Genomic DNA, 111606 nt, shown 5'->3' with positions numbered 1-111606 from the left:
TTTAGGTATGCATATATAAAATTATTTTAAATGATAATTTTTTAAAATATAATTAATTTTAAATATTATTTTTATGGTATGTACTATTTAATGAGTTGAATTTTATAGTATCTTACATATACTTCTATTTTTTTCCAAGTAAATACCAAAATATGTATTCTCACTTATTTAATGAGTGAAAATCTTCTATATATATATATATTACTTGTATTCATTAAACATATCTCTAGTTTGCATCCAAGCCAAAAGTTTGAATTTCTATCCTAAGCTAAAGAATTAGTCATTGCACTACATTTTTTTTACAAAAATACATATGATCATAATTAATAAATTAAAAAACATTACAAAACATATCATACAATACGGAACCATTATTAAAAATAGAATGAGATTATATTTGAAGCATCAATAAATTTTGAGAGTATCACCTTTAAAAATGATAATCTCTATTACAAAAAAAAATTATAATAAAATTCAACTTATTTATAGTAAAAAATATATAAAATAAGAAAAATTCGAATACAATCAAAATGTCAACACATTTTAAGATGAAAATATAATAATAAATGAATGAATCATGCATCATCAATAAAAAGAAAAAAAAAACTCAAAAATAATATATCAATTTAAAAATATAAATTAATAAATTATAAAAAAAATCTTAAATGTTGTCTCTCATGCCCACACTTCATGGTGGTTATGAATGGTAGCTATAAAGGCTAAAGGCGATATTCTTTTTGTCTTGCAATTCAGTCTTTTGAGATATGCACAGTCTGAAGTGCACGTGTGCAAGTATGGCTAGAATCGAATTGTGCACGACCTTGTGCATGTCTATCCTTTATATATATTACTAAATTAAAATATCTTTTAACATAAAAATTAAAATTTATTGCATAATTTTTAAATTTTCACATATTTTATAAATACAATTATTTTTATTATTATTAATGATAAATATTTTATATATTAAATAAAATTAAATAAAAAATATTTAAATTAATATATTAGTCTCTTAATTCTTAATTTTGTTTTAATTTAGTTTTTTAACTTTTTTTTCATTTAGTCTTTTAACTTACAAAAGTGTTTTAAATAATTTTTTTTCATAAAATAGGTTAATTCTAGTAAAAATTTACTATTTATCACTTTTTTTCTCATAAACTTCAATAAAAATATAATATATTTCACTGAATTTTTTATTATCTTTTTTTCTCTCTCTCTCTGTTTTTTTTTTTTTTTGCAATAAAAAGCACCACCCTCTATTCACCGTTAAAAAGATCTAAACTTCTCACTTTTCTCTTATGATTCTTTCTGCGAACTAACATTTCAAACTTACAGAAAAAAGGTAAGAATTTCCTCACCTTTATGCTACCTTCGAATTTCACTTATTCATATTGGGATAGTAACATTGTCAATAATTACATTGGATAATATTTATGCCATAACAGTCTAGTTTTGTTTGATTTTCTGCATTGAAGCAAATTTTGATCTATTTTTTTAAATTTGAATTCTCACTATTATATTGTATTATAATTATCTCTGCATAGCATACAAAATTCTCGTTTGGAGCTTTTAGGTTCAATTTTTCATGTTGTCCCAAACAGAATAAATTACGATTCTTGGCAAAAATGATGTGTAGGTTAATCAACGTGAACCTTATCATGTATGAAAAGATAAGTTTTTGTTAAAATTTGAAGAGGAGAACAAGTGTGAATGATGAGTAAAAGGAAGAAAATGATGTAGGAGTTAATCAATGTGAAACCTATCATATATGAAAACAGAAATTTGTTAAAGTTTGAAAGGGGAATATATACAGATGATGGGTAAGAGGAAGAGAAAAAAATGAACAAGAAATGTTTTTGTCAAAGTTTGAAGAAGGAGAAAAATGGGTTAGGAGATGTGGACGGGGGGTTAGAGGAGGAAAAGAAATGAAGAAAAATGAAAAGAAAAAGAAATAATTAGAAAATTCACCATGTTTAGTCATTTCTTTCTTTCATTTGTCGTTACTGTGCTTCACTATAATCACTTCCCTTTTTCTTCAAACTTTCCAGTTGATAGATGTATCAGTAACAATTTCTCTAAATTAATATAATATAATACAAACAAAATTCTAATGAATAAACTATGAGATAAAATGTATTAGTAATAAAATAAGAAAAAATTCAAATTATTAATAGAAAAAATTAGCTATTATAAGTTAAGAAGTTGTACATGATAGATTAGCTGCCAACAATATTTATGACTACCTATTCCATTTATTCATTTTTATATGGATCCAACTTTTCTCTAATTAACATGAACATAAATATTTAATTTAATTTTTGTTTAAACAAATTTAAATTCACTTAAACAAAATTATCCGCTTAAACAATTCACTTAAGCAAATACATATACATTTTAACTTTATTTTCTTCTCGCTCACTCTCTTCTCTTCTTCCATTCAAAGCTTTAGTTGTTTCAACTCCTTCTTCAGCCTCTCGTTCTCTGCTTTCTTCTCATTCATTCTCCTTTCACTCTTTATCCTTTTCATATATCTGTCATTATACGGTTGCTTCCATTTTCCAACATCTCTTATCTTCAGTCATTAATTTAATTCCTTCCTCTTCATCACTCTTTGGATTTAGCATTTAAATTGATACAATAAATGTCTTTTTCCATTGTTCACTACCCATAGCGTGAAGTTGGGGTTTCATGGTGGTAGGTGGGTGCTTAATGCTTGTCCCAGTGACAACGTTAAAATTGATGAGATTGAAAAGTGAATTCTGAGTTTTGCTTAAATAACAATTTTCCATCTCTCCTTGCTTCCTCTTATTTCACTCCAATGAGCTCTTGATAGCTCCAGATCCAGTTCTCAGCTTTGAAAGGGTCTTGGGAATGATGTTTCTGCTTAAAGGATTTGGTTGTGTTGTGTGGTTCATGGTGTTTTGTAAGGGAATATGGAGTTGCTTCTTTGACTACATTGCGGATGGACAGGAGAAGTTGGCTACAGCTAAGGAAGTCATTTGAGAGAACTATTGTCCATGATTAATTTCTTCTGCCTAAGGAAGCTTCATACTATATTATATACTTCTACTTTAGTTAAGGGTATTTGCTTTAAGTAGATATTTTTACTTAAACAAAAATAAGACTAGATGTCTAGTTCTTACGTTAATCGAATAGTATCCAAATCTTTTTTATTTGATATTTTCATTGTCAATTAGATATTTCATGTCACAAAAAAAATATTTATCTTTATCTTTATATTTATAAAAGTAGAAGAATGGGTTAATGTTTTCCTTCATTTTGAAGGTTATTATTGTCATTATACCATATTCAGTCATTTTTTCTTTCCATCAGTCATTATTATTGAGAAATGCTAGAAACACTTTCTCTAGCATGCACTTTTTAACACATCTCACTATTGACTAAAATTTATTAAAAATTAAAAAGTATAAAAGAAAAACATTAATTTAGGAATAAAAAAATAATATAATTCATATAAATTTTAATAAAACTCAATTAACAGGAAAGGATGTGTTAAAGAGAGTATTGCTAGCATTACTCTGTCATTATTATTGAGTGCTTCATGAGTTCCTTTATTATCACTTCTCATCTTCAAACTTCTTGTTGATAGATGTATTATTAATAATTATAGTAAATATTTAATTATTATTTATAGAATAAATAACTTTTAATATAAGCAAATATTGTCCAAATTTATATAAATTAACAAAAGGTTAAATCACAACTTATTAAAAACTTTAAAATTAATTAATAATAAAATATAAAAAAGCATTAATTATTTAAAACATCTGTAGCATTTCAAGATTTTAACATACCAAAGGCTAATATACAACTTGATTTTGTCAAAATTTTATTTAATGTATACATTGTCAAGCTCTAATATGTCATAGGACAAGAAATATTTCTTTTTTTTTTTTTTAAAAAGCATGCTTAACAATTTAGCATGTCTTATAAAAGGCAAGTATAAGTGAAATTTACTAAGGGGGTAAAGGTAAGTTTTTTGTCCTCAAAATTCAAACGAGATGTTTTGGTTCATGAAGATAAAAGAAGAACACGTTAAAAATATCAATACTAGAGACAATTTCTTAAAATACATAGAGCAAAGCATAATTTAAGATTTGAAGCATTCAAGAAATGACTGAAAATTACTGAAGAAATATATAATCGAGAAATTCCTGAATAGCTTCTGCAATCCCTACCTTTTACATAATAACAAAAAAAAGAAGATTATTTGAGAACACATGCTCAATCCAATTGACCATAGGCAATGCATGTAAGACAAAGTAAAAAGGCACCTATTCTTGAGAGAATACATGAGCGCAACAGAAAAGGACCCTTCATAATAGAAAGGGGTTTCAACTGGATTATAGTAAAGACGAACATGGAAATCTGCGCAGGTGTTCCTAGTAAGCCGTAAGAGAAGAAGTCATTACTCGAAGAAAAAGGAAGATTGGAGTCAAGCTTTGGAAAGGGTACGTCAAGCATCCATCGCTCTAAAGCATTAGACGGTTCAGAGTGAGAAAGAGAAAGTTAGGGGTAGATGTTAGAAGCAACCAACGTAGGTTCAGATGAAAAAGTTTCAAAATTCGTCTTTGAGGAAGCACTATTTCAAGAACATGCAGAATCACGAGAAAATGAAAAAGTCATGAAAGCGTAAAAGAAGAGACAAAAGGTGAAAATGTTCATTAGAAAAGTACCAAGATGTCACAATTAAAAGTAACAATGAAAATGCAAAAGCTATTTAATGAAATGGATTGGAAAAACTAATTAAAATGCCCATATATGACAAAAAAAAATGGAGCTCGATAAAAGGGTTCTTTTCAACGAGTGTTGTGCCCAAGAAATATTTCAACCCTAGTAGTTAATCCTGGGTAGCAGTATGAAGTGATCAACATAAAAAATACTACAGCGGTAGCAGGATGATCATTATTTTGAAGTTTTAATATAAATATTAAAAAAATATAAAATTAATATAAAAATTTAGAACAAAATAAAAAAGAAAAATATCAAACAGCGAAGGATGAAAAAGCAGACATTATTTCTATTTTAATATTTGAAATTTGAAACAGAAACATTATAAATTTTAATTTTTATAATTTTTTAATAAGTTAATTTTTTTAATTGATCTTTTCTTTCAACTTTTTTATTTATTTTTAAAAGTTTTTTACTTTATTTTATACAACAAAAATTATAATAAAAAGAACTACAAAAAGATCTATATTATAAAAATGCTCCGTGTACAGACACTAGTAAATTTATAAAATTATTTTCTTTCAAAAATAAAAACTTTCACACAGATCAACTATAAATATACAAGTTGATTTGAATTTAAATTTTTTCTTTTATAAAATTAGTTAAAAGCTTGTAGCATATATAATTGATAAGCTAATTAAAAAAGCTTATAACTTTATAAGAATTTAATTAAATAGAGTTATTTAATAAAATTATCTGAGATATATTAAATAACTTAAATATATATGAAATATTATATTAATTAGTATTAAAATTCAATGAGAAAGGAAATTCAGAATTCATATATAATTTATTTAATATAATAAGGATAAATTTTGAATAAAAAGAATATTATTAAAAAAAGTTTTAAAAAGTTATAAGATCCTTTTATTTTGTTGTTCCCAAACAATTTCACTAATTTAATTTATTTATTTTTAATATCATAAATGAGGTGATCAAGTGAGTCTTGAATCTTTTCTCTGTTACTACTGAAAATTTATTTTTAATAAAATATTAATTTTTATTAATATAAAAATATTTTTTTAAAGATTTATTATTATTATTATTATTATTATTTGTTAATTTTATGTGGGCTAACCCATTAATTCAATAACTCACTAATTTTTTTTTTACATTATAATTTTCTGTAAGCTAACCTGTTAGCCTGTAAACCCACTCTTAAATAGGACAGACTAAAAAATTTGGCCTATTCTTTAAATGGGATGAGCTCGGGCTAGCTCGCTTTTAGGCAGAATTTTGGCGGGTTGATGGTTCATTTTACCACTCCTATTTGGGCCAAGCTAAAAAATCTGGCCTTTTTTTTAAACAGGATGGGCTAGCCTGCTTTTAGACAGACTTTTGGTGAGATGGGCTAGGTTGGTCCATTTACCACCCCTATCTAGGATAGGCTAGAAAATTTCGCCCATTTTTTAAACAGGTCAAGCTCAGGTTAGCCTGTGTCAGGCCAACATATTTATAAATATATAATCACAAAGATCTTAGAATTCACTCCAAGTAAGGGGAACTTAGCTAAGCTAATTTGGTTCATGAGATAGATAAATTCATATTAGATGAGGATCAGTTGTTGTATGATCAAGTTTTAGGGTAAAAACCCAAAGTATGATAGTGATTTAGAAAGCGGTAGTAAAACATGATGTGTTGTCTATGACGAGGGTATTAAATACATAGAAATACTTAAATTATATTTTAAGTGGCTTAATTTTATTATTCGATAAGTGTTGGAATGTTTAAATAATACTGCGAAATGCTTAGTTTTGTTGTGTGCTATATGTCAAAATGCTTAGTTTTGTTGTGATAATATATGTATGGGTGTGCTGTCAACGCTAAATGAAAATGAATACATTGCTGTGTTGCTGAAATTGAAATTAGATTTGACTCTACTGTATCATATTGACTTAGCTGTGCTGCACCATATTCATTTTCATCATTCCAAAGCTGCATAAAATGCTGAGCTGTGCTTATCTGGATCCAGATACCAGGATGGATTGCTCTTAGACCTGAACAGTTCCTCTGGATTACTTAGACTGTGAAACTAGATGGAAATTGAATCACTGCATTTGCATTAGATGGACTAGGAAAAGGACTTGACATGCTGCATTATTTGATTGAAATTGTTGTGTTGGTTGCTATAAATCATAAGTGTTGTGCAAATGATTTTGATATATTCATTCTTTATAATTATGATTTTTATCTATATAAGCTCACCCTTGTATTTGTATTGTTGTGTGTATACTGCAAAGATCGTACTATGGTACATCAGTAGGAATGACAGGTGGAGTGTTTAAAGAATAGTCCTTGTCGAAGATTTTAGGATATGTATTTCGTTTTAGCAGTTTAGGTTTTAGTGTGAATATAAGGTTTTAATGTAACTATTATATAGAAATTTTGTATTAAGAGCTCAACTTGGAGCCACTGTTGTAAATATATACATACTCTTATGTCATCTTTATGATATGTAAAATATCTTTATGATTTTTATGTTTTAAAATATTGATTTTTATGATAAGTGTACTCGTTGAGAAGTAATAAAATGTTTTAAAATAAGTTCTCGAAAGACTGTCTCACAAATATTGATTTTTAATTATTAAGAATTTTTTAATTCAATTATTTGAGACTAAAAAAATGTGAAATTAAGTAAAAATCAAAATTTAATTATAAAATTAATTATGAATAAAAGTAAATAACACAACGTACATCTTAGTTAAACTTATAAGAGAGGAATCTAGGATATATGAGTTTTCTCTTTCAATCATTTATATTATTTTTCTATTTAACTCTAAATTTGATTTTCTTGTGATTACCAATTAGTCATACAAATACTATTAATACCTAATAATCATGCAATACTAATATTCTTTTCTCTAAATTAATATCTCCAATGATCAATTAAAGAAAGCATAAAGTACCTATGAACTTATTAATTTAATAACAATTGGAAGATAAAGATTGGTTTAGTCCACATAATCCTTTATTTGGTTTTATCCTATAGATCCATTAACTAATCGAGGTACAATCGCTTAATGATATAATTAATTATAATTATAATTATGTGCAATAGGTAAAAGCTAATCACGAACGGAAACTAAATACAGATTCAAACTTCAAAATCTCATAAGTTCATGAATAATAGCTCCTATAATCCTAAATATAAACTTAGTTATTCATGCTAAAAAGAATAATTAAAACAATCGTAAACAATATATATATTCACAACCATTCTTTGGAAGGGCTCTAGATGGATGAGGCCGGGTTGATAGATTTTTTTTCTTAAACTGTTTTTTAACTAGCATTTAAGGGCTAAAGTGTTCTTCTTTATTAACAACCATTCCTTTTCAGGATCAACCCTAGTGTTTTCCTTACTTGCACTTTTAGTGTCAAGTTTTCCACCCTATACGCCCATGACTCTTAGGTAAAGTCAACTCCTCCTCCATTTCATTCTAGACATTCCTCTCAATTACCTCCACAGTAATCTTGTCTATGCCTATATTTCTCACACTTGCATATTAGATGTAAATCTTCTTATTCAAATTTAATTTCCTGCCCTCAGACCTTGAGAGCTAGAACTAGTTTCTTTTTAAGATCTATTTCAATTTATATCCTAGCAAATTTCTCTTTAGATAATAGAGAAGTATAGGAATCAACTTTCCACCTCTGAACAAGTAGATAATGGTTAAGGATCAACCAGGGTACTTCAAAGAAGGTATGTTTATAGTCTTTCATGCTCTCAAATTTTACTAAAAAGAATTCATTATTTATATCTAGTATTTTAAGTGAATCACTTTCCCTCTAGATACTAGTAAGTCTTTGATTCAGATAGTTGAAACTTACTGTCTTTCTTAACAGTTGTACTATGAGGGTGAATTTTCAAGGCTCACACTAGCCCTTTTAGTCTTCAAGGGGTATCCTAAGCTCAGGACAAATTCTAGTTATCAAAATTTATTTAACCATTTTCTTTAGTTTTAGGTTGAATATTTAAATCTTCTAAGACTGATTTTATGATTTTATCATCATTAAACACTAGATCTATGTCATTTGACTCTAGCACTTTAATATTCAGAATAGTTAGGGTTCAAGAACACTTGGTATGGAATCTGGTCTACATCGTTGATCTTCTTGCATGACTTCCTTTTGCTCCTTCATGGGTTCTTTGTTCCCACTTTGACCTTTTTTGTGCTTTGATCTACAAGATCTATCTCTTCAGTGGACCTCTTTTCTACTTCATGTCGCTTCATCCCTTGCATATTGTCTCTGAGTCAGGGACTTAGATCTAGATTTTACAAATAGTTATAGTTTCTTGTTGCGCTTGATCACTCTTCCAGGCCAGCTATGGCGAGAACCTTAACAATGCCTTTCTCTCTCTCTCTTTTTTTTTTTTTAAACAAAAGAAACTATCTTGGAGTCCCTAAAAGGAACGAAATCCTTATTGTTTACAAAATTTGTAGTTAAGTCATATTTAACACTATGAAATTACCTTGTTATATATATATATATATATATATATATATATATATATATAATTTTAAACACTTATAACTTATGATGATTTTTCATAAAATATAATATATTAAATTATTGAATTATTTTATATTATCTTTTAATCATATATATCAAGTTTAAAACAATTTGAATATTTGTAAGCATATTATTCAAAATTTAACATTTATTTATATTCTTAAAACATAATATATTTTAAAATAAATAATGCAATGAAGTATCTAATAATTTTGTTTATGTATAAAATTTTATAAAAGTGATCTACTTGATAAAATCACTCAAACTAATGATTGGATTGATTAATATGAAATTCTATAAAAAATTATTAAGTGATGTAATTGTTCAAGTTTGACAGTTGGTGTAAGTGGATCATAACTCTTATGTGTATATATTTGTGTATGGAAGAATCAAATTATACGAATATTTATTAATAATTTAAAAAAATAATTTTTATCAATTTAATCATTAAATTATAATTATATATTATCTATATTATTTGTGTCAAATTTTATGGAAATCAAACATTTATAAATTTGTTACATATAATCCTTATTTTCATAAATTTTAAAAGTATATAGTATATTAATTTTAATATATATTATATTAATTTTAATATATATAAATAAGATATCTATTACGTCCATAACTCATTTATGGCTCTCATTTATTTATTCCATTTTTAACAATGTAATTAAGTGATTACTTTTTAGTTTTAATTATCAACCATAATCTAGATAATAATTTACATTCTTCCTTATATATATATATATATATTAATTGTCAAACTAATTCATTGCAAATACAATTCCTTGTCTTATTTAGTCGTTTATAGTTTTTCTTTTCTCTTTATTAGAGATGATATGTTTTACTTCTCATAATTCTTTATAACACATATATCTTAATAGTATAAAATTTTTTGAATTAATTTTAAATTTTTATATATAATTTATGTGATTAAAAAAATTTAATCTAATAGTTGATTTTAGGATTAAATTATCTAACATAAAGTTATTAAATAATGCAAGAGTAAGTATAATTTATATAATTTAATCCTTCTCATATATATATATATATATAATAAAATTTTATGCACTATTTATATTTTAGTAAATACATATATTTTTTTATTAATGATAGTACTGATAAATATTTTATTATATTAAATAACATTAACTTAAAAAATATATATTAAAGGAATTTAATCTAAATATACTAATAATGTGAATATTTTTTACATTTGATTCAATTATGGATTGTTATATTACGAAAAAAAAATCATTATTTATGTGATAATTAACAAAAATTTTAATAAATGTACCATAATACGTAATAGGATATGAAAAAATAATAAATTTTATATTCTCATTTAGGGATGGCAATGGGTAGGGTACTACAGTAACCATCGTCATACCCGCGTTTTAAAAAAAATACTAGTACCCGGCCTTATACCCGCGTAGGTATGAACATTAATCCATGTGCCTGTACCCTCTGGGTACCCGCATACTCGTCTTGTACCCATTACTTGCGCTTGTTTGAGAAAAAAATATTTATAAAGAAAAATATGTTTATATAACTTCACATAAGTAGCATAATAATACAAAAATTCAATATGTAGTTGCCAAACAAGGTACAAATATAGATAAAAAATAAATATTCAAAGATCATAAATGTTAAATGTATTTTAATATAATAATTTTTTAAACTAAAATTCTTAGAAACAATAAGCAAAACTAAACATACAAGTTATTTGTCATTGATAATCCTATCTTGTGTGAGATTTGATTGTTGGTAATGTCAGAACGACAACGAAATAGATCTGTACAATGGTTGTCCCTTCGTGTGGGATCACTTAGTAACCTCTTGTGACGGCATTAACAACTAACTCTAATGAATAACATTTCATAGTTATTAAGTTTTAGTGAGACAGAAATTGAGAATGAGAATAGAGTTAGAGTAGAGAAGTTCAATACTAACAACAGAAAGTTGATACATAAAATATTTTTTTTAACTTTTGAATTTGAAATTGTAAGAAAATAATAGATTTAATTAAAATAATATAATATAATTAATATATATATATATATATATATATATATTAATACTAGTATTTTTTTAACTCATATACTATACGAAAGTATTTTATCAAAAATATAAATGTTTGAAAAATTATTTTAGTGAATTAAATATTTATAATATATATAAATTTTAAAAACAAGAATTTGAATAAAAGATAAATAGTTACAATAAAATTTTATAATAAAGAAATATACGTGTATATTAAAAAATTAATACTTTTTTATCTTAAAAAATTAACAAATAAAAATTAACAATAATTTTTTATATTTATATCTTTTCAAAAACTTCTTTGAATGTGAATAAATAGTAAGAATAATATTATTTAGATTCAATAGATTATAGTTGTGCTTGTAATACATATGTTACATAGAAAAATATTATTTTAAATTAAAATATAAAAAAATTTAAATATTATTAATAAATAATAAGTTTACGGTAATAGTAGGTGATTGTAAAATTTATAAAATATTTATAATATATTTATTATTTATCATTCACTTTATGATTTAAACATCAATATGATTTTATTAACAAAAATATTTGTGTAAAAAATATTTTATGTGTGTCATATATAAATAATATTTTAAAAAAAGTCAATCTTATATTAACTATGTAATAATTAAATTGTGTTAGCCTAATTAAATGATATAAAATAGTAAATAAATTTTTCTATTAAAAATATAAACCAAAATAATTTTTTTGGTTTACTTTATTATTAAATATATTTTTATATTAATCTTATATAACTTCACATAAGTAATATAATAATACAAAAATTCAATGCATAATTGTAGGATAAAGTTCAAGCATATATATATATATATATATATATATATATATATATATATATATATATATATATATATATATATGCGGGTATGGGGCGGGGTGGGTACTTAGATACCCATACCCGCACCCATCCCCATTAAAATTTGCAGATTTTTACCCACACCCATACTCGTACCCGTATAGCGGGTAAATACCCTACCCATTATGAGTAAATTTTGCGAGTGCCCATCGGGTACTTTACCCATTGCCATCTCTATTCTCATTTTGTAAAATGAATTAAATTTCTAATATTGGCTGAGAGAGAAATTATATTTTATTTCAAAATTAGTAATTATCATATTACAAGAAAGAAAATAAATTTACAAATTTATTTACTTTAAAAAATGAACAGATCTACTATAAATATGCAAGTTGATTAGAATTTCGATTTTTTAAAGTGAAAATAGTTAAAAACTTATCACATATGTAGTTGATAACCTAACTGAAAAAGTTTACAAGTATTTAATTGAATTAAAATAATTTAATAAAAGTAGATGAAATATATTTAATAATTAAAAAATATATGTAATATCATATTAACTAGTATTAGCATTAAATGGAGAGAAATTCAGATTTTATACACAATTTATTTAAAATAAAGAGGATAAATACATATTGAATAAAACTATTAATTCTATAACTTATAAGTTGAATATTGTTTACACTTTTATTTTTCAGTTGCCAACTTGCATTTTAAATTTAAACTTTAGAGGTTACATAAGTTTATCTACATAATGAACTTTCTTTTAGGTCTTTTGATCTGTTTTTTAGGGTTTATGGATTTTAGTATCATATTTGAATTTGTTTATATGTGTGTGTATATATATATATATATATATATATATATATATGTATATGTATATATATTTATATTTATTAATTTATTTCATCAACACGGGACTTGTTCTCTAACAATTAATGTTGAATTATTTAATTAATTTATAGCTGGACCTAAGCATTCAAAATTAAAAATTTTATTAAAAATATTTAGTACAGTTTTATTTGGTAATGTAATAAATACTTTTTAATAAAAAAATATTACCTTTAGATATTAAATTGATAGTTCAATTATCAATTATCATATGATTAATTATTTTGACCTTTTTAAATATAATTATTTTAAAGTATGAATGAGTTCTTTCGAATTTCTAATATCGTTTTTCTTGGATTAGCATGTAAAATTTGGTAGAATAATACAAGAAGGGTTGGCTCTGCAGCTGTTCCACTAACAAGGTAAGTAGGTTCATTACCGGCCGGCTCAGGACCCAATAAACCTAGCGGAGACAACATATAAAAAATAAACTCTTAAAAAATATGTAAGTAATTAGAAATATCTATCCATATATGTGGCTGAGAATCTTGTATACAGAAATTTATACATTAGCGTGGATAAGTTGTTTTCCTACCCGTAGAACCTTGTCACATGAATGCTTCTTCGTGGGAATCATCAATTGAAATTGTGTGTTGGAACAAGTCTTTACTCTTTAAGCATTAACATGAGTAGTTTCAACCTTTAAAGACAATAGAGTTGAAGAAAGTTACAGGACATAGAAACTTGCAGTTGGAAAGCAGCAAATAAAACACGTGGGGGTCTCCTAATTCAATAATGAGTCACCTTTCTTCTTGCATTGGTTTATCTGTATAAATAAATGTTACTTTAATACCCAAAATTAGTATTTATGTAGTACAAAATATTTTTTATAATTATATTATATTATTCTTTATTATATCAATATCATTTAAACTCTTTTATATAAATAAAATAATGTTAAAAAATATTTTAACACAAAAATACTGAATTGTCTGGGGTAAGCACTCATTTTAAGTATTAAAATAGCATTGCTCTACATGATATACGATGACAAATGTTTATATTATATTTATATCAGTGCTATTTTAACACACAAAATGAGTATCTACACTATATACTTAATATTTTTTGGTGTTAAAATATTTTTAAAAAATTATTTTATGGATAGAAGAGTTTAAATAATACTAATATAATAACAATAATATAAAATAATTATATAAAAAATTTTAACATTAAAAGAAATAACGATTGTGTAGTGTAGACACTTATTTTAAGTGTTAAAATAATATATCGGCATCGTAAAAATTCTTTGTACACCTCGTAGTACAATAATATGCTTTCTTCCGGTGATACTTCTTCTGAGCTGGCTTTCACGTGACGTGAACAAGAGCAACCTAATTATTATTATTAAGATCCCCACATACACTTTCAAGCTATCCAGATAATGCAATCAGCTACGTCGAACCAATAATGATTGCCAATACAGTTAGGCTACTTAGGCACTCTGTCCAAATCAGACTAACTCTCCAGAAAGAGTGACTCCAAAATCCCTCTGCCTATAAAAGGCACAGAGTGACTCCACAACTTTCAACCCACTCCAAACATTGTAGAGCATCTGTTATTTCACTTCACCCGGAATCAACAAGGGTCGCTCTACAGTTAGGTCCAGGTATATATAAGATTTCAGATTTTAGAATTATGATGGTTTTAAATTTGAATTACTTCTTTTAGTTCTGATTTCATCTTGTTGCTCAAACTTGGTGCTACTGCATGCAGTTTCAAATGGACAAAACATTGAAGCTACTCATTTTATGCGTTGCATGGACTTGTTCATTCTCTGCACTGAGATGTGCCGCAAGAGCCGATCCTCCCGTTGCAACAAATGAGGACCGGCCCATTAAATTTATTGCTCAAGGTGCCACTGAAGATAGCTACAAGCAGTTCATGAAAGAGCTTCGAGAGAGACTAACAGGTGGGGTGGTACGTGCCATACCTGTGCTTCCAAATCCAACAACATTGCAAGAAAGAAATCGATATATTACAGTCGAACTCTCCAACTCGGACACGGAATCTATCGAAGTAGGTATCGATGGGACTAACGCATATGTTGTAGCATACCGAGCGGGAACTCAGTCCTATTTCACCCGTGATGCCCCAGCATCTGCATCTGACTACCTTTTCACTGGCACGAACCAGTACTCACTTCCTTTTAATGGTAGTTACGGTGAACTAGAGAAATGGGCTGATCAGAATAGAACGCAAACATACCTAGGGTTACGGGCCTTGACACATGCGATATCGTTTCTACGAAATGGGCGCAATGACAATGAAGAAAAAGCTCGTATCCTGATCGTGATATGCCAAATGGTTGCAGAAGCAGCTCGATTTAGGTACATATCACACCGGGTTGGTGTCAGCATCCGAAATAATACGCCGTTTCAACCTGATCCTGCCATGATAAGTTTGGAGAACCATTGGGAGAGCCTGTCAGGAGCTGTTCAACGAGCAACACAAGATACGTTTGAAGACGTCAGGTTAACAAATATTCGCCACGAACCTGTTATTGTAAATTCCTTGTCACACCCAACAGTTGCAGTTCTAGCATTGATGCTTTTTGTCTGCAATCCGCGAAATGCAAACCAATCACCTCTGTTAATAAGATCAATTGTGGAAAAATCAGACATGTGCTTTCCTGTTGAACCAACCGTGCGCATTGGTGGTCGAGATGGGATGTGCGTGGATGTCTCGAACAATAACTATAACGATGACAATCCTGTCATAACGTGGGAATGCAAAAACCAGCTTGAAGAGAACCAGCTGTGGACCTTGAAACGTGACAAGACGATAAGGTCCAAGGGGAAGTGTTTAACCACCAAAGGTTATGCTTCAGGGGATTCGGTCGTGATATATGATTGTACCTCGGCAGAACGAGAGGCCACTTATTGGGAAATATGGGACAATGGAACCATTATCAATACATGGTCAGGCTTGGTCTTGAGTGCTGAATCTAGTGCCATGGGAGGGAAACTCACCGTGCAAACTAACTATTATCGAATGCGACAGGGCTGGCGTACAGGCAATGACACAAGCGCTCTCGTAACTTCAATCGTTGGGTATTTAGATCTCTGCATGGAAGCTCACGGAAGTAAAGTGTGGCTGGGTGACTGTGACAGCAACAAGAAAGAGCAGCAATGGGCACTTTACCCAGATGGTTCTATACGTCCAGTGCAAAATACAAACAATTGTTTAACTTCTGACGACCACAAACAAGGAGCTACCATTGTCATGATGGATTGTAGCAATGCATGGGCTAGTCAACGATGGGCGTTTAGAAACGATGGTACCATTTATAGTTTATATGACAACATGGTGATGGATGTGAGAGGCTCTGATCCAAGTCTTAAACAGATAATACTTTGGCCATACACTGGTAACCCTAACCAAATGTGGCTTACTTTGTTTTAATGGCTTCATGCCAGAGGCGGCAAATGCTATCTGCCTGTATAATGTTTAAATAAGAGACGGTGCAAAAACTGTCACGAGGTTCATACTCGCTCGCAATGTTTCTAATATGCTTAACGAGTAAATTTATGTTTTAGCAAGAACCTAGACCATCATTTATGTTTTAGCAAGACCCTAGGCCATCATGTGAGCAATAGAGAATCTAGATTGCTTCAAATAAAAATATATTTTAGAACCTAACTCGTTAAATCCATAAAATGGGAAAGCTATAATCAAGCATTGGAATAAAACTAGATTCAGGGGATTCAGTTCTAAAGTAGAGGGGATTCAGTTCCAAAGCTAGATCTTCGTTCCCCCATTTAACAAATTATGTAGCAATTATTGAATATATAATCTAACAAACTCAATATAACCTGAACATACTTAATTCCTTCACAACAAAATTACAAAATTGAAATTTTCACGAACCAAAATAAGTAAATGAAAATCTAGAATCTACAATGAACTCACAACATAAATATTGGATGTACACAGTAACAACCCGTTTAACAGGAAAAAAAAAAAAAAAGAGCTGGAGAAGGGAAGGACTACTCTAGCCAATCTCAAAGAAAATCTAGAATTTGGACTTTAACTACTATGTCTTTTTGGCAAATGCTTGCCTACAGATAAATTTTATATCATATTTTAGTTCAGTCCCCAGTTTTGGCAACAGGTATAAGACCCACCTAATAATGGAACAAAACTAGGTTATTTGAAATTTATATCAAATAGCTAGCTAAATTATTTATTCATTTCCAAATCTACTGCTTGCTTGATTGTTGTGAATTCATAATAATAATAATAATAATAATAATAATAATAATAATAATTATTATTATTATTATTATAATATTTAAAAGTTTAAAAAATTCAAAACAATAATGAAAAATATATATTAATATTTGTGCAACATAATTATATGTTAATATTCTACAAATTTAAAAAGAAGGAAAAACCAGAACAAAGCATATATAATTATAATATATTTTTTATATTTGATTTTTCTATAAATCTATAGTAATATTATAAAAACAAAAAATAAATATAGAAAGCTAAAAAATTTGTAACAAAACATAATTATAATATACATTAATATATGTACAACATAAATTTATATTAATATTATAAAAAATAAAAAATGGAGATTTAATATACAGAATTACATATCCGTGCCCCTTTGGTATTGTTTTTCATAGAGAGATAGGAGAGAAGGAAGCAAGGAAGGATAGAAATAAAGTAAAAATAAAATAGAAATATTATTATTATTCGGATACAATTAAATAGAGTGGAAACATAAGAAAGAAATTTAAAAATTTACTTTCATTAGTATCGATGGAGTGTAACATAGAAAAAAATAAAATAAAATACAAAATTACTTATTCAGCTTTAATTGAAAACTTATTTTATTTAACTAAGTTATCTTGTATAAGGATACAGTTCAATGTTTTTATTACGAAACTTTTGTCACACAAATAAAGGAAAGGCTTTTTAACATAAATAAAATAATTAAAAAATTATATTACATAAATACCTTTCTTTTTTAAATTTGTTTACAAAAATGTCTTGAATTAAAATATAAAAAAAAATTAACTTTAATCAAATTTTCTTTCAACTTTTAAATAATCTTTAGTAAAAGTCGAATTTAATTGACTTTTCTATAACTTTAAAAGAGTTTTTATATAGAAGTTGATTTTTTTTCAATTTTTAAATATTTTTTTACGCTAAAGTCTATTTTAATAGATTTTCTTGTTACTGCATTACTTACCTGAAATTGATTATGATATATTTTTAAAGACTATTATAACTGATTTTATTATAATACAAAAAGTTGATTATATTATATTTCTATTTAAAATTGAAGTTGATTGTATTAGACTTTAGTACATACAGATATACTCATTTATTATAAATAGACAATCCCAGAATATGCACGGTCATGTTAAAAAATTTAAAATTAAGTGTAGAAATTCTAATAAAATGACAGTTATGTTCATATTTTTATGTATTAATATACAAAATATAAAATAATGACATTTTAATTAATTTTTATTAATATTTTAAAATTCTATCTAACTTTGGTGTAAAAAAAAATTTTAAATTTAAAAAAATCATGCACAAAAAATACATTAAAATACTCTAGTTTTATTATTATTCTTAAAAAATAATCATTTCACAAATTTAAGGACCTGATTATTTTGAAATTATAAAAAAATAATTTTTTAACAATACTTATATAAAAAGAATGAATTGTGCTCAATTTAACCATTTTAAGAATAGTTTTATGAAAAATGAAAACGTTGACCTTTGGGGTTAATTTTAAGTAACTAAAAATAATAAGTTTTATTTAACCACTATAATGCGATTTTTCTTTTATTTTTTAAATACTTTTATTTAAAAACGTTTATTTTATTAATTATCAGAGTTTAGCACCTTAAAATTCAAGTTCTATTTTGTACTAAAATGTATCATAATCGACTTCTTTTTTTTTTTTTATCAAATTATCATAAATTAGCACATTTAAAAGTTAATTATAATTAATTTTGTGTAAAGAAAATTAAATAAAAGTTTTATTATATTTAAATTAAGACATATTTGTAAACTGATTAAAATTGACACATATATACAATATGTTTTTTTTAATTTATGTAAAATACCCCAAAGCGAAAGGCTAGCACTGTATATTTCCAGAGGCTTCAGAGGGAAGATCAAAATGGTGAGACCTACTACACAAAAGTACTTCAGCTTTTTTATTGCATCTGAACGACAAAAATTTTGTTTAATCTTTCCATTTCCACTTATTAAATTTCCTTCCTTATAATTACACTTAAAAAGACATTGTCAGAAATTTATTTGTCTGGCAATGAATGCAATGCCAAACTTAATTCAAAAACTCATTTAATGATGTAACCAACATCCATTAATCCTCAAAGATGAGGAGTATATGAATTTTTCTCTTAAAGCTTGTAATGAGTTTAGAAACAAAGAAAAGGTAAGAAGCTATAAAATGCTAGAGAATAACTTTTATGTAAAGTGAGTCATCGTCGTCAAGTAGCTTAAAAGAAAAAAGTGTTTTAATTATGTATGTATTTAGAGTAAAACTTTACTTGATGGCTAATCATAAGAGAAACACAGTCATTGTAATGAATTAGTTTTTTTCCAACAAACCAAAATGCTTTGTACGCCAATGAAGTTTTGAAGTGCACTTATGTTATTTTAGATTACAGAGAATCTAATACTAAGCTGGACATTATATCACAGCAACATAAAAGCATGAAATTTATCACAAACATATGAGAATAATATCAAATTATATCCAAGCACATTACTTAAGTAGTAAATTTAAATATGTGAAATAAAAGGCACTCCTTAAATGTTCAAAAGGCTTTTATGACTAATGTTTCTGCCCAAAATGATGTGTGTTCAGTCCAAAAATATACAACTAGACCAATTAGCATGGAATGAGTTGATATATTTAACTAAATAACACTAATAATTAAAAAAATGTAAATAAATTAAAGTTTTATTACAAATCCTAAATCTATAGATCATAGTTAAATTAAAATAAAACTAGAAAGCACTAAATCAATTGTGACATGTTCCGGCATTATGGTCACATTAACTAGCTACATTCTCATGCCTCACAAGTGAATAATGTTAAATGTGGGAAACACTGATTCTTCATGCATACCATATACATTCACATATTAGAATGACATCATACACAAAATACACAAAAATAGAAAGACTAAAAACTTAATATCATCAAGGAAATCATGTTTGATACCTTAACTAGCATACGAAACTTGTATTTGTCCTTAACATATTCCACATCTACAAGCTTCAATGTCAATAATTACACCAGCTCCTTTTGTTAATTAGACCACATCCCGCCCACATAAAACAACATCACACCAACTTCTTGTAAAACAAACGCAAAGATAACATATCATGCAAACATACAGTCATTTTTATTTATTTTATATTTATCTCAACCTACCTTGCCTCTAGCTATGAGCTTTGGGGAGAGTGTCGATCACGTGCAATCAGATTTGGTCTAAAAAATCTAAAACTAAACTAAGCCAATCACCACAACCGATAACCCCACCACCGATTCATGCAACTCTACTTAATTTGTATCCTGCAGCATCCGAGTCTGCCACGTTCAATTTCACCATAATAGAGAAGCTTGATGAAAACAGTTACCTCTCATAAAATCTTCATCATTTTCCTGTGAATCTTGTGATTCCCCTGTGCTATCTCACTGAAGCATATCGGGATCTTGATAAACTCAATGAAGCCTTTCTTGCAGGGGAACAAGATCAGTTTCTCCTTACTTGACTTCAATCTACATTGTGCAGTACTATCCTAACTCGATGCATTGATTGTTGTCATTCGTACCAACTATGAGAGCGAATTCACGTTCATTTTCAAGCGTACACCAGAGCTCATACACGTCAACTGCAAACTAAATATCACAACACAAAGCATGAATCTCGTACGATTTCATAATATTGTTGATGGACTCTCCTCATTTGGATATCCAATGTTCTCACGAGATCATGTTATTATCATTGATGGTCTACTTCGTACTTATGAATCAATTGCGACTCTAGTTAGTTGCAAAATTGAGCCTATGTTAAGTATCAATCATGAATTGGATTAAATAAGGTCAATAATAGCAATGATAAATATGTTTATATTAAATTAAATAAAAAATTCTATATTAAAGGAATTTAATCTAAATACACTAATAATGTACCATAATACGTAATAGGATATGAATTTTTTTTTTTTATATTCTCATTTTGTAAAATGAATTAAATTTCTAATATTGGCTGAGAGAGAAATTATATTTTATTTCTAAAACACTAAAAATTATTACCTAGCCTTTTTCTTTTTATTGAATTGGCCAATCTTGACTTTTATTTATTTTTCAGTTCCAACTTGCATTTTAAGTATGAAATTTAGAGGTTACATAAGTTCATCTACACTTAATGAACTTTAATTTTTTTGTTAGGTCTTTTATTTTTTACTTGTCCGTTATTTATTTGGGTTTATGTGTTTTAGTATCATATTTGAATTTGTGTGCACGACTTTGCCTAAGCGTGTGAATGAGTGAAATTTCAACTTAAAATGATTCTTTGAAATGAGACTTGCTCTCTAACAGTTAAGTTGATTTTTTTTTTTAATTTGATTTTGTAGCTGGAGTTAAGCATTCAAAATTAAAAAAAATATTAAAAACAATATTTAGTACACTTTTATATTTTAATTTAGTAAATATTTTTTAATAATAAATTACTAAATTCACATAATTTAATAATTTTAAAAAATTTAACTTAATAATAATTTAAAATATATTAACAATATAAAAAAGTTACATTGTAATTCAATTATCCATTATCATATACTTATTTTTTACCTTTTATAATATAATTACTTTAAAAGTCATATTTACAGTGTTTTTAATTAGTTAACTATATGCAAATCTCATCAATGAAATATATATTAAAAAAACTTAAAAAATACGTCAAAAAAATTATGAGTACCAATCTTCTTGTGTGTGGAATTTTGGAAATATGTTTTGAATATTACATAGGAAATCTTGCACAGACATGCATAAGTAGTTTTGCTATTTATTTAATTAGTTCTATGGTAGAACTTTGCTTTTTTTAGGAGGAAAGCATCAGGGTATGTTTGGGAGAGGGTTTTTGGAAGAAAAAGGAGGGAAGGACTTATTTTTATATTTTAAATAAATATATTTAAAATTAATAATTTTTAAAAATAAAAAATATAAATTAATATAATAATAAAAACTTAATGTATTAATAATATATTTGTCATTCTAAATAATATATAATTCTTTTAATATAAAATTAAAAAATAAGTTCTCTCTTTTCTTTCTTTCCAAATACCTCTCCTCTCCCAAACATACCGTCAATGTCTTCAAAAAGTAAATTGAGACAGTTATTTATAGTTACACAATCGCCTCAACATTTTGATAAAAAAAAATGTGTAATGGTTGACCATTCACATTAAGGGAGTAACTTTTGAAACTCATGTATTATTTTTTATTTGGAAGGTAAGTGTACCCGCCAGAAGTAATAAATGATTTTAAAATAAATTCTTGAAATATCGTCCTATAAAGATTAATTTTCAATTATTAAAAATTTCTTAATTTAATTTTTTGAGTCTAAAAAATATGAAATTAAGTAAGAATCAGAATTTAATTACAAAAGTAATTATAAATAAAAGTAAATAATACAACAAACGTCTTAATTGAACTTATAGGAGATGAATTTAGGGTATATGAATTTTTTCATTCAATTCTTTATATTATATTTCTATTTAACTCTACATTTAATTTCTTTGTGATTACTAATTATTCATACAAATACTATTAATCTCTAATGACCATGCAATACTAATATTCTTTTCTCTAAATTAATATCCTCAATAATTATGCAAGACATCAATTAAAGAAAGTATAAAGTACTTATGAACTTGTTAATTTAATAACAATTGGAAGAGAGAGATTGGTTTTATTCACCTAATCCTTTGCCTCTTTTTATCCTGTAGTCACCTAACGATATAATGAATTAGGATTATAATTATGCGCAATAGGATAAAAGCTAATCATAAACGGAAATCAAATATAGATTCAAACTTCAAAATCTCATAAATTCATGAATAATAGTTTCCATAACCCTAGTTATAGACTTAACTACTTATGATAAAGAGAAGAACTAAAATAATCGTAAATAAAGTCATAAAGAAAAGCAAACTAGAAAGAGATAATTTCTCGATCTTCAAGTACGATCGCTCAAAACTTCAACTCTCGCCAAGAGTATGCCAACGATCCCGTATAAGAGAGACGAGATTATGGAGGTGTATTAGAGAGCAAACCACAAGATGTAGAATAAGATGTTTGAGGTCTCTCTTTAATAGGATTTGAAAATCCTAAAAGTTCTTTATTAATTGACTTACCACAAATGAGCACGGTCATGCAAGGGCGTAAGCAGGGCCGTGCATGGGCCCGAAACGCTTTCGTGCTTGATGGTAGGGTCTGGGCTTGTTGACTGCTGTAAAGCTCTATCTTGCAAATAATTTGGGCCAAAACACATCTTAAACCTAGTTGTGGCTTTTTTATGCTAAACTGCACAATATACAAATAAATCAGTGTAAAACCTAAATAAAATAAAGATCAAACATCAATATATGAATTGTAAAAGAGGATATAATTTCAAACTTATCATTTTCATCATAACTTAATAGGACTGTCAGACTTATGATTTTAAATAAACATTCGCAGAAGGTAGTCTACATCTTTCATTTCAATTTTATTACATTTCTTTTTTTATTTTATATTTTTTTTTTCTTAAGATGAAGAGTAAGCATACTAGGAGCTCAAAGGAGTCGAGCTATTAATTACCATGCAAGTTTCTACACCTATACATTATGTATGATTGTGCTTAGAGACATACACGATTATGCATGCAACCGCGATGGAAAAATAAGGGCTTTGCAGTTTGAGCATATGTGTGCACCATGTTCAGCATGGTCGTGCTCTATTACAAAGGCAGATGCACTCAAGGATTTATGATTTAGAGCTTGACTTATAATTAACTTGAAACTACTTTGTTTTATTGCATGTTTCAATATGCTTGAGACATAATAGAATTTTTATTCTTGACTTTCACCATGTTTAAGAAACACCTAGTTATCCTCCCTATGAGCTTAATTAATTAATTAATTTTTTTTGGTCCATTGCATTAAATTATATAAAATATTCTGATAGTCTTGAGTTTATAAATGGAGCAATTAGGTTGAATTATTTAAGAAGTAGCAAGATATATTGTAAAAAATTCTCCTCTACTTCTCATATGTGAAAATATAAAAAAAAAAATGAAAATAAGAAAAAAATAGAAAAATAGTTACAAATGAATGAAAAGAAGGAGTAAGAAAGAAATCAATTATATGTGAATTATAATCATTACTGCAAGAGCTTCATTTATAAACTTAGGAGATGTTTGCTATTTTTTATGATTTATTACCCCTTTGTGTATCATTTCTTTTCATTTATCCCGCCTTTGATTCTTAAAATTCTATGGCCACATTACAACATAAAAAAATAAAAAATCTCATGATTTTTACTTGTACTTAATTTATTTAATAGAGAGTCGGTTTATAGTCAAGTCTATAGTAATACACTTCTCTTTTGTAGAACTGAGTGATATATGCTTCTGTTCCTAGACACTTGGAGAGAGAGAAAGAAGTAAAGTACTTTAGTTTAAAGTTTGAGTGAAAAGTTAGAGAATATATTATGTTCTTTTAAACTTATTTCTCTTGAGTTCATTGATATGATGATATATTTCAAGTTATTTACTTACTCTTAGTCAAGACTTTACTGGAGGGTAAACAAATATCAAGTATTAGAAATTTTATAAGTCTATATTTGGTATGTTTTTACACCTTATATGTTTATGTGTGACCATTATTTTGTTAGGTTTTCACACTAATTTCTATATTAATTGTGAAAATTAACATGGAAATGTAACAATTGAGTTTTTTGTGCATGTTTTGCCCAAATTGGATGAAAAATAGGGCTTCACCGTTGCCAACACGCCCACACCCTAGTAGCCAACACGGGAGTGCTTTAACCATATGCAAGATCGTGCTTGCCTTCGAGAAAGAGTTTTGAAATTCTATTAAAGAAACCTAATAGGTAGCATCGTAGGCATCTTTTGAATCTTTTTACATATTCTATCTTGATTTTGGTTAGTCCTGATAACTCTTAGAGTTTGAGCAGCACATATTGGGATCAAGAGCTTTCTTTGTTTCTTCTCTATTAGAGACTCCTCTAATTTGTATTTACTTTTTGTGTAACTATAGATTAATTTAATATAGTTTTTTGTTATATTATGTTAAACTAAACCTACAAGTAGTGCTATGATGGATTATTTTTATGATTTTATGGGATATTTATGATTAATGATAATTTTATGTTTCTTTATACTTGATTAGTGTGTATCCTTTTGTGCTATTTTTATATGTTTACAATTAACAACTCTGAAATATACCATAATTAATTATTTTTCACCAACACCAAACACCACCCTCAAATTTCTAACCGTAAATAGTCTAACTTTTTAAATACCTATTTCCCATCTCTGACAAATTTGAATGAAAAAACATTCATTTTTTTTTCATTTAATTGATTTTTTATGCTACCATGGCTTTCGAAGCCTTCACTAATAAGAATATTGTGTTCTAGAATCTTAAATCTCAGTCTAAAAATAAGGTTTTTTCATATTCAAATATCTGTCAAAGATGAAAAATCGATATTTAGAAAGTTGATTTGTTTATAATTTGAGATTTGAGAGTGAATGTTTGGTGTTGGTGGTAGATAAAGTTTTGAGTATAAGAATATGAAAATGAAAGGAAGAAGGAAGAGGAAGATGTGTCAGAACTAAGGTCGGAAGAAGATGATGAACAATATCGCAAAATATATGTGGCACAAAACAACAAAATTTTTAGAACAGTGATGAGATTTTTAACATAAAAAGACCTATTCAAAACTTTTATAAGAGTTAGAGGATTAAAGTGAACCAAAAAAAAAAAAGTTAAAGAATGAAATCAAAATTTACCTTAATGTTAAGGGACAAAAAAACTAATTTTATTTTATTATTATTATTATTATTACACTCAAATAATGCAACATACTTTATGCCTAAAATATTTTTATTTAAATAAATAAAAATGATATAATAAATAAACTAACAAACATTATTTTTGTCAGGCGTAAAAAAGCATTTTAAAAAATCTACCTGGTAGATTAACAACATTAAGGTTTAATTTAAGATTTAAAAAAAAAATACAGAAACTAAAACCAATAGGTATTTAAAAAACACACCAACTTGTAAAAACAAAATTGTACAATAAAAACACCGACTAAGACTAAAATTTAAAGGTAATATAAATTTGTGAGAGTTGTCACTGTTAGGAAGCTATGGAATTAATAAGAGTGAAAAAGTAAAAAATAAAAAATAAAAACAATAGAAAAAGGATTTGTTTTCTCACAACGTTATTTGGACTTAGAGTCACGGTTTTGGATTTTATTTGTGCGCACAGTGTTAGAGACCACTCTTACTCTTACTTCTTTTTTGTGCTTCGATTATTGATAAAATTTCTTTTCTGATTTCATTGTTTTACTTCCTTTTCTTCTCAATTCGCTTGTGAAGCTACATAAAGAATATAACATTGTAAATGTTTATCATTCTAAAAGGTTTAACATATGATCCTTTTATACTTGTAAAATACAAAAAGTTGTCATTAAAACCAAGCTTATAAGAAACACAATTCATAATTGATATACATTAAAAGTTACATTTTAAGATAGAATAATAAATGTGAATTTTGTATTTAATGATGACCTACTTGATCACTTAAAAGATGAAGAAAGTAAACATGAGGAAGTGATAATTAACACTAATATGTATAACAATGATATTGTGAAAGAAGATGACATAGAAAAAGAAAATGAAAATAAAGATGACTAATTATTGTAAGTTTAATGATAGTTTTGAAGCTATAGCAATGATGAAAATGACAATGAAGATGGCAATTATGATATATAATGTTTGTATTTTTTTTTATTTCTTATAACAAAATGTAAAAGATATTTATATTCTTATTATATTTTACTTTCATTAATAATTTTATTATGTTATAAATGTATTTCATGAAATTTCTTTTTGTGTTATTTAAAGATGTAGATAAGGATATAGATAAAGCAAAATAGGCTAAAAGTTGTCCAACAAAATAACCAAGATGACAACTAATAAACATTGCTTCCAGTACTTTTCTAACATCCATTTTATCACCTTTTGTTTCTCCTACTATTACTACATCTCTTAGGACATTTGCAATCACTCCACCTTTCTTACGTGATGGGCATTCATCACCTATCTTATGAAGAAGCAACAAATGGAGAATTAGAATAAAAAATTTAATCTCTTAGCTTGTATTGACAAATCTTTTTCTATTGTGTATGGAGTTAGAGACTTATGTAGTGAGTATTGTGTATAGAGTTAGAGACCTTAACAATGTGTATTGTATTATAAAGACTTATATATTGTATATTGTGTGTGGAATTAGAGACTTGTATAATGTGTAACATCCCAACTTTTTAATCTTAAACTACACATTGATTTGTGCAAAATCATAATAAAGTGTGAATTTTCGTATACAGCAGATATTATAAATACACTAAATTAGAATTTTTTTGTGAATAAAATCTATTTGCAAAATTTGCCAACAATGCAATATTAAATAATAATGGTGAATAAAAAATAATAATAATCAATTGGAAATTATTTTACAAATATGGGTACTGAGCATGCATTTATATATATATATATATATATATATATATATATCAACTACAATAATTTACAAATTGTTCATCAAAATACATGAAATCTAATATAATAATTACATGACCAAAATGAGTAAAGTCTCAAAGCAGTCTCAAAACATATCCTAACACTGAGGATCCGGTGCTAGTCATCCACATGCCATGCCTCTATCTCCTCTAAATCATCGGGATTGAGTTCATCGTCCAATACAAGGTAGAGATTTCTTGAATTGGTCATAACCTCAACTCCAAAGACTCGCTCAAACGTAAATCATGTCGTCCTTCCAAAATGGTCATGATCATGGTATGTACACAAATATGTTATGGTAGCTAGGGTCTTAACCGTATCGTTATAGATGACATGTTATGATGAATTTTATCATTTACAGGGAAGTCAAAAGGGACAATATAATATAGTGCCATCTCTATTATAATAATATTCTTAGGTATATCATCAACATGTATTGTTAACTTAAAATGACATGTTCTCCGATACTCATTAAATACATTAAGTCTACATTGTACAAAGTTATCTATCAGACTAATCCTTTCTTGAGACATTGTCATCCTATTTTCTTAAAAATTTTACTAAGGATGAGCATCTATTCTATCATTTACAAATTAACGTATTACATGAAATCATAGTATGACATAAAAAAACATAATCATTTCAGCAACTAATTCATAGAATAACCATAATCATATATTCACAACACAATAATTTGTTATAACATATCTAATTCTCTCATTCAAATATGCACTTGCATTGCACTGTAATCACAAATAACGATGCTTCCAACATTTCTTGAGGTCTTACTTAATTAGGTAAATAGTTATCAGTTAACCCATGCACACAGATACAACATATATAATAACGGTCCCTTAGCAAAGGTATAGTCAAGAGTCTAGTCAGAAAACGAGTGTGAGGCCATGTGATGCATTCGCTCTCAGAAAGAGTATGTACACATATGCGAATGTCGCTCATCACCTTACGTTTCTCCCAAATTTTTCATCATCTCTAAACTCTATACCTTCAGTGTATCTCACTAACTATTTACACTAGAACCATTCCATATCCAACACTTATACTTATTTCAAGAATTTCTTCATTCTTCACTCATAAGATCATGCTTAGTAAAACACTTCTGGACTAAGTCTACACTAATCATCCCATTAGAGTATAATTTCACTAATCAACTCATTCAAACTAGCATCATACTTTATAACAGCAACAAAATACTCATATACATAACTCGTCACATAGTCTATGCATTTCAACTTACAAATACAATATCATGCTTCATCATAACATCTTATAAAGACATATTTCATATAATTACACCATAATTATTTAGTATGTTTCCATAACACTCTACATTAAGTACTCATAATATATTTCATGTGAACTTATCACAGCCATTGAAGCTAAACAATCAAGCATGCATATTCTCAGCTAGCATTCATAAATATTATATTTCAAATACATATTTTTCACAAAATCACTATGTAATAGTGCTCTAATGAACAAAAAATAAATACTCTAATAAAACGACAAAATAGAGCTGTCTTTACCTTGAGGTGTGATAAGTTCATAATTTGATATATTTTATATTTATACACTTAAACTCTATTATATATATATTTACACTAATTATATTATTAAATATTGCAGTTTAGCAAAAAGAATTTATTAGTGCATTATGGAGATATTCTGGATAAAAATTAGATATTTTTAGTTCATGGCAGTGCTATGTAAAGTTGAGTTTGAATTTTGAATTTAAAATTTAAACTTAGATATGAAGATTTGGAGTGATTTTGATTGTGAATAAAATCGATTTGAAAAGATAGAGCTTAACCAATTGAAAACTCAGGCCGCAACCTATATAAAGAGGCCTTATGCTCCACACTTGACACTTCTACTTCTTTATACACCTTCCCCTTCTTAGTTCTAACCAAACTTATCTTTGAGAGTCATTGGAGACCATTGGCAAGGACGACGAGCTTCCTCTTGGAGTCCAAGCAAGTGATTGAGCGCCTTTGAAGAACGAGAACTTTCTTCATCCTTTACCTTTTTGGGTTTCTTTTTTTTGAGTTTTTCGTTGTTGTTATCGGTTTATTCATCACATTTTTCATAATTTATTTTGTTATGAGTAACTAAACTCATAGCTAGGGCTATGGTGGATCCTACTACAAACTTTGTGTGATTTTTATTTTAATGTTGGTATTGGTTTTTCTTTAATGTTTGGTTTTTATTCTATTGGATTATATTGTGTATGTTAAGACTTAATCACTCTTAATATCCCATAGTTAGTTGCATTGTAGGCGATCATACCACATGTAATTAACGGAACTATAGGATAAAATGAGACAGGGGGCTAGGTTGATCACACTTAATTCCTTTCTTTTAGCTGTTATTAAATTAACAAACTCATAGAATCTTCATGCTTACTCAACCAATTACTTGCTTAATCATTGGGGGTGTTTGCTCAGAAAAAAGAATATTGACATTGCATAATCATTGGGTGTTAATAGAGTTTATTATGAGTGGTTGGCAAATATTTGGATACCAATATCAGGATTAAATTAATTAGAACATAAAAAAGTGTAGTAGGTGAACCTATAAGTCCTAGGCTCATCTCATTTGATCTCTCTCATACATTGTATTACTGTTCTTTTAATTTATTGTTAACATTAAGCTTTGTTTTTGGTCTGTTACAATCTCGTTACGTTTAAACAATTGAATCAAGCTACTCTTGGTACTTGAAAATAATCTCTGTAGAACACTAACTTAGGAACTCTTTTCAAAAACTTTTTATTACTTTTTGATAGGTACACTTGCCTACAAACAAGTTTTGGCGCCATTGTCGGGGATTAGTTTTTAATATCAAAGAAAATAGAGTATTTGGTTGATTTAATCATTTTTTTTTTATTTTGTTTTATACTCACTCGTTCTAAACCTATTGCAGAACTTGCTTTTGATCTGAAAATCGAGAAGACCACACGTAGAATAAGTAAGGAGTGCAGAGAAAAGAAAAAGATAGCAGAAGAACGACCAATCTTAGAGTACATGACACCCACTGCTGAGGGTGATGCCGGGAGCATCGTAGCACTTGACATAGAGGCCAATAATTTTGAATTAAAACTGGCCTTGATCAATCTAGTCCAGAACTCCACCTTATTTTTTAGGCGACCTAATGAAGACCTTCACCTTTATTTGAAAAAGTTTCTTCGACTCACTGATACCATCAAATACAATGGTGTCACCAAAGATGATATAAGGCTTCGTCTCTTTCCATTCTCTGTCACGGAAAGGGTGAACGCATAGTTCTCCACACTTCCATCTAATTCAATTACACCTGGGATGACCTATCAAAACAATTCTTAGCCAAATATTTCCCACCATCACTCTCTGCGAAGCTGATGACAAAGATCTCTAATTTTCAATAATATGAGTTTGAATCTCTGTTTGAGACGTGAGAGTGCTTTGGAGAACTTCTAAGGAGATATCTACATCATGGTTTCACTCTATGGAAGTAAATGCAGATTTTCTATGCTGGACTCTCATCTTCTAATAGAGTTACAGTCAATGCAGCTGCTGGAAGATCCTTCCTATGCAAAGGACCAACTGGGCTCATACATTGATAGAAAAGATAACATCTAGTAATTTTCAATGGTATATAGACCATCATAGAAGCAAAAAGAATGAAGCCGCTCTAATCTACCAGGTAGAAAGTAGTGATTCCATAACAAATAAGCTTGAAACTCTGTCAAAGCAAATAGAATTCTTATTAAGGGTACAAGATCCATCAGCAAAACCTCTAGAGACTGAGGAGGCCAACTTCATGGGCAACAGTTACAATTCGGGATGGCGTAACAAACCCACGAACTCATGGGAGAATAGCCAAGGAGGTCAAAATTCAAATGTTTATTTCCCTCCTCGCTTGAGTCCCAGATGGAACAATAAAGCCTTCGGATAGAGCAACAAGCCCAAACAATTAATAAGAAGTTTTCAGAAATAAGCTCTGATATATTCGAGATAAAATCATAACTGGAGCAACTTACAAATTTGTTGACTCAAAGAGCACTAGGAACGTTGCCCTCCCAGCCTGAACCTAATCCCAAAGAACATGCCAAGGCAATTACATTGAGAAACGGAAAGATGTTGGCTGAAAACATGCCAAAGTAGCAGAATACCGCTCTACGTACACCCATGCTCCCTCATATGCATGGCCACACTGACGTCCCAGAAACAGAACAAGAAAAGAAAGAAGCATCATCAACAATGTCTAGGCCTCAAGAACTTTGACTCCCTTTTCCGCTGAGGTTGAGAAGTAGTCAGAGGGACTTATAGTTCAACAAATTCCTTGAAATTTTGAAGAAGTTGCACATGTTTCTTTGCAGTTAGCAGATCGATCTATTACTTATCCTGAAGTAATAATGGAAAATATGCTTGTAAAGGTTGGGGGATTCTTATTTCATACAGATTTTATGTTGCTTGACATGGAGGAAGATGATGATGTCCCTATCATACTAGGGAGACCGTTCTTAGCCACTGCAAGACCATCATAGACGTGCAAGAGGGAAAGCTCACATTGAGGCTAGATGATGAGGAAGTTGTATTTCAAGTTTTTAGTTCTCTAAAGTACCCCTCTAGCCAAGAAACTTGCAACTTTGTGAGCATTGTGGATGTTGTTCCCCTTCCTATAAATTTTGTAAGGCATGGAACTCCAAGTAGAGGACCAAGGAAGAAGCCATCTCAAAAGAAGAAGAAACAAAAACTCAAACCATTTACTAATAAGCCTCTTGACTTAGAGCTTACATGTTCTTATCTTTATTTTGATTCTCCTCCTATGATTAATCTTTCTAGTATGACAAGAGTTGTGGAGGAGAAACTATTGGGAAAACAATTACATATCAAGGGAGTCATCTCTGAGACTCATGCCTAATTTCCCATATAATTTAACAGGATGTCAGGCTCGTGACGTAAAACAAGCGCTTACTGGAGGCAACCTATGTTTTATTTTTCACTTTTATTTATTTGTGTTCTTGGTTTTTAGAACATGGTGGCTTTTTTGTGTATTTTGTCTCACATTTAGGGAGTTTCTTTCTCTTTACTTTTCTTCCCTACTTCTTCTTTTTTTCCCTAAACATTGAGGATAATGTTCTGCTTTAAGTATGAGGGGATTCCATTATTACTTGTCTTATTACTTGCTCTCAAGTAATTTCCTGTGCCCTTATTCTAAGGAAATTTTGAAAATTTTATCCCAAGGAACCTAAATTTTCTGAAAATAATAAGAACATAATTGAGTAATTTCTATTAAGTTTTGGAGTCATTAAAATAAATAAATAAATAAATAATTGAGATCTCTAGCTTTTTGCTCTACATTAAACTTTAACCCACATATGTGAGTTTTGAGTCTTAAAGGAAATTTTTATCCTAATTTATTTGTATGTCTTTCCTCATTGCTTTATGTGATTGTCCCCTTGAGATTTATACTCTAGAACTTGACTTGTAACCTATTTGAGGCTACTCCTTTTGATTCCATGTTTTAAATATGGTTGAGGCATATTAGGATTATTTTTTCTTGGCCTTCACTATACAACTAGTTGCTCACATTAAAATTATGAAATGTTTTATTGACCTTGGGTTTGTAAATGGAGCAATTAAGTTATTGAATTATTAGAAAAATTCTTCTCTATATCTCTTATCTGGAAAAAAAAAAGAAAAGAAAATGCATGTAAGTTGCAAAAGAAAAAAAAATGCATGTAAGTTGTGAAAAAGAAAAGAAAAGAAAAGAAAAGAAAAGAAAAGAAAAAAGGGTTACATTTGAATGAAAGAAAAGAGGAGCAAAAAAATTGAAAATATAAAAATCATTACTCCAAGAGCTTCATTTATAAACTTAGGAGATATTTATGATTGTTTTAATTAAGTTAACCCTTTGTGTATCCTTTTCCTTCATTTATGTCACCTTAATTATTATAACCCTTTGGCTACATTATAACCTATAAAAGACCTCATAATTTTTAATTACATTCAATTGACCTAGTAGAGAATTAGTTTATCGTCAAGCCTATAGTAGTATATTTCTTCCTAGAGGGCCTGAGTGTCACTATTTGATGACCGAGGAAGAAGATAGAGAATATAAAATTTTAAATGACTTTTGATTACTTAAACTCAGTGATATTACTCTTGTGTTCTTTGTATCTCTGTTATTTTTTGATTTCTTGTTTTGATGATATGTTTCAAATTGTTCCTTTATTCTTTAGTCAGGATTTTTGCTTGAGGGCAAGCAAATCTCAAGTATAAGGGTGTTTATAAGTTCATATTTTGATATATTTTATGATTTAAATTTATATAGTTAAACTTTATTATATATATATATATATATATTTACAGTAATTATGTTATTAATTATTGCAGTTTAACTAGAAGTTGTTATTAGTGCATTATAGAAATATTTTGAATAAAAATTAGATATTTTTAGTCCTTGGCAGTGCTATGTGAAGTTGAGTTTGAATTTTGAATTTAAAATTTAAACTTAGACATGAATATTTGGAGCGATTTTGATTGTGGATAAAGCCAATTTGAAAAGATAAAGCTTAACCGATTGGAAATTCAGGTCACAGCCTATATAAAGAGGCCTTATGCTTCACACTTGATACTTTCACTTCTTTACACACCTACTTCCCTTTCTTAGTTTTAACCAAACTTATCTTTGAGAGTCATTGGAGACCATTGGCAAGGATGACAAGCTTCCTCTTGGAATTCAAGCAAGTGATTGAGCGCTCTTCGAAGAACGAGAACTCTGTTTGTCTTTTATCTTTTTCGGTTTCTTTGGTTTGAGTTTTTTGTTGTGGTTATAGGTTTATTTATCACATTCTTCGTAATTTATTTTGTTATGAGTAACTAAACCCATAGCTAGGACTATGGTGGATCCTACTACAAACTTTGTATGATTTTTACTTTAATGTTGGTATTAGTTTTCCTTTAATATTTGATTTTTATTCTATTGGATTATATTATGTATGTTAATACTTGATCACCCTTACCATCCCATAGTTAGTTGCATTGTAGGAGATCGTACCACATGTAATTTACGAAACTATAAGATAAAACGAGACAAGAGGCTAGGTTAATTACACTTAATTCCTTTCTTTCAGTCGTTATTAAATTAACAAACTCATAGGATCTTTATGCTTTCTCGATCAATTACCTTGCATGATCATTGGGAGTGTTTGCTCAGGGAAAAAAATATTGACATTACATAATCATTGGATGTTAATAGAAGTGATTATGAGTGGTTGGCAAATATTTAGATACCAATATCGGGATTAAATTAATTAGAACATAAAGAAGTGTAGTAGGTGAACCCATAAGTCCTAGGCTCATCTCATCTGATCTCTCTCATATATTGTATTATTGTTCTTTTAATTTATTGTTAACCTTAAGCTCTGTTTTTGGTCTGTTACAATCTCGTTATGTTTAAACAATCAAATCAAGCTACTCTTGGTACTTGAAAATAATCTTTGTGGGACGATAACTTGGAAACTCTTTTCGAAAACTCTTTACTAGAGTTCAAAGACAGAAGTTCTCCTAAGTACCAAGAGATATTTGTGAGGAATGAAAAATACAAGAGACGATAGGAGAAAACAAAGTTTAATTCAGATAAACTTACTTGGAGTCGTTTAGATTTTGACGTCCAAGCTCAGATTTGAGGAGTAATCGTAGTTTGAGAGAGTTTTATATGAGAGAAAGAGGTGAGAGTTCAGAGAAAATTAGAAGAGAATGTGAGGTTTGGAATGAAAATGAAATTTTCATGTTGGAATTCACTTAAATACTCCTCAACTCCGCGCTCTCTCATTTGCGTGACACAATTCTTGCTTGAGCAAGGTAAACCTCACCTTAGCAAGAACACTAGACAGTGGCCTTCGCCAATCATTTCCTGATATGCTCGCTTGAGAGAGATTGAGCTCGCTTAAGTGAGATAATGTTTAGAGAGTTAGACATTTTTCCTGTGAGTTCTTGCTAGAGCAACTCAGCTCCCCTAGCGAAATCATTGATTTCCTTAGCGAGATCATGCTCGCTTGAGTGAGGTGACAGTTGGGATGAATTGATCTTGTCTCGCTTAAGTGAGATTGTCCTGAAAACATGTAGTTTTGGGCTCTCAGTCTCGCAATAGCGAGATTTGTCTTGCCTGAGCGAGATCTCTTGCACCAGATTTCTATCAAGACATCCTTAAATCATTTCAATACACTCTAACACTATATAATACGAAACAATAATCAATTTATTAATTAAAAGAAAACAAGTGTTACATAATATGCATTGTGTATGCTAAAAGATGTTCATCATGTCTATATATGTTGTTATTATTGATGATATATCTATGTCTATCAATTAGTAAAATTATGATTAATTTTAAACATATTTTCAAATTAATATTGTAATGCCCCGAATTTTGGTAATGATATTTTGGTTATTAATATAAATATGTGAATTACTATTTGAATGTACATTTGAATTATGTGGTGATGTGTATATATGTATAAATACATGTGGATGTATATATAAGTGTGTATTGCGGTTGAAAAATGAACGTAAACCTGTGATTGGATTGAAATGTAGGCTAAGTTTGTGATGCAGGGGCATTCTTGCTGTGCATCTGTTGCGTTCTCGCTGTAGTAAGAGGCTCCTCGCTGTAGCGAGAGGGTCTTGCTGTAGCGAGATTCTACAGAAACTAGAGTGCAGATTTGACTGAGATTTTTGCTGCAGTGAGAAGGTGACTTGCTGTAGCGAGAGTGTCGCGAATCCTAGGGTATTTGAGGAGTTTAGCTTTCAAGAAACTTATTTCCCACATCTCCCTTTGAACACTCTTTCAATTCTCTCAATTCCCAACTTATTTTCACCGATTAAACTACCTTCAAAGCTGTTTGGGTACAAAATTGAAGGTGGAAATAATGTTTGGAGCATTTAGAGGTAAGTTCTAAGAGTTAGGATTTTGGTTTTTCATCCCTTTTTTCGTTTCTTGGATTCTCATGGAGATATTCCATGTATTTAGGACGGAACATTGTGTGGGAAAGGTTTTTTTACCATTAATTTGTGTTGGGTATTCAATCCGAGGTAAGGGGAGACTCTACCCTATTTCTTTGTGCCTAGAATTCATTCATATTGCTATGTATTGGAATGTGATCGAGATAGAACATAGAAAAATATATATTTGGATGAAAATAATTTGATTGTAGTGAGATTAAGATAGAAAGATTGTATGCAATATAATGTGGTTGATGTTGAATAGTGTGTGTGATGAAATGGTTTGATTGTGATTGGATCATAATGGAAACTTTGTATGTAATGCAATGTGATTGATATTAAGTATGATGTGTAGTGAAATGGTGATAGAAATCATATGGTTGGTTACAATGTGGTTGAAATGTGTGGACATGATATTGGTTGATAATGAATAATGTGAAATGATTAAAAATATGTGTGAATAACATGATGATTGTGTTTGAATATATTAAAAAACTATGAATGGTTCAGCGATATATTGGGGGTGCGGATGATGGGGGCGGTATAAATACTTTGGGCAAGAGAGGATGGTGGTGATACCAACAGTGAGCGTAGGTGCACCACAGGCCACACACTCTCCTCTTGAATCGGTCTCTGACTGATACCTTTGCTTGGGGGACCCAGTACCACACACGTATTCGTGGAGTAGAAACTGAGTAAGTCCTTGAGGTTGAGGGCATTAGGAATTTGTGATCACAATGCCACAGTGGGCGTGGCTACGTGTAGTGAGCGCACATGGGTGTGGATTGTTTGATAGTACAGTGAACGCACCTGTTTGTGAATTGATATGGAATGTTGAAAGTAGCATTTGTGTTATTTGATACATGATTTGAATTTTGTTAGTAAATATGTAAAATGTGTAAGGTGAGTCTCTATGCTTGTGTATGTATGATAGTGTAGGTACTCACTGTTACATCTATTTTTCAGGTGACCAAGAGATCAGCACTAGGTTTAGTAAATGGGAGGGATAAAACTGCTATAGGACTTAAAAACTTTTTTTTTATTTAAATTTTTGATATATTTAAATTGGTCTTATAGCATTTATTTTGTCTCAAATTTATAACTCTTCTTATTTTGAAATACTTTATGAAACTATGCGTTGAAAATTATTTGAATGAAAATTTTGTTATTTCCCTTTATTGCAAATTTATTTATTTTAAAAATTAAATTAAGGTGTTACAAATATCGCAATTATTAGTAATTGATTTTGTCACTAAAGTTTAATCTTTAAATTAATTTTAAAGTCTAAATTAATTTTTCAAATTAATATCTCAATTATTAAGTATATGTTTATTTACTACAATACATATTTCAAATTTAAATATGTCATTTTAAAATCATAAGTTAATAATATTATATATAATTTATTAAATAAATTTATGTTAATATTTATTTTAATTTACTTAGAAATATATCACATTTGCATCTATATTAATAAACCTTATATTTAATTGAAAAACAATTTTTTATATATTTGTGTCTATTTTTTTTATGTATTTATATTATATTATTTTTATTTTTAAATATTTGATATAAATTATTAAATAATATTTATCAAAATTTATATTTAGCCACAGTAAATTTTATGTTTATTGTTTACAGTAACATCAACAAAATGAATAAACATTTTTATTGTTGAGAAGAATGAAAATATATAAAATATAAAAAAATATTAAAAAGTATTTTATAATCTTCTTTAAATAATTATAATTGATATTATTTAATATAATAAAATTTTATTACTTTATTTTTTATAATTAAATTATAATTCTTATTTATTTATAATAAATAATTTAATAAAATATAAATAAACTCATTTAGTGCATGAATATATTTATTAATTATTTAATAAAATTAAATTGTTCTAATATATATTTAATGATCAAAATCATCTGCAGTGACAAAGTGATTTCAGAGAATCTTATTACTATTGAGAAATGTAATTATTTAGAGGGTTTAAATTGGTTTAAATAAAAGTGCTTTGTTTACCTATCAAGAAAGAGAATTTTGAAATTCTTGAATATTCAGTTTTAGGTATTTTATTAGAGGATATGAAATTATACCGAAAAAACAGAACAATAAATTTCAGTGTGTATCCTCGCCGCATGAATTACTTTTTTCTCTCATTATTTGTTATTTTCTTATATTAATCTCCAATTTTCACCGTAAATCACCCCATGAATGCTTCTTCGTATTAGAAAACCATACCAGCAATTTGAAGTTCTTTGTTGGAAGAGATGCTACAACCGTGGAAGAGAATGGAGTGGCAGAATGTTAGAGGGCATGGAAACTTGTGAGCAGCAAGAAACACGTGCGTGGGAGTCCTAATTGAAGAATGAGTCACCTTTCTTGCTTTGGTTTTTCTTAATTGAACAGTGATTGAAAATAACAAGCAATGGCTTGCATTCAATCCAGATGGGTGTAAACATTTGTCGCGTACATCATAAAAGATTCCTGCAGTACAATAATTTGCCTTCTTTCGGTGGCACTTCCTTTCAGCTGGCTTTTACGTGACGTCAGCAAGAGTGACCTAATTATAATTACTATCATCAAGATCAACACACGTGTACGTATGAGTGAACATTTCTATGAACAAAAGAACACAGATATGCATAAATTTACATGTATTTTATATTATTTAAAAAATTAGATAGAACAATTTTAATCCACTCAGCTGCCTCCCAGTCCCAACCATTGTTGCCAAAACCGTTAGGCCCATGTAAATTATGCACTCTGTCCAAATCAGGCTAATGCTCCAAAAACAGGCTTGATTTTTATTATGAGGTGGTACCAATGGTCCAAGATCCCTCTGCCTATAAAGTGATCCCACAACTTCCAAGCCACACCAAACATTGCACAGCATCCTTTATTTTACTGCAAGTGGGATCAACAAGGTTCGCTCTACGGTTAGGTTCAGGTTTAAAATTTGAATTACTTCTTTCAGTTTTCATTACATCTTTTGCTAAAATTTGGTGCAATTGCATGCAGTTTTAAATGGACAAAACTTTGAAGCTACTGATTTTATGTCTTGCATGGACTTGTTCATTCTCTGCACTGAGATGTGCTGCAAGAACCTATCCTCCGGTAGCAACAAATCAGGACCAGGCCATTAAATTTACTACTGAAGGTGCCACTTCACAAAGCTACAAACAGTTCATTGAAGCGCTTCGACAGAGACTAACAGGTGGGCTGATACACGACATACCTGTGCTTCGAGATCCAACAACAGTGGAAGAAAGAAATCGATATATTACAGTCGAACTCTCAAACTCGGAGAGGGAATCTATTGAAGTAGGTATCGATGTGACCAATGCATATGTGGTAGCATACCGAGCAGGAAGTCAATCCTATTTCCTTCGTGATGCCCCAGAATCTGCATCTACCTACCTTTTCACTGGCACGCAGCGGTACTCACTTCGTTTTGATGGTAGTTATGGTGATCTAGAGAGATGGGCTCATCAGACAAGAGAGCAAATAAGTCTAGGGTTACAGGCCTTGACACATGCGATATCGTTTCTACGAAGTGGGACCAGTAACGACGAAGAAAAAGCTCGTACCCTGATCGTGATAATCCAAATGGCTTCAGAAGCAGCTCGATACAGGTACATATCAAACCGGGTTGGTGTCAGCATCCGAACTGGTACGGCGTTTCAACCAGATTCTGCCATGTTAAGTTTGGAGAACAATTGGGATAATCTGTCAGGAGGTGTTCAACAATCAGTGCAAGATACTTTTCCAAATAATGTCATTTTATCAAGTATTAATCGCCAACCTGTTGTTGTAGATTCCTTGTCACACCCAACAGTTGCAGTTCTGGCATTGATGCTTTTTGTCTGCAATCCGCCAAATGCAAACCAATCACCTCTATTAATAAGATCAATTGTCGAAGAATCAAAGATTTGCAGCTCTCGTTATGAACCAACCGTGCGCATTGGTGGTCGAGATGGGATGTGCGTGGATGTCTATGACGACGACTATCACAATGGCAATCGTATCATAGCGTGGAAATGCAAAGACCGGCTTGAAGAGAACCAGCTGTGGACCTTGAAAAGTGACAAGACGATAAGGTCCAACGGGAAGTGTTTAACCACAGAAGGTTATGCTCCAGGGAATTATGTCATGATATATGATTGTACCTCGGCAGTACCAGAGGCCACTTATTGGGAAATATGGGACAATGGAACCATCATCAATCCAAGGTCAGGCTTGGTCTTGAGTGCTGAATCTAGTAGCATGGGAGGGACACTCACCGTGCAAACGAACGAATATCTAATGCGACAGGGCTGGCGTACAGGGAATAACACAAGCCCTTTCGTAACTTCAATCAGTGGGTATTCAGATCTCTGCATGCAAGCTCAGGGAAGTAATGTGTGGCTGGCTGACTGTGATAACAATAAGAAGGAGCAACAATGGGCACTTTACACAGATGGGTCTATACGTTCAGTGCAAAATACAAACAACTGTTTAACTTCTAAAGACCACAAACAAGGATCTCCCATTCTCCTGATGGGTTGCAGCAATGGATGGGCTAGTCAAAGATGGTTGTTTAAAAATGACGGTAGCATTTATAATTTACATGACGACATGGTGATGGATGTGAAACGCTCTGATCCAAGTCTTAAAGAGATAATACTTCATCCGTATCATGGTAAACCTAACCAAATATGGCTTACTTTGTTTTAATGGCTTCATGTCTGAGGAGGCAAATGCTATCTGCCTCTCTAATGTTTAAATAAGTGACAGAATCTATCGATTCCAGAAACAGTCATGAGCTTCATGCTGCCTTGTAATCTTTCTAATGTGCTTAAATAATAAATTTATGTTTTAGCAAGACCCTACGCCATCAAGTGATCAATAAAGAGAAACCAGATTGCTTCAAGTCAAAATATATTTTAGAACCTAACTAGTTAAATCGATACAATTGTTGGAAAGCTAAAATCATAATTAGAGCACTTGAATAAAGCTAAAAACAGGGGATTCAGTTCCAAAGCTAGATTTTCATTCCTCCATTCAACAAATTATGTGGCAATTGGATATATAATATTACAAACTAAATATAACCTCAACATACTTAGTTCCTTCCCTTCAAACTTACAAAATTAAATCATCATAACAACCTTCATGACAACAAAAGTTCAATTAAAAGTTACCAAAAAAAAAAAGGGGAAATTTCATGGGTTACCACTTAAGACTTAGATAAAGATTTTCCTTCACTTGCTGGGCTGCTGTCGATCGACCTAATCAGAGACTTTAGTTTTGATTCAATAATTGTTAAAAAAAGCTTGTTATAAGACATCAAACAGGGAAACATATTCATAGACTGTGAGATAATTGAATTCAAGTAGGTGCAATGAAAATGGAGAAAATACCATTAAAATCGCATCCTTATTTGCTTATGATGATGGAGGTATCCACGGCGCGCGTTAGCACTGAGCATGTAACAAATGAACTTGGTGGCAAAGAGGTAGTAATAACCGGATAACATTCTAAAAGAGTCGCGAAAGATCAGTTCACCATATATAAAAGCACTAAAATGAAACATCACAAGCATAAAATACATTTCTTTTTTTATAAGCATAAAAAATTCTATTGATATTGAGTACAAGGGATACTCTTCCCAAAATTACAATAAGAGCAACTATAAGTATTACAAATTACCAAAAGTCATGGAATAAACATAGACCCATTACAAAGCATCCATGTAATAACTTCTAGGGAAATAACAATTTGAGGCTTTTTAACCTTTCTAATTACCATGCATTATAGGAGAAACAACTTGTTGAAGAGTGTGTTGTAATTGTGAGCCATATTTTGTGTTTAATGTTCTCTACCACCAAATTTCCACACTAGCTTTTGAAAAAATAATTGCATTCCTATGGTTCCAAATGGTCCACAAGGTCATCATCTATACCACAAAAGTAGCTTTCCACATTTTGTTACACGTAACTATATGTAGAAAATCCAACACTTACACATTCAAAGAGTAAGTTTGTAGAGGTGACAAATGAAACCAAAAGTATAGTTGTTGCCATAGATGAATTGCAAATGGATATGAGAAAAAGAGGTGGTGTAAGGTCTCTATGTCATGACTACAAAATATACAATATTCATTGTCCAATTTATCCCGAAGACCTCTTTGGATTAAATTTTCCTTTGAAGGAAAACGGTCCAAAATAACTTGCCAACTAAATACCACAACATTATTAAGTGCCCAAGACTTCCACACTTTTGTTAGGAAGTATAAGGTCATAGGAGGTAATGTTTTCACCATAGAAAATTGTGACATGATGATAAATGCTTTCTATACTTGATCCTACATTGTAATTCATGAATGATAATTGAGAGTTTTAAGCTATTCATTGATAAAATTTACTATTATTAATTTCATTTCAGGAAAAAGGATCAAGAAGTGAAAACTTTAAAAGATATTGGGACTTGAAACACATAATGAAGCCAGAGATATACACGGGCAAGTACATGCCCGTGTATATGAACGTGTATCTCACTGGTCGCGTCAATTGAAGTATATCATCAAAACCAGAGATGTACACGGCCAGATACATGGCCGTGTACATGAGCGTGTACTTTTATGGAAAGCTTTGAAGGACGTCTATTAGAAAACAGAGATGTACACGGCCAAGTACATGACCGTGTACTTGGGCGTGTACTTTTACGCGCGTCAGAAATTTAACTTTTGCGAGAAAATTAACCCTAGGATAATTCCTATAAAAGGAGAACTGAACTCAAACTTGTGGAGGCAGTTTTTGGAGACGAAAGACTCAGAGACGGCAGGAGGATAGGATCAAGCGTTTTAATTCATCTCTTTTGTAATTTTAATTTCAAGATGTTTAGGTTCTAACTTTCCTTTGAGTATCTAGACGTAATGAATCCTAATTGACTAATTTTCTGAAATTCTTCTAATGCTATTTCATGTTCCTTTCTCTTGGGTTTAATTAAGTAGTATCAATTTTCTTCTATCTTGTTTTCTTGTTTGAATTTGAGTAAAATTCTTGCATTAATTTAACATTGCTCAATTAAAAAGACTTGAATGTATTTCTAGAGATAGAAAGACGTGAGTTTTCTGTATTAGGATTAACCCTAATTATGGAATTCATAATGAACTTAATGCAACCTAGGGGTATTAATTAAGGAAGAGATTCTGATTAATCAACTGAGAGTTAGGAATCATTATCCTTGAGAAAGGTATTGATTTAAATTAGAATTTCCTGCAGCGATAAGGGTTTGGAACTAAGTAGTTGAAGAAGAATTTCAGTTATTTGGACACTTAGGGGGATTTACAGTCTAGATACTTGCCTTTTTACATTGAATACCTTTAGTCATAATTTTCTATAATTTATTTTCACTAGAATATCTGTTCCTTTTAATTTATTATTCTTTTACTTTTAGCAATTTCATCAACAAGGTTTATTTTTCATATTTATTAACAATTACGCAATTAAGGAAAAGTTTCTTAATAACAGTCCCTGTGGATACGACACTTGGTACTTTAATTTTAATTTTAATAATATTACTTCGATAACGGGTACACTTGCCCAGTGATCAGATTTTTACACACCACATGATGCACTTGTAGGCAGACTTCGGTATCCAGTTGAACATCTTACTTCTGTTCTCTAGTACACCTCTCATTTAGTCTTTCTTGTACGAGATCTTTGGCATACTGTTGGCGGGACTTGTAACTTCGCACGACTGTACTATACTTGAAGACCGAGAACTCATCTCATTCTAGTTTACTTTTCTTTATGGTTTTGTTTATAAATGTGCTAGTTCTTTCCTTTAGCATGAATAACTAAGTCCATAATTAGGGTATGAGAACTCTTATTCATAAATTTATGAGATTTTGATGTTTGAATCTAAATTTGGTTTCTATCCGTGATTATATTTTATCCTATTGTATTCTTTGTTAGTCCTAATTATTTATATATCGTAAGGTGATTGTATTTCGGTTAGTTAATTGATCTATAGGATAAAACGAGACAAAGAAATTGGTAGATTAAAAGAAATTTTCTCTTTCAATCATTATTAAATTAACAAGTTCATAAGTATTTTATATTTTCTTAAATTGATGTCTTGCATGACCATTGAGGATGTTAATTTAGAGGGAAAAAATGTTAATATTGCATGACTATTAGGTATTAATAATATTTGTATAAATGATTCGTAATCACAAGGAAATCGAATTTAGAGTTAAATAGAAGAATAACATAAAGGATTGAATGAGTGAACTCATATGCCCTAGGTTCCTCTCCGATAAGTTCAACCAAGATGTGCATTGTGTTCTTTATTCTAGGTTTTAGAATTGATTTTATAAATTATTATTTTAATTAATCTCGTATCTTAAAAGCTTAAACAATTAAATTAGGAAAGTTTTAGTTATTGATATTTTGAAAAATTAATTTAAAAACCCTTTCTTAATTCTTGACGGGTACATTTGCCCACCAAACATATAACTAGGGAAATAGTATCTTTGGAGTCGCATTTAATCCAAATTAATGAGTTGGATGCTTCTATCAATGACCAACTAAAAGCCCTAATAAATCTCCCATAACTCAACCACAATTGAGTGACAATGGTCCAAAGATCTATAGAAAGTAGCAATGAAGCCTCTAGCCTTGTCCCAGATCAAACCACCACAGCTAGTCAGGTTCAAAGAATTAAAGACAGATCCATCAGTGTTTCCATTTCACCGAATGGCGTAATCCCCAAGCATCAGCCAAATTCCTCTGTATACTCTTGCAGCAGCCATGGAAATAATCAATATCAAAAAGAATTTTATTTAGCAGCCCCTCATCCTTGAGAGGGTTATTCTGGAAATTTAAATAAAATTTAATATGTTAAAAAAATTAAATATAAAATTATTATCATAAAAATCGTAGACATATGATACTTAATATTGCAAAATTAATTAATCAGAAAAGTAACTTGTAAAGTTAGTGAAAATTAATAAATATTTGCAAATCTAAATTTGGTTGATCTTAGATTGATAGAATTTTTTATTTTTAAAATATATTTTTTATTAATTTTAAATAAAATAATTAATAAAAATAATAAACAAACACATGTGCCTTTTATTTAAAAAATTGAAATATTTATTAATTACTCTTTAAAAAATATGGACTAACCCACCTTTGACCCTATCCTTAGCCCACATTTTGTTTATATATTAGGGTTTAGGGTCAGAGTAAACTCACTATGTATAAAGGTTCAAAAAAATAAGGCTATATAGTCGGTTATGTGAGCAGGCTTGTGGGTCCAGGGCCAAATTGACCCCTTTACTGTAAAATGATACTATTTCTGTTTTTCCATAGTTTCCAAGTCACCACCCCTAAAAACTATATTCCAATGAGGATACAAAAGAAAATTCTATTTGGATAAATTTAAAATCAACCAATTGTGTAACACTCTAAATTTTGTAATACTATTTTGATCATTAATATAAATTGTTGATTTCTATTTGAATGTGCATTTAGAATTATGTGGTGATGTGAATATGTGTAGCTGAATATATGAGTATAATTGTGGATGTTGATAGTGAATTGATAATTGAGTGTTTTAAATTGATTGAGAAATAGGCTAAAGATGGACTACGGGGACATTCTCGCTGTAGCGAGAAGGTCCTGAGTAAATGGCGTGACTCTGTTATGTTCTTATTGTAGCAAGAAGGCCTCAAGAGATGGGAGTGTCTCCGTTGAGTTCTCGCTGTAGCGAGAGGCTTCTCGTTGTAGCGAGAGGGTAACATAAGGAGGGTGTTTTCTAGATGCAGTCTCTCTGTAGCGAGATTATGCAGAAACCAGAGTGCAGTTTGATCTGATATTTTTACTGTAGTGAGAGATGTCTCGTTGTAGTGAGAAACTCATTTGAGGGATTTAGGGTTCGAGAAACTCATTTCCCATTCTTTCTCTTCATTCCTTCTTCGATTATCTCGACCTCCAACCTATTTTTACTAATTAAATTACCTCAAAAATCGTTTGTGCATTAGATTGAAGGTTGGAATCACGTTTGAAATGTTTGAAGTTAAGTTTTATGAACTAAGAATTTAGTTTTCGTCCATCTTTGTTTTCTCAATTTCTCATGGAGTTTTTCATGTGTTTAGAACGAAAATCCATGTGGGAAGCATTTCCATTGTTGATTTCGTGTTAGGTCTTCAATTTGAGGTAAAGAGGAACTCTACCCTATCTCTTTAGTTTTGAAATTTGTCAGTAATGTTAGATAATAAAATGTGGTAGAGATAGAACATAGGAAAATGCGTGTTTTAATGAAAATTTCGTATGAAGCATGACAAGGTAGTTATTAGGTGATGTGTGTGATGAAATGAATTTGATTGATATAGGACTGCGATGGAAATGTTGTGTGTTTGAGTGTAATATGACCGAATATGTGTGGACATGCCATTGGTTGATGATGAATAATATGAAATGACTGAAAATGCATGTGAATGGCATGATGAGTATGATTGTGGTTGTGTTTGAAATGTTAGAAATTATGAATGGTTACAGCGATACACTAGGAGTGTGGAAGATGAGGGTAGTAGAAATACCTTGAGGAAAAGAGGGTGGTGGTGACACCAACATTGAGCGTAGGTGTACCCTAGGTCACACACTCTTCTCTTGACTCAACCTCTAACTAACATCTTTGCTAAAAGGCCTGCACACATTGTATCTATGAAGTGAGGGCTAACCAGCGACTATCCATGGTGTGAAACTGAGTAAGTCCTTGAGATTGAGAGCATCAGACAACTGTGATCACAGTGCCATAGTGAGCGTAGTTAACGTGCAGTGAGCGCACGCGTGTGTGGAATGCTTAGAATGTTTAAAGGCATGAAATTATATTGTTTGATGAATGGTCTGAATTATGTTAGTAAATTGTGAAATGTGAAAGATGAGTCTCTATGATTGTGTGTGTGTGTGATAATGTAGAGTACTCACTCTTACATTTATTTTTCAGGTGACCAAGACGATCAGCACTAAACTCAATGAAAGGGGTAGATGAAACTGTTATATGACTTAAAAAATTTATTTTGAAAACTGTGATGTATTGACAAGTCCTGTAGCAATGATCTAATTCAAAATTTGTAATCCATCCTTATTTTGAAATACTATATTCAAACCATGTATTAGAAATCATTTGAATGAAATTCTTACTATTCTTATTTGTTGTGAAATGGATTTATCTGGAAAGTATTTAGAAATTAAATTAAGGTGTTAGAAATTAGATAATCTAAAGGCTGAAGAATTGAGGCCACTTGTTAGGGGTAAGAATCTAGTTCCAAATAATGCTAGCTGCCCAACAATCCCTGAGAACATGAATTATAGTTTTAGGGGCTTCCATGCATCTATAGCATAAGGAGGAGGTAGCTATTTTTTGATGATACATTTCTTCATTAGTTAGAAGCCTCCCATGAGTGATTTTACACAAAGGATGGAAATTTTAGGGGGATCTTTGCAATCCCAAACCAACCTAAACGCCTTGATATCCTTAAAATTGTCATAACAGTAACCAGAAATTAAGTTATAAGAAAATTTAACTAAAAACGTTCCATTGTTAGCTAATTTTCAATAAACATGATCTTGACCACTATTAAGGGTAGAAGTGTGAATCTGATCAATGATATCATAAATAGATCTCAGGAGCAGTCTAGCTTCCTTGATGGGTAAATAGGGCAACTTGATTGTAACACCTTATGTTTTAATTTCAATAAATCATAATTTTGCAAATTCGGGATAAAATAAAATTCATTTCAAATAAGGTTTTCAACCTTTGTTTTCATTAAATATTTTAAAATAAGGAAAGGTATTACAATTTTTATCAAGTCACTACTACATGACTTATTCAAATACATTAGTTTTCAATTAAAATTCCTAGTCCTATAGCAGTTTCATCTGCCCCTTTCACTGAGTCCAGTGCTGATCGTCTTGAGTACCTGAAAAATGAATGTAAGGGTGAGTACTCTACACTACCAAAACATACAATTAAGCATAAAGTCTCACCTCTAGCACATTTTCAATACATTAAACAAATACAGGCACAGGCAACATTATTACATTCACAAGCACAAATCATGAACCTATGCATACGCATGCCAGCCACACTCACATTGACACTGTGATCACAGATTTACACCATGAATGGTTGCCAGTTACCCCCGCCTCACGGATACCACGTGGGCAGTCACGGGTCACTCAGTAAAGGTAATGGTCAAAGGTCTAGTCAGGAAGAGAGTGTGTGGCCTGTGGTGCACCCGTTCCACAGTCGGTGTCACCACCACTCCCTCTTCCCGAAGGTATTTCTATCGTCCTCATCTCCCACACCTCTAGTGTATCGCTGAACCATTCACACCACATTACATGGCGTTACACGCCCCAATCACACATTTCAGGATACGACACTAGGCCCACATTTCATTTTTCACAGCACACACAACACATAGCCCAGAATTCATTCAAGACACACGGCCCCTATCTTATTTTCATTCATATTACACAGTCCTCGGGCCCACATTTCGCACAATATTCATTCAATTATATGGCACGAGTGCCCAAGTCCATTCACAACATTCAATACATAATTCACATCACATATCTCAACAATTTCCTATCTTCTAACTCAGCCACATCATAACATCCCACAAAATCATAGCAAATTACACATAAAAGAGTAGGGTAGAGTCCCCCCTTACCTCAAAAATGAAGACCTGATATGAAACGTTGATGAAATCGCTTCCCCACACGGATTTCGTCCCTAAAGCACACAAAAATTCCAAGAGGACTTAAGGAAAACCTCAGAAAATGAAAGTAAGGAACGAAAACTAAAACCCTAGCCATGGAACTTACCTCCAAGAGCTCCAAACACTTCCCCAATCCTCAATCTAGCTTCCAATCAGTCTTGGAGGGCTTTTAATCGGTAGAAATGGGTTTGGGTAGAGAGAATTGTGAAGGAGAGAGAGAGGGAAATCGTGAAAATAACCCTCTTATCGAAACCTAACCCTTCAAATACCCCTCTAGTCGCGACACTCTCGCTGCAACGAGAACACTACAGCGAAAAAATCAGAGAAAACTGCACTCTGGTTTCTGCAGAATCTCGTTACAGCGAGACTGCACTCAGAAATGCACCCCAGATTATCGCTATCTCGCTATAGCGAGATAGCAAGACGTCTCTCGCTACAGCGAGAATCCTCTCTCTGCAGCGAGAACATCTTAGTATCTCGCCCTGCACTCAGCCTAATAAGTTCAATCCAAACAATCATACATATATATACATACATACACACATGAATATAGGCGTTACAACTTGATCATTTAACTGTTCCACAAGAATAGAGTGATTAGTAAGGCTGAACATAGTTTGATTATTATGCAACCAATTATCTTTTCAAAATCTAACTATCAAGCCATCACCTAGAATCCAGCTGAGGTCTTTGAAAAAACAATGCCAAACCAAAACTATATTATTCCAAAAAGGGAAGTTTTTTGGTTAGGTTGAAGGTGAGGACTTTTCCCCAAGGATGAGATCAATGTTTTGTTTAACCACAAAATCACATTTTTTTGAAAAATAAATAGAGGACTTATCTCTATTAACTGCAAGCCTAAAAATAAAGTAAAAATTATTCAAGATAGAATTTATGGTCTCAGCATTTTGAAGTTTAGCTTTGGCAATTAAAATTATGTCATCTACCAAAAAAAAAAAAAGATGAAAAATTTTAGGGCTAGAGTTATTAAAAGAGAAAAGGGTCTAGTTATTATTATTATTAACTTGATTTTAGATTAGGTGGGCCAGCCTTTCTATGCACCTAACAAATAAATAAAGGGATATAGCGTATCCTTGCCTTATTTCCCTTTTAGGCCTAAAACTCTCAATCCTACTACTGTTCCAATTAATAGACATAGAAGTAGAGGAAAAACAATTATTTATAAGATTAGAAATTTTTGGACTAAAGCCAATCAACTGAATAGTTTCAGATATAAAATTTCATCTAACTTTATCATAGATTTTCTCCAAATCAAGCTTAATAATCATGTAACCAATCTTCTTTCATAGATTATCAAAAGAGTGGATCAGTTCTTTTAAAATTAGGATATTATCTATACCTTGTCTTTTAGGGATGAAATTGGTTTGGTTAGCAACGATAAGGTAGGGCAGGGACCCTCTAATCCTATTAGCTAAGATTTTAGAAATAATTTTATAGCTAACATTACAGAGAAATATTGATCTAAACTGTTTAATATGTTTAGGATTGTCAACTTTAGGGATAAGAGTTATGACAGGATCATTAACACTAGCAATTTCTTTGGGGTTATTGTAAATATTTAGAATTTAGAGACTAACTTGAAAATGAAAGAAGCTAATTGCTCCCATTGATTCTTGAAGAAGAGGGTATGAAGACCATCAGGGCTTGGGGACTTTAAATTTCCTATACTAAAAAGAGAAATTTCTAACTTCCTCATGAGTCAGATCAGCACCAAGACTACTAATATCAGATTTCCTAAGGGGAGGAAAGCAATGACAATGGAGAGGTGGTTCCCAAGGGGACTAGGGTTAGAATAGATATTGTTGAAATAGCTAAGAGCCAAATTTTGAAAATTAATAGGATCATATTCCTAAACATTATTGTTATCTCTAATAGCTTCAATCCTCTTCTATTGTCTTTTAATGATAACACATTTGTGAAAAAACTTATTATTTCTATCTCCGAACATAATTCAGCTAGATTTATATGGTTGAAAGTAATATATTTCTTTTTGGTCAAGAATTGACTGGTATTCCTTCTATAAAGACCTAATAAGTTTACTAAGATAAGGATTATCCATATTCCTAATTTTATAGTTAATTCCGCTTATTCTATTTAAAAATCTTCTTTTCATTTTAAAGATATTGTCAAAAGCTTTCACATTTTAGTCAGTTATATTGTTTTGAAAACAAGAAACATTTTCAATTCAGGACTTAAAACTTAGCCCAAAACTTTTTAACTTGACTACTGAAATCCTCATGGGCTAACCAAGGGGCCAGAAATTAACTCCTTACTATTAGGTTTAAAACAATGCTCATTTTTAATTCTTAGCCAAAGGCCATCATGATCCGACTTAAGAATAGGCAAATGGATAAGGAAACTATTCTAAAATTTCATTCTCCATAGGTCATTCACAATTACCTTGTCTATCCTTTCCTTAATATTATGTCTACGACAAGTGAAAGGATTCTCTTTGAATCCCATATCTTGAAACCCACAAGTATTAAGACAATTAGCAAACTGATTAATAAGAGCTAAATTGGCAGATCTACCTCCAGATTTTTAAAAAGAATGAAATTCTAGACTTCATATCTCAGGTTTTTATGAGGACTAGTATAAATAGAAGACATAACCCAGGTTTTTTTACCATAGCTCATTCTCATATGGATGAAATATCTTCTTTTTTTTTTGTAGAATACTAACATTGATTTTCTTAGAGCTCCAACAAAACCAAATTCATCTTGAAAATCTTATAGCATCAAGCTTGGTAGATTCATTAAAATTGAATCTTTTAATAAACCTATCAACTTTATCTAAACTAATTCTAGGTTCAAAAATAGAAATAAAGTTTAGATTATAAATTTTGGTCAAATCATTAATAAGCCTAGGAAATGTTTTTTCCTAGCACCTGTACAGTTCCTAAAAAGGTAGTTCATAAAGACTACTATAGGCATTTTGGAGCATCAATAGAATGCTCGAAACCTCTTACCCTATCAGGATTATCCTTGGTTTTTCTCATACTTTCTAAACTTGTTTTATCAATTTACATTTTTAAAGATAAATTTTGTGGCTATCTATATGGATTTCATAAAGACTACTATATGCATTTTGGAGCATCAATAGGATGCTCTAAATCTCTTACCCCAACAGGATTATCCTCGATTTTCATCATACTTTCTAAACTTGTTTTATCAATTTACATTTTAAAGATAAATCCGGTAGCCTATCTATATGGATTTCGTAGGACTTACCTTGAGTTTTCCATAAAGTTTCAAGGTTAAGGCCTATAAGGTTTATGATACTATGATCCTCCGTACAATATCTTGGATAATTTTTTGAAAGTTAGACATCAATCTGATGGTTTCCTTACTATCTTGATCCAACTGATTTACATTTTTAATTTGGTTATTATTATCATTATCTAAGTTTTTAGGCTGGGAAAGTTTAACTTTCTCCTTCCCTAACTTCATAAGTTTAGGTGCAGTCTTAGTTTTAGAATTTTTCTTGACATTTTCACCTAGTTTTATGTTGCTAGGACTTTTCCTATCCCATTTAGGTAGAGAATAGTCTTTAACCATTACAACACTATCCTTACTAACTTCTGAACTATTGTACTATGCACTCTCTAAATCTTGGCTATCCTCCTTACGTGAGTCTCCTAAGATTTCAAATCTAGATGCACTAGGATGTTCTCTTAGTTTACCATTGTTATTTAAGTGACCTCAATGAACTCAAGAGGGGGAATGAATTGAGTTTATAAACTTTTTGTTAGATTTCAAAATCTAAAATGTTTTTCTACAATATTTAAGAATTTAACTCAAAAACTTAACTTAATAGATGAAGATGCAAGAGATATGAGAGTCTATTAATATATACAAACAAAATATCAATGAAATAAATTTGTAATAAATTAAAGAGAGAAGGAAAAGATATTGCAAACTTGATTTATATTGGTTTGGTAACTCCCTATGGCCTACGTCCAATTTTCTTAAACAACTCACTTGAGAATTCCACTATTTCTATAAATTTTTACAATCAAAGAGCCCTCTTATACCTTGGGATCCCTTACCTTTATCTTTGAGTCTCTTAAGATACAAGAGATACCTCACTCTTGTCTGTACAAGGGATACCTCACCCTTTTTACCACTTTGATAATATAATAGAAGAAATTACTTTCTGAATAAAGCAAATAATACAACTTAAAGTCCTACAAAGTTTTCTCAAAAAATAAGAGAATTTGGTCAAGATATAAGCAAGATGATTGATAAATGAGAATGATTATTTAATTAATGTTTGCAATGCATTTTTCTAAATTTTTTGAAAGTGTTAGAAAATGTTATTTATATTGAACAATTCTTTATAGACCGTTAGAGATTAATTCAAAAGGATACATTTTTTTAAAATGCACCTTTTTGTGTATTTTGATCTTTGGTAATCGATTACATAGTTCAAAATTTTGAAAACTAGCAGCAGTCACTTTCTGGTAATTAATCGCATGACTGTGTAATCGATACACAAGTGAGATTTTGACTCTAGGTACAAGAATAACATGGTAATTGATTAAAATAAACTCAAAAGTTGAAAGATTGAAGTTTTGCCACTTTTTAGATAGTTTTAAATCATCATTTACACTTTCTTCATATCAAAATAATTATCTTAAAATTTATTTGAGTAAAAATTGATTAATTTAAAAATGATCAAACAAACTTAAAGAGGAAAAGTTTTGACAAACTTTTCTAAAATCTAAATATTCTAACTATTCATCTTTGCCATTTTGCTTGTTCATCATCAAGGATCTTCATGCTATTGAGTTTCCTTCTTATTATCTTTTTGACATCATCAAAACCTACAATATACAAATTCACAAACAATCTTTGGAAGGGCTCCAAATGGATGAGAGTTGATAGATTTTTTTCTTAAACTATTTTTTAACTACTATTCAGAAGCCAAAGTGTTCTTCCTTATTCACGTATTCCTTCTGAGGATCAACCCTAGTGTTTTTGTCACGACCCCTTTTATAAGGAACCGAGAACATTGTTTCTACATCACAAACTTATTTAAAATAAATAAAGTATAGAGAATATAAGTATGAAATTTTTTTCTCATTCAAAATAAAACAGAGTTTCTTACAAGAAATATCCAATAAAACAACACAATATTACATTTAGTTCATAATATTTAAAATACCCAAAATTATACTACGTAGCTCCCTCTACATGAGGTCTCAAAATATATGGAAAAAGGACTTTGATGCAATATTACTCGACCCCAGCTTCAATCATTTCTTCACTGGCCCCTCAGCCTGTGAAGTAGATGCAACACCTGCTACATCTGCTCACGTACCACCATACGATCATCGCAGTACACACGCACACAACGACATAGAAAGAAATGCAAGGGTGAGCTTACCAAACTTAAAATAAAATCATATATATAGAGCAAAATATTTATCACAGTAATAATCCCATGCATTTCCAGACCATCTAATGCACAGCATGAAAACGGTTTTCCAACTGGTTTCACAGCCTAAGTAATCCAGAAGGAACCAAGCCGGTCCGGGAGCGACCCATTCCGGTATCTGGATCCAGACAGCACAGCACAGCAGCTCAGCATGAACTTACCGTTACACGTCTACCCACCTAAACATGTAACTCGACTCTATAATGATGCAAAACATATATCTCAGCATGATGCACACCGCCAAAATTATTTTAACATCTCAGCTAAGGCAAGTTTAAGATAGATCAGCCAAAATCTCAGCACTTTAAACCAATTAACAGCAGTTACAGCTTAGAAAATAGCTTTTATTCAAAAGATCTAACAAAGTCATATCAAAACATCTTGAAATAACATATTAAACCGTTCAAAACGTAGTTCATAGGTTAAAGTAAACTCCCCTTACCTCAGAAAGATGATTCACACTAGATCTACTGAATATTACTTGTTTTATAGCAAGATTCACCGAAGATTTGGCTTTAGAACGGAGTTTCTCCTAAGAACACCATGAACTTCTATGAAAAAGAGAAGAAGAAGAGAAACAAACGGTAAATCTAGCTTCAAACTTAAAGAAACTTACTTCAAATGTTTCAGAATAGACGTAGGATCTCAGATCTGGCGAGCAATCTAAGTTTAGGAAGGTTTAGTATGAGAGAAATGGTGGTTTTTGGCCTTAGAACCTTTGAGAACCTTGGATAGGGGTGAAGAAATGAAAATTTCGTGTAAACCCCCTTTTTATAGAAAATTTTCAAAATTCACTGCTCACCGTCGGAAACACTGTTCAGGGCACTATTCACGCGAAAAATACTGTACACGCGTACTGTACACTCACTGTACGCGTATGTGACGTCATGATGATGTCAGCAGTCACTGTATATACGTGGTTTTCACTGTTCATACACGGTTTGCACTGTTCATACACGATTTGTACGCGGTTTGCACTGTTCATAGGCGATTTTACTGTTCATCTGACACTGTTCATATGGTACTGTTTACCTTTTTTTTTTTTTTTAATTAATTTCAAACTCCATCTAAATCTATTCCAATACCAAATAATCCTTCAATTATCATTGAACAAGTATAAAATATTATAGATTACTCAATAATAAATCTCTAACCTGACAGTTTTCCTTACTTACACTCTTAGTGTTAAGTTTTCCTCCCTCCATACATTCATGGCTCCTACGTAAAGTCAACTCCTTGCTCCATTTCATTTTGGACATTCCTATCAATTACCCCACAGTATTCTGCCTATGCCTATATTTTCCACACTTAAAGCATATTAGATATAAACCATCATATTCAACTTTAAATTCTTGCCCTAAGACCTTGAAAGCTGGAACTAGTTTCTTTTTAAGATCTATTTCAATTCATATCATAACAAATTTTCCTCTAGATAATAGAAAGGTATAAGGATCAACTTTCAACATTGAACCTAGGCATGTTCCTACTTGCCAAAGAAATTTATTATTATATAATTTTAGGGACAAATTCAATATGCGAACTCACACAACAATTTTTTTAGGTTAAAGTCCTTAGTATGAAACAAGGGTCTCCACCTTTGAACAAGTATATAATGGTCAAGGATCAACCAAGGTCCTTCAAAGAAGACATGTTTGTAGTCTCCATCTGAGATTTTATTAAAAAGAACTCATTATTTAGATATAGTATTTTAAATGAACCACTTTTTCCTCAAATACTAGTAAGTCTTTGATTCAGATAGTTGAAACTCACTATCTTTCTTAACAGTTGTACTATAAGGGTGAATTTTCAAGACTCACACCAGTCCTCGTAGTCTTCAAGGGATATCCTACGCTTAGGACACAGATTCTTGTTATCTAAATTTATTTCATCATTTTCCTCATTTTTAGGTTGAATATTAAAATCTTCTAAGACTGATTTTATGATTTCATTATCATTAAACACTAGATCTATGTCTTTTGAATCTAACACTTTATCTTTATAAGAGAAAGATTCATAACAGTTAAGGTTCGAGAACACTTGGTATGGAATCTGGTCTATAGATTGTTGATCTTTTTGCATGGCTTCCTTTCACTCCTCTATGGGTTCCTCTGTTTCCATTTTGACCCTTTTCTTACTTCGATCTACTAGATCTATCTCTTTAGTGAACCTTTTTTTCGCTTCATCCTGCTCCATTCCTTGCATATTATCTTTGGGCTAGGGACCTAGATCTAGATCTTATAGATGGCTACAGTTCCTTGTTGTGCCTCCATTCGCGCTTGATTGGTCTTCATTTATGCCAGCTAGGGCGAGAACCCTAGCGACACCTCTTTCTCCTCTTTTCTTGAAAATAGAAGAAACTATCTTGGAGTCCCTAAAAGGAACCTAGCTAGACAAAATCCTTATTGTTTTCAAAATTTGTAGTTAGGTCATATCTAACACTATGAAACTCCCTTATTTTTATTACAATTATATATATATATATATATATATATATATATAATTTTGAACACTTATAATTTATGATAATTTTTTATAAAATATAATATATTGAATTATTAAATTATTTTATATTATCTTTTAATCATGTATATAAAATTTAAAATAATTTAAAATATTTATAAATATATTATTCAAAATTTAATATTTATTTATATTTTTAAAATATAATATCTTTTAAAATAAAGTAATGTGATGAAGTATCTAATAATTTTGTTTATATATAAAATTTTATAAAAATGATATACTTGATAAGATCACTCAACTAATGGTTAGATTGATCAATATGAAATTCAATAAAATATTATTAAGTAGTGTAACTATTCAAGTATGACCCTTAATGTGAACGGAGCATAACTCTTGTGTATATATATTTATATATTAAAAATCAAGTTATACAGGTATAAATTATATTCCCTCTTACATCATTAATAACTTAATATAAAAAAAATTTTCATCAATTTAACTATTGAATTATAATTAAATATTATCTAAATATTTGTATCAAATTTTATTGAAATTGAACATCCATAAAATTGTTATCATATGATCCTTATTTTCATAAATTTTAAAAGTTTATATTATATTAATTTTAATATATATAAATAAGATATATATTACATCAATAACTCATTTGTAACTCTCATTTATTTATTCCGTTTTTAATAATGTAATTAAGTGATTAAATTTTAGTTTTAATATATCAACCATAATTTAGATAATGATTTACATTCTTCTTTATATATATATATATATATATATATATAATTTCTTGTCTCATTTAGTCTTTTATGATTTTTCTTTTCTCTTTATTAGAAATGATATGTTTTACTTCTCATAATTTTTTAATTTTTTGATCTTGTATTTCTGCATAGCACATATGTTTTAGTAGTATCAAATAGTTTTAAATTACTTTTAAATTTTTTATATATAATTTATGTGACTAAAAAATTTTAATCTAATAGTTGATTTTAGGATTAAATTATCCAACATAAAATTATTAAATAACGTAAGAGTAAGTATAATTTACATAATTTGATCCTTCCCATTTTTATGCTCTCTCTCTCTCTCTCTATATATATATATATATATATATATATATATATATATATATTATAAATACAAATGTTTTTTTACTAATAATAGTACTGAGAAATATTTTATTATATTAAATAATATTAATTTAAAAATATATATTAAAGGAATTTAATCTAAATATACTAATAATGTGAATATTTTTTACATTTCATTCAATTATGTATTGTTATATTAGAAATAATTCATTGATAATTAACAAAATTTTTAATAAATGTACCATAATACGTAATAGGCTATGAAAAACTAATAAATTTTTATATTCTAATTTTGTAAAATGAATTAAATTTCTAATATTGGCTGAGAGAGAAATTATGTTTTATTTCAAAATTAGTAATTATCATATTACAAGAAAGAAAATAAATTTACAAATTTATTTACTTTAAAAAATGAACAGATCTACTATAAATATGCAAGTTGATTAGAATTTAGACTTTTTAAAGTAAAAATAGTTGAAAACTTATCACATATGTAGTTGATAACTCATAACCTAATTGAAAATGTTACAAGTATTTAATTGAATTAAAATAATTTAATAAAAGTAGGTGAAATATATTTAATAATTAAAAAATATATCTAATATTATATTAACTAGTATTAGAATTAAATGGAGAGAAATTCAGATTTTATACACAATTTATTTAAAATAAAGAGGATAAATATATATTGAATTCTATAACTTATAAGTTGAATATTATTTACACTTTTATTTTTCAGTTTTCAACTTGCATTTTAAATTTAAACGTGTGAAATGCAATATCAACCAATAAATATACCAAGTTTTAGAGCAAAACTTTACTTGAGGGCTAATCACACAAGAAACATAACCATTGAGTAATGAACTAGTTTTTTTTTTTCAATAAACCAAAATGCTTTGTAAGCCAATGAAGTTTTCACAGCAATATAGAAACATGAACTTCATCAAAAATATTTGAGAATAATAATAAATTATATCTAAGCACATTATTTAAGTGGTAAATTTAAATATGTGAAATAAAAGGTACTTTCTAAATGTTCAAAAGGCTTTTATAACTAATATTTCTGCCCAAGATAAAGTATGTTCGTGTATATGTTAACTTTTCATATAATTAATTTTACTTACCCTAATGGTTATTTTTATTTATAGGAGTTAATTATTGTTGTGTAAGTATATAAGTATACCTGTTATAAATTGTTTGCATGTTATATTAATCAAATGATCACTTAATTCACTTTTAATTGTAACTTAATTATGAATAGATATATAAAAGCATGCATGTGTTAGAGGGCAAGTATGTTATGAGAAAAAAACTTACATGGATCTACCTACATGTATGTTTAACTGCCATTAATGTCTAATATTAAATGCTTATTATTTTTTTTCTGGTCATATAAACAAAAAAGGAGATGGAAATGTGGATATTATATGATGAAACATATGTTAACTATCATCACAACCACCATTATAGATTTATAGGCTTTGGTAAGTATATTTATTATTATAAACACACACATATATATATATATATATTACTTATAGCTTTATATTATTTAAAGTTAATGTTCTTTTATAATTTGAATATACAAAATATTTTTTTGTTATAATTAAAATGTGTATATTCTAAAACTGTCTCAATTATATCTAAATGTGTATGTTCTAAAACTATATCTGAATTATAGTTATCTTTCAAGTATTAAAATATAATGTAAAATGGAAATCACATTAAAAAAAAAAAAATTTACATTAATTCACTTTTTACGTAAGTTATGATAAGAACCAATAAAGAATCTATATCTTTTATATATGTTGGGACATCAACATTTTGACAAGAGATATGACTCAGTTTTTTCTAAGATCATAAAGTAGAGTAATTGTCAATGGTTGGTGATTATTTTTTTCTTTGTGTTGCTTTACTTATATTCTATCTACACTAGTTAATCTTTTTTTCCCTTGCCCTTCTTGTTAACACGTAGTTTTTGTCAAGTTGTGAATATGGTTTCTTGTGGCTTTTGTTCTAAGTGGATTAAGATTAAGACTTTGATATTTGGGTTACTTTTGCTTATTATTTTGCATTAATATTGACTGAATTGCACTTGCTTGCCTTTGCAGGGAGAAATTAGTTTGTCTTTAGGTCACACAGGATTGTTGATTCTTTTTTTCGTTGAGCACTTTACTTTAATCTGCCTCTGACTCTATTCTGCTAGAAGAGAGAGAATGTTGGGTCATCATCTTCGTATGCCTTTCAATCAGCCGACAGGGAACAGGTATAAGAACGATTTTCGTGATTCCAGTGGATTAGAGAATCAATCAGTGCAAGAATTGGAGAATTATTCTGTCTACAAGGCTGAAGAGACTACAAAATCAGTCAACAATTGTTTGAAGATAGCAGAGAACGTAAGAGAGGATGCTATCAAGACTTTAGTCACCATTCATCAACAGGGTGAGCAAATCACCAGGAGTCACCATGTTGCTGCTGACATTGATCATGATTTGAGTCGGGTATCAATCTCATCAATTATCACATTTGTTTCAGTGCTCCTTTATGGGTGGCTTCTTCATGTTGTTTGACTTTTGTGGAAACATTCTGATGCTTCATAATATTCTTTTATCATGAAACTCATTCAAATTGGTATTTTGAAGTAGAATTGACTAAATTTCAACTGTCTGGTTGATGCTTACAGGGAGAAAAGCTCTTGGGAAGCCTTGGTGGTCTCTTCTCTAAAACTTGGAAACCAAAGAAGACGCGTGCAATAAAAGGCCCTGTTATTGTTGGAGGTTAATATCTTCTTTGCATGTGTTTTCTTTTCTAATTTTAATTTTCTTGGGTTGTATCATTGGCATAATGTTTGTCATGATGTGCAGATGACCCGGTCAGGAGAAAGGGCAACCACTTGGAGCAGAGCGAGAAGTTGGGATTGACTTCTGCACCACCCAGAGGGCAGTCCAAGCTGCGGAACCAACAAATACACTTGAAAAAGTTGAAGTTCGTATCAATTAGGTGAAAGATTAAACTGTTGTTTTTAAAGCTTTAGTTTCTTTCTGATTTCAATGTGATCAAGCTGTATTGGTATTTTTTACTAAAGTTTTAGCGTCTGTATAGGATAATTTTTACTGTCCTATCTTATTTCTGGTGTCTATTCAATCATATGATATGATAAGTCTATTCTATAGGCTTATCCTGTCTTACTATGTCATACAAAATTTATCTTATGAGAGAAAAAGTCTGGGTTCAAAATAGATAAAATAGGATAAGAGAATAGATATAATTTGTTATTTTGGTATGCATCAAATGTAAAATAAGATAAAATCATATCATCCTCTTATTCTGTTTTTATCCAATTTCCATGTCTTATCCTGTACACTAAATGAGCTTAGTTCCAATCATTAATACTCAAGTCATTGTTGGGTTTTCCTCTTTACCTTGCATGGGACTATTTATGGACAGAAACCCATGACAATATTATACTTATTGTTAATATTGAATTCAGCTACTTAATAAGATTGTCCTGAAACAGCTGGAAAAAGTGAAGCACGATGATGCACTGTCAGATTTAAGTGATCTGTTGGGAGAGCTTAAAGAGATGGCTGTTGACATGGGATCCGAAATTGAGAGGTTAGTAAATTGCATTATACATTGCTTCTCTGATTTTACTTTCAAAGTGATTCATTAATTAATAGCTATTTGGGTAAATGTTGCAGGCACAACAAAGCCCTCAATCATCTTTACGATGATGTGGATGAGTTGAATTTCCGAATGATTATTAATAGGATTGATTTCAATATTTGTATTCTTCTCATCATTGTTTTCTTCTATAATGGATCCCATCATCTGGATTAAACACAATCATTTCATACTTCTAATTCACTTTATCAATTTATATACTCTTAAGTTGAAAAGCAATATAATTTTCTGATATTAGAGAGATAAATACACATTTTTATTTAATAAAGACCCGTTACTGTTAGCTATAAGATTTATTTATTAAATTTAATAAAAAATTATATTTTTATCTTTTATTATGAATAGCTACAGTAGTAGATGTATTATGATTAAAGTTTATTATGAATAGTTATAGCAGACGTATTACCATTAGAGTTTATATTAATATTATAATAACGGCTTAATAGAGTTACATATATATTTTTATAAATACAAGAGGTATTTCAGCAAATTAATCTATCTTTTTCTTTATAGTCTCTCTGTTATTTCTCTATTTTTAAAATATTATCTTGTCTTGTTATTTGACAACAGAAAAAAAAAAATCATTTCTCACTTGTATTACATAATACTATACTATATTGTAAAAATGATATATATATATATATATATATATATATATATATATAAATAAAGAACTAATGACAAGTTATTTTCATCAATTATGATTAGAATTTTTAATTTTAAATAATTTTATGATTCTTATATTATCAATTATTATTCTTAATTATTTTTATTAATCTTTAATACTACTGCATGATATATGCTGATCCACGTGGCAAAAGCAGTTCCAACTGAATAAAACTATTTTTTAAGTATAAATACTATTTTTATACTTAATACTATTTGAAAAACATGAATTTAAAAGTTAATAGAAGTTGAAAATAAAATGCTATTTATTAAAAAAAAGTAAAATAAAAAATAATTTATCCTCAGGAGATTATACTTTGAGCAAATATATAAAGTCAAGTTCAATTCTTTAATTAGAATAGAAAAAATAATTCTAACTTAAAATAGTGAAGGGAATTTTTTTTCCTTTATTTAATTTTTACCATAAAAATTATTTTAAAGAAATTATTATATAAAAAATTAACATCTAACATATGTCTTTATATATAAAAATAGGATAGGGAGAAGATAATTTTCATCAAAGTTGAGAGTAATAATTTAATTTTAATTTCATTGTTTTAGTTATATTTTTTATTTAAAAATTTACGATTATGCACTTAATGAGATTAATGATGGAAATTTTTGTTTTAGTGGAGAGGTGTATGAATTGTTTTCTACACCTTACTTGTTTTAGCTAACTTTGATGCTCTACTTGTAACTATCAAGGCTTAACTTTTAATCTTATCTGATTCTTATTTTTCACTCTATTTATTCTTCCTCTATATTCAATTTATTTTTGTAAATTTTTTATGCTAATAGTTTAGATTTTTCACTTAGTATACAGGAGCATAATAATAACTTTGTTAGTTTTTACGACACAAAAGTAAAAAATAAAAAAAACAAAAATGTTTAAAATTATAAGAAAAATAAATGAAAAAAAAACTCATTTTCAATAATACATTTATAAATCAATATTTTAACAAACTTGTAAAACGTAAGAACTAGTTAGGATATTTATATAATAAACTAACATAACTAAAAACAATTATAAAAGCATATTGTCTGTTCTTTGTTTTAGAAACAAAGAATTCTAATTTTTTCTAATTTAAATTTGTTAACAAAAAGTAAATTTATTATCAATAAAAAATATTATATTTTAAAGATATCATATATTTTAAATAGCTTATCATACATTTTAAATAATAATTTTAAAGACAACATATATTTTTGAATAAATATACACGTGACTATTTTGTTCAACTCATAAAAATATACTAAAATTAAACATTAAAATTAAAAATTTTTATTTATTTATTTTAATCATGATAAAAGAAAATGTAAAATAGGAAAGTTAACCATTTTTTTCATGAATATTTTACTTTTAAAAATTTTTAGATAATGAATTATTTCGATTTATTTGATTAATAACACCGTTCTTATAATATAAATCTTTTAAATGGCGGTGAAATTTACCTTTTAATTTTTTGGGGTCAATATTAGTTATATTTATATACATAGATTGTTATATAAATGGCGGTGAAAGTTAAATGGCATTTTATAAAAACTTAATTACCACTGTGAATTGTAAATGGGCTTGGCATACTCAGGCCTGTAGCAGGGCCCATATATTCAATTATATAAGAAAGATCCCGCCGAACGTCTTCGTAAAAGAACCACAAGAACGTCACGCTTTTAAGAGAGAAAGATCAATCTCAGCCACAGACAAAGGTTTGAGTTTCGATCGTTGTATCTATGTTTAGACGTGATTTCTTGTGATCTTTTAGAGCCCTCTTTCTCTCACTTTCATCTCTAAATTTCTTTTAATTGATTTTATAAAAGTGGTGCCTTCTTTGAGCAAATTCACACTATCCCAAAACCGTGTTTGTCACGAATGTTTTGCGGAAGTCTATTCATTTGCGACAGTACTCGAGTCCCATTCAGTTAAACGGTCCCTGTTAATTGACGGCTATAATCTCGTTCTTGATTTTTCAAGAAAGTCTATTCGTTTGTGACAGTAATTGAGTCCTATTCAGTTAAACAGCCCCTGCTATTTGACGGATTTTTAAGAATATTCAATCTCTAACTATGATGACCCTATGTTCTATATTCTTAATGACACTGTACAACAACTATGACATGAATCTTAGCATGATTTTGAATTCTTGAAGAATTCAAACCTGATCCTATGTGTTGTTTATGATTTACAATGTTAAATCAAGATGGCTTGGTTGACCCTTAATGAATATACAATTTCAGCATGATTTTTTATTTTGAATTTTTTATGACATCAAATTTCACCTTCGTAAGTGTTATTGGTTAACGATGTAAAATCAAGATAGCTTGCTTGATGACGCTGTACAATTACAGTGTGGATCTTTGTTTTGAATTCTTTGTGAATTCAAATTTACCCAAAGTGCAGTTTTCATTTGACAATGTTAAACCAAGATAACATGCTTGATTCTATACAATTGCAGGACAAATTTTTATTTCAATTTTTTTGAATTCAGCTTCTGAATTCAAAATGACCCTCAGTAACCTTATGCAATTGCTATGTAAATGAAGAAAATTGAAGAGTTAAAACTTTATTTGTGAGTTCAACTCAAAATGATAAAGATGCCTCTCAAAACAGTGTTGGGCATTGATGTTTTTTTTTTGTTTGCAAAAGTAATGAGGTTTAGAGAATTGGACAAAGTTCAATCTTGAGAAACCACAATGTCCCATACTAAATTTCTGATGGAAACATAATTAAATATGTTGATGAATGATCTTTGTGAGGGAATTATTTGAGATTTATATATATATGTCTGACGTTTTCATCCTAGTGATTATACGATTTTTTAATCTCAGTGGTTAAAAAAATACACCCTCAGCAACTTCAGTTCTTGTGGAGCTTCTTCTTGATCTGCCATGGTAGATGGCCAGTGAAGAGAATGAACTAGACTATATAGCTGCACAGAGCCAGCTGGACAGTGATCACTATGGTTTTGTGAACTTGGAGGCTCGTTTACTTATGTTTTCTCATATGAACTTCTTGTCTCCAGCTATTGGAGGATCCATCCCATCTCCGTACCAACTCAAGATATATTTATTGGGCTTTAGTTATTAATGAGTAGGAATCATTGAGGTACTTGTTCAGTATTACCCATTGCAGAAATTCTAAAAATAAAAGAATTCGAGATAATAACTATAAGTATACAAAAAAAAAAAAAAAGCAGCAAAGGTTTACACCTGTATGATGTGATTATGGATGATGTTAACTTCCCTCTTGTTACCAGCACATAACAAAAGCAAAAGGATATTTCTATTCTCTTATCCTTACATAATCTTGAATGCAAGACCTTTGTTCTTGTAAACTTACTTGATGTACAGATTTATGTAAGAATTTGTAAATTAGTGTTTTCCAATATATATTGTAATAGGAAAGGAAGAAAATGCATGATATTATGTCTAGTATGCAAAACCCTACGATGTTGGAGATGGTGTTCCTTAACAGTGGATAAAAAGGATACATGTATTATGTCGTAAATATCAGTGATGTTGGCTCAAGAGGGGTAATTATATCATTGTCATGACAATAGTCCCATTTTCCTATACTGCAAAGGAAGTATTTATAGGATTGCAACAAAACCTAGATCCGAAGTGAAACTTGGTTGAATTTTAAAAGGAATTCAGGCAATGCAATACTACTTTTGGTAAAAACTTTTCAACTCTTTGTGTCTCTTATGGTTCTGGAGTGTGATAAATATATTCTTTCTCAACTTGCAGTGATCCCATCCCTATAAATAAAGAAGCAGAATAAATGGTCTTGTGGCCGAACATGTTAATATCAAACCAATGTTATATATGATTTTTGCCCCCTTTTACAGGCATTTACGTCCAAAGTGGGACTCCACCAGATTTTGGTGACACCATATAACCACCTAGTGTAGTCTAACATGATATATATTATGATTTGGACTAGGTCTTGAGGCTAGATTTAAAAAGGACATAGAATTGAATGGTTAGTGGAATGGTAAGGCTGACTCAAAGCATAAGAATAGTAAAACTAATATCGCCAAAATCTTTGGGTTGAAAGTGGATACTCTGCTATTATAACTAATTAGTCACTTGACACTGATAATGCAACTGTGAAAACAGGTGAGAACATAAGAAAAATAAACTCTAATACAGATCTCTTTTGTAGTGCCAGGTAGCTGATGGTACTCAAAAATGATTTTTAGAACAACGGCCATATGGAGTGGAATTCATTGGATCTGGTAATTGAATCAGGGACCTAATGCCAGTCTTCGAGGCAGGCAAATCGAATCGGACTATAATGAATAGGTTTCCTGAAAGACGGGCAGGCTGACTTGCTGATGGCAAAATGGAAGTTTATTCGTTTGCAACCCTAAGTCCCATTCAGTTAAACAGTCCCTGCTATTTGACGGCTAATCTTATTCTTGATGACACTATACAATGACAAATGAATCTAAATATGATTTTGAATTCTCTGTGAATTCAAATTTGATCCTAAATACAGTTTTTCCTCTTAAGATTAAACTATGCGGCTTGAGACTATATAGTTATAGCATGAATGTGAGCAAGAATCTTGTTTCAATATTTTTAATTTTTTATAAATTCAAATTTGACCTGTTTGACTCAACGTTAAATCAAGATGGCTTGCTTAAACCTTGATGATGCTATACAATTTTAGCATGAATCTTAATCCCAATACTTTAAATTTTTTAAGAATTTAAATCTGATCCTATGAGTTGTTTCTGATTTACAATGTCAAATCAAGATGGCTTGATTGATCCTTAATGATGCTATACAATTTCAGCATGAATCTTTATTCCAATACGTTGAATTCTTTATGAATTCAAATTTAACCTTAAGTGTTGTTATTGGTTCACGAAGTAAAATCAAGATAGCTTACTTGATCCTCGGTAACGCTGTACAATTACAATGTGTATCTTTGTTCCAATATTTTGAATTCTTTGTGAATTCAAATTTACTAAAAGTGCAACTTTCAATTGACAATGTTAAATCAAGATGACTTGCTTGATCCGTGATGACCCTATATAATTGCAGGATGAATTTTTATTTCAATTTTTTTAATTCTTCCTGAATTCAAAATGACCCTTAGTGACCTTATGCAATTGCAATATGAATTATTTACTCTATAAATTTCAGAATATTTGAGCTTTGATGACCCTAGAATGAAGAAAATTGAAGAGTTAAAACTTTATTTTTGAGTCAACTCAAAATGATTAACATGCGTCCCAAAATAGTGCTTGGCATCGATTTTTTCTTTTGTTTGCAATAGGAATGAGGTTTCCTCTAAACGATGATGATATTGGACTAAGTTATATTATGCTAAATGCCCCTTGGAGGGTTTGGATTTATTGGCTAATCTCGTTCTTGATTTTTCAAGAACATACTACAATGTCCCACCCTAAATTCCATTGCAAAATGAATTAGTTGAGAGTTCAAAAACCTGCAATGACCCTAAATTCTAATGGAAACATAATTAAATATGTTGATGAATGATCTTTGTGAGGGAATTATTTGACATTTATAAAATAAAAAAAAAATCTGATGTTGTCTTTATTCAAGTGGATTATACAACCATGAAGAGACAATTTTTTATCTAGGTGGTTAAAAAAAATGCACCCTCAGCAACCTGTGTATAATATTTTGTTCATGAGTTCTTGTGGAGTTACTTGTTGATCTGCCCTGGTAGGTGGCTAGTGCAGAAAATGAACTAGACTATATAACTGCAGAGAGGCAGCTGGACAATGATCACTATGGTTCTGTGAACAGAAAAGGTTCACACCTGTATGATGCCATTATAGTCGCTAAAACAACAATCCGTTGTGTGCTACTCCCCCTACCACCATGTGGTGCAAAATAGTTCACTACCAATGTTCTGAGCTTCTATTTCTTCTAGCTTAAAATATTGAGTAGATATGATAGTTCGTAAATTTGCCTCGTAGAACAATATTGAAATTCATTTATGAATTATCTCAGGGAGCACATCCTACTCTTCTTATCTTTTTATGACAATGAGCAGCTGTTTTTGGGCTATACTTTTGAATAGGTCTTAACACCCCTGACCTACCATTCCATTATTTTTTCAATGTTACATGGAAAAGAACATTATCAAGAACTCTATATTCTAAGATGGTCTAAAGGGGTCAGAGCCCAAAAGAAAGACAACTTATGTTAAGAGTATTAATTCAAGGTGTGACAGCTCCACTAGAAACAGTATACAAAAATCTATGAAGTTCTCTATCGAAACTCTTATTTGTCCATAAATATTGTCATGCATTGCTTCACAAGTATGGGTGAACATTATTCTCTAATCTCTTTCTCTAGACTGCGATTCTGCTCAAAATAGGATTTTATTTTTTTTATTGCGGAAGGATGAACACTAGAGAATCATTCCTTAGAATAGAACAATTTCAATTTGGGTGTGAGGCGACTCAAATAATGACTGAAATTATTAGAATCCATGGGGACTAACATTATATGCTTAGGCTACAAATTTTCTACCTTTCTCATTAAATGGAACATCATGCTTGCTTCTATGTTTATGGATGTGGTGCAATATTGACTAGATATGATAGGTTGTAGGTTTTCTTGGAGGAATAAAAGTGAAATTCATCCCAAAAATAAGGTATATATTTGGACCGCCTCAAAAGAGGATATGTCCTTGATGATAGTTGGCACACAAAGGTACCATTGCATTGTTTTGCATGACCTCTGAAACTAGCATTGTAATGAAACTGGTGGATATATAATGATAGGCCAGTGAAGATACTACTGTTAGGAGGTATAATGTCATACATCAACGTATGAACATAGAACACTATCTTCTCAGGAGCACAAAGGCAAGGTAGAATTTCTTTTTATGCCACTATCAGTGGTATTAGAGCTACATCTGGTCATCTACTGGGCGTAGAAATATCACCATACTATTCTGAAATTAAAATAAACTATTTTTAAAATTTTTCTAACTCATAGCTAGCACTATTCAACTATCATCTCCTCCCGTCCTTATTTTTAATAGTAAAAATTATGATTTTTGGAGCACAAAAATGAAGATATATTTCACCTTCCAAGATTTGTGAGATGTTGTGGAAGAAGGATTTACTACTTCAACAGACATATCATCCCTTACTGCAGCTCAAAGAAAAGAACTGAAGAAAAATAAACAAAAGAATTTGAAGGCCTTATTTACTCTACAGCAAGCTGTGATTGACGCAATTTTTTCAAGAATAATGAGTTATATAACAGCCAAAGAAGCATGGAGTACACTACAAGAAGAGTTTGAAGGAAGCAAAAAGGTACGCATTGTAAAACTTTAAACTCTACGGAGAGAGTTTGAATTACTAAAAATGAAAGAGTCTGAGATCGTAAAGGACTACTGTTTCAAAATAAAAGAAATAGTTAACCAAATGAGAGTTTACGAAAAAAATATTCTTGACAAAAAAGTTGTTAAAAAATTATTAATCACCGTTCCCCATAAATATGATCTACTTGTGACTACTATTGAGCAAACAAATGATCTATCTATTTTATCATTGACATAGTTGGTATGGTCCCTTGAAGCTTATGAACAAAGGTTAAAAAGGCAAGATGAGGACTTAATTGAAAATGCCTTTCAATCAAAGCTCAAATTACAGTCTTAGAATAAAGGGAATGAAGGAAAAAAGAATAATGGAAAAACTTCAAGAAACAAAGAGAATTCTAGAAATTTCTCTAGAAACAATCAAGATAAATACCCTCCATGTGGTATTTATAAGAGGACAAATCATGCTGAAGAAGAATGTGGGTATCGTGAAAAATCACAATGTCGACACTACAATAAATTTGGACACGTGGGAAAATATTGCTGCTACAAAAATAAGTATCAAGCAAATTTCACTGAAGAGTATGATCAAGAATCACATATTTTCTATGCTACCCAAGATATCAGCAATGAAACGAGCAAAAATTGGTACTTGGATAGCAATTGTAGCAATCATATGGCCAAGGATATAAACATCTTCAAGGATATCGATGAATTCATCAAAGTGAAATATCGAATGGGAAACTATATTATTGCTGAGTCAAAAGGCAAAGGCACTATTATGGTAGAGACAAAGAAAGGTACGAAACTTATTACTGATGTCTTACTAGTTTCTAACCTCAAGAAAAATCTCTTGAGTATTACCTAAATAATGGAGAAAGGTTATTCTCTCCACTTCAAAAGAGACACATGTAAGATATATGACAGTAAAAAGCAAGAGATTGGCCAAGTATTTTATCCTTTTCGTTAATGATTTTTCTAGAATGACTTGAGTCTACTTTATCAAAGTAAAATTAGAAGTCTTTGGAATATTCGAGAAGTTTAAGGCCCTTATCGAGAAGCAATATGGTAAATAGATAAAAGTATTAAGAAGTGATTGTGGCAAAGAGTATATCTCTCAAGAGTTTGATTAATTCTATAAGGATGAAGGCATTCAACGACAACTTACTATCGGATATACTCCACAATAAAATGAGATAATTGAGAGAAAAAAATCGCATAGTAATGGAGATGGCTAGATCCATGTTGAAGGAGAAAGAATTACCAAATACCTTATAGGCTGAACCAATTTATACTGCTGTCTACATACTTAACAGATGTTCAACTAAGGTTGTCCAAGATAAAACCTCAATTGAAGCTTGGAGCGGGCAAAAATAATCAGCAAAACTTCTAAGGGTTTTTGGATCAAATTTGTTACATACACATTCCAGAAGAAAAGAGACACAAACTAGAAGACAAAACTGTACAAGGTATCTTCTTGGGGTATAACACACAGTCAAAAGGATATCGAGTTTACAACTTGCAAACCAAAATTCTCACCATTAGTCGAGATGTTGAAGTTGATGAAAATGGTGCTTGAAATTGGAAAGATGAAAAGATCCAGAAAAATATATTCATACCAATGCAGCAACATTAGTCTGAGGTAAGAGATTTTCACCTCCACAACAACAAATTTCCTCACTAGAGTCTACTCCAAGACGAGTTAGATCTTTGGTGGATATATACGAGACCTATAACCTGGGCATAACTGAACCTGAGAGCTTTGAAGTAATATCAAAACAAGAAGTATGGGTCAAAGCAATGGAAGAAGAGATAAAAATGATTGAGAAAAATAACACATGGGAGCTAGTAGATTGCCCTATAGATAAAGATATCATTGAGGTAAAATGGGTCTATAAAATCAAGCTTAATCTGACACTATACAAAAGTATAAGGCAAGGTTGGTAGCTAAAGGATACTCACAACAACTTGGAGTTGATCAATGAGACATTTGCTCTAGTTGCTCGCTTGGATACTATAAGAACTCTAATTGCTCTTGCTACACAAAAAGGATGGAACATTTATCAACTCGATGTAAATTCTACCTTTCTCAATTACATTCTTTAAGAAGAAATTTATGTGTAGCAACCAAAGGTTTCGTCAGCAAAGGTATTGAAGGCAAAGTACTTAGATGGAAAAAATCTCTATATGGATTAAAGCAAACTCCACGAGTATAGTATGGCAAAATCGATCAATACTTTACAGATCAAGAATTTAAGAGGAGTAAAAGTGAGGTAACTTTATACACCAAGATCAAAGGTTAGTATAACATACTCATAGTTTTCTTGTATGTAGATGATCTTATCTGCACAGGAAACAATGTGAAAATGATAGCTAAGTTCAAAGAAGATATGATGAAGACCTTTGAAATGACCGACCTTGACTTGATGAACTGCTTCCTCGGAATAGAGGTAAAACAAAAGAAAAAAAGAATATTTATCTCACAAAAGAAATATGTTGAAGCGCTACTCAAGAAATTTAAGATAAATGGATGTAAGACTATTGACACTCCATTGGTGACAAATGAGAAATTGAAGAAAAATGATGGAGCACCAGAAGCTGATGCATCACGCTACAAAAGTTTGATTGGAAGCTTACTGTATCTCACAGCCACACGACCAAACATAATGTATGTTGTAAGTCTTCTTTCAAAATTCATCCAAAGTATAAGCCAAATGCACTTTGAAAAACAAAAAGAATCCTAAGATATCTACAAGGCACAAAGGAGTATGGTATATAGTACAAAACTATGAGCAACTCAAAGCTGCTTGGCTATATCGACAATGATTGGACAGGATCAATCAACGACATGAAGAGCACATCTGGTTATGCCTTTTCACTATGATCAGGAATAATCTCATGGGCTTCAAAGAAGCAAGCAACATTTCTACAATCAACAGCAGAAGCAGAATATGTGATAGCTGCTGAGACTACAAGTCAAGCAATATGGTTACGAAGAATACTTAAAGAAATGGTAGAAAAATAAAATGAGTCTACTACAATCTATTGCGACAACAAATCAACTATATCAATGACAAAGAATCCAGTGCATCATAGCAGAACAAAACATATAGCAATCAAACCACTTTATCAGGGAAGCAGAAAAAATTAAAGAAATCAAGTTCGAGTACTGCATAACTGAAGATTAAGTTACAGACATTTTTACTAAAGTACTACCAAGACTAAAATTTGAACAACTATGCATGATGCTTGGAGTTACAGAAATTTGTATCAAGGAGGAGTATTAGAAAATGATATAAATTTCTAGAATAGTCTAGAAAATTATATAGAATAATCTAAGGAAAACTATTTCTATCTTCTAGTTTGTAGATACTTCTAGAAAGAGTTCTACAACATTTTAAATTTTTTAGTTTTAAGATACTTCTAGAAATAGTTCTAGAATATTGAACCACTCAAACATAATGGCAGAGGATGCTATAAATAGGCATGCTATCACATTGTAAATGTCAACAAGAAGAAATCAAGCTATCAATCATCCATCTCTTGAGTGTCTTATTCAAACTTTTTCAGCTATCATTTTCAACTATTCCAACTAACATATTTCAACTATCTTACTCATCTCACCCACACTAAAAACTATTACTATCAATGTTGCACCAATTGTAGCCCTTGCTGTGGATGATGTTAACTTTCCTCTAGTTCCTAGCACATAACAAAAAGCAAAAATATATTTCTATTCTCTTATCCTTACATCATCTTGAATGCAAGACCTTTGTTCCAGTAAACTTACTTGATGTACAAATTTATGTAAGAATTTGCAAACTAGATTTCTTCCAATATATATTGTAACACGAATGGAAGAAAATGCATGCTATTATGGCTAGTATGAAAAGCCCTACGTTGTTAGAGATGTGTGTCCCTTAATAGTTGATAAAAAGGATGCATGTACTGTGACATAAATATCAGTGATGTTGGCTCAATAGGGGTAATTATATGATTGTTATAACAATAGTCCCATTTTCTATACTGCAAAGGAAGTATTTATAGGATTGAAACACAACCTAGATCTAAAGTGAAACTTGGTTCTTGAGAAATTTAAAAGGAACTCAGGCAATGCAATATTACTTTTGATGAAAACTTTTCAACTCTTAGTGTCTCTTATGGTTCTATAGTGTGATACATATGTTCTTTCTCAACTTGCAGTGATCCCATCCTTATAAATAAAGAAGCAGAATGGGTGGCCTTGTGGCCGGACATGTTAACATCAAACCAATGTTATATATTATTTCGGCTAGATTTAAAAAGGACACAAAATTGAATGGTTAGTGGAATGGTAAGGCTGACTCAAAGCACAGGAATAGTAAAACTAGTATCTCCAAAAATCTTGTGGTTGAAAGTATATACTCTGCTATTATAACTAACTAGTCACTTGACACTGATAATGCAACTGAGAAAGCAGGTGAGAACATGTGCAAAATAAATTTCAATACAGATCTCGTTATTGTGCCAGGTAGCTGATGATACTTAAAAATGATTTTAAGAACATCGACTATATAGAGTAGAATTCATTTTAGAATCCCAATATAATGATATTGGCTGCTGACCTCACGCAGGATGTTTGTTGCAATTCTTTAGACGTTCTGTTGCATTTAATTTTGAAGTATTTTTCATTAATATTTTTGTATTTTTTTTGCCTTTCATTGATTTCTGTATAAAATTATGGCACATGATTACTGTTCTATGAGAAAGCATCATGTAAAAGTTGTAAGAGTGTGGCAAAATACCTGGTCTTGTTGACACATTTAGCAACTTGGACTCTTAGATCTGGAATACAGTCTTTGATCCAAGAAGTAACATTTGATAAAGTGCATTAGGTTTTCGTCATTCATTCTTGAATTCATAAATTTTAATTATAGAACCAGAAAATATTTTTTATGATGTTGTGTCTAAATTCTATTAAGTAAAATTAAGTGGTTGCAAGTTTGTACATAATTCAGGTGAAATTTAAATAATTGGAGTCAACAGTGTATATTATGCTTCTAGTAATTGTCTTTCATATTAAATTATTATAAAGGTGGTTACAACTTTGTTCTGAACACAAATACATATCTACTACGTACAATTTTGATGACAAAGCTTACATTTTCTAATGCCTATTCTACAAGATTGATGAAAAAACCTTTTGACTCAAGTTTTCTGTGTCCAGCACAAGCGGGTGCATCAAAGTTGGAAAATACAATAAATGCAATGGATATAGGAGCTATGTATATTGGAGAATGTACATTAGTGCGCACTGGACCCAATGTTGGAATTTCTCCATCATTTGTCAATTTTAGTGGAATACCATCTAGCAACATGGTTTTGGCTTCGGAGATGATGATCTTTGGGAGTTAACTGGTACTCTTCCCTGAATGTGACATCTGATCCTTTTATTCTAACCCAAGAAACAGCCCTCTTGTGATGACTAAAGAACAAATTTTCTGTATGAATGCCTTTAGCATTTTCATTTCCTCTATTACTCACAATCATGGTCATGAACCGTCAGTGTGAAATGAGTTTGATTACTTAAGTTAATCACTAGTAATGTTATACCGTCCTGTGAAATTAAATTAAAAGAAATTATAGGAATGCTAAAAGCACAATTAAAAGTTGTAGCGTATCAGTCAAGTGCCTAACATCTGCTTAAAGTTAGGTCTGACCCAATTTGGATAAACTTATTGTTTATGGTGAAAATTTAAAAATTGTAAACAAATAAATCCAAGAGCAATCAGGGAACTGCATTTTAGGTTCTCTTTGAATTCTTTCAAGTGTATTGTTAAATGCAATACCTAAATTAACGTCATTAAAAAGTATCAAGCAGAAATAGTGAATAATAACCATGTAGAACTGAATTGAAACGTAAATGTTTTACACAAGTGTACTGAATAAGAAATAAATTGTAAAAACAGAAACGTAAAACAAATGAAAAATAAGATGCATAAACGTAAATGTGAAAGAAAATAATATACAACTCCTAGCAACAATGAACAACAACAGTTGTGTCCTCTGGTAACTAGTGTTTAGCTTAGTGTAGAATTTCAGCGTGCAGAGAGTTTCAGATGTCATGTCTGGATGCAAAAAGTCGTCCCCGATAATGTAAAACTTTATAGTATTTATAGGCAAATAGATTACCACCATTTTCCTCTTTTCACTAGCACTTCTTAGTAACTGTCTTCTATACGTGCTTGCCTTCAACTGCTGCTGCTCGTTATCCACAACTACTTATGATCAGGTTGACGGTTATGGCTTCTTCTATAACTACTATTGCCTACGATCTTTCTTCGTATCTTGAACCTTTAGCTAATGATAATCGCTGGTAACCGCTTTAATCCTTGTAATTCTTTTGATATCTTTTTTGAGTCTTATCATGTCTCTTATAAACTTAGAATAGTTTCCTTGTAAGTTCCTATTTTTTTGATTAATTTTGAGAGAAAACTAAGAACTCATTCAATCTTATGGACTTAGAATAATTTTCTTATTAATTCCTATTTTTCGAGCAATTCTGAGGAAATCTAGGAGCTCATTCAGTGTTGTGAACTTAGAATAATTTTCCTATCAATTCTTATTTTTTGAGCAATTCTGATGACAATCACAATCCGTATTGTCGGATTAAACGATCTTAAATTGAATTTTACATAATAAAAACAAAATTAGTAGGGCACAAATAGGAATTGAAACAAGAAGAAAATTAATAAATATGAAAATAGGATAGAGATGAAGAATGACGTCACAATCGCAAGATTTATAAGCTAAGAAACGATTATCACAAGAGTCTTAGCTTCTTGATAAGATCAAAAGAAATTGGCTAACTCAAGAATCTAGAGTAACACGCTCTCACAAGACTATTCAATCTTAAATTGTATTCAAAACTCATTAAAAGTGTGTTTACAAGAGCTTACATATGTCTAACGTTAATAAACCAACACAAACACAACTCTGACGAGCTTCTTTTTTTAGTAACAAGCCCAAATCGAAATAAACTAAATAAAATAATAAGATTTTATTTTAAATAAAAATTTAAAATAAGTAATGACTAATATTAAAATGAATAAACTAAACATAGTAACTAAATCCTAATGGAGCACATTGGAGTACAAGATCTTTAAGCATATGTAATTGACCATTTTAGACTCTTCTAACTCCAAATTGAACTCTCTTTCAAGTAGGACAACAACTATTTTCTCTAAGTCTCCCTTTATCCTCTTTGTTTTTGTCCTTGTCATTAGTCCTTGAAATCCTTCCAATGCCTTTAAGCTTTTGTCTTCAATGGGTCTTCTTTGATTCTAAATTCTGAGATCAAATTCTGAGAGAAATATGAGACTTGATAGAACCTCAAAAACTCCTCGAAAGGCTACCCTCTTCTCAACAAAGAATAAGCTTTCTCATGACCCTTCAAAATTACTCGAAATATGGTTTCTTCTCAATGAAGGATAAGGCTTTCTTCATGATCCTCTAATTCTCCTCGAAATGTAATATTTTTGACACAAAATGAGACTTCTTTGGACCCACAAAAACTCCTTGAAGAGTAGTTCTTCTAACAAAAATTTAGGACTTAGAATATTTTCCTTGTCAAATCTCTTTTTTCAACTAGCTTTGGCTCTCTTCATTTTGAAGACTTGAAAAACCCTCCAAAACTCTTCGAAATGCAACCTCCTTTTCAACAAAGTGAGGCTCTTCCTTCAGTCTTTTATATAAAAGAGTTGAAAAGCATTTCCTCTAACTAGTTTTAAACTTTGGTCTTTTACAGGTTCCTAACTCGCCTATAACTCTTTAGTTTTAGTCAAAAGACATGTCTATGTCATTAGTCTTTGAGGTATATTTCTCCCTAGAAGAACATAATATATTTCCTATCATAAAAGTATGATCAAGACCTTTATAACTTAAAATTTTTCTTCTCCCAAACACTTATTAATAAGAATAAGTAGTGATGGGTATAAAAATTTAAGCAGTTAAATAATCAATTTTGTTCTATAAGTTAAAATCAATTTATATAAGTTTTTTTTTTTTTTTAGAAGTTGTCTCATTTAAATTCTTTAAAACTTATCAATAACCTATCCACAAATTGGCCCAATGTCACGGGGTGTCCTTTTAAAAAGAAGTGCAAGGAAAGATTCATTTTAGGTGTTGTTTCTATTGAAAGTACGTTATTGATATGCTTATTTAGGAATGTATTAACATCAGCCTTTCAAGTTAATTTTATTCAATTAAAATTAATGTCTTTTTTTAATTGAAATAGAAAGTATTTATTACAGCAAAAACACAAATGTATAACGAGCTTTTTCTTTATTACAAATTTACTGTGATAATTCCGTAGCCGTCTTCTTCTCTAAGAATGATAAGTATTCAAAGGGATCAAAGCATATGGACTTAAAATACTTATTAGTGAAAGAAGAAGTGCGGAAACAGAAAGTGTCTATTGAGGATATTGGTACTGATTTAATGATAGCGGATCCGCTAACTAAGGGATTGCCCCCTAAAACGTTTTCTGGCCATGTTGGTAGAATAGGCATTATAGACAAGTCCTTGTTAGCATGATTGTGTGATTCACATATATGTGTATAGATTGTTTTGCTCATATTATTGTAGACATTTTGGGAATTTAGTAAAAGTATTGTTTCTGCTTGTTTACTTGTTATCTGAATTGTGTTAATGCACATGTATGGTTTGAGTTTGATAACAGGTTGAGTGTTTAAAACACATCAGAGTTACAGTCTGTAGTATGACTGATTAAAGTTGTTTTGATTTGAGTTGGTTCTGTGATACTTGGAAGGAATCATGTCGTCAAATGACTTGTGACCGGCATAATCCGATTAACTTAAATTATTAAAAGATGATGGCTTGATATTATCAATGATATGCGCACTTACAGTTCATTGAATATTCAAGTCGTCACATAGGCCAAGTGGGAGATTGTTAGATTATTTTAATAATCTTGTTATAGTGGCCTATGTAACTTATAGCATGACTCTAATTAATGATTTAATGTGATGGTAGTTAAATATAAAATATAAAGTCATTGAGGGTATAATTATAAATACAATTATAAGGAAACCCTCCCCTCTCCCTTCATATAAATTAAAGAGCGGTTACCAAATGAAGGTTACGACATTTCCTATTTCTCACTTTCACGGTTTCTGAGTGAGCTCACGGTAAACGCATAAATGAACTTTCTCTCAACTATCCGAGAGGAGCTGAAAGAAGAAGGAAGAGTTGGGGAAAATATCAAGGAATCAACAATATCAAAGAGAGAGGTAATATCAAGGAACAATGGATTCAGGTTAGTGCTCTCTGAACCCTTAATTGTATGAGAACCATATATTGTATTGTGAGAGTAACGTAATTCAAGATCTCAAAGGGAAAGGTAATTTCATAATAGTCATTACTTAATAGAAATTACATAATGGATTAAAAAAAATCCTAACAGGTTATTATGTTGGAAAAATAAAGACAATTTTTATTAAATTTATTTAGTAGGTTCAAAACTAATTTTAGTGAGTTCTTTTTAATAAAAATATAATTTTTTTTTCTTTTTAACGTGACGATCTTACATTTTTTAATGAGATAAACTTTTTTATAAGATCTTACATACGATAAAAAGTTATCTAGTAAAATAAAACAAACTCATTTTATAAGTTAAAATTAATTTTTATTTTTTTATTTTTTTAAGTTTATATTATTTAATTTATTTAAAACAATGATAATTATTTTAAAAAAATTATTAATTTTTTATTTTAATTTTTTCGTCTATAAACTTATCTAAAAACTTACCCAAACTAGTGTTACTAACCTAAGAGGAGGCTACAAAATAGTGAATACACCTTTAATATTTGAAGTGTGACCCTTCTATCATTTAGAATATCACATGCAACTGACGCATTTCTTTCTATTGTTAATGTCATATAAAAGAGATTTGGACTTCCGGCAACTAGTGAACCGGCTGCCAAAGGGAGCAAGTCTCACGATTCTCTCAGATTCATGCCATAGTGATGGCCTCGTTGACAAAGAGAAGGAACAGATTGGACCATCCTCAATGGTTAACAAAAATGGCGCACTGAAACTCAGCTATACCCCAAAAACAATCCCTTTTGAGTCCATATTGCAACACCTCTCATCATTAACAAAAATAAACACCACAGACATTGGAACCCATATGTTAGAATTCTTTGGCTCAGAAGCCAGTTTGAGGTTTCGGTTACCTTTATTTGATCATGATTTTTTGGAACCATTGAGGCCTGATGAGGGGATTCTGTTGAGTGGTTGCCAAGCTGATGAAACCTCTGCAGACATGAACCCAAATGTGCGTGGTGGAAAGGCCTATGGAACATTCAGCAATGCCATTCAGATGGTGTTAAAGGAGAATCTGTGTCAGCTAAGCAACAAAGAGGTTGTTATGATGGCGAGGAAGATCCTACAAACACAAAGGTTTTGAACAACATCCTTGCCTCTATTGCAGTGACGAGAATGCTAATGCTACCTTCTTGTGGCAACATCAGAACACAGATTTATGAGTGTCGACATTAACAAATCTGAATCAAGAATATCTTCTTGGTGATGTGTCAGTGTCACTACTTTACTGTACTGTTGCATGAATTTTATATGAAATAAATGGAATAAAGGTATTAATTCTTGAACCAAATCGGTATGTTCACAAATGAGATCTAAACTATACCAGAGGTGCTGAGATCATAGTTAAAGCAAGAATAGCATAGATAAATAGAATTTTGATAAAAAAAAAAAAAAAGCTATATAAAACTGATATAAAATTTTAAATTGGTAAGGAAATTAATAATGATTAGGAGAGCTTTATTTTTTCTATAAATACAAAGAGAAATTTACAGGGAGAATTTTCAAGTTCAGTGAGTTACTCTCATGTTCAGTGAGTTCCTCTCAAGTACAAAATATTATTTTTGATTTTATTCATAAAAAAATAACCATCAAAATATTTTTAGCCTTAGCTTTTATTTACAAGTACAAAAATTTTATTAATTAAGTACTAGAGATGCTTAGCCCATATCTATAAGTATTAAACACTATGTAATAATTCTCGCAAATTATCCCAAAACAGTCTCTTCTAAACCTAACATTCTCTTATGCAATAGGAAGGAAAGTATGCTTTCAAGTAATAGCTCTCTGTCATTATGCAAAAAAAAGGAATTTCATGTTAAGAATGGGTTCAAAACAATAAAAAATGAATGAGAAACATATTGTTTTAGCTGTAAGTGCTTGTCATGTCTTCAATTTAATCACCTCTATCACTTTTAGGGGATCCAATTCATGATTAGAAAAAATAATTTAATTTTTATGTTTGTAAATACACTACAATGTCAAGTTCCAAATAATTAACCAAAGTGACAACTTTCCATTGTTTCCTACCCGATAGCAACTCAGAAAAATCAATGACATTATATACTAAGGAAAAATAAGAGCATAGCAAACAGTTCAACTAAGCTGAAATATCCTCCCAAATAGACTTTACAAAACTACAATTTATGAATAAATAAACAATATTCTCTATCTTCTTTTTACAAAAAATACATTTATTGTTTTTAAAAATATGATTTAGTCTCCTTCTATAATAAGATTAGCTTTAGAGAAAAGAGAATCATGCATCACCTGTGGTGTAAATACTTAAACTTTATGTGGAACCCAACTGCACCTAAACCTAGTTCAAAATTTAAATGCTTAAAAAAATTATATTTTTAACCTTAGCTTAATTATAAAAAATATTTTTTTTAAATACATTAATTGCTAAGTTCTTTTATATCTCTATTTATTACAAAATTTATATCCTATCCTTTGTCCAATATAAATGGATAATATTTATTTATTAATATATAATAGTTTTTCTAACATTTACAACATTTTATATAATATAAAATTGTATTTTTATTAAAAATTATAATATTTAATGATATTAAATGCATTTAACTGCATTGAGTTTTATACTTTCAAGTAAACAATTTTTATTTATAATTTCTTATTTATGTAATTATGTACATGTTAAAAATAGTGAATAAATAATATATTAATTTAACTATTTAATATTATTAATATTTTTAAAATAAAATATAAATTTATGATATACAAGTACGTTTTATTAATTTTAATGAATAGAATAATTATTTTTTCATAAATAAGATTACAAAAAAAAATACAACTTTTTTAATGTTGAATTGATTGTCTGCTGGTGGCAATTATTGTCCTTGGAACATTTTGCTTTTGATATCGTTGTTTGTCGCTACATACTTCCATTGTTAATACTTTCTTTTTTAATTCTTATCTTTATCATAACACTCTTTATGGCATTCAAATATTCTTCTATCACACTAATTCAATCATATTTTTTTTTATTTCTCTTGTAAAAGCAGAGCCTCTTTTTCGACTTGATGTTTTTATTTTAGATTTTGCGATAAAAATAAATTTTTAATCCATTCAATATTTGTTTATTTCATTTTGAAATTCATGTTGAATTTTGTCGACCAATATCTCTAAAGGATGAGTAAACTCAAGACGTGATCCGTGTAATCTCTTGAATAATAGCAAAGTATACGAGTCTATAGTTCGAGATAAAAGTGGTTTTATTTTTTAAATGTAGATATATATCTTAGTCATCATGTGAAAATATGGATATAGTTAGTCCAAAGTCATAAAATTATTTCATAAATTATTTTGAAATCTGTAACTATACTTCTTTTCAAGAGTCAAAGGAATCATGTGGAGTATTTGGTTTTAGGCATTTTACAAGAGAGTTTGAAATTACACTAAAAGAGATTAGAATTATAAATTCCTCTCATAATGTGGGTTGTATCCTTGTTACATGAATTACTTTTTTCTTTCATTATTTATTATTTTTCTTCTATTAATCTCTTGTTTTCGCTGCAAATCACTCCATTGAAGCTTCTTCGTGGATATCCTAACCCTTTGTGGTAAAAGATTCCTGTAGTATTCTTTCGGTGCTGATTTCTTTCGAAACGGTGATGTCTATATATGTATCTCATGCCAGGCTTTCAGGTGAGCAAGAGCAACCGCTGGCTGGCCTAAACGGTGATGTTTATATATCATGCGGTCCCAACCATTGCTGCCAAAATTGTTAGGTAACTTATGCACTCTGTCCAAATCAGACTAATGCTCCAAAAACAGGCTTTATTTTTATTCTGAGGTGGTACCAATGGTCCAAGATCCCTCTGCCTATAAAAGGCACAGTGACTCCACAACTTTCAAGCCACACCAAACATTGCACAGCATCCTTTATTTTACTGCAAGTCGGATCAACAAGGTTCGCTCTACGGTTAGGTTCAGGTTTAAAATTTGAATTACTTCTTTCAGTTTTCATTACATCTTTTGCTAAAATTTGGTGCAACTGCATGCAGTTTCAAATGGACAAAACTTTGAAGCTACTGATTTTATGTCTTGCATGGACTTGTTCATTCTCTGCACTGAGATGCCGCAAGAACCTATCCTCCGGTAGCAACAAATCAGGACCAGCCCATTAAATTTACTACTGAAGGTGCCACTTCACAAAGCTACGAACAGTTCATTGAAGCGCTTCGACAGAGACTAACAGGTGGGCTGATACACGACATACCTGTGCTTCGAGATCCAACAACAGTGGAAGAAAGAAATCGATATATTACAGTCGAACTCTCAAACTCGGAGAGGGAATCTATTGAAGTAGGTATCGATGTGACCAATGCATATGTTGTAGCATACCGAGCAGGAAGTCAATCCTATTTCCTTCGTGATGCCCCAGCATCTGCATCTACCTACCTTTTCCCTGGCACGCAGCGGTACTCACTTTGTTTTGATGGTAGTTATGGTGATCTAGAGAGATGGGCTCATCAGACAAGAGAGCAAATAAGTCTAGGGTTACAGGCCTTGACACATGCGATATCGTTTCTACAAAGTGGGGCCAGTAACGATGAAGAAAAAGCTCGTACCCTGATCGTGATAATCCAAATGGCTTCAGAAGCAGCTCGATACAGGTACATATCAAACCGGGTTGGTGTCAGCATCCGAACTGGTACGGCCTTTCAACCAAATCCTACCATGTTAAGTTTGGAGAACAATTGGGATAATCTGTCAGGAGGTGTTCAACAATCAGTGCAAGATACTTTTCCAAATAATGTCATTTTATCAAGTATTAATCGCCAACCTGTTATTGTAGATTCCTTGTCACACCCAACAGTTGCAGTTCTAGCATTAATGCTTTTTGTCTGCAATCCGCCAAATGCAAACCAATCACCTCTGCTAATAAGATCAATTGTTGAAAAATCACAGGTGTGCAGCTACCATTATGAGCCAACTGTGCGCATTGGTGGTCGAGATGGGCTGTGCTTGGATGTTGCTAACGAAGTCTATAACGATGGCCATCCCATCATAATGTATAAATGCAAAGACAAGCTTGAGGATTACCAGCTGTGGACCTTGAAACTTGACAAGACGATAAGGTCCAAGGGGAAGTGTTTAACCACCAAAGGTTATGCTTCAGGGGATTCGGTCGTGATATATGATTGTACCTTGGCAGAACGAGAGGCCACTTATTGGGAAATATGGGACAATGGAACTATTATCAATCCAAAGTCTGCCTTGGCCTTGACTGCAAAAGCTAGAGACAATGGCTATGAACTCATCGTGCAAACGAACGAATATCTAATGCGACAGGGCTGGCGTACGGGCAATAACACAAGCCCTTTCGTAACTTCAATCGCTGGGTATTCGGATCTCTGCATGCAAGCTCAGGGAAATAATGTGTGGCTGGCTGACTGTGATAACAATAAGGAGGAGCAGCAATGGGCACTTTACACAGATGGGTCTATACGTTCAGTGCAAAATACAAACAACTGTTTAACTTATAAAGACCACAAACAAGGATCTCCCATTCTCCTGATGGGTTGCAGCAATGGATGGGCTAGTCAAAGATGGTTGTTTAAAAATGACGGTAGCATTTATAATTTATATGACGACATGGTGATGGATGTGAAACGCTCTGATCCAAGTCTTAAAGAGATAATACTTCATCCGTACCATGGTAAATCTAACCAAATATGGCTTACTTTGTTTTAATGGCTTCATCTCTGAGGAGACAAATGCTATCTGTCTGTGTGTAATGTTTAAATAAGTGATGGTATCCATCGATGTGCAAAAACAGTCATGAGCTTCATGCTGCCTTGTAATCTTTCTAATGTGCTTAAATAATAAATTTATATTTTAGCAAGACCCTACGCCATCAAGTGATCAATAAAGAGAAACCAGATTGCTTCAAGTCAAAATATATTTTAGAACCTAACTGGATAAAATCAAAACAATTGGAAAGCTAAATCATAATTAGAGCCCGGGGATTTAGTTCCAAAGCTAGATCTTCATTCCTCCAATTAACAAATTATGTAGCAATTGGATATACAATATAACAAACTGAATATAACATGAATATACCTAGTTCCTTCCCTTCAAACATACAAAATTAAATCATCATAACAACCTTCATGACAACAAAAGTTCAATTAAAAGTTACCAAAAAAGAGGGGAAATTTCATGGGTTACCACTTAAGACTTAGATAAAGATTTTCCTTCACATGCTGGGCTAGCTTCTACGATCAACCTAATCAGAGACTTTAGTTTTGATTCAATAATTGTTAAGAAAAACTTGTTATAATACTGAAACAGGGCAATATATTCATAGAATGTTAGATAATTGAATTCAAGCAGGTGCAATGAAAATGGTGAAAATGTCAGTAAAATCGCATCCTTATTTGCTTATGATGATGAAGGTATACACAGCGTGCGTCAGCACTGAGCAAGTAACTAATGAACTTGGCACTGAGATAGTAATAACTTTGATAACATTCTAGAAAGAGTCGTAAAAGAGTTCACCATATATAAAATCACTAAAATGAACTATCACAAGCATACAATAAATTTACTTGAAGTAAAATAAGAATATAGTAAGTACTATACTTCAGAACATTTTTCACCTCTAAAAATTGGCCATATAATGAATTAAATTAGATAAAAGTAAATTTAGCTGCAATATGTTAGAAAGGATTAGGGTTAAGTACTTATAAATATAATATGAGATGTTCAGAATCAGTAAATCTTTTGGAGAAATTCTCCGTCTCTTTCTCTTTCTCTTCCACGAGTTACTAGCATAACGGCAAAGGAGAATTCTATTAAAAAATTTCGTATGAACTTTCAATGACGCATAATTATCATTGTCACATTTGTGAGAACAATTATTATGTAACCACTCTCCAAAGTTACTTTCACTGAGCAGTTATATTAGTTCGTTTTGCAAGTGATCAAATGGCCTAGTGCATTTCTCCGAGATATATATTTGCTTCTTATATCTTCTCTTTGTTTATTTGAGAGAGTTTGAGGGTAGACACCAATAAAGTGACCTCTAGGATTTAAGTAAAGTGTGTAACTTATTTGTATTTTTCACATTATTTCTTTATTGAATATTATTTGGTGGACAAGTTTATCCGTTGAAAAGTAATAAAGAGTTATTTAATTAAACTCCCGAATCATCCTTCAAAGATAGTTTTGCAATTACTAAGAAATTTCTAATTCAATTATTTGAGCATAAAAGATATGATATTAATTAAAACAAGAATTTATAAAATTAAAAAGAGATAAAATGCACTTTGTTGAACTTATCGGAAAGGAACCTAAGTTATATGAGTTTTCTTATTCAATCTTTTATGTTATTTTTTCGTTTAATTATAAGTTTGATTTCTTTATGATTATTAATCATTCATACAATTACTATCAATAATCAATGGTCGTAGAATATTAACATTTTTTTTTCTAAACTAACATCTACAATTATCATGCAAGATATTAAATCAAGAAAACATAAAATATCTATGAACTTTTTAATTTAATGACGATTGAAAAAGAAAGATTGCTTCTAATTATAAATATATTTTAGAACCTAACTTGTTAAATCGATAAAATTGGAAAGCTAAAATCATATTAGAGCACCGAAATAAAGCTAAATACTAAGGATTTAGTTTCAAAGTACTCTAAGAAAATAATTGTTTTATCATTTTTAATAATTAATTTCTTTTTGTTAAAGACCAATTTAAAGATATATTATTTGTTTATCAATTATATTTTATCTTTAAGTGACCAAGAACCTAATTTTTTAAGAAAATCAATGAGTAAAATAAAAATAAAAAGAAAAACATTGACCAAAATAAAGCTAGATAAAAGTGATCTAATTCCAAACTAGATATATTCTTCCATTAACAAATTATATATATATATATATATATATATATATATATATATGGTGGTCTTGTACCTCTTGCCAAAAACTATGCACTAAACTAAAACTAAATATGACATTCAAATTATCCGTGGATAAGTATTTTTCAGAGTGCATTGGAATGCAAATTCTACAAGAGTAGCTTCTCCCTTTCCTAATTCTGTTTTCTTTTTTTCAATTCTTTTAACTAGGTATATTGAGGTTATATTCAGTTTGTTGTTGTTAGTATATATATATATATATATATATATATATATATATATATGCAAGTTTATGGTGCATATTTTATTGTTAAGATCGTAATCTTTTTCAATGACAATTGAATACTGATGTTAGTCATGATTCATATATTTCTAGCATTGTTCAAGTTTGTTTGTCTTCGAGCTAATTAACAAAGCTCATAAAAGAAGATTATATTATGAAATAATACAGAAGTTTCATGTGCAATGAAATTATTTGTTTTCAATTTTCTTCCATAAAAGATTAGCAGGTACTAGATCTTCAAAATCATAGAATTGTCACATGCATCATCCATTGAGAACATACATTGATTTCTTGAATTTGACATGAATCACTTACAAAAATAAATGTGCAAGCAGCTTTCAATAAAAAATATAAACCCAAGTCACATTACTTTCTAAATTTAGTGTTTCACTTTCACTCTTATGTGTTTAAGGATAATGTTTACTTTAACTGTTAACTCAAGTTATGATATATTACTATAGCATTGATAATATTTTAAGATTTTCATTCTCTATGCACATGCAAAGACATATCATGAGGATTTTTGTTGGGTCCTAATAGGCTTAGGTCAAGGTGGATAATGTAGATGAATATGATTAACCAAAACATTGGGTGACATAATAAGGAATCTAAAGTGAGATAATTTGGTGACATAAACACAGTAAAAAAAGACACCAATGAGCGGTTGTGTGTCGTCGTTTCAATGAACATTTCAAATTGTAACAAGTACTTTTAAAGTACCAATCTCTTTGTTCCTCTCTCTCTCTCCATATATATATATATATATATTTTTTTTCTTTGTAATTGGAAATATCTATTTGAACAGGTCTCGTAGAATATTGTTTTGGATAAATTGCTTTTAAAGTAGAACCTAACTTGCTTTATTTGTGGAGAAAAGCTTGAAAACATAAATGTCTTCAAAGGAAATTGAGACAATTCTTTGCTCGACCCTGCCTCAACATTTTGATACACAAAATGTAATAGTTAGGTTAAGCTAACTTAATCCTAAGGATCATTGGATATTGATTGAATATCAAATACTTTCTATGCATTATATTCAGACTCAGAGTTATTTTCAATTTAATTTGATCAAATAAAATTAAAAAAATTGAATTAGATAAAATTCAAGTAATTAATTAATCCACTAATTAACAATCTAATCTAGAATTTTTCAGTGGATTTAAATTATGTTTTTCAACTATCAAAACCTAACTTCAATTAGGAATTACTGCAAAATTAATATTTTGGATGAATGTTTAGCTTAGATCAAGAAGTTAAGCAATTCTTGATAGAAGATTAACATTTCAAGTACACAATCTTATGAATTCTCTCTTAGTTCAATTTAAATCTTGTGAGATAAGCACCTAACAAAATTTGAATTACATGTATATTAAGAATCTCATGTGTAATTCAATTAGATATTTAATTAAGCAATTAACATCAATCAATCAAAATTATGCATAAAATTAAGAGAAGAAGAAGATTAGGTCAAGAAATTCGAAACAATTTAAGATCATACCTCAAATTCCTATGATTAGAATGTTAATTCAGTGAATTAATCCAAAGGTTTAAATTTCTATTATAGTAAAATTTAGAATTACAGAAAAAAGTAGAATGAAAATTCAAAGAAAAGTAGAAGAAAGATTAAAAAGAATAAAAGTATAGAGTTGAGCCTTGAAATTCACTCCCAAATCTCTCTCTTTATCTCTCTAAGAGTGTAAAAAAGAAAAAAAATGAGAAAAAAACCCTTTAAAATTCGAGTTTAAGGCTATTTATAAGGTTTCTGCACTTATGGAGTAATCATTTTTCATGCACAAAGTAGTCACGTGTAACACCTTATAATTTAATTCTAAATAAATAGATTTTTGTAGAGTTTGACATAATAAAAATTTTCATTCAAACAATAGTTCAAAGCACGGTTTTCATAAAATATTTTAAAATAGGAATGGATTACAATTTGCATCATTACTTGCTATAGGACTAAAATATACATCAAATTTTTAAAGTAAATTTCTAAGTCCTATAACAGTTTCATCCATCCTTCAAGGAGTCCAGTACTGATCGTCTTGGTTACCTGAAAAATAAACGTAAGGGTGAGTCCTCTACACTAGCATGAACACACAATAAGTATAAAGCCTCACCTACCCTATTTCACATGTTTCTAATCTCATTCAATTCATACAACAATAAATACAATACATTCCATTTCTAATTACAACGGGTGCGCTCACTGCACCAACAACCAATCCACACATACACATAAACATACGTGCGCTCACTGCACATAGTCATGCTCACTGTGGCACTGTGATCATAAATTCCTGATGCCCTCAACCTCAGGGACTTACTCAATTCATACTATGGATGGTCGCCCAAATCGCTCCCATTCCACGGATACAACGTGTGTGGTATTAAGCCCCCCAGGCAAAAGTGTTAGTCAGAGGCCGAGTCAGGAAGAGAGTGTGTGGTCTGTGGTGCACCCACGCTCACTGTTGGTGTCACCACCACCCTCTCTTCTCCAAGGTATTTCTACCGCCCCATCTTCCACACCCCCAGTGTATCGTTGAACCATTCATAGTTCCAACATCTAACATACCACAATCACATTCAACATGCCATTCACACCCATTTTTCAACCATTCACGTTATTCAATTATTACTCAATGGTATGTCCATACATGTATATCTACAATTTCTCACATTCTCATCTCTATTACACACGACATCACCTTTTCACACAATTTCTACCACAATCAAATTATTCTATTACACCCAATATCATTCGCACAATATGCCGAAGGTCGGGTACCTCCGGACCCAGCCCAATTCGTACAATCCATCAATATACATATTTCTACATCCTATTTTCGTCACATTGTCATACCCAACCAAGCAAACAAGGTTCTAACAAACACAAGCTAGGATAGAGTCCTCCCCTTACCTCAAAACAAAGACCTAACTCAATGTAATGGTAGAAACGGCTCCCCACACGGATTTTGTCCCTCCAAGAGCTCCAAACGTGTCTCCAACCTTCAATCTAGCTTTCAAATGGCCTTGGAGGGGATTCAATCGGTAGGGATAGGCTTGGGGTAGAGAGAATCGCGAAATGGGAGAAGGGAAATCATGAAATACCCCTTTCCTCGAATCCTAACCCTTCAAATACCCCTCTGGTCATAACACGCTGTGAGACACTTTTCGCTGCAGCGACGCCCTCTGTTGCTACAGCAAAAAAACTCAGACAAATCTACAATCTGGTTTCTGTAGAATCTCGCTGTAGCGAGACCCTCTCGCTACAGCGAGATTGCACCCAGAAATGCACCATAAACTGTCTCTCTGTCGCTACAATGAAACATCTCTCGCTATAGCGAGAAGGCGATAGACGCATGCCTTTCTCCTAAGGACCTCTCACTATAGCGAGAATGCCCTGCACTAGGACTTAGCCTATTTTTCCTTCATTCTAATTCCAGCCGCAAACCAATATATATATATATATATATATATATATATATATATATATATATCCACACACTTATTCACACATCAAAATACGCAAATACATATATTCGCATCACCATCAAGTAAATCAATATGCCAACACGTGGCAAAACACGCATCCACCCATATTTACATACAATTAAATCATATTACAAAATTTGGGGCGTTACATCATGCACAACCTATTCTCACAATTGAAGTCTCTAGAATACTCTTTTTTTTGCACTGAAAGTGATTACGCTAGGTCTTTCTCAAGCAAAGCTCTATGGAACTTCCACTTTTTGCACTAAGAGTGATCATGTGCATGTTTTTTCTCATCTTAAAGCCCTTGCAATGTTCACTTTTGGTGGTGAAAATGGCTATATGCACTAATCTTCATGTTTCTAAGTCATTGGAAGGTTCATTCTTGATACCAAGAGTGATTACGTGCACCAAATGCCTTCTACAAAACCTTTCAAATGCTTACTTTGCTTCTAAAAGTAGCTACGCTTATCAAGCTTTACTCCCTAAGTCTCTGAAATACTCACTTTCTGCATTGAAAGTAACTATGCTTAACCAAAATTTACAAATGATATATCAAATTAAAACTCTGTGAATCAGCTTTTTATAGAAACAAGAATTTCCTCAAAATTCAACCTCTAGAAAAGGATATCACAGAAACAATGAGCAGAGGTCAGAGTGGTCAAAATAATAAAATTAAGGAAGATTTTCTAATAGAGCTTAATTAATGAATTTTTTATTAAAATAATTAAAATTAATTGATTAAGTACATTTAAAAAGTTATTAAATTATAGAAAAGCTTAAAGTATGGAATAAAAATATTACTCATTAATGTACTAGAAAAATCTCCTTTTGTTCAAAAGAAATCACATGTAAACAAGCTCCCAAACATAGTTTTTTCTATCAACCTAGAAAAAAAATCTCATAAATTAGGTTGTAAGCACAAAATAGAAAATAAAGTAATAAAGCAAAAAGGACGTCCACTTCTTAAGTCACATAATACACAATAATGCCTAAACACTAAAATAACTCAGAAAAGTACCATTAATGTCAATAGATCAAATGGAAAAGGACTTATGTGTCATTTCACTTCATCAAACTATATGTTAATATACAAATCTTAAACATTTAGTCGAAAACCTTCACAAAAATTCAAACATTCGATCAAATTTTCAAGAAGAAAGGGTGAAGTAAAAGACCTGACTCTTGGTCAAAAATTGAAACTTGTATTAGAATGAAATTGAACTAAGCTCTTTTTCTCTTCAGCTTGTAATAACCTTGCACGTTCCAACTCCTCGCTTCAAAGCTTTGCAAATTAAGCAAGAATTGAGCGCAACTTTGGATTTGGAGAATTAAAATTAGGGTTGATTTGATAATTGGAATTGAATTGCTATCACTTTGGGTAAGATTTGGAAGTAGTTTTAGTGTGAGGCTAACTATTCGTGGGCAAGTGTAACCATCGAAAAATAATAAAGGATTCTAAAATAAGTTCTTGAAATATCGTCCCACAAGGATTGTTTTCAATTATCAAGAATTTTTTAATTCAATTGTTTGAGCTTAAAAGATGCTAAATCAAATAAAAACAAGGATTTAATTGTAGAATTAAAATAGCATAACCTTTGACAATAAACTAATCAAGAAAAAACTACAATATATAGTTTCATCTTTACAATTCTTTATCTTCTCTTTTAGATTAATTCTAATTTCAGTTTCTCTATAATTGCTAATCACTTATATTAAATTTATTAACACCCAATAGTTATGCAATTGATGTGTAAAAATTGACTACTGGGCAAGTGTACCCATTGTCATAGTAGTATTATGAAAAATAGAGTATCAAGTGTCGTATCTACAGGAACTGTTATTACGAATTGATCCTTAATTACGCAATTGTTAATGAAAATGAAAAGAAAATTTTGTTGATAAAATTACTGAAATAAAAATATGACTAAGTGTATTCAAGAGAAATAAGCGAGTATCTAGATTGTAAATCCTCCTAAGTATCCAAATAACTAAAATTCTCCTTCAACTACTTAGTTCTAATCCCTTATCGCTGGAGAAATTTTTGAATTAAACCAATACCTTTCTCAAGGATAATGATTACTAACCCTCGGTTGATCAATCGGAATCTCCTCCTTAATTAATACCCCTAGGTTACATTAGGTTTATTATGAATTCCATAATTAGGGTTATTCCTACAGAAAACTTACCTCTTTCTATCTCTAGAAATACATTCAAGTCCTTTTAATTGAGCAATGTTAATTTCATGCAGGAATTTTACTCAAATTCAAACAAGAAAACAAGATAGAAAACAATTGATACTACTCAATTAAACCCAAGAGAAGAAAACATAAAATAGCATTAAGAAGAATTCTAGAAGATTTGATCACATAGGATTCATTACGTCTATATACTCAAAGAAAAATTAAAACCTAAACATCTCGAAACTAAAATTACAAAAGAAAGAAATTAAAGAGTTCGATTCCATTCTCCAACTGTTACTGACTTCTTCTTTTCCTAGAACTGTCTCCCTTAGGTTTCTGTGCCAAGTTCCCTTTTATATGAATTGTCCAAGGGCTCATCTTCTTACAGAAGTTTAAATTCAGACACATGTTCAAAGTACATAGCCATGTACTTTGGCCATGTACATCTCTGGTATCTAACAATTGCCCTTCATAGCTTTCTTGAAAAGTACACGGCCATGTACTTTGACCGTGTACATCTCTGACCTCTAAGAATTGCCCTTCATAGCTTTTCTAAGAAGTACACACTCATGTACACGGCCATGTACTTTGACCGTGTACATATCTGGTTTTGATGATGCACTTCAATTGACACGACCAGTAAGATACATATTCATGTACATGGCCATGTACTTGCCCGTGTATATCTTTGTTTTGATTATGTGCTTGATTTATGCAACCAGTGAGATACACATTCATGTACACGGCCATGTATTTGCCTGTGTATATCTCTGGTTCTTTTCTTGCTTCAATTCCCAATATCCTTTAAGCTCTCACTTCTTGATCTTTTTTCCTGAAATATGAATAAAATATACTTAATAATAAATTTTCTCAATGAATAGCTCAAAAATCTCAATTATTATTCATGAATTATAATGTAAAACCAAGTATAGAAAACATTTATCAGCAATGTTAACAATATTTTTTGTAAGCTATCACCTCCAATGGTCATGCAAGGTGATAAATCTGTATTTTGACATATTTTTATAGCTTATATATTGATGAATGATCATGATTTTACTTTGGTTTTACACTAATTTATATATTAATATGAGAAGACTACAATTGAGTTTTTGGTGCATTTTTTGCCCAAATTGATTTGAAAATAAGGCTTCGCTATAGTTAGTCAAAAACTTGTTCGAAGGGCAAGTGTACCCGTCGAGAAGTAATAAAGAGTTCTTAAATTAAGTTCTCGAAATATCATCCCACAAGGATTGTTTTCCAGTTACTAAAAAATTCCTAATTCAATTGTTTAAGCTTCGAAGATATGAGATTAATTAAAACCAAAATTTATAAAATCAAATATAAAACTAAGAGCAAGGAATACAATGCACGTCTTGGTTGAACTTATCAGAGAGGAACCTAGGGCGTATGAGATTTTTCATTCAATCCTTTATGTTATTTTTCTGTTTAATTCTAAATTTGATTTCCTTGTGATTACCAATCATTCATACGAATATTATTAATACCCAATGGTCATGCAATATTAATATTCTTTTCTCTAAATTAACATCCTCAATGGTCATGCAAGATATTAATTTAAGAAAGCTTAAGGAGCCTATGAACTTGTCAATTTAAAAACGATTAAAAGAGAAAGATTGGTTTGGTCCACCTAATCCTTTGTCTCATTTTATCCTATAAATCTTTTAATTAATCGAGGTACGGTCGCCTGACGATATAATTAATTAGAATTAAGAAACAAGCGCAATAGGATAAAATCTAATAACATAACGAAAATCAAATTAAGATTCAAATATCAAAATCCCATAAATTTATAAACAATAGTTCCTATAGCCCTAGCTATGGACTTAGTTACTCATATAGAAAGAAAGGAACTAAAACATTCATGAATAAAGTCATAAAGAAAAGAAATAGAAAAACTAGAGTGTGATCCCATGCAAGAGAGACGAGATATGTAACGTCTTATATTTCTTTCCTCAATATATGATAAATTTTCATAAAAATTTAAATGGTAAAGTAAATTTTCTTTCAAAACTCTCTAATAAGAAAGAGACATTGAAATAATATAAGGTTCATAGAGTAAAATTTCATTAATTCATAAGTACTTTAGAAAAATAAAGATTCTAGAATTTTCATCAGCAATAAAAAGAAATAGTAGTTTTACAACTGTTTTAAAAGAATGCTATAGAACTGAAAATATTCATTACATAACTCAAATTAACTAAGTCCTATAGCAGTTCTCATCAATCCATGCAATGTGAGCCTAGTACTATTCATCCTGGTTTCCTGAAAAATATTGTGTAAGGGTGAGTCTCTACCTTACCACTCATACATAACATATACACTCTTCAGAAAACACATCTTATCACGACTAAAGAAAACATCATGGCATTACATATCATAGTGTCATACAAAAGCATATTCTCATCTCAACACAGATTATATTCCATAGATTCACAATTTCTTTTACTTTTGTCCGCGCTTACCGCACCCTGTGGCCACAGTTATCTGATGCCTCTATCTCGAGGTCTTACACATCCATGTAAATAGTCGCCGGATGGCCCAATGCAATACGGATACAATGCATGCAATAGACGGCCCCTTAGCAAAGGTAATGGTCAGGAGTCAAGTCAAGAAATGAGTGTGTGGCCATGTGGTGCATTCGAACACAATATTCCGTGCACAATCCCGAATGTCACTCACCACCCTGCATTTCCCCAAGATATCCCATATCGTCTCCATCTTCCATTTCCCCAGTGTATCTCTGTAACTATTTACATCATATCTTTTTCCATCTCATACTCTTTCAAGTATATTCACATGTTCACATATGCCATTTATCATGTTCACACATATTTTTCATTATATTTCCACATACTTTTCATCATATACATTAAACCATGGCATATTCACAATACACATCATTTTTACATGAAACACAATATATTCAAACATGAAACATCCATCTCTTTGTATATTTCATATCACAAAATCATAAAATCATATCAACCATCCTCAATATACCTTATCATGCCTTATTTGGACATAATATCACATTTTCACCATGTATTCATCATAAATCACATAAACAGCCAATTATTCTCACTTTTCACCGATTATTTTTCATAAAACAAGGATTATTCCACATATAATTACATACATGACAAGATCTATGAGAATACAAGTAATAAACATAACAAAATGATAAAGTAGAGCCCCCCTTACCTCAAAACAGAGCTTTTACAAGGATTTAACCGAAGATTTAACTCTAGAACGGAGTTTTTCCTAAGAACATCATGAACATCTATAAGAAAAAGAAGAAGAAGAGAAACGAACGGTAAATCTAACTTCAAACTTAGAGAAACTTATTTGAAATCCTTTAGAACAGACGTAGAATCACAGGTCTGAAGAGAAATCTAAGTTTAGGAGGTTGAGTATGGGAGAAAATGGCGAGATATGACCTTAGAACCTTTGAGAACCTTGGGTAGTAGTGAAGAAATGAAAATTTCATGTGAAGCCCCTATTTATAGAAATTTTTTTTGAAGATGTCAGCGTCAATGTGATGTAAGTGATGATGTCAGCATGATGCAAGCAATGATGTCAGCGTCAACATGATGTAAGCAATGATGTCAGCATGATGCAAGCGATGATGTCACCAATGATGTAAGCGTGAGATCACCAATGACATAAGCGATGACATCAGCGTGATGTTGCCAATGACATCAGCATGATGTCATTGTTGACATCAAGGGCTACTGTACATACACGGTTTCTTTCTGCTCATAAAGTACTACAGATTTTTCTCAATGATAAACTATAGGCATGACACAAAGCATAAGATGTTACAAGATGGAAGATATATATATCCCAGAGCAAAAGCCAAGATGTAAAAATGGTGTATCCAAGATGCCTTTTGACGGTGCCTTCGGTCTTCCTTTTAATAGGGTTTAAAAACCCTAAAAACTCTAATTGATTGGGCTTTCCGCAAATGAGCATGGTCGTGCAAGGCCTTAAGCACGACCGTGCATGGGCTCGAAGCACCCTCGTGCTTGTTTAAAGGGGCTGGGCGTGCTGACTGCTGTGAAGCTCTAATCTTCTATCAATTTGGGCCCAAAATGCACTCAAAATATATTTGCGGCCTCTTTATACAAAATTGCACAATTAATAAATAAATTAGTGTAAAACTCAAATAAAATAAAGATCGAATATGAGTATATGGGCTATAAAAGAGGGCCTAATTACAGACTTATCACATGTTCATACCCTAGCAACCAACATGGGAGTGCGTCAACCACATGCACAACCGTGCAAGGCCATAAGCACGGCCATGCTCACCTATGGCAAGCTCATTTATGATGAGATTTTATTATTTTCAAACTTATTAAAAGGAACCTCGAGGCAGCGATTGAGACAGACTTTTTTATCCTGTTTTACATGTTGTTTTAACTGTTTCCACCCCATCCCTTCCACACCTCTGAGTCATCTCTTTCTTGGAGGAACTTGAAACTTTGAACGATCGTACTTGAAGATTGAGAACTCATCTCATCCCTAACCCTTGGAGACATTATAGTTTGCAATTTGTTTTTTGACTGTGACTTTGTTTATGATTATTTTAGTTTTTTACTTTAGCATGAGTAACTAAGTCTATAGCTGGGTTATGAGATTTTGATGTTTGAATCTAAGTTTGATTTCCGTTTGTGATTAGTGTTTATCCTATTTCGCATAACTGTATGTTGTGAATTGATTACTCGTAACATAATCATAATTAATTATATCGTTAAGCGATCATTCCTTAAATAGTTAATAGATCTCTAGGATAAAACAAAACAAAGGATTTGGGGGATCAAACCAATCTTTTTCTTCCAATCGTTATTAAATTAACAAGGTCATAAATGATTTATACTTTCTTAAATTGATATCTTGCATGACCATTGTGGATGTTAATGTAGAGAAAAGAATATTAATATTACATGACCATTGAGTATTGATAGTATTTGTATGAATGATTGGTAATTACATGGAAATCAGATTTACAGTTAAACTAGTATTGATAATAGATTCAGCCAGACATAATATAAGAAAAAAACAATACTAAAAAAATTCATAAAACTTGAAAAGCAAAATGCGAATTAAGAGAGTCTATAATAGAGAAAAGATGAAAAGAGCTCTTGATCACAAGACATGCTCTCGAAGCTCTAATAGTCGTCAATAACTGGTCAACACCAAGATTGAGGATGTGGAAGAGATGTGTAAAGGCGTGGAAAGGATGAGATGGAAACAAGATAAAAAAAAAAAACAGGATGATTAGTCGCTACCCCTAAGGTCTCTTTTTAATTGGGTTTGAAAACTCTAAAATGTCTTCACAGTTAGGCTTCTCACAGGTATGCATTGTTGTGCACGGCCATAAGCACGGTCCTGCATGTGGATCAAAGCATTCTCGTTCTAACTGCTAGAGTCTTGGCATGCTCACTGTTACAAAACTCTATTTTTTAAATAATTTGGGCTCAAAACCCGATTATGACCTTCTTATGCTAAATTGCACAATTAATATATAAATTAGTATATAAAAAACTAAAGTAATAATCACACGTAAATATATAGGCTATAAACTTATGTCAAAATACAGACTTATCATTAACTCATAGGTATCTCTACCCTAATCCACGTATTATACACTAAATAATTTAGAATTTATTTAATTTTTTTAATTAATATAAGAGCAAGACTAAATAGAGTATTTCAAGGTTAGATAGGCTTGGCTCTAGAGTTTTGGTCCCTTTTTATAACTCTAATTCTATTAACTTAATTTGTTTAATTAACTATAAATTTTCACTAATAAATACAACTTTCGTAAGACACGTTTGGAAGAAAAAACAAAAAAATTGTAATTCAATTATCAATTATTATATAATTAAATTTTTTTACTTTTGTAATATAATTACTTTAAAAGTTATATTTTTAATTTATTAATTAGTTAACAATATATAAATCTTATCCCTCACAATATATAAAAAATAAACTATTAAAAACATGAAAAAAATTTATTAGTACCAATTTCCTTCTTCCTATTTATATTCATGCCTTCGTAATTAGAAATTACTATTTGGATAGGATATAGAAAATCATTTACAAAAATATATTAGCGTATATAAATGGTTTTCCTATTCACTTAATTGCTTTTAAAGTAGAACCTAGCTTGCTTTGTGTAGAGAGAAAATCTTGAAAACATAAATACTTTGAAGGAAATTAAGACAATTTTGTATAGCTAGACCATCTCCTCAGCATTTTAATACAGAAATTATGATTATTATGCTTCTATTGCATTGATATATAAAAAATAGAAAAAATGTCAACGGAAACGTTGAAAATTAAAATTAGATAAATTAAAGAATTAATAAAAAATAATACGTATTTGCCGAAAAAATCACATACTAAATACTAAAGAAAAAGGAAATAACACAATTCACATTGAAATGAGTAATTTAAAAATATTTATTTACATTTTTTCTTATCTTTGTTATCATTTATAATTTTTTTTTCTTTTTTTTAATATTTTTCTCTTCTTTGTACTCATCTCACATCCCGTCATGGTGGTTGACTGAGACATTATTCAGACACAGGTTTAGTATTGATATATTGCATATTTGATGAATGGAATGTTAATTTAAATTGTTAAGAAGAGAATTGAAATGGAATAAAATATGTAGGAATAGAATAACAATTTCCATTCCCATGTTTACAACCTTTAAAATAAAATTACTTTTCAAGTTTCAAAATACTTATTTGGTATTTAGAATTGTTATACAATGTAATTAAATTAAATTTAAATGAAAAATAGCCCCAATTAATCTATCTACACTTCTACAATACAAATAAAGGAAGCATACTAACGTAGATAGTATTTTTTAAGTTGGATCTAAAAGTAATCAATGTAAAAATTGATATTTAAGTTTTTTTTTATTATTTAGAGACTTTCTATGTCAGTCTCGGTTATATAATATAATTGATATAAAAAATACTTTTCACATCGATGGTACTATATACTACTTTACAACAATCACTTTTTTCTCGTTCAATACTAAGAACATTCTACGATTTTTATTTCTCTCTCACCCAAGTGATAAAATCTTCGCCACAACCATATTTTCTTGTTAATTTTGTTTAAAGGTACGTAAATTGCTTTGTTCTCATGTCTAATACCCATTTTATTTTTATGTTTATTTAAAACATGAGAATGTTGCTAATATGAGAAAATGTTACTTTATTTTTAAGACCTTAGCATCATTCTTTTTACCATTGGAATACACATTAATCTCTTGAGTAAAAAGTGTCTTTATTTTTTTTTTCTTTTTTATTGCAATATTTGTGTATTTTGGACTATGTATATTATATATATGTTGTTGTTTTTTTCAACTTTTATTTTTGCACACAATATATTTGATGAAAAGCTTGAATGAAATGCTTATTATCTTAGTTTATTACACTGAAGAAAAGATGTGTCTGTAGTTTACAGATAAAGAAATCTATTTGTAATTTATTGACTGATTTGAAATATGTCTATATTAATTTACCAATAAAAAAATTATAGATGAGTGTAACCCGTTTGTAAATTCATTTATAAATCTAAAATTTGTCAATAATTTTCAAAACATTCGTCCATAAATTTGTTTGTAATTTATGTGTTTTTAATAGTGTGTAAAACTAGTTGAAAGCTTTGCAACATATAGCTGATAACCTAATTAAAAAATATATATTATAATAGGGACAATATCTTTTTACACTAGTGTAGATTTAAAAAATTTTATATTCAATCTAAGGTTTTTATTTAACTTACATCTAACGAGTTATAATTTATTACTTCACTGATTGTTGGATGTAAGTTAAATGAAAGACTCAAACTGAGTATAAGAGTTTTTAGACTTATACTAGTATGAAAGATCTTTTTCTACTATTATTATATTATATTATAGTGTGTGTATATAAATATATATATATATATATATATATAATAATTAGTATTAGAATTAAATGAGGAGAGAAATTTAGAATTTATATATAATTTATTTAAAATAATAAGTAAATATTGAATAAAATTATTTGTTTTATAAGTTATAAATTGGATATTACTTTTAAAAGCTTGTCCGTGAAAGCTATAAGTTTCTTTTATTGTTACCAAACAATTTTACTAACTTAATTTTTTTTAATTAGCTATGCATTTTCGTTAATAAATTAGACACACTTAAAAGTGAAAAAAAATTACATTATAATTCAATTATCATATAATTATTTTTTTTTATCTTTTGCAATATAATTCTTAAAAGTTATATTTATAATTTTTTTACTTAGGTAACAATTTATAAATAGTATCAATGGAAATATATAAAAAATAAAATCTTAAAAAATATGTAAGAAAAAATTATTAGTACCAAATTCTTTCTTCCTGTATATACATGTCTTCGTAATTGGAAATATCTGTTTGAATAGGCCGCGTGGAATCATGTATTGGATAATTTGTTTTCCTATTTATTAATTGCTTTCAAAGTAGAACCTAACTTGCTGTTTTTCATAGAGGAGGAAAGCTTGAAAACATAAATGTCTTCAAATGAAATTGAGACAATTGTTTATAACTACAGCATGCCTCAATGTTTTGATACACAAAATGTAATGTCGAATAGAATATAATTTTGAGTAAGTTTCTATATTTTAATCTAATATTACACGTATGATGTATATTTGACAATTGACATATATAAATAGAAATGTAATTTTTTAAGTGTTTAAATTACTTGTAATAAAAGTGCTTTGTTTGGATATCAAGAAATATAATTTTAAAATTCTCGAGTAAAAAATTAGATAAAAAATTTAAATTAAGTGTAAAAAAATTTTTAACTTCCATTAACGTGGGAAATTTCTTTTTTCCGTATATCAATCATTACCGTCTTTCACGTAGAATTAATTTGCTGTAATTCTAGTTTCATAGCATTTTAATTTTTTGCATAGGACAAATTTATCTTCTAAATAACGCAATTTCCTAGACCACGTTAGAAAGCAGCAAGAAACACGTGGGAATCCTAAAATAAAATAATAATCCAATTTTTTTAAATATTTTTTAAAAAGTAATCATCAAAATAAAACAAAATTGTCACTTTCTTAATTTAGAATCTTTTTTTGGTGCGAAATTTATTTTTTATTATTTTTTCACTAAGCAAGATGAGTCACCTTTCCTGCATTTGTTTGCCTAAATGTGCATCATATAAGATTCCTGTAGTACAATACTTTGCCATTTGGACGCTTCTTGTGAGCAGGCTTTCCCGTGAGCAAGAGAATAGACGGTGAGTCGGTGATATATATACATATATTTCACGTGAGCAATTGCATCGGAATTATTATTATTATTAAGATCAACACAAATTCACACACCTATAAAAGGCACAACGACTCGACAACTTTCAAGCCACACCAAACATTGCACAGCATCCTTATTTGACTAGGAGTGGGATCAACCAGCTTCGCTCTCCGTTTAGGTCCAGGTATGTAAGCTTACAGATTTTAGATTTTATGAGTAAGATGATTTTAAATTTCAACTACTGCTTTTAGTTTAGTTTTGATTACATCTTATTGCTAAAATTTGGTGCAACTTCTTGCAGTTTCAAATGGACGAAATTTTGAAGCTACTGATTTTATGTATTGCATGCGCTTGTTCATTCTCTGCACTAAGATGTGCCGCAAGAGCCGATCCTCCAGTAGCAACAAATGAGGACCCCATTAAATTTACTACTGAAGGTGCCACTTCAAAAAGCTTTAAGCAGTTCATGGAAGCGCTTCGAGAGAGACTAACAGGTGGGCTGATACATGACATACCTGTGCTTCGAGATCGAACTACAGTGGAAGAAAGACATCGATATATTACAGTCGAACTCTCAAACTCGGACACGGTATCTATCGAAGTAGGCATCGATGTGACTAATGCATATGTTATAGCATACCGAGCAGGAACTCAGTCCTATTTTCTCCGTGATGCCCCAAAATCTGCATCTGACTACCTTTTCACTGGCACGGACCAGTACTCACTTCCTTTTAATAGTACTTACGGTGACCTAGCGAGCTGGGCTCATCAGTCTAGACAGCAAATACCCCTGGGAGTACAGGCCTTGATACATGCGATATCATTTCTACGAAGTGGGTCCAGTAACGATGAAGAAAAAGCTCGTACCCTGATCGTGATAATTCAAATGGTTTCAGAAGCAGCTCGATTCAGGTACATAGCAAACCGGGTTGGTGTCAGCATCCGAACGAATACGGCATTTCAACCAGATCGTGCCATGATAAGTTTGGAGAACAATTGGGATCGTCTGTCAGGAGGTGTTCAACAATCCGTGCAAGATACTTTTCCAAATGCGGTCACCTTAAGAAGTATTAATGACCGACCTGTTATCGTAGATTCCTTGTCACACCCAACAGTTGCAGTTCTAGCATTGATGCTTTTTGTCTGCAATCCGCCAAATGCAAACCAATCACCTCTATTAATAAGATCAATTGTGGAAAAATCAGACACTTGCGTTCCTGTTGAACCCACCGTGCGCATTAGTGGTCGCGATGGAATGTGCGTGGATGTTTCTGACAATGCCTATGACAATGGCAATCCTATCATATTTTGGAAATGCGGAGACCAGCTTCAAGAGAACCAACTGTGGACCTTGAAACGTGACAAGACGATAAGGTCCAAGGGGAAGTGTTTAACCACTTATGGTTATGCTCCAGGAAATTATGTCATGATATATGATTGCACCTCAGCAATACCAGAGGCCACTTATTGGGAAATATGGGACAATGGAACCATTATCAATCCAAGGTCAGGCTTGGTCTTGAGTGCTGAATCTAGTAGCATAGGAGGGACACTCACCGTGCAAACGAACGATTATCGAATGCGGCAGGGCTGGCGTACAGGCAATGACACAAGCCCTTTCGTAACTTCAATCGTTGGGTATTTGGATCTCTGCATGGAAGCTCACGGAAGTAAAGTGTGGCTGGCTGACTGTGACAGCAACAAGAAAGAGCAGCAATGGGCACTTTACCCAGATGGTTCTATACGTTCAGTGCAATCTACAAACAACTGTTTAACTTCTGGAGCACACAACCAAGGAGCTACCATTGTCATTATGGGTTGTAGCAGTGCATGGGCTAGTCAACGATGGGTGTTTAAAATCGATGGTACCATTTGTAGTTTATCTGACGACATGGTGATGGATGTGAGACGCTCTGATCCAAGTCTTAAAGAGATAATACTTTGGCCGTACACTGGTAACCCTAACCAAATATGGCTTACTTTGTTTTAAGGGCTTCCCGCCTAACCAAATGCTGTCTGCCTCTAATGTTTAAATAAGTGACGGTATCTATCGTTGTGCAAAAGCAGTCATAAGCTTATGCTGCCTTGCAATGGTTTTAGCAAGACCCTAGGCGATCATGTGATCAATAAAGAGAATCTAGATTGCTTCAAATCAAAATGCATTTTAGAATCTAACCAGTTAAATCGATTAAATTGGAAAGCTAAAATCATAATCAGAGAACCGAAATATAAAGCTAGATACCGGGGATTCAGTTTCAAAGCAAGAAGATCTGTCATTCAGTGAATACTTTTAGTCACCAAATAATTTTTTTGTTTATATAACTAATTTAAAGATCGAATGTATTATTTATATACTCATTTAGCGATGGACCAATTTTCTTAGAAAATTAGCGACCAAAATAAACCTAAATACAAAAGATTCAATTCCAAGGCTAGTTCTTCATTCTTCCATTTAACAAATTATGTAGCAATTAGATATATAATATAACAAACTGAATATAATCAGAACATACCTAGTTCCTTTACATCAAAATTACAAAATTAAAATTTACAGAGTAATCTACAATAAACCTACAATTAATATAAATCTTGGATATATACACCAGCAACCCTTTTAACATGGAAAAAAGAACTCAAGAAAAAAAGAATTAAGGAAGGTAGAGGCTACTCTAGCCAATTTTAAAGGAAATGTAGAGTTTCCATTGCAATTAATATCTCTCATTGAAAAATGCATATCCACGGATAATTTGAATGTCATATTTTGTTTAGTCCATAGTTTTTGTCGATAAGAGGTGTAAGACCACCTAATAATGGAAAGAAATGATTTATTTGAATTTTAATTTATGTCAAAAAAATTAAAAAGGAAAAAAACACAAGTTCACGGTGCATATTTCATTGTTGAGATGTTCTTTAATAACAATGAATATTGATTCAGTCATGATTCGTACATTTTCTAACCACAATAGAAGAATATTAGGAGCACAAAGGTCGAGTGAAACTTGAACCGATATATGGAACGCTGCACAATTTTGTTTTCTCCTCGAGCAAATTATCCAATGAAATTACATGTTTTTAACTTTCTTCCACAAAAGACCACCTAGTTTTATATCCACGAAACTATAGAACTGTCACATGTATAATTGACAACACCACACACAATGATTTCTTGAATTTGACATGAATCACTCACAAAAAATGAAATGTACAATTAGTTTTAAATGAAATAACATAAACTCAAATCACAATTCTTTCTAAATTTAGTGTTTTACTCTCACTCTTAATTATTTAAAGACAATTTTAACTTTCAACTGCCAAGTCACATTAAGATTTATTACTATAAAATTCATAATATTTTAAGATTTTCACTATTTATGTACATGCAAATAAATATAACAAGGACTTACTTTGATTCCAAGAGGGCTTAGGTCAAGGTGGATAATAGATAATATGGATGAACATGGCTAACTAAAAAATTTAGTGACATAATAAGGAATTTAAAGTAAGATAATTTGGTGATATAAACGATACTAAAGAAAGACACTAGAGAGAACAGTTTTACGTTGTTGTTCTACATTGATGTGGTTAGCAGTTCAAAATGTTCTAACAAGTATTATTATACAAAATAGATATACTTGGAGAGTGTTCATAACCACTCTCCAAATATCACTTCTAACTACTATCTAAGTACTTTGTACGAACCATAAAACTAAAATTTAAAATTTTTTCTTTTGAATCTTTTTATTACAAACTAAAATAATTTTTTATCACATTAAAACTTAAATTTGTAATCTAAATTTATGAAATTTCTTCTTTCATGAGTTGAGAAAGAAAGAGAGAATGAAGAAAGAAGTGAGAAAGGTACTTACAGTTGTGAGAGGCACCAACTATGTTAGAGAGGAACACATTTTTGTTACACTAATGAAGGTGATGAGAGAAGAGGAAGAAAAAGATATGGCACTGCGACTGCAAGTTGAGTTGCGTTTCACCTTCATGTGTTTATAAATTACAAGTAGTTAAGATGTTTTAATATTTTAATTTATGAGAACAGTTGGTATTTAACCATCTTCAAAGTAATCTTTAGAGAGTGATTCTCTAAAAGTAACTTTTAGAGAATGGTCATATGTTAACCGTTTCCTAAAATCACTTTTAAATAATATATTATTTTGCTTTATAATTACTCTGCAAATAACAACATCAAAAATCTAAAATTGTGTGGTGCTTCTCTTTAATTATAAGCTTTCACTATACTTATTGAATCACTTGGTTATATTCAATTTTTATATTCTTTATTATTTTCTTTCACTATTTTTTGTTTGTTCTGTTATTAGAAATTTGCATAATTAGTTTTAAAACAACACCAACTGCCGCAAAATCAAGTTTTATTCTGTTTTTTTTGCATGAATTGACCTTCAAATTTAAACCACTTCCTTTGTTTTTCTATTAAATAAAAGAAATTTTAATTTTATACTTTTAATAAAATTTGTGACAATTTTAGTTTTAACCAAAAAATTTACTTTATAATTAGTTGTTTATATAGTTAAGTTATATATATATATATATATATATATATATATATATATATAGTATTAATTAAGACCAATTGTTAAATTTAGACACTTATGTAAGAAGAAATCTTCTTTGGTTGCTAGCAGAACTGGTTTTGATAAAAACATCCTTAGATTTAATTTATTAATTAGTGCATTGTGTATACATTTGTGAACTATCTAATTTGTTTAAAGTTCTCTAAAGTTTTGAAAAGAAATTTTTTAAAATAAAGAAGGTAAAGAAAATTTATATTTATATTTTTATAAATATATATATCTTAGAATTTCTTAAAATATTAAAGCCCATTAAGTTATCTTAGATATTAAAGCATGACGTATCAATTTTCTTTTTATATATAAAAATAACATAATGGTTTGGTAATATTACTAGTATTTGGTAATCCACTACCACCAAAATCTGTTAAAGCTTCTATGAAACAAAATTAGATTGTAATTATTACTAAATTTAGATAATACATTATCATTTATTTTGAAAATAATTATAATTGATTACCAATCACATTAATTAGTTATCATGTAGTTTTCGTGTTTCACAGAAGAAGTGAATTTATTTTGTATCTTAAATTTAGAGGCATATGATAACCGATTATCAATCATATTAATCAAGTTTTAAATTTAACTAATTGGAACCCTTGAATCACATTATATACGACTCACCTTCAAGAAAGAGTTTTATTCAAATATTGAGATTCAATTTTAAATTCTAGACTTTTCATTGTAATTAAGATTCATAGTTTTTTATTGTAAAAGTTTTTCTGTTGTTTTTTCTTCTCAATTTTCATCAAGAGATCTTCAAACAGTGGAGAATCTCTCTCGTTCTCCTTGAATTGTATATTCTTAGAGAAGGTTGTGCAAAGTGAGGTATATTTGTATGTTGGGTGACTTTAAGTGATGATTCTTGAAGGATTTTTTTATTCTGCTTGAATTATGGCTTCGAGAAAGTTGTATAAAGTAAGGTATTTTGGCATGTTTGTTGACTTATGACTCTTGAAGTTTTTTTCTGGTTCTCATTGAATTGTAAATTCTTGGAGAAGTTTGTGCAAAGTGAGGGATTTTCGCATGTTAGGTGATGTTTAGTGAGGATTCTTGAAGAATTTCTTTTAGAACATTTATTGTAATTCGTGAAATTATAGTGAAAGAAAATCTCAAAGTGGTTTTGTGATTGGATATAGCTCTTAGTGTTTTATAGAGTGAACCAATCTAATTCTCTGTTTGATCTCTTAACCTTTCTTCTTTTACATTTTAACATCTTATTTTTACAATTTTTTTGAATGGTTGATTCTTTATCAATTGATTGTGTTTCTTTATGTCCCCCTTTTTAGGATTGTAACCATTTGAATGATGACTTTCGTAGAATGAAAGATTGACAAATCCAACTATTGAATCATTTATTTTTTAAATTTTACATAATTTAAATATTTGTACATATGTTATCCAAAATTTAATATCTATTTATATTTTAAAATCATGATGCATGTTTAGGAATGACAATGGGTAAAGTACCCGCAAAATTTACCCTCAACAGGTAAGGTATTTACTTGTTAAACAGGTATGGGTACGAGCATGGGAAAAATACTTGCAAATTTCAATGGGGATGGGTGCGAGTATGAGTACCTAAGTGCCCAACCACCCCATACTCGCATATATTATTAAATTAGGGTTAATACTTTATATATTTGACTAGATCTCTTTCATAATTATTGATAATTATATAATTATATGAGTTACTTCACAATTTGCCCTATTGAGAGTTGTGCTTTAGGAGTGTGACTTATAGAGAAAGATTTAACCTATCACTTTTCATATAATTAAGAGATCAAGTGTAACAACTTTTATACAAAGACAAATCTTCAACAAGTAAGCCTAAAACTCTATTATAATTATTGTTAGTATTTCTAATTATCTTTATTATTCTGATTTCGTATAATCTCGTTTGAATAATTTTTTACTTACAATGGAACAACTAAGAATTTAAGAAAACAATAACCTAACCTACTTTTATTTTTAGAAAGTTTTTGTGGATGCTTTTATAAAATTTTGGTCAAGATAAAGATTTTACTATTTATTTTATATAATTTTATGTCTTATGTTTTTTACTCAGTTTAGAATTCTTTTATAGGTCATATTTATTTTATTTTAAAATGCAATGTTTTCAAAAAAATTTCTAAGCAAAATAAAAGGTTTAGAAATTTAATATAAATATTTTTGTTACTCAAATAAAAGAATGCATATTTAAATATATAAAAATCTATCTAATTAAATTTATTTTATAAGATTAACATAAAAAAATATTTACCAATAAAGTAAACCATAAAAATAATTTTTTATATTTTTAATAGAAAAATTTATTTATTATTTTATATCATTTAACTAGGCTAATACAATTTAATTATTACATGATTGATATGAGATTGACTTTTTTCTAAAAAAAATATTTACATATGACACATAGAAAATGTTTAAAAATTTAGTGATTAAAATTATGTGATATTATATTGACTTGAGTTAAGTAAGATTTTTTATTTAAGTTCTTGCTTTCATATATGTAATAACAAATGAAAAATGTATGTGGAGTAACTCCTTCAAAGGAATACGAAATAGCTATTTTTCAATTATTTCTATTAATCTCACACAACTTGAAAATGCTCCTAAAAGTGTACTGGACCGGGTGACAATTCCGATATTAGAGGTCAATCTTAATCCCAGTTTGATACACTTCATATTTCAGTGGATGAAGATGATTCTGATGCAACTAATGATGAAAAAAAAGAGAAAAATATCAATTGTATGGAATCGCTTTAAGAAAAAAATTATTAATGGAGAAGAAAAAACTATATGCAATTATTGCAACAAACAACTGAAAAGTAGAAATTAGATAGAACAAATCATTTGTATAAGCACTTTCAAACTTGTAAGAGGAGGCCATATAAGGATATAATACACTCAATCTTGTTGAGAAAATAAAAGAAAGTAAATGAATCATCCACTATTTTGAGTAATTATCACTTTGGTTCAGAACAATCTAAAAGAGATCTTGCGTCTATGATAATAATTCATGAGTATCCGCTTTCTATGGTAGACCATTTGGGATTTGGAGCATATTCTGAAGGCCTCCAACATTTATTCAAGGTTCCTAATCAGAACACAATAAAAGGTGACATTATGAAAATATATCAAAATGAAAAACTGAAGATTATGGCACTTTTAGAGAAGATTGGAAGTAGAATTACTTTAATAGACATGTGGACAACTAGCAATCAAAAGAAAATGTTTATGGAAGTAGAAGTAGTGTTGCTTTTTGGATGGTTACACCTAAAAGAAAATAAACTTTTAAGGAAGCAGAACGTTAAATCAAAGTTTCCATTACAAATTAAGAAACTTGTACTTGATTGCAAAATAAGATGGAATTCTACTTATCACATGCTTGTTATTGCATTGGCTTATAAAGATATTTTTATTCATTTAAAAACAAGAGAGCATATGTATACATGTATCCCTATAACAAATGACTGGAAAATTGCTAAAGAAATTTGTAGTAGGTTGGAAGTTTTTAATCGGGTGACTAAGATGATTTCTAGGACACAATATCCTACAACAAATATTTTCTTTCCATTGGTTTGTGAAATAAAGTTATCTTTGAAATAATGGAAAATTTGTTCAATTGAGACTACTAGAAATATGGCTACAAAAATGGTAGCCAAATTTGAGAAATATTGGTCTGTTATACATGAAATCATGAGAATTGCCATTTTTTGGGATCACAAGATATATAAATTAAAGTTGTTAAAGTATTTCTTTCTCAAGCTTTATGGAAGTTCATCTTCTTTTGAAATTAATAATGTGAAGAAATAATGCTACTTGTCGTTTAAGATTATCAAGCTAAAGCTATGGGAATAGAAGAAAGTTTAGCTGAAAAGTCTAATGAGATGGAAATGAATTTGGATATGCTTGATGTTAACAATTTTCTAAGTGATTATGATTCATTTGTTAATGATACAAATGATATGCAATCAAAGTATGAGTTGGATATCTACTTGGAATACAAGGTATTGCCTAGAAGTGCTAGT

General features: G+C 30.2%; 2 protein-coding genes and 3 pseudogenes across 5 annotated transcripts; all 5 read left to right on the top strand.

Moving 5' to 3' along the window:
• The first annotated feature begins 14558 nt into the window (after positions 1-14558).
• On the top strand, positions 14559-42087 carry LOC113860751 (abrin-c). Of its 4 annotated transcripts, none has more exons than XM_027493255.1 (2): positions 14559-14630; positions 39934-42087. In XM_027493255.1, exon 2 carries the CDS (start codon positions 39940-39942, stop codon positions 41626-41628), a length of 1689 nt encoding a protein of 562 aa, XP_027349056.1. In that variant the 5' UTR covers positions 14559-14630; positions 39934-39939; the 3' UTR covers positions 41629-42087. The 4 variants fall into 4 exon arrangements, with proteins under 4 accessions (XP_027349056.1, XP_027349058.1, XP_027349055.1 ...); XM_027493257.1 differs by lacking the exon at positions 39934-42087 and adding an exon at positions 14738-16481 and having other exon boundaries at positions 14564-14630; XM_027493254.1 differs by lacking the exon at positions 14559-14630 and adding an exon at positions 39786-39862.
• LOC113860753 lies at positions 14567-85483 on the top strand (annotated as a pseudogene).
• LOC113862204 lies at positions 42347-62559 on the top strand (annotated as a pseudogene).
• LOC113862203 lies at positions 80313-80928 on the top strand (annotated as a pseudogene).
• A 17792-nt stretch (positions 85484-103275) lies between the features above and the next one.
• On the top strand, positions 103276-104964 carry LOC113863176 (abrin-a-like). Its single transcript, XM_027496643.1, has one exon. It carries the CDS (start codon positions 103282-103284, stop codon positions 104962-104964), a length of 1683 nt encoding a protein of 560 aa, XP_027352444.1. The 5' UTR covers positions 103276-103281.
• Positions 104965-111606: the final 6642 nt, after the last annotated feature.

The sequence above is a fragment of the Abrus precatorius genome, unplaced genomic scaffold (assembly GCF_003935025.1).
Source record: "Abrus precatorius isolate BTA unplaced genomic scaffold, Abrus_2018 Scaffold3, whole genome shotgun sequence".
NCBI lineage: Eukaryota > Viridiplantae > Streptophyta > Magnoliopsida > Fabales > Fabaceae > Abrus > Abrus precatorius.
This window is presented reverse-complemented; position numbering and strand designations above follow the sequence as displayed.

Bases quoted from the DNA above. Each gene is read 5' to 3' on its own strand.
- LOC113860751 (XM_027493255.1), top strand. From the start codon at position 39,940: ATGGACAAAACTTTGAAGCTACTGATTTTATGTCTTGCATGGACTTGT.
- LOC113863176 (XM_027496643.1), top strand. From the start codon at position 103,282: ATGGACGAAATTTTGAAGCTACTGATTTTATGTATTGCATGCGCTTGT.